The sequence below is a fragment of the Nothoprocta perdicaria genome, unplaced genomic scaffold (assembly GCF_003342845.1).
Source record: "Nothoprocta perdicaria isolate Ctin4 unplaced genomic scaffold, notPer1 scaffold_163, whole genome shotgun sequence".
NCBI classification, from domain to species: Eukaryota; Metazoa; Chordata; class Aves; order Tinamiformes; family Tinamidae; genus Nothoprocta; species Nothoprocta perdicaria.
Window position 1 is genome coordinate 551,632 of NW_020454794.1, and position 143,444 is coordinate 695,075.

The 143,444-nt window shown below is 43.9% G+C and overlaps 2 protein-coding genes and 1 long non-coding RNA gene across 13 annotated transcripts in view; 1 reads left to right on the top strand and 2 right to left on the bottom strand.

Moving 5' to 3' along the window:
* The first annotated feature begins 10,057 nt into the window (after positions 1-10,057).
* TMEM131 (transmembrane protein 131) lies at positions 10,058-76,839 on the top strand. The gene is given in 41 exon segments (XM_026035619.1): positions 10,058-10,111; positions 18,256-18,296; positions 28,284-28,352; positions 33,588-33,711; positions 34,647-34,763; positions 35,483-35,605; positions 36,630-36,710; positions 39,496-39,646; positions 39,735-39,791; positions 40,775-40,836; positions 45,737-45,845; positions 46,759-46,867; positions 47,028-47,181; positions 47,283-47,453; positions 47,852-47,962; positions 48,051-48,185; positions 48,623-48,727; positions 50,370-50,456; positions 52,910-53,062; positions 53,227-53,302; positions 53,408-53,525; positions 55,072-55,210; positions 55,322-55,431; positions 55,813-55,879; positions 56,750-56,901; positions 57,480-57,622; positions 58,151-58,337; positions 59,402-59,587; positions 61,238-61,396; positions 61,957-62,504; positions 66,320-66,495; positions 67,750-67,877; positions 69,066-69,190; positions 69,333-69,491; positions 70,244-70,427; positions 70,758-70,879; positions 70,966-71,062; positions 72,099-72,196; positions 72,982-73,145; positions 76,438-76,713; positions 76,715-76,839. Coding segments are annotated over 41 exon segments (5,466 nt in total). The 5' UTR covers positions 10,058-10,078; the 3' UTR covers positions 76,775-76,839.
* Positions 76,840-88,759: 11,920 nt separating this feature from the next.
* INPP4A (inositol polyphosphate-4-phosphatase type I A) lies at positions 88,760-139,207 on the bottom strand. Of its 11 annotated transcripts, none has more exons than XM_026035630.1 (24): positions 139,102-139,207; positions 138,294-138,338; positions 137,173-137,291; positions 136,941-137,057; positions 136,301-136,380; positions 133,315-133,426; positions 132,227-132,317; positions 131,626-131,773; positions 127,494-127,624; positions 127,007-127,111; positions 126,148-126,256; positions 123,358-123,375; positions 121,041-121,224; positions 119,590-119,808; positions 117,798-117,936; positions 114,720-114,752; positions 111,162-111,334; positions 109,740-109,863; positions 109,134-109,260; positions 106,405-106,545; positions 105,161-105,258; positions 102,248-102,360; positions 101,584-101,738; positions 88,760-91,550 (listed from the first exon to the last, which is right to left on the bottom strand). In XM_026035630.1, the coding sequence occupies exons 1-24, from the start codon at positions 139,205-139,207 to the stop codon at positions 91,418-91,420; spliced, it is 2,820 nt and encodes a 939-aa protein (XP_025891415.1). In that variant the 3' UTR covers positions 88,760-91,417. The 11 variants fall into 11 exon arrangements, with proteins under 11 accessions (XP_025891415.1, XP_025891409.1, XP_025891414.1 ...); XM_026035624.1 differs by having other exon boundaries at positions 117,669-117,936; XM_026035629.1 differs by having other exon boundaries at positions 133,315-133,468.
* Positions 139,208-139,247: 40 nt separating this feature from the next.
* The window catches only part of LOC112944257, a 50,774-nt gene continuing 46,577 nt past the window's right edge, over positions 139,248-143,444 (bottom strand). Inside the window, exons 3-4 of the long non-coding RNA XR_003248736.1 lie at positions 141,536-141,598; positions 139,248-139,299 (exon numbers count right to left, since the gene is read on the bottom strand). This is a non-coding gene — a long non-coding RNA (uncharacterized LOC112944257). The remainder of the gene's footprint in view (positions 139,300-141,535; positions 141,599-143,444) is intronic.

Below are 143,444 nucleotides of genomic sequence, written 5' to 3' on the forward strand. Positions count from 1 at the left end.
ATTATGAAAACTAATAAAGTAGGATTTATATCTCCTCTTGCCTTTATTTTTCTTCTTGAAGAATGTGTTCCAGCAGGAGTATTGGTATCCCACCAGGAATATGAAGAAAAATATAGCCTCTGGTTTCCATTTTTGCCAGCTGCTGGCAATATGACAATAAATTGGATCACTGTTGTCATGTTAATATACTAATTTAAAGGAATATTAAGATAATCCTTAACAAATGGTTTGTGATACCCGTGTGTGTGAGAGGTCTGCACAGTGAGTGTTGCCAGGCTTGGCTGGTTCTTTCTTGCAGCAAGGGACGTGGCCTGCCTGGTCATGCCGGAGTCCCTTTCCTTCCTATACRTTCGCTCGGTGTCCTGGACTGTCTGCAGCTTCACCAGGCAGCCCAGAGGTACCAGCAGTTACCAGCCTTGAGGGAGCCCCTTGCTCTGGCTGTCCTGCTCCTCAGCCCTGTCAGAGGTGGTAGGAAGCACTGAGGCCAGAACGTGTCGGATCACAGGATGGTTGATGTTGGAAGGGACCTCTASAGATCATCTAGTCCAACCTTCCTGCTCCAACAGGTACACCCGGAGCATGGGGCACAGGGCTGCATCCAGGCGGGTTTGGAAGATCTCCAGAGCAGGAGACTCCACAATCTGGACGGGAGGGAATATGTGGAGAGGGGGAGAAAGCAACACTGGGGGACATGGAAGCAGTTTTGCACATAGCTTATTAGTTGCCTTTCGTATGGCTTAACCAGCTCTTTATATACCCAGACAGCTCTGCCTAACTTTGCAAAATGATCTTGCTTTTGGGGAAACCTGGTTATGTTTGAGGCTGACGGATCTTCTCCAGCAGCAGATTGCATCTTTACAGATGAAGTTGCTCTTCAATTAATAGTACTGAATGTCGTTATCTGGTGGAGGAAGGCTGAAATAAATTTTGAGTTCATCGGGGGAAAATTTGATCAGAGTTCTAGTTCTTGATGAGTCCCATGAATTCTTCCTTTGATTAAATTGAATTTCTTAGGGGAAGAGGCMTTAGAGGAAGGAACTCAGAAATGAGATACAGAAATAAGGGCTGATTCAATCATGTTTTAAAAGTACCTATGTCGGAAAAAAAGAAAATCTAATGACAAAGGGACTCGTTAATCTAGCAAAGGTGTGCTTGTTTAAGTTGAGAACTGGTGCTAGGCCTCTCAACATGAAAACAAGGGGTATTTCTGAGTGAGGGTAATTAACTCTTGGAGCAACTTAGTGATGTGGCGATTCTCTGGTACTTGACATCTTTCCAGTAGAATTAGATGTCTCCTGAAAAGATGCTGTGTGCCTTAGCCTAAGAATTCAGGATTGCCGGGTGAAATTCAGTGATTTGTGTTACGCAGGATGTCAGGCTAGCTCATCACAGCAGCTTCTGGAAGAGTCTGACCAGAGGAGACTGTGGGTTCACTTCCAAGGGAGGTATTTGAGTAGTGAACTGAATTTCTGCAGTTTAACACACTTCAGCTTTGCATTTCCGAATTCTCACTTGCTCCTTTAATTTCTTATTAATGATTTGCTTTCTTTTCAAAGATGAAGATTGCCTTATTTTCATTCCTCTCACTTTGTCTTTTATCTTCTTTAAAGCTTGCTGCAGTTGTCCTTCTCCACCCATTTTTTTTTCCTGGCTTTATCAGGCCTTGCCGCCTGTTTCTTCGTCTTAGCCTGCGTTCCCCCATTACAACTCATCAAACTGTTTTGCTAAACAGTTAATAGGTAGTGTTAATGCCCCAGCGTTGTTATTAAGGCCTTTTCCTACCTTTTCTTACCATTATATTTCCAAGCTCTGCATTGTAGCTGGAAAAGCTTTAATGTGCTTTTCTTTTCCATGTCCTTCAGGCTGAAAGCAGTTTCCTTGGAGGAGAGCTTTGAGTAGCCACATGAGCACAGGCAGGGTGGAGAGGCTGTGCTGCTCCTGCCTGATGAGGCCTCCCTCCACTCCTCATTTACACAACTTGCACATGTCATGCAGCAAAAAGTCCATTGTCCATGTCCAGTGGTGGATAAAGGGGTATAATTCCAGTTTGGGAAATGATCCCGCAAGATAAGTGTTGGGCAAGGCTGAGGGGGCAAAATCCTATCACTCGGTAGGCMCTTGTTGCACTGTTAGCCTCAGCTGTGTTTAGTATCTCAGAGCATTTTTGTAGCAATTTGGGAGCAAGGGGTTAAAGGCAGAGCTATAACTTTTATCTAGTTGCATTCGCCCTGCCAGATAGGCACTATTTAGATGTTGAGATGCTTCAGCATGGTGCTGTGGGCTTCTTCATGTCTTTATTTTTTTATATCTATTTATGAAAATCCTATCCTCCTTCCTCTTTTTCTCTGCTCTGTAGAACAAATCCAGATCTTTGTATAGTTTTACTGTGGTCATTAATCAGCCTGGATTCYCTTCTGTGCTGCTCTTTGCACTGTGTGGGCACGATCCCTTCTTTAAATAAGCAGGTTTCCTGGCTCTGCTCTGCCTCTGGCTTCATCAGGGTACAAGCTGGGGAGGCTGGCATTAATAGTGACACGTAGAATTATTGTCAGTTAAGGCTTTGTTCTCTGGCAGCTGCGAAAGCTATAAACTGGCTGTCATTTCTTGTAAGCTAAATATTAGCTGTTCTTGTATGCTGAAAAGATGAGAATTCCAGTAGATCCAAATTCTCTGTGCAGCAATAAATTTGCAACGCTGTATGAGCAGTAAAGCTTATAGCAACAATTGAAAGTTTTTGGTCCAACATTTGAGAACTTGAAACCAGTAAGAAAATGGGATGAAGACTAAACATGCCCTGGAGTGGCTTTTCTTTTTCACTGCAGGAAGAATTACCTTGCTTTGGTCCTAATTCAAATTTGTTTTATGTCCATCTCTACTGAGCTTGCACAGACTTATAGAGGTATGAATGCTAACTTACCATATAGATTCACCGTGGAAAAGTCTAAAAAGGCCCCATCGATTTGCATGGCCCAAAACCCAGAACCAAAACTGTTCTCAGGTGTTAGATTTCCCCTTCTGCTTCTCTCTGACTTTTTCTTACTCAATGATTTAGGAAAAGTTTCCATCAGTGTAAAAAACCATTTTCTTTAATTTCAGAAGAATATCGTCCATTTTTTTTTTCCCTGAGATGTTTTGAGAATTATTCATCCCTTTTATTTATCTTTCTAATGAAGTGTTCTTCTGTCCTTTCAAGATATCTTCATGAAAAAAGTCATGTATAATTTCTTGAGAAGCATTTTGGAGCAGTTAAGTATTTGTGGAGGAAAAGTATTGAAATGTTTAAAAATGAAGCACCAACTTGATGAAGATGTTTTTACTAAGTATTTTAAAGCATCTACATCTTTTAAGGTAGCTTTTGATTAAAAAAGGAAGCTTTATAGGATTTAGTGCTGTCCTTGGAGATTGACCRTTTTGCTGAATGGCAAATAACTTATCCTAGGAGGACAGCTTAAAGTAAAAGTTCCTGTAACTGAAGTGAGTGAAAATGAAATTTCCTCTTTGGTAGGAATATAGGCTGCAATAGAAGAAGCATCTGAAAAAAAAAGGGGGGGGGGGGGGGGTATTGCAGTAATTTGCAGGTGTTTTTCTGTTAAATAGTAGAAATCCTGTGCAAAGTATTTTTTTTCTCTTGCAAGTAAATACTGCAGCAGTGTGGCAGTCTGGCAGCTCTGCCATCTCCGGGAAGAAGGGAGGTGCAGTGTGTCTTGCAGCAGCGTGCTGGGCAGCGAGTGCATCCTGCCTCTTGTTTCCAGGTCTCTTCCCACAGCTTTCTTGCAGGGATGCGCCTGCTGGGCAGCACATCTGGTGAGGGGAGCCTTCTGTTCTCCCTGTAAAGCAAACCTTTATGCAGCTGCCTCTTCTTCAAGAAAAGTGTCTCACTTCACACCCTTGGTTCAATCTGCCGTGCTTGAACTGAGCTCTAGCCTCGCTCTCTGTCGTCTGTGGCCTGTGTTATGAATCATAATTACGTTGTCACTTTCTGTTTTGTGGCTGGTGTTTTAAATCTGCATTGATAACTGCATTACTAGAAGAGAGAGTGGAGGGAAAAAAGCCTTAACTAAGGGGGAAGGAGATGAGTGGATGAATTGTAGATAATGTGATGGCAATCTTTATTTTTCTGGGAAACAGTTACTGTGTAAAGAACACTAGCTTGCAGCTTGGCTTCTATCTATCTAAAGAGAGAGAAAGGTTGTCCTTAATTGGGAAAAGTGTATAAACTGAAGTGCCTCCTGTTGTGTATTTAAATATGAATTATTTGAGCCTTCCCCCCCCCCCCCCCCACACACACACACACAATTTGGAATATGGGTCGTGTGCTCGAGTGTTGCAATGTAAGTGATCCACTGTAAGTTTCTGTTTATCTTGCATTGACTTGGTCATATGCCTGTGTGTATTAACTTACTTTGAGTGCATATTGCTGTAAACCATAAAAGTTTATAGTCAGTAGTGCAAARTGGTATTTTTAATGAAAATTTTACCCTTTTTCTGTTTTGAAGTGTTTGCTTTTTGGTTTTACATGATGATAAAAATGCATAATTAGGAATGTTTCTATTTCAGCTGTCTACTATCTAAACAGATAGCAAGTTGGCTTTTTTTTTTTTATAGGGGTGGTAGTTTTTAATAAAGAAGAGAAAGAATGTGCTCTTGTTTGAGCAGAGTTAAAAGGGAATTGCTTTTTGCACATGGCCTTCACAGCTTTGTGCACATTTACTGTGTTGGCAGTGGTAGTTCTTCCTGCATCGCGTTGGAAATATGATCCATTTCCCTTCCTTAGGGGCCACTGGAAAGGGAACGACACAGCCAGCTACGTAACTGCAGTAGATTTAGCTGGAAAGGAAGCCTGCTGACCAGCCGTTCCTTCGCGAGCCTCTTGTCTGGCTCCCCGGGCTCACGAGAGAGGTGTCCGTGTGCGTTTCCAGCGCGCGCTGGTTTATTAGGCAGCGGGTAGAAAGTCGGCCTGAGAGCAGAGCTGACTCCCCATCAGAGCTCAGGCCTTCTGGTGAGCAGCTGTTCCTGGGCTCGGTGCTGAGATGCATTTCCTGAGGCTCTCCAGCCTTTTGTCGTCTTGAAAGCAGTGCAAATAGCTGGCTGCGTTACAGCTTAATAGTGTTTTGTATGTGATATTTCGTTTTTTTTAAAACTATGCAAGTTCCCTTTCATAATAATGTTACTTTATCATTATATACTCGCCCGACCTTGAGTACTTCACATGCCGTTCAGGTTTCCAGTGTGCAGGATGACTTTGCTTACGTGATTGTGCATAAGCAGTTAAGTGCACAGTCAAAGCTCCAAAACCAACTTAGCCAGTTCTAGTTGTGCTGCTTAACCGGTAGTGATACAAGCGCTGTAATTACAATTACCTCGTCAGAAGTGAGTGACATGCAGCTCATTGTAACCGGTTCATGTGGTCAGAGCTAGCTCGAAGGGAGCTTAGTCATGCAGACAAAGGGCTAGAAATTGGACTTTATAAAAGCTTCATTTAAATCTCTCCTAATTCACCTTATTAATCTGTCTCTATTTTAGTAAACCGGGAAGCTCTTCACAGTATTTAGAGTCTGCTATCGTCTACTCGTTAATTTTTCTCTATAAATAAAACTCCTAAGAAAATTAGGAAATTGGTTTAGATATGACTTAGGGGAGAACATACTTTTTGCAGGTGTGTAAGAACACATATCATGATGATCAACATAAAACTAAGTTAAGGTACAGTACTCTGGAGTAGCTGTTTCAGAACTATGTTAATATCATTCAGCGGGGTGTTAGTACATCTCAATTGAAATGAAGRTGCAGTGCCTAAATTAATGAAAAACTTACAGATGAATCATAAAAATCATATGTGCATTGGCCAGAGGTCTAACATCAATGAACTACAATATTGAACTCCTTTTTCTTTTGGAGAAGGGTAGTAGAAATTTTCTTCTTTTTATTTAATGCTTTGAAGGTCTGTTCTTTTAAGCTAAGCTATTAAATGCTTGGGTCCAAGACAATTAAAATAAGGATGTTTCTGAACAAAATAKAACTTCTGGCTGCATGAATTTGTGGAGGAGATGCTGCCTAAGCTTTGAGGAACTCCGGCTGCACTCAGTGCTTGCTAGGCCACTAGATATTTTTTCCAGTTACTATATAGGTGTTTATTACTCGTCTCTTTGCCTGTCACCTCATACTGTTATTGCTGGAAAGGGCAAGAGAAAATGTTTAGGAATCTGCTAGTGGTGATGACTGCATAGAGCTTTTGTTGTTCTAGAAAGTGGTGTTTTGGGGGGTGATGTGAGCATTTTTTGTTGTATTTAGAAAGTTTGGAATGGTTTAGAAAATGCTCTCTATGGGGGGGATGGTTTTGGGGTATATTGAAAGACTTGCATTCTCTAGCCCTTTTCTGGTAGCATATAATAGATAGGTGCTGTCTGAAGCAAAGAAGTTGCATTCAAAGGTTTAGAATGGAAACAAAGAGAAAATGAAACCTATCATATTTTCAGCTTTTGCGGTTACTKATTGTACCATTTCTTTCAGCAACTACCCTCTGAAAAAGGGAGAACAGGGTGTATTAGGCTAGGAGCTGAAGAAATTCAACTCTAAAATCACTCAGTCGCCTAGCAGTGAGAGTGACTGATACTGGAATGAGTTCTCATGAACTTCATAAATTTGCTTCTCGGGAGTCCTTGGAAGGTTTGAGTCTTCATTTATTTAAGTGGGATCTCTGTTCAAAGTAGTGGTGGAAGAAAAGACATGGGGTCATTTGCTTGCCTTGCAACCGTAGGGTTTGAATTTTTATCCTTTACCTTTTTGGGGCCCTGGACATGTAAAGCTTGCTTAGTAGCTGTTAAGCTTGGACTTGAGGTTTCAGGAGTTGAGTTACATGTGYGGGCAGGGAGCAGTTACCCTCCCAGTGCCTGGTTTGGTTTCTGGGCTGCTGCTTTGAGCAGTGACAGCCGAAATGCCCCCTGCCCGGGCGCCTGTTGTGCCTGGCCCTTAGCAGGTGCCTGTTCCAGAGCAGGCAAGGAAGTTGATGATGTTTTAGAAACAGGCCATGCTGTTAGACTGAATATTGATGGTATCGGCATGGACTTTTTCCTCGTTTCACTGAGGGTCTTGTTGCTTCACCCTGACTCAGGAGCTTGTGGAGTTGGTGGCAAACGCAAGCTTCGCTCTCACGAAAGTGGAGGCATTGGCTTGTCGTTTCCTTGCCGTGAGGAACTTGCTGATAAAGCAGAAACGAGGGCTCGGCGGCGAGGGGAGGCCGCGTCGAAAGTGCAACCGCAGAAGCTTCCTCCGGCTGCCCGAGCTGCGAGGGGTGACGTGGCCGGCGGGCGAGCGCCCTGCAAACAGCCCTGTTTGGAGCTCACGGTGAGGGGCGCCTCTGTTGATCCCCCCTGGAAGGGTCTGATGGGGAAGGACGCCTCTGTGGAACGCTGTCATGCCCCTCGAACGCTCCCTGGAGCTGCCCGGGCTCTGTGGCCTCCTGCCTCTCTAGGGCCTGTGGAGGAAGCAGCGCTGCTCTCGCTTCTCTGCACCTACACCGTGCCCCACTGGAAACAGGAAAAAGCACCAAGAGGTTAATCTGAAATTTGATGCAAAAACTAAGTGCGTTCGGAAAAGGGTCCCTTTGCGTTTTACTGATTCGTGATAGACTGTGGAAATAAAAAGCTTTTTTCTTTATTGCTTTTTTTATTTATGTCCGATATCATGTCTACATCTTAGGTGTTCTGCTCCTAGAGCAGAGAACTAGAAAACAAAACAAAAACCCAAAGAGCCTGTGGTTGCGGGAGCTTGATTCCTCCTGACTTAGGACTGTGAGTGTTCCTATTCATGAATTAATTTATCAAGTGGCATTTGCTAAACTTGCTTTAGATCAAATACACTAGCAAACCTCGATTCGTACTCGACTTCCTCCTTATCTGACCTGGGAGGATCTAGACTTTTTTCTTTAACGTTTCAGAGCTCCTTTTTTTTCTCTTTCTTTTTTTTTTTTTAAGTGAAATTCATGTATAAACTCTTGAATACTTCTAAAGGCAAAATTAAGCAATGTCTTATACATTGCCTTTTAAACGGTCAGGAGTCAACTTGTTCTTTGCTTTTAGGATTGAACTTGAAAGTGACAGCTCTGTTCTAGTCCTTTAAGCTTTAAAAGCCCAAATCTTGGTGAACTTCAGGACTTGATACTCATACAGCTATTTGAAGGCTTGTTTTGATCTGTGTAGTTCCTCAGTGTAAATGAGTGACCCAAAAAAGGGGGGAAAATAGCCCTTAGATTACAGATTCCTTCTGTGTTTAAAGTTTGGGAATCCCTGAGGTAATAACAATAAATATAGAAAAGTAATTCACAGGATGTGCTTGCCACTTACAATCTCAGCCTTCCTCCCCCTTGCAGTTACTTTTACACATCTGTGTGAGTTGGGCTCTTCTCAGCTTTGAATTGTTCAACTTGTTAGGCTACCGCGTTTCAGAAATCTGAATTACATGTTTTTTTGTCCTTTTGTTTGCATTTCAAAATGAACCTTTTCCTGTGAAGCAGAGACCATCACTTCTGTTTGAGAACACAATAGCAATCTGTGTTTTATGTTATGTTTCATATTATCMAAGTGAAGTTCTGGAGTGTGTACATTTTAGGAGATGATAAAATGTGAGGAGAGTTTGGGACCCAGAAGAGGAATTGCAAAAATTGCCATGTGAGGTGGTCCAATGAATTTTGGGTGCTGAACGAGGTGTTAAAAAGACGGAATGAGGAAACATTGGCAACAAAAATGTGTTCTTAGGAAGTGGTTGYGTGTGTGCGCCAGGTGCTTTTATCCCATGTGTTAAGGGTGCTTTTTTTTGATCTTTGAAACTATAAAGCCCATCATTTTCCCCTAAAACACCRTAAAGACCGGGGCAGTGTTGGTGACCTTGTAATAATTGTGTATTTATAACAGTRACCTATAAAGCGGGAGATGAAGATTCAAATTGCGTTTTCAGAGGGGTTTCAGGTGTGATCTCTGCGGAGCCCGTGGTGCATTTCTGTGACCACAGCGCCCTTAGCTCTTCTGCCTGCAGCTGTGTCTCTGCGGCAAGGAGTGTGTGTTCTGGTCCCCCAAACTTCATCCGAGTTAATGGCAAAGGCAGGAAATGCAGGGAGGAGGGGACGAGTTATTTATAGTGGTTTTTTTCTTTCCTTCTTTCTGTATTTTGAGCACACTCTGCATTTTATTGCAAACACTTTCTTGCTTGCTTCTGTATAGTTCGTGAGTAGTCTTTTGGCAAGTGCAACTTAGATCTCTTTGAACTTTTCTTTCCCTCTCTAACTCATGTTCATTCTTGAGCTGATTGTTTTATTATAGAGARTGGGCAAAGTCCTTATCTCTCTGTCCTTAAAAGAAAGCAGCATCCTCTCCTTTTGGAGGGGTAAAGGACAATCCTGTGACYAACTGCTTAAAGGAAGTGGCTGGAGGAGCTTCATTGTGGATCTGAGTGTGATTGAGTGGTGGACTTTTTGCTGAGTAGCCTTCTAGTTCATACGGGGTTTCTTGGTGCAGCCATCTTAAATGTTTCAAATTTTATTATGCTGCTATCAAGGTGTAGAGAAGTGTTGTCATATTGAGAATTTGGCAGCTGATGAAATAAATCTATCCAGATTTACAGTAATATTATCAAGTGTTATCAAGAACTAAGCCAAAGTTTCATTTTTTTTAAGTGTTAAAATATGGTATAGGCTAGGTGTGTTAAACTCGCTTCTTCAGGTGTACATCTCTGCTTTTGAACCTTATCAGTCATATTAGTCAAAATACTGAATTTTGGCAGAGCCAAGCTGGAAAAAGCTGCTCCACTTTGGAAATGTTTTCATGCCAGAGGACTGATTGGCGAAATATGTTGCTTATTAATGTTGCATCTTCAYGAGAGACTTCCTAGGGGAGGTTTAATGTCACAAGCTGCGTGTGACTTCACTGATCTGTTGGGCCTTGCTCTGCTGTGTTGGATTGTCATAGGAGCAGCAGAGTTTAGATGTTTAGGACTTAAACTTTACTACCAAGTGGGTTTTTTTTTGTAAATAACATTTTTTTTTTCTTGCTTCACAGCTTTCATCCAGTCGGATGGCATAATAGAAATGCTACGTTTCGATGAAGGAGACCTATTGCAGGTATGTAGTCCCGGAGAAAGCCGTGCAAGTGGCAGTGCTTCCTCCCCTTTCTTTTGGTAGCTGCTTCTTGAAACTTGTGGGTGGGTGGGTTTTTGAAGAAAGGCAACTGTGGAGCTTCAAGTCCAAAATCTTTTTGGCCTTCTGGAGTTATTTTCAACAGTATATTTTGCCAACAGTATTTACTGAGGTTCTGTTTCCCTGCTCTTTCATGGACTTTGTCACATGGTCAGTGTAGCTTGTCCYGATTTTTTTCCGGAAAATATCAGGGCTGCTTTGTGTGTGACACTTAAACCTTGATGTGATGTTGGAATGTGCTTGGATAGCACAGCCAGGGAAACTGGGAGGTGCTGTGAGAATCTGTGATCTTAGAAGTGGCCTGGGGAACAAGTCACCACTGGGTCTCCAGTTGCAAATGTGCATTTTTCAGGTATAACATTGCCATCCTTGTCGATGAAAAATGGCATTTTTTGACATAARATAAAACAAGTTAAATTGTAACTTGAATTTATTGGTATTTATAATTGTGATAAAAGATGCAGGAACAGGTCAATTTTTGCATAATAGTTTGAGTTACTTAGTTCTAAAGTATAGTGGTCCCACTGTATTTGAGGAAGAACTGCAGGTTTTCTGTGATTGAGTGTTGGCAGTCTAAATTCTGGTTTTTATTTATTTTTTTTCCTGCAGCCTGCTGGGTGATGAAACTGTGGAGTCTAAGCAGGATTTTTTTTTCTTGACCACAATTTCATACACTTGCATTTTGCGGATTCTCCCTATGCTGAGTGTATTTTTTTTTTTAAAAAATACTCTTACACTGTTAGCCCGGTAATTGAGAGGAGAGAGAGGAGGGCGACTCATTCTTTAAAGGGTTAGAACACGTGTTTGTGACTGAGCTTTACTGCATTAGTTACTGGTGCAATGCTTGTTTTACAGCTCCTACATCTTCCTCAGGCCCAAAGAGTCTACGGATAACATGAAAGCCATACGCTTCTCGGCTCGTGTTACAGTTATTATTTCAGATTTATGAGTTTTTTTTAATGTTTCTAAGCTTATTTTTCATTGCTTCATCTTTATGGTTGACACTAGCATCACGATTGTTGTAATGCAAGAATCATTTGTTACAAGTTGAAGATTATAAGTCATAACGTGAGATTAATGTGTTTCAGCGTGTGACTACATTACTCAGGGCTTGGCATTCGAAAGGGAAAAACTGATGGGCACCTAATTACCTGGTGTGCGTTGGAATGGTTTCATAGATCCAAGGCAGATGACACTGCTTGCATTTCCCTCCCGCAGGTGCACATGGACAAAAAAAGCTGCCAGGAATTTGTAATGTTTGAATGACTGGGAGCTGCTGTCAGTGTCATGTAGGAAACGTCGGAGGTACCTACGAGAGAGGATCACTTTCTAATCTCCTTCTGCATTGGGAAGGCATGAGATGAATTTCCAGCATATTAGGAAGACGTATACTGTAGTGGAATCTGCTATCYTGTATCTCCCAAGTGATCTGCTAAACCTGTTAATGAAAATGTTGCAATCCAAAATAAGGAATTGCTTTCCAAGGAAAGCAAATCAAATGGTAGCTCTTACATAATTCATTTGCTAGGGATTCCTACTTCATCTCAGCAGTTACAGTATATCCTCTTGATCCCTCTATGTTTTATACTTAAGGCTGACTTTATGTTGTCAGTGAAACACTCGTCTGTTGTGAAACAACTTGTGCAATATCTTGGCATTTTTGTTGCCAAAAATATATTGCAAAGCTGTGCTTGACCAGATATAAAYATATGAAATTGGTTATTAATAGAGAATAATTAAATATTTTAATAAATTGCACTTATTAAAATAGCTCTGGAAATGTCATAGGTCATGCTAATAGATAACTGTAGAGACTGTCCTTTTGTATGTGAACTATGTTGATTAGAAAGTGCCAAACCAGCGTAGCTTTGCCATTGGTTTTAATAGAACAAGGCTGAGAATTTGATTCTTCATATTTGAATAAATTTATATACTTCTGACCTTGGATTAAATTACATCTAACCAAAGAATTTACTAACTTCTTTATATAAATTAGTATCCTTATGCCCTCTGCAACTTTCTGAACTACTCAGGTAGATTATTTAGATACTATACCTGTGGTAAGAATAGTATTAATGCAAATTGCTTATTGTTTAAGAGGAGGTTTTTTTTTTTTTTTTAATTTACACTCTCAGGTTTTTCTAGAACAGCAGGTAGTTTATGTGAGTCTGAACTTGGTTGGCCCCTGTTCTGCAGAATCACAGAACCATTTGCTGAGAAGGGACATCAAGATCTACTTTCTTCTGGTAGAATCCAGTGTAGATTCAGAGTCCTCAACTCATCATACCTGTTCTTTAAACCTTCAGAGTGGAAATGCTCACAGATTTACTTCATCCATTTCAAATTTAAGGCTTTTTGAAGTTTTTCATCTGCCTGTAAAGTATATTAAGGAGTTTAGCTTTCTGTATTTCATGAGGRCCATTTTGTATGACACCTATAGCTTCTACTTGGCTTTCTTTTTCCTGTATGAATTTTTAAGAGCATGACACAACTTCCTTTGCTGGACTYCCGATTTGTCTGTACACTTATTAAGCACATAAACCGTAGTGCTTAATTTGTACGTTAATACCCTGGCTGAGGCATGCAGCAAGAGTGGAGCAGTTGCTTCTTCTTGTAACAACRTTTGCTTTGGTAATTCTGAAATGAGGTGCTCCCTGCTACGGAGGGAAGCTTGTTCAGCCTTTACGAGAGGAGGCTTCCTGGGGTGATCCTCTTACCCTACAGCTAATGGGAAGGATGCTCTGCAGTTGACAAGGTCAGACTTGAACGTGCGCAGTGGAAGAACTAGAGGCTTTGGGCACAAGCTGCAACGTGGAAATTCCAGGCTGATGTAAAGGGGAGTCCAAAAAAAAAAAAAAAACCCCAAAACCCCCACCCGTGAGGATGGCCAAACACGGAACCAGGTTACCCACAGGAGCTKCTGTAGAGTCTCCCTGTTTGGAGACCGCACAAACCCTTGAGCTGCCGCCTCTAGCTGGCCCTGCTCCCTGCTCAGAGCAGGGGCTGGACTAGAGGGCCTCTCAGAATCCTTCCTAGCATAAAGGCAAAGAATTGCCATCCCGGGGCTTCAGTTTAAACACAATTAGTTGGTCCCCAGGAGTAAGTGACTGCTGCAGAGGCAGTGTCAATAGCGTGTGTTGCATCAGCTCCAGTCAGCTGGTGTTGTCGCTKCCTTGTGTGAGTTCAGGCCTTGTGTGAGCGTGGTGAGTGACTCATTCTCAATCTACTTTCAGCCGCCTCACAGATTATAGCAATCTATTTTTTTATTACCTTAAGCACGGTTTTCATCCTTAATTATGTGTCTTTTAATTATCCTACTTATTGGCATGGAGCTTGTGAATGCAGCGATGAAGACTTAAGTTGTCATCTACTTATCAGTGCTGTAGTTGTTCAGGGCTTAGCTGTAAGCAGTCAGAAGCTTTTGTGCAAGTAGGAGCTTGACTTACTGTAAAGTATGTAAACCGTGTATACTGTAAAATATGCACAATCTCCCTAGAAAATTAAAACTGGGAGAGTGTTTTAATTTAGTGTAAATGTTGTRTGAGAATACAGAACACGACAATTAGTGAAAATTTTGACAGCCCTAAAGAAGGCTTATTTTCTGCCTAGAAAATTTACGTTGAAAAGAAGTTGGGAATTGGCCTTTTAGAGGAAAAGCTTTTTTTCCGTTTTTCCCTTAGGCGCCTTGGCTTTAGTTGAAGGGGAGCAGCTCCAGGGGAGCGGGGCCCGTGTCCGGCGCCGCGGCGGGACGCGCGGTGCCGCCGGATGGGGAGCGGGCACCTTGCCCGGGCGCGCGGCTCGGGTGGCAGCGGGCGCCTATGTTTAGACACCCGAGCGCAGCGCTGCTTAACGTGACCTTTTAGCAGGAGCCGGAGAATAGATAGAACCAACGGGGGAGTCATTGAAAGGAAGGTGSTTTGGGGGGTTTTGTCGTTGTTGCTTTCTCCTGGCTAAAGTTTTCTTAAAACAYGGCTATGTCTTTAGAGGCAGCCTTCAGTTAAAGTCTAGCTTTTTGATTCTCTGTATATCCAAGTGAGTTGTGTGCTGTAGTTGAAGACCTGTTACGGAGTCTGCACCTGTGCTCTCGGGTACAGAGCCTCTGTTCATAAGTATTTCTGGGAGGTGAGAGGCTTTGGAGAGAAACTGCTGTTCACATTTGAGGTATGTCTTAAACACTGCTGAATGCCTTCAGATTTCTCAGTTATTCAAATTATTCAGATATGCAGGTTGTCTCAAGATTGTCACTATTCTGAAAGCCCGGGAGTTAGTAGTTTAATCCTTCAAAGGTTACATAAGAGAAAGCTTAAAAGTGTGCAACTGCTAGTAACAACTGCCTAAATCCACACGCTCTCCTTCAGCAACCACAACAAAAGTTGGAAATCTGTTCCCAAGCATGGAATGTAGGCTTTTGGGTGAGAATTATAAACCGACTGCGATGGTGAAAGGGGGGACCTCCCTCCTGCCCTCGTCTCCCTGCCTTGAACGCTGCTGCTTTTGCCGCTGCCCTGGTGCTGGCCTGAACTTGCTGCTGCTATGCTGACAGATTGCTCCATCTGAAAGTGTCTTCTGGTAACTTAGCTTATTATGTCTCTTTCAATATTAATAATGTTCACMTACAGCCTTCTTCCTGATCTGCACTACGCTTGTCATTGCAAAGTAGCATTTTGTTATGTATAATAGTCCTCCTGTACAGACGTACAGGACGTCTGACATACTACAAGACGTACTAACCTTCTCCTATAAACCGCCTTTTGCTAATGTTGCTCTATTAGAGAGGTATCCTCTCTGGGAAAAATAAGTTGTATTTCTTAGAGAGCTTAATTTAGGTTTCTGTGTAGCACTGCTAAGCCCACAGCATTCAACAAAGCTTGCACTTTAAATAAGTGCTGGGCAGGGAAGGGGGAGCTGGCACCCACTTAGCTCCCGTCCCGTGTGTTTGGCAGCTGCTGGACAGGGGTGGTGGCGCCCAGGAAACACTGTGCTGCACCACAACAAATGCAGCTTGACGTGGAGATCCATAAAAATAATCTAAAACATGTAACCGAACCCCGTTTGCATGTTGTTTACTGCATGGCTCTAAAGATTGAGGTATAATAAAAAGGAATGGTAATTATAGAAACTGCCACATTGGATTTATTTTTGGTTTGGTTCCATGATGCTACAGCTTCGCTGATGAGYTGTTGAAGTTGGCATGCCACTTCTTTGCTCTTGATCGACCCTGATTAAAAAGAAGTCATTGGCACTTGCCATTCTGCTGCTGTTCAACAGAATCCTGTGGGCAGAAGGCAGGCTGTTCTTCAGGGGGTGCAGACTGTGAAAGTTTTGCTGCTTACAACTTGAACGAAATACACTTCAGACTAATGATGCCCTCCCAGAATGGTTCATCTCTTTAAACGTTGCACACTGCTCAGCTCATCATTTCCCAGCAAGTATTTCCCTTCAGACCCTAGGAGGGAAGCCGGCGCGGCCGGAGGAGGTGGCTCCGCACGGCTCCGTACGGCTGCAGCTGGGCGGCAGCTCTGCTGCTGGGAAGTGAGGTGCGTTCCTGTTTGCTCCTCATTCTCTGGAGTCGGATCTCATCTCTGCTGGCTCCTGCCTGAAACCTGGCCTGGGTGCGGTTGTAGACTAAGGCTAATACTAGGGGTTTTTGCCCCACAGTTAAAATGCTCAGGACAGCGGGTGGCAAACCTGCTGTCTTGCCAGAGCCGAAGCTGCCCGGCCAGGTGCCTTTCCCAGGGTCCCTGTGGGCCGGCCCGCAGTCGGGTACCTGTCAGCACCTGAACCACGTGCTTTAGGCCTAGTTATGACTCCAAAGAGAGAGCAATTCCCAAAAGGAAGGCCGATTTAAACATGATGAAGAGAGCGAGATGYGCAGCTGTTGGTGAAGAGGGATAGCAGATGACCGCAATGGACGGAGAAGACACTCCAGACGGATTTGGGGGGYTTGGGGGACCATCCACATTCACAGCTGAGCATGTTAGGCCCCAGACAAGGTGCGTGGGCTCCTTGCCCCACACCAGAGCAGAGGCCCAGCCATGGGGCTGCTGGAGGCAGCAGCAGCGCACGGTGCCTCAGGCGCTCGCGTCCGTCGGAGCCGCTCGTCCCTTTCGGAAGGGAGAGCAGCCATTCATGGTGGTTGGGTCTATGGTAGAGAAGATGGTTAAAAGAAAATGCATAAATTATTTCTTTTTAGGTAGCTATCTAAAGCTTATTGCAATGATTTCTTAAAATATGCAGGCTGTGTGTACTTTCTGCAAAGCTTCTGAAATCCTGCTGCTGTGAGCTGGGGGGGGATCATGGGCTTGATGTTGGGAACAAGTGCTGGYCTGAAGCGTTAAGCCAGGTTTTGACAGCATGAGGCTCAGGCGGAATAGCTTTAGCTGATATTTTTTTTGTTTTGCTCTCTGTCTATTCATTTACTCCCTAAGCTGAGAAATTGGTTGGTAGCAGTTGTTTCTTATTCTTCTTTCTAACATGAGTRAAAAAATAAGATATGGGTAACATATAAGTTTAAATGAAAGATTCTTGTCTCCATCTTTAAATTGCAATAAAATTGKCAACATAAATCGATTTATCTTGGCCCTTAGCATTCTGTTCAGCAAGGAAGAATGGCAGTGGTTGTGGAGCTCCAGCTCCGGTTCCGAAACATGCCCATGCTTCCTCCCCAGGCTAGCCAGGCAGCCTGCCCCTGTTCCAGAGGTTTCAAACAAGCTAATGGATGCTCTGCTTACACATTTAAAATTGCAAACTTGTTACAGACAGACTAATTCTGTTGTAAAATATTTGCGTGATAAACTTCTGGCTGCCTTGAGTCAGATAAACAGTCGTATTAGTGTCAGTGAATCTGATTCGGTTTTGAAACTGAAGTACTGTTTACTTTTGCAGGCTAGAATTGACTTATGTCATGAATTTTGTCCATGTTCGTAGACAAAAAATATGTATGGACCCACTGATACAATAGCAGCAACTCTGAAAATCTGAAGAAGTGTCCCGAAAGGGCAAAACCAAATGCAGGGTCTGTTACTACAGAAATTTTTGCACAGAAGTTCAGAATTTGTGGTTTTCTATTTTTAATGTTTCATAGAAGGGAATACCTTTATTTTAGGAAGGACTAGGACAGAAAATACAATTAGCAGTTGAAATACAAATCACTGAAGTGCCCAGCCAAGGGAGTTGGTTTTTTTTTTTCCCCCCACATGGAATATGAAAAACTACCATCTCCCTTACAAACAAATCTGATTTTGCTGGTGATAAACTGTGTTAGATGAGTAAAGATGTGAGCAATGGACTTTGTCACAGACCCATAAACTTTTTTTCCACTCCCAAAAGGCAGATATTTGGTAACTTCCAGAAGGGCCATGAAAGGCCTAGAATCTTACATTTGATTCCCCAATGCTTTGGGAATTTAAAGCTTGACATGCTGTGGTGTTAGCTACCTCAAGGTGGCTTTCGTAGCCTTTTAATGCAGTTGGGATTTCCCCGACCTTGGAACCTCCTTACTCACAGGTTCCTCCGTGGAGTGTCCAGCAGAGCAGCACTGAAGGTGTGGAAATAGAGGCTGGACAGTTGCCTTGCAAGGAAGGAGATGAAGCTTCCAAATCAARTGGAGAACATTGCTTTCTAGTTTGCCTTTGCTTTCTAGTTTGAGTGGCACAGTTGACAGACCACCTTGACTTAACAGTCAAGGTTGCTTTATGTGCCTTCCTTGGTGCTCTTTCTTACATCTGCGCTCACTCTCTTTGTTCCCTGCAAGTTACTCTTTCCCACACATTTTTTCCTCCTCTCACTCTTTGAGCTGCTGCTTGTCTTACAGTGCAGAGTGGTTCCTGCTGCTGGGGCTGACCACAGTCCTTGCCCAGGACCAGTCTTTGGCTTAAGAAGACAAGCTGATAGCTTAAGTTCTTCAAGGAACTAATTGGGAAAAATTGAYTTGAATTTTCTGTTCCACATCATAACTTATCTTTCTGTCTTTCAAAAATTTGATCTGCTAATTTRTTAGTCGTTACTTGCCCCAACCTCACAGATGTGTAATATTGGCAGTCTCTTAAATTTGTTTTTTTCCTTTACAGACTGAGACAACAATTGGCCTCAGTTCATATCAACAGAAAAGGTAAGCAYGATCTTTCTAAGTTTGATATAACTAACTTAACTGTGAGATTAGTGGTGTTTTTCCATTAAAATAATTATAAAAGTATAAGCAAAGCTAAATACAAGTCTTGTAATCTTTCAATTATTTATATCAGAGAAATTTAAACTAAGAAGTGATATCAGATYGTGTTCGCTTTGAACTATTGTTTAATATTTTTATGTATAGAAATACTTCTGCTAGATAATCTCATTTTATGTGTGTAGAACGCGTGAAAGACGTGGACAATTATTACCCTTAAGAAAATTAGCCCACTGTGATCATATTCAAAATGTTATAATTGAATATCAAGAAGATTTGGACAACTAAATCGCTTAGTATATGGAGTAAGCAATTAAAAACTTGAAGATGCTGAACTGCTTATTTTTTACTTTACACACTGCAGTGTACATTAATGTAATTTTGTGGAAATAGGGAAGAAATAAACGGAGATTCTACTTGGTGAGACGACTTTAAAATAAACTCTATTTTTTTTTGTTGGGAGAAAAGACGACCTTTTCCATATTTATTTACCTTTTAAAATGTTTACCTTCAAAACTGTGGGACCTCAAAATTTAGCCTCACAACAAACAACTTAATGGAATATATCTAAAATGACATCATCATACTTTTTTCTAGGAAAGCTGAATCTCTTATTGGAGAGCTTTGCATGTAGGATGCCTGAGAAGAGGGCGCTTTTCTCCCTAATCCCTAGTATTTTTTTCTTAAGACCCTTGAAATACTCCTTTGCATTTAATAGATTGCACTGAATGTCAGTAATGACATATGCTTCTCCTACAGTAGTATTCAMCTCAGTGGGATGTAAAACATAGCTTTAGTAAGTTAAATACAGATAGTTTTTTTTTCATAGACTGTTCCATTTTCCTTTCCTGTGCTGGATGCCTAATTCTGAGAAGTCCAGTAAAATGACTTTTATTTCTTGATTCAGAAGATTGTGTGCAAAGTGCCTGTTGTTGTGTGTATAAGTGCTTAATTTTGGGCTTAAGAGTCTCTCTTGGCAACAAATTTTGAAAAATCTCTAAAAAAATGGCTTTTTAGTGGTTTGTGTGGGTTTAGTGGTGGTTGTTTCTGCATTTTAAACACATTCAGTCATCACTTATCACCAACATATCCTGCTTTCTGATTTGACACCGACCTAAATCTTGTGATGTTAATTCCTTGAGTACTGTAGAAATGTGGCAAACTTTGGCCTAGCTAACATTAAGTTTCTAGACATACTTGGAATTTTGCGGGGTGGGGAGAGAGGTGGTGAATGTGAAGATTTTGAGGAATCACGCAAGGAAGTGGCAACCTTTCCACTACATCTGAATTTAAAATAAATCCTCTCATCATCATAGAGAAAATCAGCCTGTCATAATAGCACATCATAAAAGAGTTAATRCTTAATATTATGCACTGAAATGAGGCCATTGCTCTAAATATTTTTAAATGAAGCCTGAGGCAACTCATATATTCAACTAACACAAATTTTGTTGAGTTGTGTTTATACCAGTTTCTCATTTGTGTTTTAATTAAAGAAAAAAAAAAAAAGAAGCTTAGTTGTATCCTTCTGCATAAAATTTTAATCTTATTGTTGCTGTGTCTTCCCTGAATCTTTCTTCCTTCTTTTTTCCCCTGCAATGAATTGAGGCATCTCTTYGCTTCAGGACCTCTGCCCATTCATTTCTGAGTCTCTAACTCCACTTATGTTAATTGAGTCTCTAMACCAAACGGTCCAGAAAACACTATTGTTAAACTCATTTCTTTAAACTCATTTCTTAATCCAGMTTCTTATGCTGGGTTAAATAAGCACCACTGGGATATATTTTACTGGATTGTWGACAGAAATAATCGCTTTCAAATATATTTATTCCATGATAATTTTTCTTTTAATTGCGTGCAGAGGATCCTTCAGTTTGTGTAACTGTAACTGTGAAAGTGAATTACCACCTGTAAGGTCTGTTAGACTTTATATTTAGTGTTATATAAATTACACTTTCCTGGCTGCTCTGACATAGGTTAAGTGTGCGAATACCCAACTCTGTTGTCAAGATAAAATAGGAATGATTTTGCAGTGATCAAATTTAAATCGCTGTGTCTTTTCATCACTGTTTACTAAGATTTTCTCACGTTTTGTTGTCTTAAACTGCTTGTGTCAATCTATGCTCGTTTCCCTCTGTGAAACTCGTTTTTTTACGCAGCAGTAGWAGAAACCTTTAAATTTCATTGCTGAAGTTCTCTTGAATGTAGAAAGTTAAATAAGGAATGCTTAATACTTCCAAAGAACATAACCAAGTAGGTCATACAACGTTATTATTAATACCAGCTTCCAAAACTGACTTGGTTTTCAGTAAGCCAGCCAGCCTAAGCTGCCCACCCATTGCTGTTATCACGGAACCGCGGAAGGGCTGAGCTTGGAAGGGGCCTCTGGAGAGCAGCTAGTCCAACCCCTGCTCCAGCAGGGAACTCGCMCGTGAAGTTAGAGCTCCTGGGGCTTCTGGCCGCTCATTTAACTCCAATAGGACATGAGTGCTCGAAGGTGATGGCACCCAGGGTGCCTGCATGTCCCGTCTGCCAAGGAATCTCCCCCCAGCCATGGGGCAGGCCAGTGGTGCCCATGGCTCTGTGGGCACAGCCCGTGTGGGGCTCGTGGCTCGTCACCTGGTCCCACCAGTGGGGATGGGCTTGTACAAAGTGCYGTATGGAAACGTGGATTTAGGAATCAAGCTTACGGGCGTAAACGACTCATGAGTCCAAGAATTTTGAAGTCAGGCACTGCAGAGGAATAGCTCRTGCTGAAGGGTGTCTTGTATGTCACGTATTTAAAAGCAGTAAAACTGAAATACCTGGGCTGACTGTTCCAAACAGCTCAGGTAGGCTCTTCATCTTGGTCGTTCACTTTATTGTGGGATTTTTCTTTAAAAAACCCTGCAATTTAGAAATAACCAGAATCAAACGGAGTCTGGTTTACTCTGTGGGCATTGATCTCCGAGACAAGAAGCATTCGCTTAGATCTCGTGCCTGRTTTGTAAGACTTAGTCTGTGAATTCTCCGCCTTTGAGGTGATTTTATCATGTCTAAGCCTATTTTGAGTCAATTTAGTTACTTAATTTCTAATCTGCATAGAACTCTCTAGTCATCAGTACGATTCCCCTCTGCAATCATTGCTGCAACCTCTTTGTGACCTTAAAACGGAGAGGGGTGAGTCACGGATTCCTCTCYTGTGGTGGCACCTACCAGAGCAGCTCTTTGCTGCTGCTTCAGTAAGGTAACCAAAAGCTAAGCTGTAATATTTAAAAAAAAAGAAAAAAAATCAAAAGTGAGGTTAAAAGAGCAGAACTATGACCTTTCTGTCTTAAAAAGACAGTCTTAAGTGTTCTGCCCTGACTTGTGCTTTTAGAAGATGCAAGATGAGATTAGGCAATGGAGTGGCTCCCTTTTTCTGCTGACTAGCTCTTGGCATATAGAGAATCATTCTTGCCTTTCTGAAAAGAAACTGCTAGCTTGGGGGCTTTTGTGCCTGTGTGGTTTTATTTGGAAGCATTTACCAAAGAAAAAACAAAATTTGGAGCATTATTTTTGTTAATGTTATTAATGATTTTCAGCTGGACCTTCTGTAACAATTGAAATACTTTTTTTTTTGATATCTCTGAACTGCAGAGCTGCAGGTTCACAAGCTGTTTACTGACTTGCTTACAGAAGCTTTTGTTGAGAAAGACATGGGGAGCTTTTATAATTTTACACTCTGTAATGCCTGCTGCRTTATAGACTGTCCAATATACTGCAGGTAGACCAACGTACTGCAGAGACTCGCTTGCAGGTACGTGGCCATCGTGAGAGGCCGTGGGAAAGCCTCACATTCCCCAGGGCCTCCAGTGGGAGCCTTCCCCCTATGCTTTACATACTCATCCTGAGCCCATTTACTGCGTGGAAGAATGGAGCAGAAGAGCAGCCCGGTCACCCCGTCTCTGGCAGGTGTCAAAAGGCACAGGGATGTGGTGGAGTGCAGGATTCCTCTCCCAGGAACTCGCCGAGGCCCTTCCCAATGCCAGCCGAGCCCCTCGCCTGTGCAGGGGCCTTTCCCAAGGGATTTTGTGCTGCAGGCCCAGGCGGTGGCGGGACCCSCTGCGCCCACACGCCTGTCTACCGTGGCCTTCCCGCGGCGATGCTTGGCCCTGTGATCCCTGTGGTCGGCCTTYCCTGAGCTCTTCAGCCCTTTGTATCTCTAGCTGCCTCCGTTGTCCAAAGAAGAACCTGCTCTGACTGCTGCGTGAAGGATCTTCCAGGCTCACCGTCACCGTCAGAGCCAGCTCAGCGCTGCCAGAGTGCCAGAAATGGTTTAATTTCTGTGGGCAGGGGCACCCTGCTTCCTGCAGCCTTCTCCACCGCACAGTTGATAAACTRTTGCTTTAATGTGCAGTCTCACTGCAGCTGGCAGAAACCCGTGTTTTGTTGGTGCATGACGTGATGACTTTACATAAATAAGCAGCACAGGATTTAGAGAACATAAATTTCTCTTATTTACTCTCTTTATTCCCTGTATGAACTCTTGCAAGACTAACTTTTCATGTTGCCTCTTCCGGCGGAGGGTTTTGAAGGTGCTGCAGAGCGTTGGCCAAGTGTAGCGGCCAAGCCAAGAGCTGCAACGTGCCGAGCCTGTCAGCTGCTCAGCTAAAACCAGGTGTCCAGGCTCCCTGTTATGAGCTGGTTGCTCRTCACTGGCTGCCCCGGTCACACGCTGCACCCACCTGCATTTTTGACAAATAGCAATAGATGCAGAAGATCCCACCTTGGTTTTGCTCAGGTCGTGCAGGTGTTTACATCTGTGCGGGACACAAGTTACCTGCGTGGCTTCCGCAGAGCGTCGTGTGTCGTGTTGGACCAACAGCCTCTCGGCAGGAAGCAGAAACCCCAGGGGAGCTAAAGGTCTTGGAGGAGCTTTCTGGAATGCAGGGGGAGGCAAATGCCAGGCCGGGAATCCGTGGCACCTGGGCGGCTCCTGGGAAGCGGTGGGAATGGGGCAGGGAGCTGGGGCTCCGTGGAAGGAGCTGCTGCCTCCCTCGGGGCTGTTGGTGCCTGCARTTCCCATTCCCCCCCAGGAACCAGCTGCCCTGGGTGGTATAGGAGAAGGCAGCCGAAGTCATGGATTGGGTTTGGGTTTAGGCTTTCCTACCTTCATGTCTCACTTGAGACTCTTTTCTCTGTTCAAGTTTTCCCTGTTCTAGGGTGTATCCTAAGCAAACATGGCTTTGCCAGCCTGAAGTATCTCCAGTTTTGCCCCTTCTAAGAGGAGTGTGTAGTCCATTGCATTTAAGAGTCTTAGTCTGCTTGGGATTCAGTCGCAGTGTGATAAAGATTTGCATCATAGACTTTTCAATGGCGTATTACAAAGCAAAGGCTGGGTTTGCTGTCTGTGCATTATTGTTTTCTCATTCATCTTTTTTTTTTTTCAGGTCTTTCTAGATGTTTGTTCAATGGAGTTGCTAAAAAATGAATTTCTTGTCCATGTTAATTTCTATAGGTGAATTTCTTGTCCATGTTCTTAACTTCTCTAGGTGACTTTTCTTTCATTGTCATTAGTGACTTTAATGGCTCCTTCTTGGTATAACTTAGAGATTTCTTCCCTATCTAGACAAATTTATTCAGCCTTTGATCTCCTTTTAAAAACTAATTGGAAGGAGGGAAATGAACTAGCTGTTTAACATTGGGGTTTGTTCTTGCCCACGGTGCATCTACCAAAGTGTCTCCCTGCTTATTACCCCAGCCCAGTCCCTCGTGAAGTCCTGACTTTGAAGTTTAACCTTTGATACCATTAATATGTTCCCTTGATAGGAGGTTGGCGTAACTGAGCCAACCACGAGCTGGGTGGAGTTTGTGAAAAAACCTTTGTTGTTCATTTTCTTATTTATCAGCATTTACACGATGATAARTAACTGGCAGTAGCCGCTGCTCTAGATGGTCAAATATTTGATGGCAGCTCTTCAGCTCCTGGGAAGTAATTTTGTGATTAATAACCATATTTTGAACATCATCTTACGTATCTATAAAATCTAAATACATTTTTGTGTATACGTGGCTCAGCCTTGTGTGTTAATATTAACACCTATTTGCTGCACACGGGGAAATCTGATCGCCTGCTTTCCAGCCAAAAGGATTCTGTCTTTGAGGTGGTTCTTTCAAGGATATCCTGGCACAGAAAGAATCCCTGTGAAACGTTTACCACCTTCATCACTATAAAAATCCTCGTTGGTTTTTCTGGAGACACTTTCACTGCGTTGTGCTRTTAGAAATAGCTGAGTATTTAGGGCTTGCATTGAGTTTGCATTGCTAAATGAAATGAAGAGATCTCCTGTCGTTTGGCAGCTTAGTGCCAGTGTCTCTAGTTCTTTTTATTGATGATTTATGTCCCTCAAGAGAAGGAAAAGCATTTTAAAGAGCTGCCAAAGTAATATGGGAAAAATAAGGTGTAGAGCAGTGCTTAAGTGTGAGTTTTCCCCAGTGWAAGACGTGCAGATAAGGGTGCAGGGAAGGCAGAGCTCCTCCAGCAAGCCCCTAGGGACACCGGGGGAGCGGAGGACGCAGAGGAGCCGGTACCACCCAGCACTGCGGAAAATCCTGAGGATTTGCCGGGTGTTTTGGTCCCCTGCACATGTGGAGGTGCCGGGTGGTAACTCGGAGTATCAGTGCCGTGTGTKTGTTGAACAGCCAAACGTCCCAAGTGCTGCGGGGCATCCCTAGGCCGTGAGGCTCCGCGGGCATCCCTAAGCCTGTGTCCAAGTGTTGCTCTTTGGGCTTCTTGATAACTGTGTCCATGATCCAGCCCCTTTTGGATGTGATACTGTGCTCCGGGGAGTCACCCGTGGTAGGAGTTGGCTCTTGGTAGCAGTGAAGTAGCTCTGGTCGCTGAGGGAAGYGTCCTCTCGCTTCCGTGACAGAGCAAGTGGTGCAGGAAGGGCAGTAACGTCTCGGGATTCAGTGTTGAAACCAAAACCCTGGAGCAGGGGAAAGGCTTGGGGGTGCGTTAAAGCACTCCCAGGAACTAGTTATTCCYGAGGCTGCCCAGGCTCACGGCGCTTCTGGCTGCTCCCTCCTCCGCTGGAGCTTGTTGGCAGGCTGTGGTAGCCCTCCCTTTCAGTTGCCTCTTCCCTTTTCATGTGCTTCTTGACTTTGAAGGGTCAAAAACCTTGGAGTGGCAGGGGAATAAAAACGTTTAAGTTCTGGCTTAACACTGGGAGCCCCAGTCTCTGTGCATACCCAGTAACTGCTTTGCATGTGAGGATGCCGTGGAGAGGCCCTGCCCGTGGCTGTCTCCAGCCTGCAAGCCGGCCCACGCTGCGGCTCCCGCGGGGCAAAGCTTGGGAATTCCRGAGGGAATTTTTCCCCATTGGAGCAATGTTGCTCCTGTAACCCYGGGCCCGGCTTGTGATGCAGCAGCCTTCAGCAAACTGGGGCAGCTCAGGGGCCTGGGGAGCAGATGCTGGAGCAGAAGCTCTGCAGGTTGGGGGGTGCCCCATGGGGAAGGGGCACCGTTTCTGGGCCGTTTGCATGGATGTTGGCAAGATTCATGAGGCTGTTTTAGCTATTTTATTCCTTTCAGGAAGACTTGGAGTGAGTGTTCAGGTGCAGTCTGCAAGCTGGCCGTGAAATTTCATAGCGAGTCAATGTCTAAAKAAAGCTTGTGGTTGGAGGTATAGCRCCTTGTCCGACATGGTGAGCTTTATATTGCTCCAATGTTTCCCTCTTGTCAGTAAAAGCAAAGAAAAATCCACACGTTCAGGTGTATTGGGAAACAAAGGTAATAGCTGTTGTGCCAAATATTATACTTCATTTTTGTGATCCCTATAAATATTTTTGAAAACTTCCCTGTAAATGGATTGGTTCTTTTACAAGCTCCACATGAGGCGTGCTGGCTGCTCGTAACTTGGGAGTTGGAGGCAACCTGTGTGTGGTGCTGAAAAAAACTTATTTTCAGGAGCATTCCAGAATAAGAGTAGTTGAATTTTAGGATTATATTGATAAGAAATGCATGAAGCTGTTGCACTTGTCCATTTAGACATGCCCAGCTTTTGTTGTGTTTTTTTTTTTTGCAAAATGGGAGCATTAACTTCAGCGAGCAGGGGACTTTGAAGGCTTGTTTGGACCCTTGGGAATATCCCCGTTAACGCAAGATTTTTCCTGTGAGGATAAAGCTGGTTTTAACGGCTCATCTCCGGGAAGTGTTCAGGCTACCTCAACATCCTCACTGMGAGAGGTGTAAATGAGAGGTGTCTCTGTTCCCTGGTATTATACCTCAGAATGAGTCGTGGAGTGCTGTTGGGAGTCGTTAAGGTTTTTATATACATAAATATATAAATTTATGAAGTCTGCTTTTTGTGCCATTATCATCACCCAGGTCTAGGCTACTGGAGAACATCGCTAAGTTTCCATAGCCCATTTAGCCCCATTTAGGGATTTTTAGCTTCCGTAAATAGTTGCCTGTGGAAGTGGAGTGTGGAAACGTGTCTGATTTTGTTCATTAATTAGCGTTCCTGGAGGTGCCTGGAAGGAATGGGCTAATTCCAGTTGCCTGGAGTTCTTCAGCTGAGCCCTGGGTGTCCTCCGGGCCCCTTCCTTGCTCTTCCCTCAGCTCCTGGCCCCACGGCCCCGGCTGCCCTTGGGAATGCTGCCTCATGGCTTTGGGCGTCCAGCTGCTGATGCACAGTCAGAAAGCAAAGACAGACCAGAAGCATTTAAAGAAAAAAAGGTGCCAACAGCACAACTAGTTATTGTCAGGTAGCAGCCTGAGCCTGGGCCCACGCGGCTCCGGTGCTGGGCCTGGCTTTGGAAGGTTTCATCATCCTTGGCGGAGCGTGAGCTTGAGATCATCGAGATTTTTAAGGGGAAAAAAACCATCGTGATGTGTCGGAAAGAATTTATGTAGGTCAGTGTTTTGCATCGCTAGGCCCAGTAGCTTGATCAGATAAGGAGTGCCGCGACCTGAAATTGCTTGTAGTCCAACCAGTAGCCTCATTGTTTTCCAAAKGCTCCTTTGTCTTTTCAAGTGCAGGTCACGCAGGCTCCTCCTCTGTCCTACATATCTTATCTGACCCCGCTGCCACATCCAGAGCGCTCTGCTTCCAGGCCCAGCTCCTTGCCTGCCTTTCCTTGGGCAGTCCAGGAACCGTTGGTCTTGAGCCCTTGTTTTGCCCTTTTCTGCTTAGTTTTTCACTCTTCCCTCCCTGTTGCATGTGCATTTTTTATTTAYGTGTATGTATATGTCTGTATCTGGATTATAGTCAATCCCAAATAAAGGCTTGCTGACCTACAGACAGGCGTGGGCACAGTCGCTTCATTCTGGATTCAGACATGGGTCTGTCAGTGAAACCACATTTACTTCTTGTTGTAACTTACGTTCTGGGTTGTCAGCTGTAGAATAAACCTCGCAAGCGAGCGTTCCCAGGTAGTCTTTAGTGCTGAATTGCTGAGTGATTCCTGAATTTTAGCCTCTGCCTACGGGCAACCTCCCAGACGGTTCTCGAGGGGGAAGCTGGTCCAAGCCAATGCAGTTTTCAGGGTAGAGCTGCTGTCTGTTGGAGACTAGCGCAGCCAGAGCAGCTCCTCATGCTCTCAGTGGCTCCGTTCTGTGTCTTGGGCAGGACACCTGGATGCGAAAGGTAATCTAAGCCTATTAGTTGGCTTATTCCTTACCCTGGTTTTCCTGTGCGTGTGTAATGGGCAGCGTTTGAGTTACGGCCACCCTCCAGGTTTGTGCTCTTGCGTCACCTCTCCTGGAGCATCCGAGAGTCCCATGCGGTGGGACGGCAGCCGGCGGGCTGCGAGCTTGCCTGGCTGCCCCTGCCTTGGAGCGGGTTGGGTTGCTCGTGCTGGCGTTAGCGGCTCCTTCACCCCTAGAGGATGGCTTGARGTGGAAGGAGAGCCAAAGCGTATCCCCTAACGATATCTCTTACAGCACTTTGTTTTTCCTTCTTGCAGTGTATCCTTGTATCGGGGAAATTGCCGACCTCTCCGGTTTGAGCCACCAATGCTGGACTTCCACGAACAGTAAGTTGGAAAAATCTTTTGGATCAGCCGCCCTCGCGGGGCGGTGTGGCCAGTGTCCGTGAGCGGCGCCGGCGCGGTGTCCGTGGCGCGGGTGGCCTGCGTGCCACGGGATCAGGAGCTGGGATCCTGACTTTCCCTTGGAGACGCCCTGTATGGCAGGAACGGTATCCACGGTGCCGGTGGCCTCCCGGGAGGCCGGTCCGAGCAGCCGGGAGCGCCGCTGCGCTCCCCCTTCGGCCGCCGCCGCCGCCGGGGGTCAAGGCTGCGACTGCCCCTGCGGCCGGTTCCTGCCCTCTGCGAGGGCTCCCCGCGAGAACAGGGAGAGGGGCGAGCCCGGGCCCTGAAGCCAGGCCGGCCCTCGAGCCGTGGGGCCTCGAGCCGTGGGGCTGGGCCCCACAGCTTGAGGCACCCTGCGACTGCCGCCTCGCGGGCGCCCTCAGGGCTCGCAGCAGCCGCGGCCGTGCCCGGCCGTGGGGATGGAAGAAGCRCAGAAGGAAGCTCGGGTTTGGCGCTGCCGGAGATGCTCCTCCCGGCTCTTGGAAGCCCCAGTGCTCCCAGAGCTGCCCTAGCGCCTCGCTTCCCTCTCCAGGAACTGCTGGCCCCGCACAGGCGGCCGCGCTCCCTTAACCTTAAAAAATAGCAACAGACACCGTAGATACGTGCGCTCTGTGCGTGATGGCTGAAAACTCGACACAACGTGGCCTGAGCGAGGCTGTTCCCAACGCTTTTGTTCCCRTTCCCACACGGGAAGGACGCAGCCAGCGGCGGGGCCGCGCGTGTCCCCACGGCGCGGGCGCTGCGTGCGGAGCAGCAGCTCGGCAGGAAGCTCCGTTGCACAAAAGCAGCCTCGGAGCCCCGGGGAGCCCGGCCGTGCAAGGAAGGGCTGGTGGTGTCGGGCGGCGCGTTGGGGCTCTCAGTGGGGCAGCCCACTGCTTAGGACGGCGCACTGGCTTAGCCCACGCTTAGGCAGCACGCTTGCTTAGGACAGGCAGCTGTCCTAACCACGAGCCTGGCTGCCATCTCTGCCAAGGCAAGCAGCGCAGCTGGAGGTGCTGCCTGTGAGTGGGGATCTGTGAGCACCAAACCAAGAGCTTTTGTAAAAAGTAGCTAGAAAATAAGTGAAGTTCTCAGTTTTCAGTGATAATTACAGATTTTTTTTTTTTTTTAGCCTTGAGATAGGCTTTTCTACAGCTTTTCTAATATGAGCGTGATATATTCTGCAGGCAGAAATCACTCCCCTCTTAAAATCAGCCAGGGTTTCTGTAAGGCATCAAAAATAACCTTTAAAGAAGGTTGAGGTCTGCGGCTGCAGCCCGCCCTCAAGGCGTTCAGCAGCAGCGCGGTGGCTTTGGCAGGAGCCTGCCGTGTCCCCGGCCTCCTGGGCCCGACAGGCTGCAGGCGCCAAGCAGCTCGCCAGCCAAATAATGCGGAGTTTAGTGGGAGTTTTTGTCCTTTTTTTGATTTTTCCAGCTGTTCTTTCAGGCGGCCTCGCAAGGAGGAGTCTCAGCTGTTTGAATATTCCGATCCTGCCGGCCCCGCTGCGAGCGTGGGGCTGGAAGTAGCTCAAGAGAGCGGGGAGTTAGCAAATTAGTTCTCCTCTTTCAGGAACTTTAGTTCACAGCAGTAAATACAGGAGAGTTGATTTTAACGAGTGGAGAGCTTATCCGGATCCTTATTTTTCTTTTATTTTTAACCAATGAAAGGCCTTAAGTACTTGAAATATGCAACCACRTATTTATACTGTACATTCAATACATATTTTAACATATGGGAAGTTGAGATCTTTAAAGGAGAAAGCTGCGGAATTGAGCTTTCCCGTTTCTGCTGGGATTTTGTTAAAGGCAAGAAGACTTCGGGCAGTCGCTTGGCGTTTAGTCCAGACCTGCCCTGTTTTGGTCGCGTATCCCGTGAGGCTGCGAGCGAGGGGGCAGCTCCTGACACCCCTAACCCGGGGGTCACAGGCTAAGACTGCTCTGTGGATGGGATCTTGGTGACTCCTTGGAAAAAGTCTCATTTATCCGTGTGGGATCCATGTTTGCTCCTGCACACGTGAAGAACAGCGCGTGYCCCGTTTTGTGCTAAGCAGGGACTAACTCCTGGTCAAGCCTAAAGCAGGAGAGCTGTCTCRGTCTGTGAAGGGCGGTGGGACCTGGAAGCTGCTCAGCGGCCTGGGCCCACGTGGTGGCCCCTCCACTTTCCTCTGCTCTTCTCCCCATGGGGCGTCTGGGCCCCCTCGGGTGCCTCYGTGTTGGGGCTCCGGTTGGGAAGGGGCCTGTGCGGCCGAGAGCCGCGCGGTGTCGGCTCGGAGCGGGGTTTGCCGGGCTCCGGGAGCGCGGCCCGGCTCATGGAGCCGGCAGCGACACGCCGGTGGCCCCGGCTCCCTCCGGAGGGGCCCCACACGCAGCCCCACGGCGCCAGGCCCCGCTTGCTGGCGAGCTCCCTGCCCCACGGCGCCTCCGGAGCTGCCGCCCGCACTGGCTCCAGAGGCATCCGGAGCGGGAGCTGGACACGGCCCGGCCCCCAACGCTGCCCAGCGTGGGGCTGGGGAGTGCCCTTGGAATATAGCAGGGAAAAGCAGGAGGATGATGATGATAGACTGTCTGGGGTGACCCCAGTTCTCGCTCCAGTCGTCTTAGCGCCGCTTCTTGCATCCGCCAGTGTTGGTGTCTGCTCCGTGTGTATCCTTTGGCTTTCAGTAGCGGAGCTGTGTGAGACTGGTAAATGAAGCTGTGTTTTCACTGAGGGGCCTAAACTGCGGGCAATAAGAAGAAATGTTAATTGCCCCTTTAGAGGGGCAGTTCTCTCAATCCGTGTTTGCTTCACAGGGAATAGTTGCTCTTTTTTAATTAAGTTTGAGACAATCAAGCATTTCTCCTCCAAYTCTTGGCAGGAGCTGCTTGTGTTTAATTGAAAGAATCTCCCTCTTGATCTCCAACGTAGAAATTAATCCAACCACAAGGACTTTCCTGTAGGATGCTGCAGGTACTCTAGTTTCCATGCAGGAAAACGCAGAGCTGCAGCAGCGAAGGGCTTCAGCACGGGCTTGTTGGTGCATCTAAACGGGCAGCACGTGGAGCAAAACAGGGTCACGGCTCCCGCCTGGACCTCGCTGGGAAGACTCCTGGGGGATACGGTCCTGGAGGGAAGAGGATCCAAGAGAGCCGGCTGATGTTTGAGGATCTCCTCCAAGCTCATGGAACGGCCCTTCCCAGCAAGCAGGAATCRAGCGAAGGCAGCAGGAGGCCCCTGTGGATGGAGAGGAGCTCCTGGCCGAACTCGCACACAGGAAGGGAGCGCCACGGGAGCGTGGAGTGGGGCAGGAAGCGGGGCGGGTGACCAGGGGGCTGCAGAGGAGCCTGGAAAGCGGCTGTTTGAAACACCACCACTTTATTTAAAAAAGGAAAAAAAAAAACAGCAATTGTTTTAAAGGCCACGGAGACTTTGGCAGAACCTCGTTGCCTTCGCTCGGTTACCAGGCCGGCGGAGCGTTGGAGGCCGGCTGCCCTCGTGGCAGGGAAAGGCTTTGGAAGCAGCCGCCAAGCCCAGGGAGCGGGAGGTGCCTCTGGGGCAGGAGCCGCCCTCCCGGCTCCGCTTTGCCTGCTCCTGAGCCGGGGGCACTGAGGTGTGGGCCCTGTCCGGGTGTTTTGTTGGRGTGGCCACGTCCTCATTCACAGTCCTCTCTGGGGTGACAAGCACTTGGTACGCGGAGAAGAGCTCCAGAGTTTGCTGTGTATCTGTATAGGTTTGCTCTTTGGGTTGAGGAGGTGGTAGCTACAGAGTTCTGGCAAACTTGGTAGCTGACCAAGCCTCTTTCTTCCTAATATTCTTGGGCACGGCGGCAGTAGGTGCCTGTGCTTGGGGCTGAACGTGGGTGTTGGGCTTTGCACAGGTCCCTCCTAAGGAGGGGAGTCGTGTTGGGCAGCGCTGGCCTGTTGAGCCAGAGGAGGGGCTGAAAGGATGACACGAAAAGGAATGAGGAGAGAGGGATGTCGGCAGGTGTGAAATTAGGAGGAGCGAGGAAGCCAGGAAAGCAGCTCAGCGATAGCAGAGCACRGGACTGCGCGTATTTCACTCTGCAAGGCACGGTGCCTTTTGTTAAGGTTCACAGTTGTGTATCTGAGCTGACTCCGCGTCCCTCGCCGCTCTCCGTGCGAGCCAGAAGGTGCTGCCTGTCACCGGGATAACCCGGTGAGCTCTGGGGCAGCCGGGCTCTTACCGCTGGTGCTTCTCTTTGGTGCAGTCTGTGTTGTAGAGCAGAACCGCCCTGGCCCTCCCGTTGGCAGCTCTGCAAGCGCAGCAGCCCGTGCTGCTTTGGCCCCTTCAGCAGAGGCAGGAGCGTGGCGGGAGGGCTGCCTGCCTTTGGGCATCAGCACCGGCTGGCCTTGCAAGCAGCTCTTTGTGCCCCATAAGTTTGGGGTGTGAGTTTGAGATGTTCGGTGACGCGAAGCAGGGGCAGAATGGGCATAAGYTTAAAGCAAAGAAGTGGCAACCTTGAATTCCAGATCTTTTGTTTTTGGACCAAATCGCGATGGACACTCGTAGGCAGCAGCGCCAAATGACTGATCGCTGCGTCTGCCTTCCCTGGCTTGGGAAAAAGTCCGAGAGGCACCGAGGTCTGGGAGTGAAAGTGGGGCCTCCCTTGCCCCGTAAGCAGGTACGAGTTGCTGGAGGTGAAAAGGAACAAGTTTAATGTAGAATAAATTATTACTGTGACTTGTTGCTGGAAAAATGCTCCTGTGTTGAGGCTTCAGTGCTAGAGTTTCTCAGGAACCTCTTTTTCTTCCCCTTAGTGTRGGTCTGTGTCCGTATGCTTATGTGTCTGTATGCTTAATTGTGTAGAGTATATGATAAAATGCAACACAATAGAAATTCTGGATTTTAGGTAGGGGTATTTTGCATAGAGTTTTCTCTAGGGCATGTTCTGTTTCCTTTTTAGGGGATTACTTAGGTTGTGGTGCAGGAATAAGAAACTTGCTGAAGTAGAAACCTGAGAAACTACTTGTTTTCTGTTCGTCTTACTATATAAATTGATAAATTTATGTGAAATTAAATGTCAAGTTCCTTGTGTTTCTTTAAGGTGGAATTTGCCTGTGTTATTTCAAAAAAACRTTTAATGGAAACTCTATCGATGTTAATCACTGCTATATTTATTTTCTGGTTCAATGAGACAAAGTCTAATTTTGTATCATTGATCAAATGCTGGCATTTAATTTTTTTTTCTCTCTTTTTTGACAGGCCAGTTGGAATGCCAAAAATGGAAAAAGTTTACCTACATAATCCTAGCTCAGAAGAAACAATTACATTAGTATCAATATCTGCTACTACATCACACTTCCATGCATCGTTTTTCCAGAATAGGGTGAGTGGTTCTGCCTCCTCCCAATGAGCGTGTCCCTTTGCCGAAGGGGAGCTTGTTTTCGCCCTCCCCTTCTTTACGTGAGCTTCCTGCTGCAGCAGCTGGGCACAAAGGCAGATTCCTCCCTCCCTGATCTCCTCTCTGTTACCACGTGGGGTTGAACTGGCCGTGGAAATGCCCACGGACCTCTGGGAGGRAGGAGTGGGGTGTCCTGCAGGGATCCTAACTGCATGGGAAGTGAATACTGGCCCTGGCAGGTCAACAACACGTCGCTTTTTGCTGAAGTGACCAAAAAATGTACTTTACTTTAGAGCACACCTGGCAGCAAACGGCGTTCAGAGCCTTTGGGAAAATTGTAATCCCGCTGAAATGGTGTTAGTCTGAGACGGGTTATCCCAAGGCAGATATCCCGGTGCAGCTGCCGCCGTTGTGTCACAAGAGCCTCCTGGAGCTCGAAAGGCAGGGCATGAGCAGGGCTAACTCTGAACTAAACTGCTCTTAACTAAGTTGCTGACATAGCCGTCTAGTTTCAGTTTTGTTGGGCTGTGGTTTAGCGGGGGCTGTGTAAAATGCTTTTAGGAACAAAATGCCTTCCTTTGGAAACTGCTGAAAGTTTTGCAGTGACTGTTCTGTGACCTCTCAGTCAAAGTATTTCTGCACTGTGCAGAGCTCTGCACTTACAGTTCAGCCTAAAAATCAAATATAAACGTGCACTGGATGTGCTGTGAAATAGTTTTAATTTATTTGCACATCTGTTTAAAAATTCTGCTAATTTCTTTCTAGATCTATAATAGACTTTCTAAAGGAGTCCTTTCCATAAAGCACACCTGGAGATCTTCTGTACCACCCAAAGATTTGCTTCTTTGTGTATTAATGCAGTGGGTTGATGTTCTCAAGCAATTTTGCTTCTTCCTTGTCTTTTTCTTTTCTCCCCCCAGAAAATTCCTCCAGGAGGCAATACGTCCTTCGATGTAGTTTTCCTCGCGAGAGTAGTGGGGAACGTGGAGAACACTTTATTTATTAACACTTCTAATCATGGGGTATTTACTTACCAGGTAAGGGCAGTAAGTGGAGAACACTTGGAAACAGCTGAGAGGTGTGAGACAGCCGGGACGGTGCCGGTTGTTGCTGTGTGACCCACGGGAGTCTTTGTACCATGTTCCTTGTTGGACAGGCCTGTCAGCTTCCCTCGCAGGCSCTTGTCACCCCACAGGAATCACCCCGGTAGAAATATCTGTGGGGAAACGCTGTAAACAGGATCCCTGGATTGGTTTTAAGACCCTTTCAGTGCCCTTTTTCCCTGCCCGGGGTGTCTTGGTGGCTTCTTGCCGCCATCGAGCGCGTTCTGTAGAGCTCCCTGCTTGTCCCGTGCGGTGACAAGGCACTTCTCGAGCTGGCAGGAAACTCTTTGCCGGAGAGCTTGGAAGCCGCCCGTGCAGTGGTAGCAGCCGAGGAGGCTCTGCACCTTTTAAGCCCTGCTGTGTGTGTGGCATTTCAGAACGCCAGCAAAGGAAAAGGTGGCCTGAGGCTCCCTGTGCTCCGAGTGCCGGGGCTGGGAGCAGCGGTGGCTGCGGCCCCGCTGCTGCTCCCAGCTCAGCTGCCTGGCTTGTCTCGGGCCTGGACCAGGACACTGCTTTTAAATGCTCAGTTAGAACTCTGCTTGAAACCTGGCTGGGAAAACATAGCGGGTGGGCTGCCCAAATTGGCACATGGGCTCTGGAACCACTGCAGACTGTTCCTTACGCTTGTTTTTGTCCTTTATGTTTTATCCCAGGTGTTTGGCATTGGAATACCGAACCCCTATCGGCTGCGCCCTTTTATTGGGGCAAGAGTTCCTGTAAATAGCAGTTTTTCTCCTATAATAAATATCCACAACCCTCACAGTGAACCATTGCAGGTGAGCTTGACAGGGATGTCAAAGATTCATTTGTTTCTGGTATTAAACTGGAATTTATTCTGGAATATCTTAAAATGCCGTTTAAATTGCAAAGCTCTACCCCATTATATAGATGCTTCTCTATGCATAAATGCAATTCAGTCGTACTAGAGAATGCAGATTATGCTCATAAATCTGWGTGTGCTGAGCCAGGGTTTAGCTGTGAAATCTGTGGAGTTTTTTTTAATTCTCATAATAACTGCAAAAGAAYAAACTAAACATCATGGTTGATTAAGACAAGGACTGCAGCAGACAAAATGTCTCATGGGTTGAACTCGGCCAAGACTCATAGCTCCCTTTGGCATCAATATTATTTCATCCTCATCCTAAAGCTTGAGGAGTCATCTGGGTTTTATTCCTCTCGATCAGCAAGGACAGGAGCGATGCTCCCWTCATTTGCCAAGCTGCTTTCAGGAAAACAATGCAAATAGGGAGTGCGGGGACCTAATAGGTGTGTGAGATGCAGGTAGGACAGCGAAYGTCTCGGGCAGTTCCGCAGCTCGGCCCCGGCCAGGGCATCGAGCGAAGCCGGTGGATGGGTCGAGCACTGGGGCCCTGGGGTAGGATGCTGTGGGGTCAGTGACCCACAGAACGCATGTGCTGCAGAAGGCACTTGTGCTCTACGGCAGCAAGTACCTGTGTTGGCATCGAGAGCAAACCTGGAAGGGACTGTCACAGTCCAGCTTCCTTCCATCTCCATGTGAGGAGGAACTTCCCTCCCTGTGAGGGTGCCAGAGCCCTGGCACAGGCTGCCCAGGGAGGCTGTGGAGTCTCCTTCCCTGGAGATCTTCCCAACCCGCCTGGATGCCGCCCTGTGCCCCGTGCTCTGGGTGTCCCTGCTGGAGCAGGGGGTTGGACTGGATGATCTCCGGAGGTCCCTTCCAGCCTCAACCATCCTGTCATTCTGTGAGCTGCTGCCAGACCATAGGCCCGTGCACTCTGGGCTCCCACTGTTGTCAAGTGGTAACGTTTTCCTGTTTTCCAGGTGGTGGAAATGTATTCCAGTGGGGGTGATCTCCACTTGGAGCTCCCAACGGGGCAGCAGGGAGGTACAAGGAAGCTGTGGGTGAGTAATGAAGTCTTGTAACGTTCATTATACTTCTCTCTTTTTCAACCTGACTTTCTCTTGTTGCTTGATCTTTTTCTTAAAGGAAAAAAAGTGTCCCATAACAACTGAAGCAGTGACAGATCTAATAAATGTTTTTCCTTCAGTTCCCACTACTAATTTAAGGAACCATTAATGCTGAGCGTTGCTTTTTTGAAATGAGAGGAGCAAAGTGATACCCACGAGAATGAATTACACCCGTGTCAACATCCAGGGCACTGTAGATGCTCTCATGGCCTGTGCACTGGATTTAGCCCACAGGAAAATTATGCAAATAAAATACAGAAAAAAAAAATTTAAGGCTAAGGAAATCCGTGCTGCCATCCTTGTGGGTGAAGAGGGTGTATGTTGGTGTTCAATAGCAGGCGGCTGAGTTTATGGCAGGGGCTGTTGCTGTTTCTGGCTGCAGTAAATCTCTGGCTCGTGAGTCAGTGCGGGCAGGACGCTGCTCTGGGCCGTATCCCTGTGTGCCTGTCCACATCCCTGGTCTCAGCCCCAGTTAGATGGATGCCCAGTCTGGCCTGTGGAATCTGTGCTGTGCTTTTCACTTCACGCAGCTTTTGAAGTGGTGCGTCCTCGTACCTTTTAGCAAAACCACTTTCAGGATGCCTCTCAAAGTTAAGTTTCAGCTTTGGGCCTTGGTGGAAACTATTCCTTTTCTTCGATTCTCCTCTGGAATTTCAGAGTCCTCAGGCTGCAGTGCTGGTCTCTGGCTGGCTCCAGCACGTCAGTAGTCCCTGAGAGTTACATCTGTAGTGAGCAAAGCCAGGGTGTTGCCAGCGGGGCAAAGAGGAAGATCACAGAACTTAATTCCTGACTTCTGGAGAAAGTCCAAGTCCGTGAAAATGGAAATATCYTGACCCAAGATAGGAAAATAAGAAATAAAAAAATAAAGCGAGTAATCACAAGCATTTTATAAAATATGGTGGAAAAAACACAAACAGATGCTGAGTTAAATATAAGCAAGTATTAAAGCTGGATTCCAAAAGGAACATTTTGATGCTATTTTAGTCAAATGACTGYGCTTCTAAAGAAAACCCTGTTAATGCAACAGAGCTCGAGGGGAGTGTTGAATTCTCTAACCGTAGGTAGGCGTGCACAAAAGTCCCAGAGCCATAAAGAAACRAATGGGTTTTGTTTCCTCTTTCTTGGCTCTGCTTTGTTCCTCGATCTGTTTCTTGAGCATGTAGCAATGCAGCTTTTCTGGGCCAGCTTGCAGATGAAGAGCAGGGTGGAAGATGAAAAGCAGGATCTAGGGGCAGCTCTTAGTGACATCAGTGTGAAAGCGTCACTCCACGGCAAGGGAGAGGCAGGTAGCTGAGCTCTAGTCAGCTCCTACCCCTGTGTTCCCTGGAAAAGGGGTTGGGTTAATACAAATCCACGTTACCCCCTTGCTTTTCCTCTCAATCTTTGCTGTAATGGTTTGAAAGATGGCGATGACGTTGTCTAAAGTGGCCTTGATGCCAGCTGCTTGGGTGAAATGGTCCAGATTTGCAGGAGTATTTTCGTAGTCGCTGCTTAAAGGTACTTCATGGGGCTGACAAATCGTGGATGACCTGTGCAGAAGAATCGAATGACATCCTTGGGAATGTTGATGAACCCCTGTGTTAGGTCAGATCTGGATTGGAATTAATTGTGAAAATTAGTATATAGACTTTAATCTGGGAACTTGTCAGGKAGTAGCAGTTGAAACTAGGACTTGGATAGGTGACGCTTTTCAAAGCAAACTCTTACAATCTCTGGTCCAGACAAAATACTGCGGGACACCCACAGTGAGTCGGTGTGAGTTCTGTGCTGCAGAAGGAGCCGAGGGGATGGCTGAGGCACCGTGCACGTATCTGGATTGTGCCTTGACCAGTCTCCATCATCAAAAATATAAAAGAAGCTGCCAGCTGAAAAGCACCCATGCAAGGCAAGGGTTACCCCTCAGAAATGCCTACTTGCTGCCCATTTTATTTGCATTTCAAGTGCAAGAATCTTCAAATTTGAAATGAGTTTTCCTCCTCTTCAGTAAATCCCGACCCAAACCACCAGCCCATCAGGTGGTGGGAACACGTGCAGYGTTAGTGTTGGAACCATCAGCCTGGAGCTGGCTCCGCATTGCAGTCGCGTCCAGCAGATACAGCAGGGAGCGACTTTCGAGCTTGGAATGCAGTTTGGGACTGCAGGAATAGGCTTGGCTCGAGAAACACCAGCACCTTGTGGCTTTTTGCTGTGAGCTGCTTGATGGCTGATAAACTGGCAACTCTTCAAACTCCTGGATACTTAACGATTCTGCATTTGTTTTGATTTGCATTTAATTGAGTGATTTTAACGTTCGCTTCTGTATCACTGAAGCTGTATATTTTTGTGTTTTTTTTAATGGGGGGAAGCAATTAAAGTGTGCTTGATGTTCTGGCACTCTTTATCACTAGATTTTGTGCTTTCATTCTGTCAGTCCACTGCTTTCTATTACAATTTTGATAAAAGTTTATTGAATGGGACATGGGATCCCTCCCGTGTATACTTAYTTTTAATCAGGGTCAGTATTGTGAGGATTTCTTCTGATGATCATTATACTATCCAATGTAAAAAATCCTTGCTATATCTAATGGTAATTAAAAAAACATTGTCTATATTTTACCCTTTTTAACTTTTTTTTCCTCTTAATGCAGTTTTACYTAATACTTTTATTGTAATTTTTTGGTTTGGCAGCTCTTTCTGTAATTGCTGTGCTCTAATTGGTGTGCTTTGATTATTTTATTAGGAAATTCCTCCCTATGAAACGAAAGGAGTGATGAGAGCCAGCTTTTCTTCCAGAGAAGCGGATAATCATACAGCTTTCATTAGAATAAAAACAAATGCCTCAGACAACACAGAATTTATCATTCTCCCTGTTGAAGTAGAAGTTACAACAGGTTTGTAGAAAACTATTTGTTGAAGTTGTTCGACTTAGTTTATTTTGAACCGAATAAAAATTGGTAACTTTATTTCTTTATTTTTAAGCTCCRGGAATCTATTCATCCACAGAAATGCTAGATTTTGGTACACTACGGACACAAGGTAAGTTAGACTTTAGACTTGAAGCTATTTCCATTGCAGGGGAGCACAGTTACCTTGGTGCAGTTCAGGAGCATCCTGTTTTTAAAAATAGGGCAAAACTGTGGTGAAACTCCTCCCAAACACACGCACTTGTGAGTGAAGTTGGGACACGTGCAGCAAGCAGTAGTTGACACATTAGGTTTTAGGGGTAGTAAGGAGATATGTGTTGGTCTTGCCTAGTTGCCCATGCTGTTCTCCAGAAGCCAGTAGTAGCAGTGCTTCTGTCTGCATTTGTTCTATTGATTGCCCTCCCCACAATAGTGCAGGTGCTYGGAACCCAATTTTGTATGTGATAATTCGATCTGTTTTCTTTAAATCACCTGGATGCCACCGTGTGCCCCGTGCTCTGGGTGTCCCTGCTGGAGCAGGGGGTTGGACYAGATGATCTCTAGAGGTCCCTTCCAACYTCAGCCCTTCTGTGGTTCTGTGTATATTTGTAAACATTTTATCCTGTTAGTGAGATTGTTTAGTGAACTCAAAAAGCTGCAATCTGTATGTGGCAGAAAACACAGCTGAAGATACCTTGCAACACTGTAGAAGGGTACACTGTTCTCAAAAAAAAGTCAATATCTTCTTTTAGAAAGTGGTACGGCTTCCAAAGTATTGTTCCATGCAATTTGCTCATTTAAAGACCTTTTAAAGCTCAATTTCTACTGAATACTGGTGCCTCTGATAAAAACATTCATTGTAGCGTTATTACCCTGTTCACTCCTTAACCTCTCTGACTTCTAAAACATTAACTGGAGCTTACGATACCGACCAATACATTAAAAACGTGTCCAAGTGTGTCAGGTTCTTGGGATTAGGTTTGGGATGAGATTTGGCTGTCTGTGCTTTTAACACCAAACAACAATTGATGTAATTTGGGGGAAAAAAAGCTAGTGCAGATTGCTYGTGTATGTGTTGATATAACCTAACAGCTCCGTGTGTTTGTTTGTTAACAGATCTGCCAAAAATTTTAAACCTGCACTTACTAAATTCAGGAACAAAAGATGTGCCAATTACAGTAAGTTTTATTTCGTTTTTGTTTGAATCATTCTGCTTGGGTCTGTCTCTCATAAAAATCGATCGCTCACAGATCACTGTGCGCTGCTCGGAATTGGAAGCTACGAGATGTGTGACTGAAAATACAACTTTGTAGTTGGACAAACAACCTGCGTGCGCGTTACAGCTTGCGTGCTTTACAGAATCGTGTGCTTTACAGCAAACCTGCCAGAGCGGGAGGTCCAGTGGCTCTTGTTCTCCTGAGCTTTTCAGCTCTGTAGCCTGAAGTAGGAAAAAGGGCCTGGGAAGCTGCTGGAGCCCTGTCCCGCGAGGCCCCCTCGGCTGCAGAGGAAGTGCCACAGATGGAGAACCCCAGTGTGGGGATTTCTGCTTGCTACTTATATCACAGCGTTTTGCTTCTGTTTGGGTCATCTACCTTCATTCGCCCATATCTTCTTTTAYGTATTTTTTTTACTCTCATTGCCCACTCTTTTTCTCACTCTTTTCCATTCCTCTTCTTTCTCTTGCARATTATTTTTGCTGTTAGCTCTACTTTTTCTCCCAGTGTAGTTCAAAAAATAATATTGAAATACTGGAAAGGATCCAGAGGAGGCAGGAATGACTGAGGGACTGGCAAAGAGGCCGTGCTGAACTCTTGGAGAGCGTTGCAGTGTTTATAAAGCTTGTGCCTATAGCTAGGGAAGAATATTTTAATAATAGAAGTCTAACACAAACATAAAACAAGATACTAGAAAAAGAGACGAGGCAAATTTAGGCTACGAATAACACATTTTTACAATAAGAATAACTTTCCACGGTGATGATAGCCCACTGCAATGCTGCTTGCTAAATTATTGCTCCCTGGCAATTTTTAAGTCGAGACAAACTTGTAATATTATAGGAGCAAGACTTAAATTATGAAAGCCCTAATGCTTTTTACATTAGTGAGACTGCAGTAGCCTCAAGGCCTCATATGGTCTTTGAAGTTAGGAATTGCCTCTGGCGCAGCGTGGTTACATGTTTTGGTTTGATTTTCTCCTTTTTTCTTTTAAGGAATTATAAAACTTTTACAACCAACAGGTTGGAAGATTCCTCAAAAGATTTGTCGGTGATGCCTGTTCTTTGGTCTTCTTAGAATGGCCAGATTTTAGGCATATGGATAGTTCAAGTGTGAAACACTTGTCCTAAGTACAATAGAAATAATTTTAAGCTCAAGCCATCAGTCTCACTTTTAATCTCTGACAACATATTACCTCCTCCTTCGGACAACAACCTACCCATTTGTTTGGACAGTGCTCTTTGCAGGGCCAGCAGGCTGTTGTTTCATAGCYTCGTTCTACAAGTCACGACAGACTTGGAGGGGGTGGGATCCATTATCAGTTGGATAAAATCAATGAGTTTGGGGTTTTTTTGTAGCTTTTAGAGCTCACCTTTGCAGTGATCAAGTTGCCTCTTGCCTATCCGGAAGTGACGTGTTTTCCAGTGTCACCTACAGCCCTCTGCTCCCAGCTCCCTCTTGATGTGCACCAGGCTGTCCATAGTGATCCTGAAAGCCGGTAGTTATTCCAAGAAAGGAAGAGCTCCGGTGGGATGTTTGCAAACTGCACAACCTCCCCAGCACTGCAGTCACTGTGTGAACTTGTGCTGTGCCAACCGCATACAGTTCAGAATGGTCAGCACAAATAAAGATGTTTTGGGAACAATATTGTGACCGGGGTGTTTCTAAGAAATCTTCARAAACGCTTTTCTGACCCTTTGGAGCTAGAGCTTAAAAGCCATTGAGAYAGCAGCTCTGTCACAGATTTCATCTTAATGTCAGAAGAAAAGGCCAGGCCTATATTTAGCCCGTGTTTAAGCTCGCTGCTGGAGGAACTGAATATCTTCAGGTCGCCTGTGCATGAGAGGCGGCTAGTAGAGCTCTTGTCAAACTCGTCCGTGTTCTGCTTTGAAGTACCTCATCATGCTGCAGCCCAACACATTGGGTCAGGAAAATGAGTCACCTTTTTTTTTTTCTTTTTTTTTGCATTTAAAGCTCCTTCTAAAAGTTCCTTATTTGCATTTGTGGGGYTTTCCCCGTTTTCAGGGAGGATCACTTTTATTTTATGACCCGTGTGAACTTCTGTCATGCCGTCCCAATTAAGGTGTGCGATGAAAAGTTTGATAAACTTCTTGGTTTGCTGATGCTTTGGCTGCTGATGGCTTTTTGTCCGCCCCTTCTCTAGAATGAAAATTTCATGTTTCTTTAATAGGAATTAAGTGCATTTGGTGGCTAAAAGCAAAAGAGTGCTCTTAAATTTAAGCTGCTGGTGGTGGTTTATGCAAAAAGAACTTGCAGCTTTAGGAGACCTGTACGTGATAGCTGAGATCTGACTGTGACAGGAAAAAACATTTTTTAAAAAAATATATGTGTGTGTGTGTGGGGGGGGGGTGTATTTTATATATATTTATATATATATATATATATGTAAAATCTGCTCTGAAATATCTGAAGAGTGACAAAAAATCCATATATACATATATATGGTTGGATAAAAATCCACAGATTTATATATATGGATTTTTATCACATTCAGGTATTTCAGAGCAGATTTTTTTAACCCCGGGGGCAGCTGACTGTTTCCGAGTTGTCTGTCTAGGCTCGGCGTGTGAGCACGGACACCCAAGGCAGAGCACTCAGGGGCGGGTTAGCTGAACGGGTGGGCTGCCAGCAGCAGCGCTGCTTCCCTGGCCGTGCCGGCTGCTGCTTTTACAGCGTTTCCTGTGACAATTCAGTTAACTGCAGCCAGGYGACCTACCTGAACAAGTGAATGAGCAGAGCGGGGCTGGTTCTGACACCGAGGGCAGGAGCCCTTGGGCTGCCTGGTGCAGGCCGCTGCCTGCCAGCGGGTTGGTGAAGGAGCAGATCTTTCTTTCACTAATTCCCCTTCCCCACAGAAGACGCCCTTGAGGGTTTTTCTGAGAAAATTGTTGGGTTTTGGGGTAGAACTTGTTCGAGGTGGATTCTCAATGGAGCTTGTTTTGCATGTTTGCGTGGAACTTGCCTGTGCAGACGCTAGTTTTGATGATTCGTGAGGCTGTTCTCAGGAAGCTGCTTTTGCTCAGGCAAATTAACTATCATGTGAGGAAAAGCAAGTTGAAAAGATTGTTAAGGAAGTTGTCTTTCTTCCTTAGTTGTCTTACTACCATATTTCCTTTCCCATCATGAAATCCAATAACAAATGAGAAGTGTGCACGATACCATTACATTTCCAACAAAACAGTGCTAAACTCCTTCCCTCGTTAATGTGTCATCAGTGGACAGTTTGAGTAAATCTGTCTAGGTTTTTTCCACCCACGAGATTGAAGAGCTGCACCTCTGAAACGTGGCATTTCTGTATGACCGGCTAGCTTTTTTTTTTGCGTATTTCTAATTGGGTTTGCTGGATGCAATCAGCACAGTTTCAAAAGAGTAATTAAGCAGCAGCCCTTAGCATGCAAATAGCTGCKAGAAGCAGTCATGGTTTTTGCCGTGCCTGGGCCCGGCTTTGGCCGTGTCTCCTCAGGAGCTCTGGGAGGCAGGGAGCGGCAGGATGGCCTGTGTGCGTTGCTGCTGTTACGTTCTTTAGGATATGGCAAGATTCCCGGTTTGTGAGAGGGAATTTCAGTACAAGGAAGCTGTGCTGCTGAACTGACTCAGGAGAGGTGTCGAGCATCTGTATGGCATCCGTGTAGGGGGGTAATAAAGTCCAGGAGTGATGATCCAAAATACAGCATCTTCGAGGAGAGGTTGGAGACGCTGTTCTATAGGTGCAGCCATAGCCGTGTGCGCTCCATATGCAGTAGGTTGTGGCTCCTATTTGCACGGAAGGATAGCTGAGCTTTAAACAGCTGTGACGGGTTCCTCCCAGGGTTGTCTGCCCTGCTGCTTTGCCCAGGAAAGGCTCAGCTGCTGCCGGGGCAGCTCCCGGACCTGTGCAGGCCGCTATGGGGCAAACCAGCACCCGCTGGGCTTGCGTGCCGAAAGCAGCCTGTGATTTGCAGCCGTTCAGCAGCTGCTGCGGGAGCAGCCGAGCTGTTCTGCCAGCAGCAGCCAGCTGGGGAGCAGGAACCGTGGCAGCCGTCCCAATTTTAAGTAAGAATAAGAGCATTTAAATGCTTGATTCCCAGTTCCTGCCTGGGAATCTCTSTAGCTAAATCTCCATGTCTGTTAAGGGCTTCACAAGCAGTTTTCATGGRCTCTTCAAATGTCACCATTCAGAATCTGTAATTCTGTGGCTGATGGCTGGCAGGATGGCTGCTCTGGTCGTGCCCAATTCACCTTTTACATTTGGTTTAAAATAAAAAGCTGATCTTGGAAAATGCCATTACAGAGTGACTATAATCTCAGGGGTAGAAAATTGTTCTCTGTACAGTTAATTATTTAATTATTTTTTTCTTGGCAGCTCTGCAGACTTAGCATGGGACCATAGGCACAGGGTTCCTCTCGCCTTGTGCATCACCACCATTAATTACACGAGTTAGTTAGCAGCTTTGTTAAGGAGTCAGCCAGAAACGAACATACTSTGTATTTTAACTCTAGCTATTTTAACCCTGCAGCGTTAAGAACAAAAATCTTATTTTAACAAAAGAAACAAATCCTTCTCCATTTCAYTTAAAGGAGCATTTTTGTAGTTGAGTTTCTGTCCATACTTCATCCGCCATTTCTAAAGAGAGTTCTCTCTTGCCCACCTTCCTGCACGCTGACTGCTTGACTAATTTGTAGGATGTGAGGAAAGTTCTGCCATATCTTACAAGGCGGCCCTCTTATAGGGAAGACAGACCTGTAAAACCACATGTATTTTTTGCTGAGTTTGTAGCATGTGCCCTGAAGGATGTCTGAAAGCTGTGCAGTGTGTTAGCAGGGATGAATTGGCAGGTGCTTGATATTCTCTTTCTGTTTGCAGAGTGTTAGACCTACGCCACAGAATGAAGCTATAACAGTGCATTTCAAGCCAGTAACGTTAAAAGCCTCTGAAAGTAAATACACCAAAGTTGCAAGCATTAGCTTTGATGGTAAGTACTGCTGCCCTCTTTGTGGAGCGTTTCAGATTCTTCTGAAAACTTACTGAATCCTTGTGATTTTATTTTCCCATTCTTTTAAGAAAATTATATTTATCACTTTGGGTGGGGGGAATGGAATTTCTCTACTTGGAAATGGCTTGAGGTTTTTTTTGTTTTTTTTTTTTAAACTTCCACTGCTTTTAGAGGGAACATTTCTGAAGTCACCGACAGCAGGTAGCTTTAACCAGTAACAAATAATAATGAGAACCTTGACTGATGACTTATTTTCAGTAAAGCAGCCAGACATAAGTTGCCCTTTGAACAGGTACTTTGAGGGCTGGTGGCTTCCACCAGGCAGTTTCGCATCCCTTGACTGTGGAAATTTCTATCAGGGCAATATTGCTCTGTGACCGTGGAGCCTCATTCTTATGACTTATATAGACTGAATTCTTATTTCTGCAAAGCTTAGACCACCTTTTAGTTTATTAAAATGGCGCTGCAGTCCTGGTCCCAAGTCCTGCTTGTCAGGTAGYTTTAAATAAGGAGTGTCGTAGTAGTTTTGAGATTCATTTGGTTAGTGSAAGACGGGTATAGTCCCGATCCAAGTGGGGAATTCAGCTCACCTGGGACCTGAGTGACCTTCTGGACACGTCTGGCATGTGGATAGGAACGACTGGATTTCCTCAGGCAGGTGAGCTCGCTAACCCAGGCGTGTCCCCAGACTGGAGCTGAGAGCATTTCAGAACTCTGATCTTTTACTCCCTAGGTTTGTGTCAGTTCCTTAAAATTTCTTTAGGATTCATTTCCTTCAGTGGTGCTTTCTCTGGTCCAGCTCTGTGCTTTTGTTGTTCCCCACGTGATGATCTAACCGGATAGATCATCTGTGGTTCGCTCTGACATCCCTCCTGTCTTCTCCTCTGTGCAGCATCTAAAGCGAAAAAAGCATCGCAGGCTTCAGGCAAAATAACTGTGAAAGCAAAAGAGAAGAGCTACTCCAAACTTGAAATACCATATCAAGCAGAAGTGTTGGATGGGTAAGTGTACAGTTTGTGGAACGATRCTCAGAAACTGAGTGCTGAGAATTAGCAGAGGGAATTTTAGTCATTTGTGGAGGAGGAGGGGATATAAAGCAGTGGTGCCTTTTAACTCTGGAACTTCAGTTCTTAATATATTTTTTTTTTCTTCTATTAATAGATATTTGGGGTTTGATCATGCTGCCACACTCTTTCATATCCGTGACAGTGCTTCTGATTCCGTGGAAAGACCAATCTACTTAACAAACACGTTCAGTTTTGCAGTCCTCATACATGATGTTTTGTTACCAGAAGAAGCAAAACCAATGTTTAAAGTAAGCCCAGTTCCAGTGGAACAGTTTTCCTAAAACTAAATGTTTAAATACCCAGCACTTTGCTAAATTGTAACTTTGATCTTCATTCTTCACTGATGCAGGTTCAGAACTTCAGCAAACCTGTCTTAATTCCACCTAATGAATCCAGATATATTTTTACACTTCATTTTATGCCTTCCACATCATCTGTTCATATAGATAACAATATTTTACTCATCACCAACGCTTCTAAATTTCACCTACCTGTCAGAGCATACACAGGGTTTTTAGATGTAAGTATTTCCCCTTTTTTGTTTGTTTGTTTTCTGGAGACTTTGGTCTAATTAGAAACAGAACACTCAGAATTCACTGTAATTCCTTATTCTGCTTGGATGGGAGAATGGCTTTTTCTTAATTTCATCGTGATTTTACAGATGAGAAAAATGTCACCTGAAATAAACCCCACTTCACCAGTTCTTTCCATAAACAGCTTCTGTACCTGTCGAAAAAGCCATTTCTGGTCCCTTTGGTTTTAGGTAGCAAGTGTGTAGAACTTTGAGACTGTTTCACAATCCTGCTGTGTTTGATTTTTTTTTCATTTTGTTTTCTTCAATGCATTTGTTACTCAGCTTAGAGTTTGCATATGCTTTGTATATAAGTGAAGCTAAAATGCTTTTGTCAATCCTTCTAGTACTTTGTGCTGCCTCCAAGAGCTGAGGAACGATTTATAGATTTTGGAATACTGAGCGCAGCAGAAGCTACTAGCATTTTATTTGCAGTCCTCAACAGCAATCCAATAGAGGTAAGGATCTGTTCCTCCTTAGTTTTTCTTCTAAAAAAAATGGAAATGACTGGTGTTATTGAAAACGCTATGTTTTGTTCCTTTGAAGCTGGCTATAAAAAGTTGGCATATTATAGGGGATGGTTTGGCCATAGAACTCCTAACAACKGAAAAAGGAAACAGGACAACAATAATTGCAAACCTTCCTGAGCTGCAAAACGCTGGTGCGTCAGATCAGTCTTCAGTAAGTAAATCCTTTGAATCTCTTGCTTCAAAATAGATTTAGAAGAAAAGGGAAGAGGGGGGAAAAAAWKRMCMAWTTTTWWTWTWTTTTTTTTATAGCTCCATTTTTGCCAATGTGTGTGTTGGGAGGGGATTCTTTTAAATTTATTTTAAGAAGTTATGCTCAGGTTAGATTTTAACCAGAAATATTCAGAGACTCTAATCTCCATGGCCTGAGATGATCCTAACCATTTTTAAGGAGAATGGTGAAATTTATTAGTACAGTAGCATTTTATTTTTGTATTAGTCATGGGATGGAATTGTTCTTGTATGTACCATGGATAGATGTGTTTCAGACAGATCAGCTTAGGAAACAGGGCAGTGTTGGGTGTGTTTTTCTGTGCTGTGTGTTTCCCATTAATGGAAGACAGTGAATGACTCTGTTCCTGTCCTTTACAGGTGATACTGACATCTGGTTATTATGCTGTGTTTAGAGTAAAACTAATAGCAAAAGAACTTGAAGGAATTCATGATGGAGCTGTACAAATCACAACAGATTATGAGGTATATTGTCTATTCACTGGTGTTATACAGATGATATGTTTTTCTTTTTTTAGTGTAGACCTAAGAAATATCGGTTTTAATAAGGCAAGGAGGAAGGTAGCAAGTATTCTGATTATCTTAAAGAGTTTTTTCTAGTAGTGATCTCATTTTTTAGTGTAAGGCTTTCTAAATTGACTGAATTAACTCAGAAAAGTGATCGGTGAGTATAGCAACATGTCTTAATTTGTACTGTAAATGACATAAAGTATGAAGCTTTAAGAGTTGTATTAGTGGATGGATTGCAGTTTCAGTGAGAAGTCAACCATGGAGAAAATGAGAGCAGTGCTACCAGAGCTGTATCTTCTCTGAAGGAATGAAGAGTGCCTTTGATTATGCTTCTCCCTGGCTTTCAGAAGCTTCTGTTTCAGTCTGACCTGATGCTTTGAGGCTTGGGTCCACATGAACGTCATTGCCATGACATATTTTCAAAGCATCGATGCATGGATCCTGTGGCATGACACGTTCCAGCAATATGCTTTTTTGATGCATTGTCAGTTACTAACATTGAGGTAGAATTTTCAAGGTTTATTGTAAAAGTCCACTGTGAAAATTGCTTTGGAGAAGTTAGTTTGCTGACGGTTGCTGCAGCAGAACCACCGAGGTTAGGAGAAGAGAGAAGAAGGTTTGGTTAATTCTCAAATTCATACATCTTTCCTGTTGAGACTATTAAGTTTAAGAGAGAGATTSTCTTACATTATAGAATGACATTTACTGTCACTGGGTTATGGTATTCACGACCTTTGAGTTATATGCATATCAAAAATAGATGTGATATTCCTGCAATGGTTATAAAGTCAGAAAATGAAACAGCAATGAAACAGCATGAACAGTGTGGTTCTGATGAAATTGCAGAAAATAGGAAATTCTTAATTTCTGCCAGTTGTCTGTGATTCTTGACATTTTTTAATGTGTATGAACATGAGTGACCCTTGAGTATCGGAACCTGGAGCCCTTTATTTTCTAGTTTGTTCTTACAAGTTACTTGACCAATACAGTAAGGATACTGTTACTGACATCCTTAGTATTTGCTGTATTTCTGTCTCTTCTAGCTCCTTTTTCTAACTCTGATTGTAACTTCTTGCCTCATATTCTTTTTTTTTCCCCTCAAAGATGTCATCCTGTTACCCAACAGAACTAGCCCTATTCAAGGAAGATTAAATAATGCTCTATGAGAGAGCTTGTATGTTAGCTTTGCTGTTGTGTTCCATGGAAAATGATGCTAAGTGTGATTGAGCAGAGATGTGCTTCCTGTRTTTAATTAATTAATGTAATTAATGCTTTCTGTAGCATTAATGAAGTGCTAGTCAATAYTTTGATTTGAGCAACCATTTTTTGAAAGTTTTGTTCAGTTAAAAATTTGAAGAGACAAAAACTTGTCTCTGGGGTTGAATGCTGAAATATCTGTGACTATTTTGAGTATGACCATCTATGGTRAGATTTTAATTCATGGCTAAGTGTCAGGTTTATAGATATGCATTTGAAACATGAATTCTGGAATTTCACAATTCKAGTATTTCAGGATTTTGTTATTCTAAGAAATGAAAGACACTTAAAAACTGAAATTAATATATTTTTTTCTAAACTTTCTTGTTCTCTCTTTCAGATTTTAACTATACCAGTGAAGGCAGTAATTGCTGTAGGCTCCCTGACGTGCTCCCCAAAACACGTTTTTCTTCCRCCATCCTTTCCAGTAAGCCAATGAGTTCCCAGCATTACACGTGTTTTCTATTTGTCCCTTTCAAGAGAAACTGCTTCCTTGAATTGCTGCAYGCTGTCATATTGCTGGAGAGATTGTGCTTTTGAGCTTTCAAGATCTTGCTTTTATCACTCTTGTTTTTCCCCATAGTTCCAAGCACGAGTTCTCTCTWCCTCTCTCTGACTGATCTGCTTGAATGGTGCCTGCAGCACTGGCAGGGGCCCCAACCTGACGCTTTCCAGCTTTGTTCTGATGCAGCTGTGGTCACTTGGTCATCCTTAGCCTTTCACRTGTGTTGGCACTTTTGAGTAAGGAAAAACAAAAATGCACATGTGTTTCTCAGAAATACTGTGATGCCAGAAGTCGGCTAATGAGCTGAAGTTTCAGGATGAGAAGTCCTTGAAGGATTCTTTCATTCCACACTGGAAGAGCATCTTCTTCAGAGGGTACATGGCATAGCACAGCAAGAGGAAAACAATATATCCGTGAGACTGCAGTGATGCTGCAGCTCTGCAGAAAGGTGCCGTGGCTGCTCCTGGGCAGTGACTTTCAGCCCTGCTCGTGCAGGGAGGGCCAGAGGCAGCTGCTCTGCTGGGGGCTACAGGCTCAAGCAGCCGGTCATTACAGCAGCTTAGCACATTCTTCTGCACTTAACCTTCAGCACAACCACGGCAGCAGGGGCTCTTGAACCACGTTGGCTTTGGCGTTTTACACGAGGGCAAACTACATGCGGCTTTCTGAGCAGAGAATTTCGTATGACTGAAAATCATTGGGAAAGGGATTAAGGGATTTGGGAAAGGGATCGTTGGGGAAGGGATCTGCACGCTGCGCAGAGCTGCCGGCCGCGTGCGGCCCCGCTACCCCAGCACCATACTTGGCCAGGGAGACGTGGTCGAGCTCTCTTGGCCTGGAATAGGGGTCTGGATTTCCTCTGGCCCTCGTAAAAATTCTCAGGCCTCAAGAGGATCCAAACAAGTCTTTAAAAGTTCTTGCTGTTTCATGTGTTTTGCAGTAGTGACTCTCTTCTCCCTGCTTACTCCTGCTACAAAAAGTTATTCCTGAAGCTTATGGGATGCTTGTGGACATTCCTGCATTTTTTCAGTTCAGAATTATTCCTGGCCATTTTATTTATGCCCTGTCAGTACTATCCTGGAGCTTTAGTAGCTCTGTTCCCTCTTTTTAGCACTTGGCATCAGTATAGAGCAGTGCAGAGCTGTGCCTTCCTCTTCATAGGTTAAAAAAGCCATGTTTCCCCCTATTATTTCTTTCATGTTAGACTCTATATTTCCCTGCTTMTCAGTCTGCTCTTTTCCCTCCTCTGCAGCAATCTTCCTTTTCCTATGTGTGTGACATCTACGTAGTCATCTGAGTAAGGTTTTGCCTCATTCTTTCTTTTCATTCTTCATAACCTCTAGTGAGAACCTCTCAACAGACCCCTGCTGGAATCGCTTCTGTGTTTCCTGGTCTGTACTGCACAGTCTCAGTCTGGCATGGATAGAACAGATTGCATATGGTCAGACCCTAAAATAGCCTTAATGGAAGTTAAACTTCTTATTARGTTCTAAATTCATGATCTTGTGTTTTCAGCTATTGAATTCGGTCCTACTCAAGACCAGTAAGTCAATCTGAATCTTGATTTTCAATATTCTCAAGTGCTGCTCAACTTCGCAGTATCAAGGGGCTATGTTTATCTTTTCTTTGTATCAGATAATTAGTGAAAATATTCCTAGCCAGTCTTTTCCCATTCTGATTTTTTTTTCCTCCCTTCTTGGAACTCTGCCTGCCTTTTAGATGGCTCCTTGTTCCTGCTGCTGATCWTAGTTTTGTGTGCTTGGAAGTAATTTTTTCACTTGCACTTTATCATGCCTTACATGCTGACTATTAGATCAATGGCATTTTTTTGAAAGGGAGATGCAGCAGGGCTTGTCAGAGGAGGATGCTAGGCTAGTCAGCAGGAGATTAGCAAATCTCTGCTAATTTATTGCACTACCCTTTCTCCTCTCCTTTTGAGGAGAGCACTTGTTATGCTGCATTTTTCAGTCTCTAAGGCTTAACCTTTTTTGCTTGTCATCCTTCTTTCATCCCTGGAGTGCTCTAACTTTTGCTGGCTTCATGCTCTTGTCTGGGAAACTTTGCAAGCGATTGCTCTTTCCGGGAGCCTTTTAACTTCCTTTCAACATTAATTGGTGTAACTGTCATCCTATCTCGCCAAAATCCTCAGGACCTGCCTGTTTTGAAGGAAGAGTGAACTGTGTTTAGAAGTGGAGAAAAGAACATGAATCCCCAGAAACCTGTCTCAACGTGCTGAAAGTGGCTTTTATTTAGATTGTGTGATTTAACTCTGTACTTAATGCTTCAGTTCTGCCATGGTCTTTGTCAGCCTACGTAACTAAAAAAATCTACTAGGTAAAAATATATCTGGTACATGTGTTTTCCCTTTTCTTTAGGGGAAAGTAGTCCACCAGAGCCTGAACATTATGAACTCCTTCTCCCAGAAAGTGAAAATACAGCAGATACGCTCCCTATCTGAGGATGTGAGGTTCTATTATAAGAGGCTGAGAAGTAATAAAGAAGACTTAGAGCCAGGAAAAAAATCCAAGGTTGGTTTATGCCTTGTTTTTACAAGTTTCTTTGCATATATCKGTGCATATGTATATCTATAGCATATGTAAATACTGGTGATCATCAGAAATCTTCTCCCTTTTGTCTTTGGCTATTAGTTACTGTACAGTTTTTTAATTGATCTCTCCTCTCTGTTTTGCAGATAGCAAATATTTATTTTGACCCCGGTTTGCAGTGTGGGGATTATTGTTATGTAGGATTACCATTTTTATCTAAATGTAAGTAACTTTCATCTTTGGAATTAAAAGCTAAATAATGAAAAGCTTTTCAGTTCCACAGTGATTTTACATGAAGGTTTATAAAAAATACATTGTATTTTAAAGCGGAATCTAAAATTCAGCACAACTTAGCAATGCAAGAAGATGCATGGGATTCTGACTGGGATTTGCATGAGAACTTGTACAGAGGCTGGATGGAAATAAAAGAGAAATCAAGTCATCGGTGAGTTGTTTTACCCTAGTTACTTCCTCAGCCCCTTAGTCGCTAGATATATGTTATATCCAGTTATATCTGTATCTGTTAGTTATATCTATATCTGTTATATATGGTCAGTATAAAATACAATACTTCATATTGCAGTGCTCTTTGAGTGAGGTAGAATGGGTGACGACAGTCACTACTTTACAAAAGTTGCCTAAACCTTTTTTTTTTTAACACAGTAACCTTAATATCCTTGCTCCCTATAGGATTTTAAAAGGATGTCTGTTGCTACTCCTCTGGGATTCCTATATTTAAGTGATAGTTGAAATTGCTGTTTCTCCTTGAGAGAGATTTAATAAAAGGTGATTAATCATTGCTGTTTAATTTTTAGGAAAAGTGTCACACCGGTCTGTGGGCTGCTATATACTTTGTAAACGTCTGCTTTCTGATGTGCAAACTGCCATTGCAAAAAGATGGGGGTATTAGAGAAAAACAAAATGATTCCATGTAGCTAGATATAATAACAAAACCATACCTCCTTTATCAGTTTCTTGTCACAAGGTTGATGTGTTAACAACTGCTAAAGAAATTTGACCTGAGCAGAATCCTCTGTTGATCTGCATTGGTAACTTGTGAGAATATTTCAAGGAAAAAAGTTTATTAGAAACTATTTCTCAATAAGTAGCACTTTCAACAAAATATATAATACTTTTTAAAAATAAGCAGCTATCCACGGTACCATTAAGCAAAGAAGAAAATGTGTTTTTTAAGACTCCGGTGAGCGATGCGACTGGAGTGTTTGGGCCCTTGCCACGACACTTGCACGKTTTGAAGCTCAGTGTTTTGTTGGTTTTGCTGCCTAAAGGACCTGGTCCCATTAGTCTCGTTCCAGCTTACAATGGGAGAGCTGGAACTAGGTGCAGCTACCTCACAGGTCTGGTTTGGATCTGTGAGGAGTTTGGACACATGCTCCATGGACGCATCCATCCAACCAGGGTGCATTTACTGCACCTTACGCATGCATAGCCACAGGATGCTTTGGGAAGGATCCTTGTGGTGTTTCCAAAACTGCCCTTGTAGTTGGACTGTTTCTGCTGCTACCAGCTTCGCAAAGGTGGTGGTCAGCCAGTCGTTATTGCATAATATCTCTTGAGCTCTTAAAATGTATTCATGTATTCTGGTAGGTTTTTTCATTTATGCCTTTCTATCTAGAGGATAGTGATTTAAGAGAAATGCAAATGCTGAAATATTTATTGTACTGTACCTAGCTCCTACCACATTTTCTGCTCGTCATCTTCCATAAACAGGCCCTGGTAGGGTTTAGAACAGGTAGATGTTGACAGCACCACTTTAATAGCACATATCTTTGGAATACTTGGGTTGGTCTTCTATAGCATGTTTGGGGCAACAATCAGATTTCCACTGTTTTCCTTGCATGTAAACAKGATGTTCTGTGCTATTTTTCACATAATACTGTTTTCAGGATGCTTTTAAGCTTGCTTTTTCTGAATTTTGTGCCATTTTAGTTTCATAAAGTGATATATTTTTTTTTAATATACTTTTCCAGACCGAGTGCCATGTTCGAGGTAGACACRGATCTGCAGAAGGAGGTGCGGGTGAAGGTGACGGCAGAGCTGGCCTGGCCGTCGGTGCTCAGCTCCCCGCGCCGCCTCACCTTCCCCCTTACCAACACAAACGGCTCCTCAGTAAGTGCCCGGCCTCGCTGCCTCCCTTCCTGGGGACTGCAGTTTTCAGAGCTGCTTGCCATCAGCATTAACGCAAACGTGAACTTTACAACAATTGATGTTTCTGATTAGGAGGAAGACATTTTTCTAGAAAATCCAGCTGACGTTCCTGTGTATGTTCAATTCCTTCCTGTAGCTCTGTATTCTAACCCAGCCACCTTTGTCGATAAGCTCTCGGAACGGTAAGTATCAGCGGAAAATGCCCAGGCTTTTCTCTGCAAAATGCATTTTACCAGCGTAAGCAAAGTCTTTGGCAGCCCTGTTGGTTCTTGCAGTATTGGCCGCTTCTAGAATGCAGATCGTTGGTGCAATGGGAATAGAATTTAGATTGATTTTCCCCACTGGTTCCTCGGTATTCTTATGCTGTTTAGAAAACAAGATGTTCACATTTTTTCCTTAACATGTGAGGGAGGAAATAAGAGAAATCACRTGATGCTTTCAGCTATGTATTGTTTTAGTCCTACTACAAGGTCTTGGTTTGGGCTAAAAGCTGTTATATGTGCGTGTATATTAGGATGTGCATTGATTTGGAGGGGGGAGAAAAAACGATATTTTTGTTTCAGGTTTAATTTGAGTAAACCTACAAATTTCAATCCGAGAACTCTAGAATTCCAAGTCTTCAGAAACTCTGTAAGTATTTCAATATATTTTAATATTGGGAGCTTGAAGGGGGTTAAAAAATGTGTTSCGTTGGGGAGGGGAAGGGTGTTACGTCCTTTGAGTTTAGTATTACTGTATGTGAAGAATGATACCTATATTGGATATTTTCAGGAAAATAGTAAAAGTAGTGTTTCCTCTAATATGACTTTCCCTGTATGCTTACTGTGTAACAAGATTGTAGAGATTATGGAAGAACTGTATTGATTCACTTTCTTCAGCGTAGTGGTTACTCTTTCTAAAATTAGCTAAAGATTGGGTTTTCCATTGCCTTGTTCTGCATTTTAAACTTGTTTGCAATTTTAGTGGACATCCTTAAGTATACACCTTTTTTTATAGGTCTTAAAACATCCTGAGCACTTTCTTTTTAATCCAATACACACGCATTTTGCAGTTAATTTTAGATTAGCAACTCRGTGCTTACACTGAGGCAAATTTAGCAAAATATCCTGCTTTCAATAGTCTTTGTATTTGAAACTTGCCTCTTTTCCCCTCCTTTCTTTACTTAGCAGAGACAGTATTCTGAAAATATTTTAATATTGGAGGATAGTTAGAAAATATACCTTTTTTTTTTTAACTTCTAAAGTCACAGAGCAAGAGAGCTTTATGAATCTACAAGTAAATATTTTAGCTATGTTGCTCTAGTATTTTGGTCAGGATGTGAAAAGAAAATGTTCCCCAGTTACCTCTTAGCTAAAAAGCTTTTATGTAATCAGTTCACCGTGTCATAGACCTCTTCATAACAAAATTTGTTTTCTAGCTAAAATAGTATCAGTTCATTGAATATTTGTAACAGTTCTATTTTTAAAGTGCTGTTTGATTGTTTTTCCCCACTGTCTTAAGGTCCAACCGCTGCAGAGCACTGTGGGACTTGCAAAGGGCCTGGCTCGGCATTCAATCTTAAGCCTAATATTAAAACCTGGAGAAAGAAAGTCTGTCAAAGTAAAATTCACTCCAGTTCTTAATAAAACTGTTTCATCCTTAATTGTTATCAGGTATGACGGATGTTTCTGAATGGAGTTTGAGTTCTGGATGCTTGTTACTTAGATGTAAGGCTGTATTCATGGCCAGCTGTCCATAGGAGGTAACCACTTGTACAAGAGTAACTGCACGGTCGTAGCTGTCTGGATAAGCAGATCTCACTTAAGTGTGTTACAGTAGTTAAACTATAATCAGTATAGAGTTTCTGATAAAAATATAGGGACTACTATTGATGTGTTTAAGTATATATCTTGAAAGTAGGCCATTTGCAAGATGCAGCTGCAGTTTGTATCATGCTTGTAAAGAGCATCTCTGACTGACTGCACTTACTGTTTGAATGAAACATGGTGCTCTTAATATGGTGATGAAATACAAGCTATAACTATTACTTTTTTTGTATGTTTTGTTGTGGATTCTTAGGCTTTTGTCTTACAAATGTTCTGTATGGAGATGTGCAGTTTTGTGCCGTACTGTGGGGAATTATCTATGGAACTGCTTATATCCCTGTCTGATATAACCTCAGAGTCTGTAGAGAGGTTTGCAGGAGCAACAGACTGCGTAATTCTGCTCTGTTTTTTTCCTGTGTCCCCAGAAATAACTTGACAGTAATAGATGCCCTACTGGTGCAAGGGCAGGGAACGACGGAGAGCTTGAGGCTGGCAGGCAAACCTCCCGGGCCGGGGAGTTCTTTACGCTTTAAAATCACGGAARCCTTGCTGAGGGACTGCTCGGAGAGTGAGTACCGTGTGGGCTGCGTGGGATGCCGCTCCCAGCATGGGTGCGGGAACGCTTGCTCCCTCTTCTAGTCYCCCGGGAATTTCATTCCTTTAAAATATTAAAGATGTTTCTTAATTTGGGCGGTCAAAGGAAATAGTTTGAACTTTACCATCTTAATAAGAYAATTTTGAAAAAACAGAATGAAAACAAATATTCTTCCACTGCTAAAATTCAAGGTAGAGGTGTTAGAAGTTCTACTGGGATAACATCTAAATCTTAAATGTGAGTAAAACTGGATCTTAACTGCAACTTTCTACACATTTTCCACAACTCCTTGGTAATCTGCATGTACCTGGCAACAAGGAGAAAGGTAGAGTGAGTTCCTATATGAAGACCAATTCTGAACAAATTCTGTTCTCCTTGGCCTCCCTCATCCTCCCTCCTGATATAATATTGGCAGGGCTGTCTCTTTCACCTTAATTTACCAATTAAGTGTAGGATATCAGTTGAGCACACCACTAATTACTTTGTTCCGTTTGCTTCTAGAAATGAAATTAAGAGAACCAAATTTCACACTGAGAAGAACTTTCAAAGTGGAAAATACAGGGCAGCTGCAGATCAACGTGCAATCCATGGAAATCAGTGGATATACGTGTGAAGGATATGGATTTAAAGTAGTTAACTGTCAAGAGTTTGCACTAAGTGCCAATGCCTCTAAAGATATAGTCATACTGTAAGTGTGTTACTTTCTGTTATGGACATCTRAAGGGGATCATACCCAGGGATTTTGTATTCCTCAATCTGTGCTGGAGGAAGTCTGTGTTAAGTTCTGGGGTGTTTTGTATAAGCTTTGAAGGTTCTTTTCTTACGCAGCTTCAAAACCCACACATAATATTTACATGAACAGAAGAAAAATCTTTTTTTTAAAGAACTTGGCGTTTTCATTATTGATTGTGGTCTTACTGTTGTCTCTATCCAGTATGTGCAGCTTACTGAGCTGGAATAGCGCTGCTATCCAGCTTTTTGCACATTTCCTTCGTTTGGAGTATGAGTGCCTTTGAGATGGAGATTTACGCTTACGTTTTTGGTGCATTGCAGCATRTGGAAAAAGAGCTCTTGGTCTAAGGATTATTATTGTAATGCCAAGCATTTTTAATCTTGGATATTTTGTCTGTTTCCATGATTATGATGATTACTTGCACTTTTTTTTAATGCAAGAGATTGGTACACCAAAAAACCCTTGTCTCTTCGTATTGCTTGGGTTTAAGGCTAATTAGAGGGTGCCATGCACAAAGTTCGGGAGGTGCTGGGGTTATGTAAGAGGACGTACAAGCCCCTAGCAGCAGTGGAATCTCACTGGTGCTTCTGCCCCAGAGACGGAGTGCTCATTGTGATGAGACAAGAACCCCGTGATGATGCTTTTGGAGAAGGTGCCCAGGCCTGGCTTGATTTTGTTCTCAGATGAGCTTCAAGCTTTGCAGCTCGCATGGTGATGGGCTCCGTTGCTTAGTTATGGCTTAGCTGTTGTTATACCTAGACACCTGTACAGGTGGACCCGGGGGGTGCTTATAAGCASAGTCAGCTGCATCTTGGTCTGTATGGAAGATGTGCACAAGTATTTTTAGGCTAATGGGTGGATGATGATTAGTCACACTGCTAAGGCTATTTGGTACAAATGCCATGACTCACAACTCATTCAAAAAGAAATTTTAAAGAATGCCGGTGATTAACGTAAGTTATCTAGCACTTTTGTGTTCTTCTAGTGAAGAATTCCAACGTAGTCCGTTTTGTTTTCAGGTTTACACCAGATTTCACTGCTTCCAGAGTCATCCGTGAGTTAAAATTCATCACAGCAGGAGGCTCCGAGTTCGTTTTTGTCTTGAATGCCTCCCTGCCGTATCATATGCTAGCGACATGTGCAGAGGCTCTGCCCAGGCCCAACTGGGAGCTCGCGCTCTACGTCGTCATCTCAGGAATAATGAGGTAGGGTGTTGGGGTGTGCTAGGGGGGTGTATGTGTGTTTGTATATGTGTGAAATAGAGGGGCTTAAGTATAGATTGCCAAGGCCATGTAAGAGCGACAGCACGTGTTATAATTAAACGGAACAGGTGGAAAAAGAAATAAGGGAAAAAAACAAACTACTCTGGATTATGGGTAGGYGGCTTACATGCTCTTGGTAACCCAAGCCTTGTGGGATTTTTATTGTTTTTTTGTTGCCAGGGAGGGCTGTTTGGTTTGGGGAGGGTTTGGGGTTTTTGGTTCTCTGGTGTGTTTCTGGTTGCTGGCCAAGCCCCCTGGCATCGGAGGAGGTGTCAGAGCGCGGGTTGCGCGGAGCCTGGAGGTGCCTGCCGGGGGGTGCGCTGTGGGAGCTCCCCCGAGGCGCCGGTGGGCTCCACGTGGCCATAGCGCTGACACGGGGGCCCGGGGAAGCCGAGGGGCGCCGATACCCCGTTCTCATTATCTTAATTAGAAATAAAACAAACTCAATTTATGGAACCAAGAAAGTTGGCTTRCTTAAAAGGAGAAGGGAATGATCCCGAGGTGACCTTGTGCTGCAGCCTCKGTTCTGCAACCTGTGCTGAGCCCAGAGGCCAGCATCGAGAGATCAAGGGGAGCTGCCTGGGACTGGAATAAAAATTCAAATTTTTACTTCGGATGCACTTTGGATGTTATGGTAGTAGAGGCAAACATAGGGATTTGTGTGAGCTTGTGTGAGAGGATTCTCCTATTTCGTTACCTTTTGCTGCCTGCTAACTTCCTGGGCACAGTTTTACCTTGCCTTCCTTCTGCAGCATTGAGGTGTCTCTAGCTGGCTGAGTTTGTCTGTGGAGGTGCTAGCGTTTGTGGGGATAGTTGGAGATGATGCCTGGACTAGGCTCTTCTGAAGAGCTGCAGTGCTGCCCCGTTGTGTGAACTGCTGCTCTTCCTCTTGTGTGTGGCTTACATAAAGATGCCAGTCCGAAGTGTGCAGAAATTGAAGTTGCTGATAGCAAGTTCTGTTCTCCTAAGCTGGCTAGGATCCCCAAACAGTTCAGCCCCCTCTCCTCCACTCCAGAAACTTAGACCCATTGGAAGATAAAGTCTGTAGCACCGCAGTGAAAGTCTCTGCAGCGCTTTTTTTTCTTGCTTCATTGAGAAGTAGAGTTTACTGCAGTGGGTTATGCCACGGGCGAGCTCCCACGCTGGATTGCAGCAAATGCAGCTAGCTGTAAAACTCCTTGATGCAGTCTCATAAACTGGAGCTCCCTGAAGAGCAGCCTGTTTCCCTGTGGAGAGTCTCTGCCTTTAAAACGGAACTGATAAAAGTGGCAGACTGTGGGAGCTGCTGACCACCTAGGTGCCCTTCCAGTATTTCAGATGCCTTCCCTTTTTTCCCTTTGGATTAGTAATTTAGGAAGCTGCATGCCAGACTCTTGGGTCCCCGGTTTTTATTCTCACTGTTTCTGATGTTGCTGTCGTGCTATGTGTCTTGTGTTTCTGTGAAGCACAAACTCGTGGTTTGGATGCAGTTCTCCTTTTGGGGTTTCCAGTGCCTAATGCAGTATACAAATATTTTGTCTTGTCTGATTTAGCTTCRTTAACCTGTGAAATTCTCAAAAATAAGAAATGCCTCTTTGCCTCTCTTCTCTGCAGCGTGCTCTTTCTCTTGGTAATCGGAACAGCCTATCTAGAAGCTCAAGGAATTTGGGAGCCATTCAGGAGACGCCTCTCCTTTGAGGCGTCGAACCCTCCCTTTGATATGGGAAGGCCATTTGATCTCAGGAGAATAGTTGGAATTTCATCTGACGGAAAGTAAGTATGTGTTGGTGGTGGGTGGGTTTTGATAGTAATTATATATTGTTGTTGTTGCTGTTACTACGATTATGAGGCCACTTAGGCAATAAGACTGCTCTAGAGAACAGGCCAATAAATGAAGATCCACTAATGGACAAAAGATAGCCAGTCAGAAGAGATAGATAGATAGATGTTGTGATTGTGAGAAATATGCATTGTTTTTGTGGAAACAAGGTGTAAAATTTCCTGTTAATRATGTTGAAGATGAAAGGCGTGTGCTGTATAAGAAATTTCAGGGCAAAAGTTCCTCCCTTTTGCATTTTTGCGTTTGAGCCTTCTCTCTTCGGAATTTCTTTCTATGTATCTATTGGCTGTCCTTCTATAGTGTTTTTGCTCACGTGTGGAGTGAGTGGGAAACAACAAACGCTTCAGGCTTGTCAGACAAGTTTTAGGCATTTTTCTTGATGGTGCGCCAAGAAGCGCCCGGTTGAAGGCTGCCCTGGATGTGGCAGCGCGTGTATGGGTGAGGAAGGGCAGGGAGCTCGCAGAGTTCATCTAATCCCTTGTCCTTCTTGCAGCTTGAACGCGCTCGGGTCGGACGCTCAGCACACCTCATCCCGAGGGATGTACGGCGCCGGCGGTGCCTCCTCGCGAGCGGGAGCGGGGAGTCACAAGCAGTGCAACGCGGCGGCCCAGCTGCATGGCGGCAGGAACGCGCCCGACGTGGAGAGCACCAGGGCCCGCGGCAGCTCCAGCCTCCCGAGCAGGACTTCGGCGCCAGGCGCCGCCGTGCCCCGRGCGGGCCCCTTTGCCGCAGACTCGGGCACCCCTCCGCAGGCGCACGGCCCCGGCAGGAGGGCCAGGGGCTCGCGGCAGAGCCAGCCGCCGAGCTCGGCACCGACAGCACCGCCGCTGCCGGAGCAGCCGCCGGAGGCGCCGGCCGAGGGCACCGCGGCGTCGCTGCCGCTGGCCGGACCCCAGGGCGCCGGCAGCAGGAGGCACAGCTCCGAGGACTCGGACCTCACGGGCCTCATAGAGACTATGGACAAAGACTTTGAGCACCCAGAATCCCCGTCCCCAGACGTGTTTACAGAGCAGCCCCCATCTCCACTAGCAAAAAGCAAAGGTAACGCACYGCCGCCCCGTTCCCGTGGGACAAGGCACGGAGCAGACTGTGCTTCCATCTGCTGCGAGGGTCACGGTGGCCCCATGTGGCAGGTTGTGGCTTTCCTGCCCTCATGTGTCCTAAACGCTTCCTGTAGCTCTTCTGTGCCCCTCCGAGCAATGCTAGGTGGTAACTCTTCCTGCAAATTTTTTGGAATGTTTTGAGGAAGACAAAAATGAATGTTTAGATACMGGTATCTAAAAGGCAGGGGCCAGATATATAAAAGGAGAGAGATGCTTGTGACTTTAGCTTCTTGCCCTTTGGTTTGGCATCCTTCAGCCTCCATCAGTTGGATTGGGGCTGGGGAACTGAGGGAAAGAAAAGGAAGATGTCCAAGGGTTTTGCGGACACTGAGACAGAGAACTGTAAATCATGGTAGAATTGTTGGGGACTGGARTTCTTCATGCCCAGACTTGCAGTTGTGGTAGGAAATCCTTGATGTCATGTGGCCAGCACCTGTGTTTATAAATTGCATTAATCTTTGGCTGAGTTAAGGTTGAGTTTGAATTACTTAGGCATCCTTTCAGTTGTCTAATGCTTAAAACACTTTATTCAATTTCCTGCTTTAAAAGTTGGCTATTCTCCTTCTAAAAATACTTGGTCAGAGCAGAACTTAATGCTTCTTTTGTGTCAGCTGTTTCAGCTGTGCTCCAGAATTCTGTGGTTAACTTAATTTCAAACTTAGTGTATTTAAGCTTTTCACTTTTTTCTTAAGCAAAGTGCTGCACAGAAACATGCAGTTACTGTGTTGCTTATGAGTTTAGGAGAAGAGCGTGAGGAAGGCCTGTAAACCCCGAGCAGCTGGGTAACCAGAGGCCCCGAAATGCCAGAGAGGCAGGTGCTGGTGAGCGAGTGCGAAGCTTCAGGCTGTTAGTGGTCGGTGGTCGTGAGCACAAAGCTGTGGGGTGCCTCGGCGTGGATGTGATCCTGCCGCTGGGCTTTCAGATGAGATGCTCTGGAGTGAGGAGAGCTTTGGGGCCACAGCTGAAATCTGCTGCCCTGATTTCTGGTTTAGCTTTTGTTCTGTCTTCAGTGTGGGCAGAGGGATGTGTTCAGAGGAATTAGCCTTAAGAGAACTGGGACCTGCTTCTCGGGCAGGTTTCTCGAGCGTGGCTGCTTGGCCAGCCCACGGTGGGGCAGCAGGCAGCTCAGGGGCCCTGGTGCAGGGGGCTGCAGCCAGCGGCCATGGTGACAGTCTGGGCACCCTCGCTGAGCGCCTCAGTGCTCTGGCCTTGGGCAAATCCAGTTCCCAGGGATTTGGGAAGGCTCCTGGAGCGCGTCTTCCCGTTGTGGTTTATCCTGCAAGGAAGCCCATTGYTGCGCTTCAAGACTGCTCCGTGGTGCAGCTGCCGCACGGTAAGTGGGGACCCTTGAGAGGCTCCTTCAACAGCACACACCTCATCCAAGGAAATGTCTGTAGCTAGAACAATTCCTAGCAGTTGGAGTGCTGGGAAGTTGGCACAGCAAATAGTTGCTCCTAAGTGTTGACAGAGCCATGATTAGCCTTTTCAAGCACATTTAAATACATTGTCATGAAATACAAGCTTGCCTTTTTTTTGTCTATCAAATTCAGACTCAAAGATTAATCACTTAAAGGGGATCTATTTTTTGTCATTTTCYCGTTTTGTAACCTTCTGATTACAGATGCATTCAGATAAATCCAGATTTTTCTTTAATGAAAGCTTTGTGTCACTTCTGCTTTGGCATAGTACACATGCAGTACACATATATTGCAAGCTTTTTTTTTTACAATTTGGATAGTTTTAGTGACTCTTAATCTGAGAAGAATAACTCAGAATGAATGTCTTTATCCACATAGATGTCTCCCTTGACATCTCATAGATGTCTCGGCTTGACTCACAAACTTTAGTGCATGAGACAAAACTTGCCTGTTGCCACATGCCATCTTCAAAAAGTGCACAGTTTGAGGGGAACTTCCGTTGTCTGTCTGGATCTGCGTGTGCACACACTGCTGTTTGATTGTTTGTGGGAGCTGGTTTGGGTTTTGATGCTTTCTTTGACAAACCTCAGCAGCTTATCTAAACATTTGCAGAAGCCGCAACTTCTGCATGGATATTGAACATCATAAAATCTTGCTCAGGATTCCTGTTCTTATGGGGTTTTTTTGTTTCATGTTCCTAGGACAGGGGTCGTAGCAGAGGCTACAGTAGATTATGGTGGTGTTGTTAAGCAGCTGTTCTACATCATATGTTTAGTTCAGGGGAAGCATTTTCTGGTGATAATATGTGAACTATTAGCAGTCCCRAATGTAGACTAAATTTAACACAGATCTCAGAAGGGGCCTTCTAAAGCAAATGTGTAACACTCGCCAGTATGCTCGAAAACTTTCACACAAAGCCCTTGCATTTACTTGTTTATTCACGTTCATCTTAAAGGAACATTTTATCAGCAGTATTTTTGTTTATTCCTATTTATATCGCTGAAGTACACTGATATAAATTAGGCCTGACAATTGATCTGTACCTAGTAGTTGCCAAAGCACTGAGGACAACTTTATGCCGTGGAACGAACTTTATCTGGGGGCATTTTGCCAAGCGGAATGTGAGGCCAAGGGCTGTGTTAGCAGTGCGAGGCCTCCCGTGCCCTGGCGCTGATCCCGGTAGGTGCCGAGCGCCGTGTCCAGCCTTTGCCGGAGCGAAGCAGCCGGCCAGCCTGGCAGCAGGAGGCGGAGAATGTTTGGTCCCAAGGGTAGTAGCTAATAGAAAGATCTTATGGGTACGGGTACGTGGAGTTCATGAATACTCTTACCCAGGGAGAGGATAGCAGGAGATGATGGTGAGATGAAGATCTCTCTTCYTCCTTGTTTCCTCCTTTTCTTCCCTGTTGCTGCCTTCTATACTGTCTCTTCTCGACACACTTYCAGTTTTTCTCTATTGATAACTTTTTCCGTAATTGTTTTAGTCTTTAGGAGCTTAATTTGAACCTCTCTACCTTATGAGCCAAGATCTCTACTTTGATATTGAAGGCTTTTAGACCTCCACATTTTGAGCTTAGAGTTCTGTAGAAAGCATGGGGCAAAAGCAGGGCTGCTGAAGTGGTAGTAGTGTTCAGGCACTACTTACCCATGTGACGATTGCTTCAGGAAAGCTGATTAAACACTCTGGAGTGTTTGATGTGCTCTCTCTACTTTCAACTGCAAGAACACTTGAATATGTCAAGCCAGAGTTGTGCAGTAAGCTCGTAAAATGGTAAAATATGAAAGAACAAAATATGTCRAGGAGAGAAAGTAAGCCCGGGAGCGAGGCGTTTAGGCTTTCTGTCAGTGACCTTGTGATCAAGCATTGCTATTAATGGTCATTCTCACATGGGCTGGGCTGACTTTGTGTTTTAATGGACAGRCATGCTGAGCCTTAAGCGGTTGGGATGATAAAGCTTGCAGCAGCGTCTCTATTTCTTGCTTAAATCTTAGATCTAGTCTTACGCGATGATAAGGTTGACCTAAACACCAAGAATGTTGTGGAATGTGAATGTTTAAAAGAAACGCCAGGAATATGGTGGAATAGAGTTACCTGTAGGCAGGAGCCCGCTGTCTGTGGAGAGGTAGCGGGGACACGGTTTGGCCGTGGGCGTCAATCCAGCTGTGGAGATGGGGCCTCCTCAGGTTTGGTGCTGGTCTTTACCCGTGGTGTGGAGCAGCTCTAAGCAGTTGGTGCCAGAGCAGAGGGCAGGCTCCAACTTCAGGGGTCCATCTGGGCAAGTTGAGCTCCAACCTCCAAGTGCAGCTGCGGAGATGTGAAGTGTCCTTGTCTCCCTAGGGAAAGGGAAGGTACTTCAGCGGAAGTCCAAGCCACAGAAGAAGCGGGAAGAAAAGGAAAGAAGAGGGAAGGGGAAGCAACAGGAAGATGAACTGAAGGATTCCTTGGCAGATGATGACAGTTCTTCAACCACAACCGAAACCTCCAACCCAGACACAGAAGCACTTCTGAAAGAGGTACAGCCCTGCTCCTGAATGGAGATCCTGCACCACCTTATGGCAGCGTGGCCCTTTTTTTGGAGTACAAGTCCTTTTTTTTTTTTTTTTTCTTTCTCCTTCCAGCTTTCACATGCTCTAGTCCCCAACAAAGAATGTTACCTAAAAAACCCTCTTTCACAGTATTTCCCCTCGCTCCTCAGGCTGCCCCTCTTTCAAAGAGGAGCATGACCCTCGTGCCTGAATCGGGTAGTCCCAGGATCAAAAGTGCCCGCGTGGCTGTGGCCGAGTGAGCTGCCAGTTGTCAGGAGAGCTGTGGGAGCTGCCTCCTTGCGTGCTCCGGGCCCATTCTGTTTGCAGAGTAAAACAAAAAACAAGATGTGAATCCTGATTCACATTACCTGATGGTCAAGATATGTGCAAAAATCATGTATTCAGACACTTACTGGGGATTAGTTCACTGGTGGTAACTTGTTAGCAATTACTTTGCTTTATACAATTGTGCACCCCACCTTCATTTTACTTTTTGAGCCCACACGCTTCTAGATAATAACCTAAATGTGCTTTTCACCACCTGTGTAGTTTTCAAGTGCCATAAATACTTTGTGCTAAGGCATGTACTATGAAACCAGGCAAAGCTAAGGTAACGGGAGAGAGGAGAGAAAAGCAAATCTAAACTTGGACTTTTTTTTTTCATTTCAGTTTGGGAAATAGAGAACTTCTGTCTGGAGGGGAAAAAAAGAATGAAATCCATCCGATAACATTTTGAAAGGCAGGGTTTAGTTTGCTTGCCTTGGCTTTTCAGTGTGCTCAYATTAGCAAGTCATGGAAGTATGAAAAGTTATTTGAGTGCTGAAGTTGTTGAAAATAGAGAATCTGGTTTAGATGACCGGGACTGTGTGCAGCCAATGATTCAGCTGTGCAAGTTACACATGCAGTYGGATGTGCAGTATATAAGCAGTGTTGGGCTCAGTACAGAGCTGGCATCTTTTTGAGCTCCCTGGGAGGCCCTGGCTTGGGAAGCTGCGGATCTGTGAACATGGGATTTGTCTGAAGCACCTTAATCTGCTTTCTAGAGAAGCAGAAATGGAGACATCTAGAAAACCGGATATGCAGTACATCATCACTGATGAGTAGAAAGCTACTCTATATGCTGCAAAAATATTCCTGTTTTTTTGAATAACTTTCCTCAGTCTGGTTGATATCTTGATGCAGGAGAGACTCTTAATTTGCTTTCTTAAAAACTGAATATTGCTGCTATAATGTTTTTCATAGGAGCCTGAAAAACAAAAGGGAAAAACTACATCAGAAAAAACTGAAAATGAAACAGTCCAAGTAAAACAGAAAAGTAAAAAACTGCTAGCAAATATCAAGAAAGAAATCCCTGTAGATGTGAAAACCAGGTAAGCAAAATAAAGGAGACATCTCTCAAGGAAAAAGGGGAAGAGCAGATAAAAATCTGTGCATTCAACTGTTGTGACCGCCAAACGTGACTGCTGGCAGCAGCAGCAGGTAGCCCTCAGGCAGCTTACTCATCCTTCCGGGTATCAGGGAATATCTAAAGTTTGTAAATAAGAAATTATTTGGTATGCAGTGCATTAATAAAATAAGGACTAAATCTGAAGGAAGAAATCAGGTTAAGCAGTGTGCAGGTTTCTTTTTTTTGACAAGTATTGCACAGAGAAGGCTGATGTTTCCCCAGGAGCTTCTGGTGGCAACACAGCGAGCGAGTGTTCACAGGGGTGCTGTTGGGCACCCTGACTGAAGCAGGAGCTCTGCAGCTTCCTTTCTTTGGCTCATAGCGTGAGGTCGCTGTCTCGGGCACGTTGCTGGAGAAGGCTGCTGCCCTCTCCGTTGCTTTGAGAGGTGGTTGATGGTCATGTACGGAGCAGGGGAAAAAGAAAACTGGAGCCTTATGCAATTGTAAACTTTTGCTTTTAAAAATCCACTTATTTTTATTTCTTCTCACCATTATCCCTTCCCCTTTATGTTCTGAGACAGAAGGTGGCTACATGTTGCATTCAAAGTATTCAGAGGCCCCGAGGAGAGCTGGATTGGGTTTCTTCTGCAAGAAACAGAAGAAATAATTCTGCCCTAGAAAGCTCACTGTTTGAGAGGGAAGCAAATAGAAAAAAGAACAGTATGTAGACAAATGAATTTGGTGGGAGGATTGAATAGTTTGACATCATTTCTTAAGTGATGATCGCATACATTCCTGGCAATAGCATATCAGGAGCACAGGATCTTAGAGGAGAACAGGGAGAGCCTGGTAGAGGGCAGTTGCTCCTTCCTGCTGGCTCTGCAGGCAGTTAGGTTTGTAATCCTGAAGCGCTCCCTGAGAGCTACTCGCGGAGCCGCATGGGCCGGGAACGGGCCAGGGCGGGAAGGGCGCAGGGGGAGCTGCCTACAGGGGACATGGGAGATGCCAGCGGAGCTGCGCTAGTGGCAGCTTTGAAGATGGGCTTGGGCTTGGCATAAGAAAGCCACAGGAGACCTTGCGTAAGGCCATAGGGCATGTTCATGTAAAACTCTTCTTCAGCACTCGAGAGAGCAAAGGAACAGTTACTGATTTGATGTCTGTTTTCATTCAGTTCTTTGGAATTGTCATATACTCCCCCAGTGGAAAGCAAGCCACGCAAAACCTTTCCAGCTAAGATACCTACACAGCACCTTCTGACAAATGGGTCCAAATCAAGAAACCTCCCCAAAACACGAGGTAGCGTGAGACATTTTTGTCATAAATATCCGGGCTGTTGAATGCTATTTGTTTACAAGCACTTTGGTTAATTTTAATTCTCTACTTGAGCAGAGAGAGTTCATCTGAATGGACTTGGTTTTGTTTTGTTTTGCTTTAATAGGTCCAAACAGTAAGTTAATGGAGAGCAGGCCTTCAGTGTTAGCAAAATTTCTCCCCAGTGGGTCTGGACAGGAGCTCGGAAACACCAGCAGCTCAGAAGGGGAAAAGGATTCTCCGCCACCCGAGTGGGACTCGGTGCCGCTGCACAAAGCCGACAGCTGTAAGTAAGCGTTAGAGTTAGTCTTCTGCCATGAATATCCATAGGGAAGATCTGTGTATTGATCATCTGTTCCTCTCCTCACTGCATAGCTGGGCTCCCTTTTCTGTTGTAGGCCCCATATCAAGAGCATCTGCTAGAATTGGGGCAGATTGAAAAGAGTATGAGCAGAACATGGGTTTTTCCCGTAGTGCTTCAGAAACTACCTGAATGCAGTAGCTGTTGAGGAAATTGAGGAAATGTGAATTACTGCTTCAAAAAAAAAAAAAAAAGTGTTTTCTGCAACAAATATAGGTTTTGCTTGGTTAAGTCTGCTGCAGCTAGAGCTGAAATTAGTCAAATGATCTGTCCTTGAGAGGCAGCACCATAGTGTGATGGTTAGTGCGCTACTGTGAGCTTTCTGATTGCATATTAAGCCCTGTATATAGGAACTAAATCTCCCTCCTGCTGGTTGTGTGTAAACATGAAATGTCCCTCTCCACAGGGCTTGTTCAAAACCATTCTTAACTGTTTAAAAAGCCATTCTTTCTTCCAAGCACATCACTTTTTTTGTAGTGTTTTCATTGAAATGCAATCTGAAAATAGGTAGTAAACCTGTATAACAGTAGGTGAATATAGTGAGGACCCACCTCTTCCTTTGATAACTGGGGATAGCCTCTCGTCACTCCTCTGTTTGAACAGAAAGGGAGCAGGACTTTGGTAGCCTTGGTTATAAGTCCACGCTACAGGAGGGCGTTTTGTGCTTCCTTTCACAGCCACAGACAACCTGTACAAACTGTCTCTCCAAACGCTGAGCGCGGATGCTTTCCTGAAGCAGCGCCAGCCCTCGCCGACGCCTGCCTCTCCGTCACCACCGCCGCCTCCTCCTCCTCCTGCAGCCTTAGCCTTTGGGCCGCGAGGAGGCACCTACAGCAGCATCGTGAACAGCAGCTGCAGCAGGTGAGTCCACATCTGCGCCTCCCGCTGCCCTCCCAGGCACAGGATGGTGGTGTGCTCTCTGCTGCTGCTCCCTGTACACACACGTTTCCTCTTCCCACGGAAACCGCTTCATTACCGGTGCTGCTCTGCATGTCATGTCGTGCTACTTACTTTCCTGGGATTTCTTACACAACCTGGTGCACTGCAGAACTGTGTGCTTACAGGATAGGTGGAACTGTTGCTGTTATTTTCATTTTACCTTCTAGCTAAAATCACATCTAGCTTAAATAACTACTTTTATATCAAAACGCTAATGCCCAAAATCTTACTTTATATATTTTTTTTTCTCAGTGAAACAAAAACCAAGCAGACTAATGGTACCAAACACAAGCTGGCAAAGGCTGCATCTCTGCCAGGCTGGAATGGAAATCCCACTTTTGCTGCTGTAGCTGCTGGTTATGATAAGAGCCCAGGTAATGGAACCAGGTTTGAGTTTAAATACTGCTGAATATTCCCTGAATGTTCTAGTTTTATACTGATTTTACATCTRTTTTTGCAGGTGGCAGCGGCTTAGCAAAGATTTCACCAACTAAGACAGATGTTTCCAGCAATATCAGCATTTCCCACACAGTTGTTGACAGTGATGGCTCTGACAGGTAACTTTTGTACCTCTTGCACTTAAGCTCCCAGAAGAGTCACTGTAACACCTTAATGGCATTTGTGAAGGTACAAAAAGGGCTTCTTTTGGGTTCCCAAAGTTCTGCACAGCATCACTCCCTCATTGCCTGTAACTCAACAGTTCCAGTATATCCAAATAACACAAAATTAGCCTCCTCTTTCTGTGTTTTGAGGGGTGTATCCCGAGGTCACTCAGGCTGGTTTCTAGGCAGAATTTCTGGCTACAGAGGCACAGCAGCGTCTTTCACTCGCAGATTTACCACCGAGATCAGAATGATTAGCTGCACTTTCTCCGCCCTACGAGTAGAAGTGACCCATAACCGTAATAAGCCACGTTCCCCAGCGCACACTTTCTTTCTGACGTGGTTTTAGAGTGCGTGTCTGCGTCAGTTCGGCTGTGAAACTCAGTAGCTGCTCCAAAATAGGAACTAGACTTGTGTGCGTTTCGATATGTAAAGGAATTGCTGCTCTGAGCAAGATTTGTGGGTGGATTTTTGGTTTGTTTATGTGAATGTTTATCACTGATTCCAGTTAGCTCGTCTGTATTTTCAAGAAACTTGCCCACAAAGTACAGCGTAAGGGTTTGTGTGGCTCATTTTTTTTTTTTTTCTTCTGCTAATCAAAAACATGGCACTACATCTTGGGCTCTACGTTTCCTTGAAAAACTGAGCAAAACAGTTACTTCCAGGTGTGTGGAGCTCATCCTACACATTAAGCAGCTTTTTATCTAGAGCAATGCTTCAAAGTAGATACATACACCAAAAAGGAGAATTTCCATATATACTGAAGCCTTTTGGTCAAACAAGGATAACTTAAATTTTCCAATGCTTGGTTGCAGTTCAGTCTTTTAACTGTATCATTTTCTGCCTTGGACTGCTTCATGAGATATCTGTCTGAATTGCTTTATATATAAATATATGTATATATATCAGAAAGTATATATCAGTATATATCCCTGGTGATAGTGTGTTAATGAGTTGTTTATTGCTTTTTTCCACACTCTGTGACATTTAGTTCAGGTTTATGGAGTCCCATCAGCAACCCTGGCAGCCCTGACTTCACGCCCCTCAATTCATTCTCTGCATTTGGACATTCTTTTAACTTAACTGGAGGTGAGTTCTTGTTTTCCAAATTCTTTCAGTATTCAAATACAGGAAAAGGAACAGTGCATTTTCATTCTGCGTTTAAACCTAGGCACTGGCCCATCTCTCTTACTTCTCAAAATATGACCATGTAGGAGTCATAAAAAAAAAAAAAAAAATGCTGGCTTATTCACTACTTCAGCCCAGGGAGGATTAGTGGAAACTTGTATTGCTTGTTGTGCTGGAAATGAGTGTTTGGAAGTTTCTTGATTCCGGAGCACTTTCTCAGGAAGCTGTAGGGTGGCTCTCAGCAGGGTGCCTCTAGGGCTGGGGCTTCCTCAGCACTTTGCACCGTGCTCTGGAAGAGGCAGTGGCCCATCCCACATGGAGCTTTCCTCTTGTGTTGGGCTGCAGTGATGGGAAAGGGGGTGCCCCAAAGTAAATGAGTGTGTTTTGCTAATGAGGGGCAGCTTCAGCACTGCTGCTCATCCAGCTGTAGTCAGCCTGTTTTATGAAATAGGCAGGATTTTCRCTACTGCTCTGCTTGTGCCAGGGTCCCAGCTTATTTGCTTATTGTGTAGTGCCAGGGATAGAACAAGTTCCATAGGCTGAGGCAGAATGATGCACAATAATGTGCTGTAATTTGTGGTTCTGACTTTGTAACACCTGCCTGCTAYAGGGCACGTGAGACCTATATTATTGTGTGACCTTTTAGAAAAAGTATTCACACTACACTGACAAATATTACAGTGTTCTTGATACAGAAAGAGGAAATGCAAAATACTCAGACTTGTTTTCTTTTCTTTTCTTTTCAGAGGTTTTTAGTAAACTTGGTTTAGCTCGACCTGCTTATGGGCAGGATGTTCAGAGAAACTGGAGTGAATTCAACAATGTTCCGTCATCCATCTGGGACCCTTCAGCTACAGATTCTGTACCCTCCTGGCCAACTAGCTCGAGTTCCCCAACTCACACAACTGCAGTAAGTATTGAGTCCAAATAGGGTTCTGTTACTGTTGTTAACCTGTTCCATGTCTGCCACCTACCCTCATTTAGAGGGGTTTTAAATTGTGTGAAAAATGTCAACAGAATGATTGAGGGAAAAGGGAGGTTATTCATATTTATCGTTCTCTCTGGTTAATTTGAAACTGCCATTGGAGAAAGTAGTTAGTCCAATTAGTCCACTCATTTGCGGATGATAGATCCATGCAAGTTTGCTTCCCGTAAAATATTTGTCATGAGAGCATCTGAGAGCACTTGGAAGAGTGTGTTCCATTTTCCCCATGCTTGAGGGTGGTGGAAAAGACCTTCTGCTCCCTTGCCATGCTTGAATGTAGCTGCCTGTGTCACTTCCAGCTTGATGGGCAGCTGCAAAGCAGCCAGTGCGAGTATATATCTGTCCAGTGCTTCAACCTCTGCAAATTAAGATAAAGACCAAAGCCTTTGTCTTAAAGAAAATCAAGTGTGAGGTGCTTTTTTTTGTTGGTTTGGTTTGGTTTTTTTTTTTTTTTTTTTTTTTTTGCAACTTAGGAAAAACACCGAAGGACTTGGTATAAAGCTTTGAAAGCAGCTGTTGATTTGATAGAGACCTTGAATATAGCCAAAGTGAAGAAAAAGCTTTTCAGCAGATTATAGCACTGCTTGTTCATCCTTGGGCTTCTCTGTCAGAATAAAACTTAGAGCCCATCAGCTGTCCTTGATGCCAGCTGAAGCCATTCGTCATCTTGTCTCCTGCAAATGTTTTTGCAGTGAGTAAGAGGCAGTGTTTACTTCACCTGGTGGCAGCGCAGAACAGGGGAAAGGGGAAGCCTAAATAGGCCACAGCCTCTTACGGACATGCGCTCGCTTGATCCCCTGTCACGGGACTGTAACATCACTGAAGTGACATAAGGAGAGATATTTGCTTCTGGTCACGTGGAAGACAGATTTCTCCTTGTGGAATAGGAGGGAGGGGTTGAGGACAACTGGAGTAATCTCCCTATTTTCTGGCCACTTCTGAAGAGCACCCAGAAGTGCTTCAGGGAGACAAACCAGGCAGAGATGGCACTGAGAAACTGGCAGTCCATCCCTTCAAATACCTAGATTTGGAAAAAGAGCAATTTAGGACCTTCTGCTAAGAGAAGGTTGCTTAATAAACAAAAAGCAGAATAAAAAAAAACAGAAACTTTTCTTYAAGGCAGTGATTTTTCAAGTGCTTATAGTGATTAAGATCAGGAAAACTTTGCTGTTCCTGCCACTGAACCTCAGTGCTAGAGAAGGGAGCAGGTACAAGGCTGAGCTCTGTGCTCTCCCTCCCACAAGACCAAGGCAATTCGTACAAACAGCAGTTACATAGTGGCTTCTATATTATACTCTCTTTATAGGAATATTCCTGAGGAGTTATTTTCAGTACAGGATGAGTCCTCATCCTGTTATTTCCCATCTTTCGTGTAAATCTCTCTCCTTCTGCATGAAATATTTAAATTCAGGGTTCTAACTCCCTTAAAGCCCTTTCTTCATTGGCACTGCCTCTTCCCAAGTTTCTTTCTCACCATAGTCCCTTACTCCTCTTTCTTCCATGTGCTTGCATGTGGTACTGCCTGCAGGCCTGTTTGAACCTCCCTCCACCAGCCTGAAAAGGAGTTATCTGATCTAGAGTCCTTTTCTCTGCCTCTTTCCTGGCTGCTGCTTCTCCTGTACAAGCAGTTGCCTTTGCAGCAGGCCCTCCCAAATGCTTTGGGGCGTGCAGGAAGGGCTCCTGGCCCTTCTGCCAGTAGTAGGAATAAACTGAATTTAGAGTTGGTGCCTGAGCATCAGAATGAGTGTTGTCTGTAGTCTCAGTGGTGTAATGGTTGCCTAGCTTAACTGTGACTGTTTAGTTACATAGAACCCAGTTATAAACTGTAACCCGAGTTTAGTTCAAGATCATAGTGATAGTGCAGAGACCTAATGATGTGGTCTTGATAACCCTTTAGTATGATCAAACCTTGTCTAACCCTCTGTAGCAAATCCTACAAGGACTGTTTTTTTCTAGTGTGCAGCCGATTTCAGATATGCCTGAGTTGAACACATCTTTGTTCCAGGAAAGAAAAGTTATTAACCTGAAAATTATTTTAAGGCGCCGAGTCCACTGACACTGGTTAGGTTTTAGAGTCTATTACCAGAGGGCTCAGATCTTGGGAAAGGAACCTCTCTCTCCGTTCTGTAAATCCAACCATAAGGATGAGCGTAGCTTGCAGTGCACAGCTTAGCAGGCCCCTTGCCTCTTGGATGTATCAGGCTTACAGATTGCATTTACAGCGTATGTGCGCTGAATCTGCCAGCTCTGGGGCAGGCAGTGTGTTAAGCCTGCATGCACCAGGTTCTCTGCTACTGGCAGCATGAAAGTTATGCCAGCCTTTCTCATCCWGGCCCTTGGCTGCTTCCGGCTGTCGTTTCCCACAGCACAGCGTATCAGACTCCTTGCTCGCTGCTTGCGGCTCTTTGGGCTTTACTGATGCACTTTGGGGGAGCTTAGCCCTCTTCCTTTCTCCATGTATTCACGAGGCTTGTGCATCCCAGATGCACCTATGYCATGCTGCAGTGCACCTGCACTGTGGCCGTTTGCCAGAGACTCCTGTGCCGCTTGAGAGCTGAGGCAGAATGGCTRGAAATTCATGACAAACAGCAAGTTCTCCCATCCACTTCCCCTTCACCTGGAGAACTTTGGGCAGGAAAAAAAAASTATATGCTGGGAATATGTGGAGATACATATGTGGGACTAAACACAGGCAGGTTCATCCAAAAGTTTCAGTTTCAGTTACAGTTTAGTAACAAATATGTGTCAGTGCAAACAGAGAATTGCAAACTGTCCAATCAAGGATCGGGGACTTCACTGCCACCTTCCACTATAACTTGAGCTTTGTTGTCTTTATCCAGACATGATCCATGTTTATCTTCCTCGTTCTCAGTAGCTTAATTAAGCCTGGGCTTGTTGGCCCATGGGTGTTGAGGTTTGGATGACAGCAGTGCCTACGTGGTAAGGCAGTGCAAAAGCTCACATGATGGGAGCCTCAAAGGCTGCAGTGTACCTGCTCTGTGCAGCTGGTTCTGTTGTGTGGTGCCTCTGGGCCAGCTCTCAGGGCGGGCCAAGAGCGCGTGCAGCGAGGAGGACAGGGGGGCTCCGCAGCAGCCTCGCTTGTCCCTGCGCACCAACGTCCCGCACGTCTCGCAGACTGCAGGAGGCTGCACACGGGGTGGAAACGCAGGCCCCTTGACTGCTGCTGAGCATCTCTCTCTCTCTCTCTCTCCCACAGTCGATCCTGGGCAACCCAAGCGGCCTGTGGTCGAGCACTCCGTTCAGCAGCTCCATCTGGTCGAGTAACCTCAACAGCGCCCTCCCCTTCGCCACTCCAGCGAACACCTTGTCAGGGATCGATCTCATGGGCAGCGAAAACCCCTCGCCGCCGCCGCCCGCCCCGCCGCCCCCGGCCCCCGTTCCAAATCCCGCTGAAGACCTGGGACAGACCTACAATCCTTGGAGAATCTGGAGCCCCACGATTGGAAGAAGAAGCTCAGATCCTTGGTCTAATTCACACTATCCTCACGAAAACTGAAATTAAAAGGAAAAACAAACTTCTATCCAGGTCATGATACAATTCTGAATGGTAATTTTTGAAACATCATTTTCAGGCTGTTGCTGGTCATTGCTTTTTTTTTTTTTTTTTTTTTTTTTTTTTTTTTTTTTTTTTTTTTTTTTTTTTTTTTTTCCTGCCAGTCATGCTTTCATCACTCGCTCCTTTTAAAGTCTATCTTGCAATATGATAGTGTGAGATTGCAGATAAGCTTGAAAAAGTCTGGGTCTGGTCACAAATCAAACTACAGCTGAAGCCTGTAAATCTGAACAGTTTCACTGGGTTCATATTTTACCACCTGCCACTTTTTATTTAGAAAGCAATTTGAACTATAAAATGGTCCTGGCATGCAATACTTTTATCAAAGTACCGGTTTTGGTTTTTAAATTTTTTCCAGTATTATGCTCCAAGATCTAATTTTAAAACAAATAAAGCACTTTGTGCTAAAATGCAGAGTATTTTTTTAAAATAAAGGCTGTCTTTGTTAACACAGGTTCTGAGAATGTAAAGAGAAAACAAACAAAAACAACACACAACCTTAAGAGCAAAATGGCTGAATGTAAGAGCATTCTGTTGAGACTGTAATACACTTTCTGTGCTGTTTGTACATTTGTAAACCTGAATGCATTTTTAAGTTGAACTGAAATGCACACAGCCAAGACTTGTGGAAGAAACAAGATACCTTGTGCATTTCTTACAGATACAACTTTGGGTTGTACTTTAAAATAAATACTGCTTTTTTCAAGCTCTGTCTAATGTAATTCTGTCTGTCTCCAGGCACTTTCTGAACTCGTACATGCCTGAAGCTGCCAAGCAGGGGCGGCCTTCAGGGCAAAATCTCCTGTTCATAGGGCCTGCATTAATAGAAACCTCACTGCAGATGAGTTATTCCTTAGCAATGTGTGGTATTAGAGCGTTTAAGACCTTGAGACTGTGCAGAGTAGCACAAAACACTGAGATGTCACCAGGTGGAGTTGTGCTGGGTAGCAAAATGCTGGGAAAATGTCTACACTATTTCAGTTTGGAGGTGATCAGATGTGGTAGCAGCTTCTGCTGTTCATGCTACACCCCAGCTCTGTAATACTGTTCTCTGTAGGCGCAAACAAGAACTTTGTACGTGTAGATGTGATTTACCTCTTCCCTGAAGTGCGTTTCTCTCAACACTAAGGCAAGCCTGAGTGCCAAAGAGTATCCACCTGAGCTTGTGTGACTCACAAGCACTGCTCCCAGTTTACAGCAGCAGATTTTTATCAGAATCCATCATTTAGAAGATGAAGAGCTGCATATTGTAATTAAAACCTTTATGCTCCAAGGAATATTGTATGCAACAAAAGGTAAGTATTACACTAAATTGCTTATTTAAGTGACTACTTTTGCAGCTGGCCTGTAAGCAACAGCTCTGCTGTCACTCTGCCCTGTTCTTGCTGCCACCAGCAGAAGCTAAAGATGGGAGTCTCTGAGAGAGGAGCTTTCTCAGATTCCTTTGTTCTTAAAAATCAGGTACTTTCAGAGTGATGAAAGGTTTAGCTTGTGCTTATGTGCCTTTTCCTTCTGATGAATAASTGGGCAAACATGTCTCTTTGCATACAAAATAGTTAGTCATTAAGCTACTGGCGTGCTGGGGCCTGTTTCACTRCAAGATAAAAACTTAATGGTTAATGCTAGTTATCATCTTAAGTTTTTCGTACCACCTTTTTTCCTCAGTAGGTCTTTGTGTTAAAATTTAATTTTTGCTTATAACCTCCAAGGAATCAATCTGGSATACTAAATCATCTGTGGTTTAAGTGTCTGCAAGGACAGAAATGGTTTCTGCTTTAAAAAAAYATCCTGGAAAAACATGAGGCAACACCTRTGTAGCTTAGACCTTTGCTTCCACKGTGTGAGCCCTTCCCTTGCCTTATTTCAGATAACCTCTGCCCCCTTTAGAACAGTCTCAGATTTTTTTGCTCTCAAGCACCAATTAAATATTATAATTTAAGCTCCAGGGACAACACAATATAAGCTATTGTGATCTTTGACACATATCCTGCTGTTTCTTAAGAGAAGTAGTAGCAGATCTGCCCAAGGAGAAGGGGGAAAGAAAGGCTAAACCCAATGACTTCYTCTTTCTGAGGGTCTCTGCTCCCCGTTCCCTGTGCTCGCTCTGTTCTGTGTAATTAAAGAGCTACTTTTAAGAACAGACCTAACTGGAATTTATGAGARTTAGTTTGAATAAAATTGTGACTAACTCCCTATTTCTAAGGAGACCTCTGTTGCACAGTAAGGATAGGTAGGGCACAATTTTGCTGCTYTTTCCCTGTAATGTTATGGGACAGTTGCACTTTTCACAGATATTGAAAACATGAAAACATAGTTGAGGTCTCTGACATGATTTTAAGATTCACTTTTTAATTTTATTTCACTTATTCTTGAGAGATTTTACTCAATGTCCAAAGCCTGTAGAACTGTTGGAAAGTTGAGAGGCACTGAGCAGGTGTTGTGAGTTGGAAAGATTCCCCACAACAGAATATTAAGAGATGGCAGATCTCTTGCACTAGAATATTAACAATAATAATAATAATAATAATAAGCAAAGTGAATGCATGCAAAGTCTTACATGGAAATTCTAGATTGCATAGAAAATCCAGCAGCCTTCTGGAAGGACAGCTTTGGAGGATAGAGGATGAGCACAAGCTGTGGTAAGGTGTGAAGCTGCAAAGCTTTTCAACAGCAGCATGAGAAGAAGCTGAGGCATATACTATGTGGGAAGGTCCATCTTGAATTAAAAAATAATAATAGCAAATCAAAAATGTAACTTAAAGCTCTCTGAGGAAAGGTTACTCTGGAAAACMGGGAGCTTGCATCCAGTAATTTCTTCTTTAGAGTAACATCAGGGCATGACTACAATGCACCAACTCTGCTCATTCAAACTTGGGGAAATACTGGGAATACAAAATAAAAACAAGGAAGAGAAATAATTACCATTAATTTTGCTAATTATTTTGATGCCCCAAGTTTCTCTTCTGCCAGCTCTAATAAATAGACTTTAAAAGCCTGAAGAGTAACCGCCTAAAGTGGAGAAAGGTATCATATGAAATCAGTTTACTTAGCACTAGCTCTGCTTCAATAAAACTTAGAGACTTTGGTTAAGATCCTATCAGGGCAGGACCTAAAGTTCCACCCAGTCGAAGCGCTGTGGTGTTTATTCCATGACTATGGTGACCTGGAACAAGGCGAAGGAACAGCAAACAGGTCCAGACGGAGCCTTGCAGAGCAGGTTAGCACGGAAAGAACCAGCTGGGGAAAAGTCTTTTCCAGCAGCATGTGGGTGACCAAGAGCAGGCTGCCCGGCCCAATGGGCGTGAGATTAGAGGGGACTGCAGCCTTTACCAGCGTGGAGCAAAGCGCTGCCTTTCGCTGAAGCGCAGTCACTTGAACAGATRTTTTACACTGACTCTAGCTTTGCTTTGGCAACCTGTAATTACAAAGAGGTTTTTTTTGAGCTCGCGGCCCAGCAATGACTTGACCCCCCCACGAGGAGCAATGGTTGGAGGTGAGACAGGCACTGAGACTGGAAACCAGCCAGCACCTTCTCTGCGGCGGCTGCTCCAGGAAGGGGGTCCAGCCCCTGGGTTAAAAAAGGTTCAAAGCAGCCATTCTCTGCCCTGTGCCTGTCCCCCCTCAAAGAAAGGAAGCGACATCATATATGTTCAAGCTTCTGGGTCTCACACAACTGCAATCCAGCACTGAGTGGAGCCTGACTTTATAGCAAAGGGCCACACAAATATCAAGAAGGCAAGGCTACAGATGGATAYGGGATGCCCAGAAAAATACAGGGAACTAATAAAGTGTCCTAAGGAGCAGCAAAACCTCCAATACATAGCAGGACCTGAGGCATGGCCTGAGCACCTGCTACGCAGAACTGTGCAGTGAAAGACTTCCTTTCAATCAGCTGAACTGAACATGTCACTAAGGGAAATAAACAAAGTGGACGTGTCAAGCAGACTTTAATGGATGGAAAAGGGTTAAAAAAAAAAAAAAAAAAGCCCTGGCATCAGCTTCTGCCTGTGGTGACACAGGAGTTGGGGTCCCGAGCAGACACCAGTGACACCAGTTCACGAGGCCCCGTGGACTCTCCTGTCAAGCTATAGCATGCCCTAGCTTGGGATTTTTTGTGTGGCAGTGGGAAGTGAGGGGGATTTTTAGGCATCACTGCAGTAACAGGGAGCCTCTGGCCTGCTTTCCAGAGAGCGTTGGTAGGTGGTGAAGCACTGTCCTGGAGCCCGAGTAAAGCTCTTGCAAGCTATGGGGAATAATTCATTTATTCTCCCTAAAGAAGGGAGAAAGGAGGATTTTTGGGGTCCTAAACAAAAACCCCCAAGGCCAATGTCCATCCAGTGAATTGCAGGGGGCGGCAGGGTTCAAAGGAGGGCCTSCTCTCCCCTTGAAACCCTGGCAGGGAAGTGGCACAGAGTGCCCATTTTATAGTTCTGGATCTAGTAAAGTGTTTCCAGAGGGGAAGAAAGAAAATATTTTTTTTTCCTGCACAATTTCTTGGGCTTTTCTAGTATGGGTCTGTTGCAGAAGGAAGCCACTGGTAGCATTTTTGGCTTCATTAGAAGAAATCATTCTGGAATTACTTTCCATGGAAGAGGACATTCACTGGGCAGAGGACCCTATAGTGTCTGCTGGCAATGCAGGAAACCAGGAGCTAGGCAGGAGGGCTCTTTACCTTTTAAGAAGACCATGCATGGGAGTTGGAAGCTGCAAGTACAAGGAGCAAGTGACTAACATATTTTGCTTTGTTGGCTGTTGCTGGATTTTTGTATGGGAAAAAGTACCTTCAGCCATAGCAGTCAAATTTCTACTAACATTAAAGATTTCAGCAATGAAGAATGCAGAAAAGCAATCCCTAACCACTACACAAGCTCCAGCATCAAATGGGTATGACGCAGTTTATGGGATTGTGGGGAAATTCTTGTTCTGCTGTGCAAACTGGGAATCTACTTGAACAAGAGGAATAGGAATTTCAAGGACTATTCACTGGTGTCTCATTCCAAACCAGCAACAGGGAAACTCCTTCATGTGAGCATCTAAAGTCAGTCCACCTGCCAGCTCTTACTCACATTTAGCTGCCTGTCAAGTCCTTTTATGTGGAGAAGTCTCAGCCTGCAATTCTAGGGAAAAAAAAAAAATCAAACACTCTTAAAAACATCAGCAGCAGAATAATGCCCTAGTGCTTCAACTAAAGTAACCAAAAGCCATGGCAAACTGCAACAGCTTAGTAGTTTGAAATAAAAGGAGTAGGAAAAGATGCAAGAAAATAAATACTGCAGCTACATCCAAAATAGCATCCCTATTTAGCAAGCTAATGGCCATGTGTGAGAAGGGCTCTTTGCTTCAAAGCAGGTGAGCCCAGGGATCTGTAGCTAACTCACCACAGCTCAAATGGGAGGCAAAGGCTAYGACAGAAGCGGCCACAGGGAGAGGTGCTGCTGCTACTGGGCAAAGCGGGAACTCAGGTGGGCAGCTCTGGGAGCTGACACTGCCCGGGAAGGTTAACCTGTGCTTCCCAAGCCTGGGAATGACTTTGAGGCCCCCTGTGTGCTGCCTGAGGACCCCTGCATTGATTAACTGTATGCAACAATCAACATCGTAACACAGTTACTAAAACAACTGATACAGAGTGAAGCTGAAGGCAGCAGGCTGGGGGTCAGAGGGCTGCAGAAAATGGACTGAGCTGAACTTGATTTTTGTTGTTTTTAACTGGAGTTGCTTTGAGAAAATTCCCCAGTTTGGTCTCTTCAGCATTCTCAGCCCACAGGAAACCCCTCTCAGCTTTCCAGAATTGTGCCTAAAACAACAAACCAGGAAACACTTTTCCTAACCCAACACATTGGAGCAATTCACTTTTTTCCCTGCACAGGGAAGCCTTAGGGTGCTAATACTTAGCTAAACAGCACCACCCGGTGGTTGCACGGAGAGATTCCTCCCTGATTTTGCTTCAAATCTTCGGAAAGGAGGAAAAAAAAAAAAAAAAAAAAAAAAAAAAAAAAAAAAAAAAAAAAAAAAACCCCAACCCTCAGCTACTGTAACAGCATTCTGCTTAACAAGGCAACACATGGGGAAATTACTTTTCCAACCCACTCCCGAAGCTATCATTTTCCAGCAGCAAGAAATAACCTCAAATAGCTGCAAAGAAAAATCCTTCTTTAAAAGGAACTGGGAAGGGCTTGCATTTCAATGGAGAAAGTTCCCGAATCACAGTAGACAGGAAGATACTGGCAAACACATGAACACACACAAGAAGTTGCAATTATGGATCACAAGCCATCAATGTCTTAGAAAGTTGTCTCTACCATATCAGTTTGTCCATGACAAACTCATCGGTTAATTCTGATACTCTATACATGAACTGTATAATAATAATCCTCATTCTTTTAGGACTCAAAGGACGAGAGCTGAAAAGGAATTAAGAATACTGGGGGGAACATGTAGAGAGCATGCATTAAGAGAAAACAGCATTCTGGCACTATATAAATCAGCTCAGTGCCAACACTTCTGGCACAGGAATTTCCTCAAAYGCAGGTCAGAAGGGCCTGTGCAAGCACATACAGGAGTCCCTTTCCATGGTTATTCCACCCTTGCACAGGCACAAATTGGTAGCTACAAGATTTAACAGCAGTGACGTCTTTAGGCTTTTCAGCCCCTTACCTATCAACTGTCCAGTTAATCAAACAACCTCCGGATGCCTGGAAGGACCTCTGGGTCTGCCCACAACCAAGGGGACTGAGGAAACTCGTGTTCTTCTGGACCCCTTGGAGGCTGCACCACTATGAAAGCTCCTAAAGCTCACGATAGGCCTGCAGACAAGAGCAAGGGCAGGAGCCCTGCATCTCAGCCAACAGCCTGGCTGTCCCATTAGAAAAGAGAGACTCTGAACCTCCAAAATGAAGTGCCTCCCCTAGGTTAAGTTTGTCCAGGCAACAGCTCACAGCTGGAAATCCCAGGGGGAATTGTGTTCTCCCACCTCAGTACAGAGATTCCCAAGTCCTCCTCCTAGGACTCCTGGGAGAAAGGGGGTGAGAAATGGAGCAGCAGGTACATAAGCATTATAAAGCCTTGGGTTTTTTTAATACAGAAAGTCCCCCCTCACTTTTTTTTTTATATCTAAAAGATTAATAATTAAATTGATTATTATAAAACTAACAAGGAATCCAGGAAAGTTGAAGATATTTGCCTAAAAACTATGAATTTGTGGATATTCCAAAGAACATAAAGAAATATCCATGCACTTCTCAGATAGACAACTTTTAAATGGAAGAAGTTGACTGAAATTTTACCGGATGCACAGTCCTCTGAAAGCCCTACCTGGCTTGAAGCCTGGTCAAAACACACCAAGAGCAGCATGTAAAAACAGTGGACATGAGGCAGTTTCAGCTATCATCTTTGCCACTTAACATATAGAAAACTTAACAGTCTCTTCAGTATCAGAACTCAACTCTATCCTCAAAGCAATCCTCACACCTCCACAGTTATCTAGAAATTGGCTGAAAAAAGCCCCGTGGCACTTTGCTAGTTTTGATATCACTGTTATATTGGATCCCTCTGTCTCTCTCCAACATCTCCGTTGTCCCCAGGTGACCCAGGACCTATAAGTGGTGAGCTGGTACACAGTGTTATGCCAGTGCTATCACACTGCAATGATAAATCCCACTTGGAATCACTCAGCTCACGGTTCCGCCTGTTCATGGACATCACCCTCCAAAACGTCTGCAGCTCAAGGCTCATACAGGGGAAAACACATTCCCTAATAGGGAAGATCTAGGATGGATCAGGTCTTTTATTCTTTTTACTTTTTCCACAATAGCCATAAAAACTTTTAGACTTTAGCTGGAATTTTGGGTTGGCTCTTAGCTTAAGTTTTTGAGGTACTTACAAATGCTAGAGGAACAACAACAGAAAAGCAAGAGAATTGTTACATTAAGAGTGTCTACATCCTAAGGTAACTTTAGCTATAATTTCATATAAGCCTTGGACTCTCTAAAAAAACAGAGAGAAAAAAAATAAAGGAGACAATGCAGAAGAGCCTCTTTCTCTTCATAGCCTAGTTTCCCCAGGGTGCTCTTCACCATTCTAGGTTAAAGTTAGCTGTAAAAAATATACCTGTTTCGCTCTCTTACTTCCTCCATGGCCACGTACTATGTTTTGGAGAAGACCACTGTGGTATCCGATCGCARGATGCACATACAGGCCAAAGAGACACAAAGGGTTTTTGCAGTAAGCAGGTTTCATATAGGTGTCTACTACTTTTTGAGTGATGATGGAAATACTCTCTATATATACACACCTATATACACATATATATACATAAATATTTTTATGAAACTATYTTTCTATTTTCATGTATATACATATATATAATATGCTCTCAATATCTYTATATGCAAACTCAGACACTTGGCTTTCAAGGAGTATCAAATAATGGAGTAAATATTTCTATACGGCATATGAACTGGGAAACAAGGAGCAGCAGGGATCGGTTGGGGGTGGGGGGGTTGCTCCACACACCTAAGCGAAGGCATCACCCAGAGAAASAGGCTGCAACCGCCGCCTCCGTGGAGCCGCCCATGCCCGCCACGTCCCTCCTGCCGCTCCCGCCTCGGCAGCCCGGCCAGGGCTCCCGATAACCGCGCCGCCTGACGGAGAAAACTCCCCCCGGGCCAGCGCCGCCACCTTCCGCGGCTGCCCGCCCTGGCAGCGGCCGTTGGGGCGCGGCCGTTAGGGACTGGCCGTTGGGGGAGGAGCCGTTGGGGCGCGGCCGTTGGGGGAGGAGCCGTTGGGGCGCCGCCGTTGGGAGAGGAGCCGTTGGGGCGCGGCCGTTGGGAGAGGAGCCGTTGGGGCACCGCCGTTGGGGGAGGAGCCGTTGGGGCGCGGCGGTTGGGGGAGGAGCCGTTGGGGCGCCGCCGTTGGGGAGCAGTCGCGACAAGCGCCGTGTGCTGCTTGCGGCAGGCGGGCTCTCCAAGGATGTTTCTCGAGCCGCTCCTTAGACCCGCTTCTTGCAGTGTCAAAACAGATCTTAAACATTTCTTGCCCTTTTCTTTTTTTTTTTTTAATAAAGGGTGCTGCAGCAAATTAATCAGCACCGTAAGAGGTATAAAATCTATGACGAGAGGAAAAGGGCAAAAGACCAGGCACATACGCAAGTGCATTGTGGTGAACACCAAAATCAACACCACAAAACCTAACAGAAAAGAGATGCTGTTTGAAACAGCTCTGCCCTCTTTTATTACCACCTTTATATCTGGACTTTGGTATTTTCACTGAATCCCCTGTAGCTATGAACTGTTGAGAGAGGTCAGAGTCTCTGTTTTTCAGGTTCAGGGCTTCCCTTTTAAGTGATGGTCTTAAATTTGAAACTCTTTAGGGAGGCAAATTCTCTTCCCAACTGATGAAAACTTAAATTAGCTTTTGTTAGATCATACTAATTGATCCACAAGCTTTTAAAAGGCTACTCAATATGCCATTATTTTCTTCCCCCAATTCTATCGTAAATAAATAGATTTAAAACACATTTTACATACTAACATTTAATCATATTAATCTGAATATGTTTTTTAAAATATTTTAATAATAAATCCTTTGCTTTAATAGACTATATCAGCCAGGATAAAAGGGCAGGGATTAAAGGGCAAGCAGGCCRCTACAGAGAGATTTTAGGGAAGACTGAGCACCAAGTTCCTCAACGGGGAAGGGAGAAGACGGTGCCGCCAGCCGCCCTGCAGCTTTGCCTGGAGGCTCCCACACCTGCAGGTGCCTGTGCTCCACCAGCATCTAATTAATAAATAAATAAATGCTTGACTTAAATCATGTGAGTGGAGTGGGGTGGTAGTTTCGGTCAATGGTAGTAAGCATAGCTCTGAAAGCAGAAGGAAACGCACACTAAGCCGAGGTGGCAGCCAGGTTTTTACTGGTGTCTTGACACGTGCACCGCAGTGAAGGAGCAAGCTGGAGCCAAGAAGCACACGTCCTAGGCACCGTACCAAGCTTAGGCTGCAAGCCACTGAGTATGAGAGACATAAACATGAAACGTTTGAGATGTCTTCACGCATCTTCATCTGCTGTTTTCATTCTCATTCCAGACAATTTGTTTACCGTTGGCTGTCTTAAAAGGGTCTTCTCAATATCAATTCCTTGAACTTTTGGGCTTTATGAATAATTAAATGCCTAATGAACCTAATAGGAAACTGGCTCCACTCCAAGTGATCTGGGGTTATGGGAGCCCTTTCCCTATGCTATTACCTAAGTGCAATGAGTCCATTGCAGACCCTGGGAAGGCTCTTCCCTTGCTCCCTTAAGAACAGTGAATGAGTGAGGTACTTAAATGATATACATAAGTAATAAACAGTACACCATCTCAAATATATATATTCTTTTACAGGGACCAAAACTTCACAATGAATTATATTAAGGAATGTACACTGGAAGAAGATACAGGTCTGCAGAATTGCAWTCAGGAGAGTGATGTCTACAGACAAATGTAAGTCACCACAAAAATAAAAAATAAAAACTGGATGCTGGAGGCTGTGCAGAATACAGCAAACTTCAGAGACCACAAGGCCAGAATGGCAAACAATGTAAAATTTAATATTGGTGGGATGTAACAAAAGAAAAAGATGGATGATGACTAGTCTCAAAAACACTAGTCACTAGCCACTAGTCTCACAATCTGTATTTTCATGCCATTCACTGGTCGTGTCAGACACTGTTAAATGAAGTAGGCCAAAGCGAAACCTTAGAACATTTCATCACTTTAATCACTGAACATCAGGTAAAGCCCTGAGGGCCTTCACCGCTTGTTRAGCAGTTACTTGAGATTGAACTGTATTTGTACAAAATACACAGCTCTGCTGGCTTTTTAGTATTTATACRTGCATTCCAGTACAAATGTTAATGATTAAGTTATCCACAAAAGGCATACAAAGTTGCTTGATAAGGTATAACTAACCCTTCTTATCCTTAGGACTTACTTAGCAAGTTATGATAAACATCTCAAGATGTCAGTTTGCAATCACAGTGGCTGCACTAACAACATGGAGCTACTGTGTGTGCATATATATATATATATACACACACATATCTGACAATTTATGGTAAGTCAAGCATTAATCAATACCACTCAAGTTAAAAGTACCATATAATAAAACACATGGCAATAGGAGAACTACAGTTCAGTTCTCAAGACTCACAAATCCCCACTTTGTCAAGTACTACAACAAAATCTAAACTGGTGTTTTTGCTTTTTGAATTAAAAATACACAGACAGATATTTTGGTATCAGTTTAGCAGGTTTGGGAAGACAAATATACAGGGAGGTACATATATATTGTGCTCACCATTTAGGAGTGCTTACCTGTGAGGTGTGCTTTCTTCCTGCATTTTCAAATTAAATCGATGGAATTTTTCTTCTTGTACTGCTTTTCTTCCCATGTAATAACAAGAAAAGCTCATTCCTGGAGCCCGCTACCAGTCAGGGCCCACAGGCCAGGATGTATGGCAGCATATGGACACACCGGTGCCTAACGTAACTACAGGGAACGGGTAACAGCTGGGCTTTAGCAGGGTTTCAGAGGGGAACAACYACATCTCACATTCATAGCTGTGTAGAATATTCCCATACAAGATGTAATGTGTTCTCCCAACAGATAAAATGCACCGTGCGAGCCAAGGCATCTGAGAGAGTGGAGTGTATTTACCACAAACGCATTAGAAGTAAGTCACCAGGCTCGTATTCTTGTCAGTTCTTTATTGGTTTTCATCCTAAAGACTAGCACATTTACAGCATACATGGAGTGGATGAACTAGGAATATATAAAACAGTAGCCATATGTTTATGATATATTAATACTGCCCGAAACCAAATAAATAAAAATATTTCAATGCACAAAGCTTGGCAAATACAATTGTGTTGGGACAAAACAGTGTTGTATTATACAATAATTTTACATGTATAAATGAAACAAAAGGCAACTGTGCTGTAGGTACTTTCACAGAACATACACAGAACATACTTGGCAACATCTTTTTTTACCTTTGTATGTTTTATAATTTAAAAAATGTACTCAAAAAGAACATTAGACAGAACTTCATTTTACAGTAATCCTTAAATTTGCCTCTCCTGTGCAACAATAAAGCTTACTTCACCCTTGTGAAGTTTCCTATACAGATTCCAAGTTTCACAGTTTTTCTTCCTCTGATGAACTGCTCAAGATCTTACTGCTCGTTCCGCCCTTTAAACAAGCCCATCGATGTGCATGTACTGACCACGCTGCATATAGAAAATGCCAGCTGAGCAGTGATGCTTTACGTGTAAGTACACTGAAATCGGAGCAGCTTAAGCAAAATAATGCAGAACTTGAGACTGATAATCCACCATTTAAAAAAGGAGAGCAAGCACCATGCACATACACAGCTTGGGAACTGTTCCTGATCGCAATAAATAAAGGATCTCCAAGCTCTAGAGTGGATCTGATGGTTGTTGGCCGTGTTAGTGGCCACGTTAGTAGCCAACGTAGGCCACGTCTCTGCTAATCGTTACGACAGACCTCATGTTATTTCTGTCTGAAGGTGAAGACTGGAAGAAGAGTTTTAGTGTAACAATATAAGCTTTAAAATATATAGTTAGCTATCTGTTTGAAATATACAAAATAAAATTATGAACTCATAAAAACTAAGGGATATAAAGAGTACAGTTTATACAAAAATAAATGTAGCATTTGATAATGCACCAGGGACTGAAGGTCAAGCAGAACTACAGGAGGACTGAGGCTGAAGAGATCTTCTTAAGAAGTCTCCCACCGTACATTTGTTTTACATATTGGTTACAAGAACAATCCAGTGCTTCCCTAACTGTGAAGGGAAGACTCTCCCTAAGACTCCAAGGGACTGCTCTACTGTAGATCATTTGTTTGAAACTAGTATAAGTACGAGAAACACACTGATTTTGTACAGAAATCGGGTGGTTCTCCTGAAAAAGACTGAACTAACGGGAACCGAGTCCAGCAGAACTCTCTGGCCTGCCTTAGTGATATGCTGCTGCTCAGTGATAAACTGCACGAAGCAAAATGCAAAAACCACTGTACTTAAAACCCCCAAACCTACATGGGAGCAGAATGGACATGGCTGATTGATAGAGCAGTGACAGCACAGACAGACATCAGTGAGAGGCAGAAAGAAACCAGGAAACAGCCATATACTTACCTGGCTGTTRCTACTCTCACGACAATAAATAACCAGATTTTTCTACTCTAAAGCTTATATCTTCAGCAACGAAGAGCACAGAGGGCTGAATTAAACTAGCGAGAGATGACTTAAGCTGTAAAGATGCAGAATTTGGACGTTAATATTTATCAGTGTCTTCAAAAGGGATGTTCTCCTCAAGGGCATTCTTTGGGGGGCTTTTTACAAGGAGGTCTGTGAAATGCATTTTATCTAATGCTCAACTAGTCACCTTAGTCACGAGCCTGAACACAGCTGAGGTTCATGGCCTGCCAGCAGGTAACGTGTAGGCAGTTATTTTGTATCAAAACAGGCCATCGCCACCTTCCTCAGAAATATTCTGAAAATAGTCATGTTTCCTACACATGATTCTGAACGGAGTCCAGCAAGGCAAAATGCAAAGCTAAACAGGGTTTTCTTTGTTGGTGGCATGGGGAAACAGGTAGGTGCTGGGCACTTGGAAAATGTTTGTATTGCCAGATACTGAAAAAAATTAAAAACGCCAATTAAAAAAAGGTAAATCCCCAAGATATTAATGCTTACAATAAAGAAGTGATATCAAATGCGATAGGCAAGAGAAAAGTTGATTATTATACAATATCATGAACCATACTAAACATTTCAAATGCAACATCAGCAACTTGCTTGTTGCACTTTAATTATGATCGGGAAGGGCAGAGGGAATTTTTGCTGGCATCAATAGCTTAGAAAGTGTTGGGTGTTTGAAGCATTTCTTAAAATCAGTTAAGATGGGTCTTTTGCTGCTGTAAACCATGGGATTCTGTCTTTTCTTTAGACAAAACTCATATGCCTGGCCTTGTATGTATTAACGTCATCTATGAAGATGGTATCCTATATACAGCAAAACATTTCAAACTCCTGGCTTTTGTTGTGCCCTTTTCTTTTTTCTTTTTAATTAAACATCTGTTTCTTGATTGCAACAATGCACCCTACAGTTATTAAGACTGTCTTGGATCCAATCCCTTTTTATTTACAACTTTTGAGTTATACTCTCAGTTTTAAAAAGTTTATGAAAAGCTCGATCTCAAGTCAACTCAGTATAAAAGATGTTTTGTGAAACAGCTGCCTAGGTGCCATTCACTCATAAAGTCCATGCCATCCAGGAGGTACCTAGCTATTTGCATATAGGTAATTATTAAATGGTAAAATATCTGTTCATTGACATACACTGAAGGCTATTTAACGGGCAGAGTCATCACTATTCTCAAGCTAAGGTGTCAGAATAACTGTTACTATAGATTCCAATTCTTTAAGTAACATGCTCCGTATAATCTAGCGAAACGTACAAAAAAGGTATTTATCTGTTCTGGATGACAAAATCATATCTTAATCTAGAGCGTATCCACATGTTTTAATGGAACAGCAATTAAAGGACATAGTATGCTTATGTTTCAACTTTTCCATAAGTTCCTTCTGGAGGCCTGTAATACTTTGGGAAAGCCTTCAGTTGCAGGGAATTAAACGCATACTTGCGACATCCAACATTCTTCATTGTATTTTCTCGCCGACAACCCTCACTGGGGAAAAAAAACAAGCACAAAAAATGACAGCAGTAAAAAGGAAAAAAAATAAAAGACTTAAAACTAAGATGAAATGAACTGGTTATTTCACAGCATTAAAAAAAAAGAAGGTTGGTTATATTTCATGAGCATTTAATCAATTTGCCAGTGCAAATATTAAAAATGATGACTCATCGTACAATGCTAGTAAGAAGCACACAGAATGGACACATGCTATGCTGGAGTGCTAGTTTTGCATTTCTAAAAAGCAGCAGTGCATCTGRTGAAAAGGTTCTTTTACACGGGTTTCATGTATTTCAGGGTGCGCGGCTGTCCACTTCCGAAGCCGCTTTGCTGCCCAAGGCATCTGAGAGGCTGCCTCAAAGCAGCTCTGCTAATTTGTCAGGACGCTAAATCAAAAAGGAAAACTGCTCATCTCTCAACCAGAGCCTGAAGATGATTTTATTGCTCCCTGTTCCCTGTGAGTATTCAGCAGTTCAGTGATTAAACTTGAAGCTGACACCAAAATAGTGACTTTCCAGGTGTCTTTGCATGCAGAGATGGACGTGAGAGCAAACATACTCTGAAAAAAATGGTCATCATGAAATAATCGCTTTGTGCGGGTGGAAAAACAGACCAGCTGCGTTGGCTGTCCTCACCCCAAGGAAACAAAGCTGTGCAGAACTTGTTTTGTCCCAACTGCTTTGGTGCAACTGCCCCACGGCACTTATAGCTTCTATGCTACAGCTAAAAACTATTATTTCAGATATAAGGCCTCTTTATAAATCTACATCACAGTTCCTTTGACTACATCCATAAACAGACATACACAGAGGAAGCACTACATTTCAAATATATTATAAACCAACTTAGGCTAGCAAGAGAATGCTTTTTTTCTTTTTAATTTCTCTGATAGAGAACTGAAACCTAGACAATAATTTAAAACTACTACTCGATGGCAAAGTGTACAGTACACCATCTTATGGTGGAAATGTCATGTTTCTCTCTTGAGGTTCTGCTGCAAGAATCAGAGGTAAACTGTGATAAACTGATTCAAAAGAAGGATTTGATTTCCCGTTCAGTTTGAAATATTTCTGCTTGATACTTGCTTTTATTTTTTTTTTAATTTTGGTTAAACTTACTGTAACTGTACTATGTACCACCTAACTTAGCTTTATAAAATATTGCAACTTTTTTTTCTTTTTTTTTTCTTTTTCTAAAAGCAGATTAAGTTTGAAATTGTCTCTGTAACATGTTCTGTGACTGTCTTTTATAGACTGGATCCTACATTATTACCCTGTTTCTATGACATAGCTCTCTGCTTYAGAGAAACATCCTCACGAAGGCTATTGCAGTCACAGGGATTCATCACAAAATTGCGCAAAKTCCATTTCAGCCTAGCGATAGGAATATGAAGTTTAAAGAACAGATCTGTTCTGCCAAGTGTGCATATTCAATCCAAAGTGAATCATTGTGCTCCTAACTCATTCCACTGTATCTGAGTATCGCCTGTGTCCAGGCAGGCCATGGAGGTACCTGAAAGCCACATTTCACACAGTGTTTTTCAGGTGCTGTGTCTCTCACACTGTGAATCAGCCCTATGTCAAATTACAGCCCAGGAGCACACGAGCCACAGTCTGGCAGTCTTGTGTTAGACTGGGAATGATGATCTGGGAATGATTCTTTAACCTCGGAAGCCTCTTGTGAGCACTAGGATAGCCTGGATATAATGAGCATGTCTGGTAATACCACGTGGTCTCAAATGGACTGAAGCTTCCTTCATTCTAGAGACTTGAGTCCAGTCTTTAATAGAACCTTAAATACGAGCAGTCACCAACACGCCACCACAATTTCCTTAATATAAAAGCCGATTAATCAAAATATAACTTAACGCTCAAGAATATAGCAAGGATTGCTTATAATACTTATCAACATTCAGTTAAACACAGAAACTCCTACCCAGAGGTTCTTCAGCTCAGTTCCGCACACAAAACGTGGCACGTTCTCACAAAGTTACCGGAGACTCCTCGGAGGCTCAAGCCGTGCTGCCCGGTGCTGCCGGGCACAGCGGTGCCAGCGCACGGCGCCGGCGCTCACCACGCTGCCCCTGCCACCACACAGCGGCCAGCTGCCCGTCACAGGGACCTGGGGAAGGGTCTGGGTCCTCGTAAGGCAGTGACCGCCCCGAGGAAGCGCTTGGCGTCCCCAACCGGAACCGATTTCGCCGCTAACGCTGCAAGGCCGGGGAGTCACTTCAAGAGTCCAGCCTGAGTCTAACAGAGCAGCTTTTGCAAGCATCAGTCTCCTCTGTTGGAGACTCCACAGTGTCTCAAATGAACGTGTCGGGACAGCGCAGACCGAACTCAAAACCGAATGAAATCTCATCCCGACTTAAGTTAAAAGAAGTGAAAAAAATAAACACGTTGCTTTCAAAAAGCCTAGACTTCCATTCTACACAAATGAGGCTTCTTATTGCAGGCTTAATCTTGCCTAATGTTGCCTCACTCCAGGAAAGTCCTCACAGTTTATTTCAAACMGATGAACAATCTCGGGGAGTTTTGGGCAAAAACTCCCGCTCAAGTGACTTGTACATCTTGTTACTACGAAGCCACCACACTCAACACATGGCAAGAACAAGGYCCAAGGCCTACACGACATTCCTTGGCCTAGCAAAAACGGAGGTTTTGGGACCCACAGCAAATGAACCATCAGACAGGATGAAGATCTGGATAAAGACTCAGTGGTACTTGATACCAGCACGGGACATGAGTATGTCCAGTGCTGTCATACCAGGATTTTAAATCTCATCAGCAATAAGGCCTTACCTAAATTAATTCCATCTAAAAATAAACAGCATGAATGCTTTTATATATATATATATATATATTAGTCTTTTTTGTTTTAAAAAAAGGAAAATGAGAAGAACGTTGAGAAAATACCAGGAGATAGTGTACTGTACAAGCAGATCTGCTGAAGAAACACATTTAATCATGCACTTTTATATTAGAARTTAGAAGAGGAAATGGAATATTCACCAAATTGAGTATTCCATCTTATTTTTATACTAAGTGCACTTTTGCAATCGGTTTACCTCTCAGAACCTTTCAAAATCCATTAACGCTGATAAATACTAATAAAACTATAATAATAAAAACTATAGATACCTATGTTTTTTGAGCTAGTTTCTGTGATAATGGTACAAATCACAGGACTAGAAGAGTCCTCCTCAGTCGCCAAGCCTGATCTTCCATCATCTTGGCRCCAAGTAAAAGAAATCCCTGCATGAATTCAGCAAGCTATTTTAAATTTTTTTTGATCAGCTATTGCTATTGACAAACTTTTCCATTGCTACTATTCAGCTTAAATAAGCCTTTCCCAATTTGATGTTATATATATATGATAACGAAATTTCTTCTGCAGTTATTTTGCATGACCAAACAACAGAAGCTTCTTGACCCTCGCCACTGAAATATTAACTTAGTGTCATCCATTTGGCTGTCTCTGAGTCACTCTTGCTCAACACACAGGTTTGTTAAAGCTCCTCAACATCAGAAAATAACAATAGTATTGAACGGAGTATCGTTAACGCAAAGCCCAATGGAAAACCTCAAACCCAACCACTAATAGGGCTGATACATCCCTTCTCTTTCCTGAAATATTAAAGACGAGTGTCTTTAACTTCCAGGATTCAGGGTGAGTTATATAACAGAGCCCCTGAAATGGCTAATGGATCGTTAGCAGGCTCCACTCGTTACACACTCTTCCTAACCACGAGCCACTCTCTTCATGGCTTGGGTACAATCCGAAGTGCAGGTCTACAACCAGGCTGCAGTAATTCTGCACGCAGCGCAGTGCCACAAGTTGGCTTTTAGGGGCACGCTCTTCTACTGAAACATACTCAATCATGAGAAAGGAACRCCACTATGGTTCTACAAACGGCTCAGCACTGGAATTTGGAGGCTATGCTTTGCAATGAAGTAGAAATTTGTCAACTTGCTTAAATAAATTTCTTATAATTTCTTAGAAACCCCACCCTTGTTTTTATTTTTCTCTTCGTACCTTGTAAAAACGAAAGGCAAGATTAGCATACACTTAAATATACAAAAAGATACAAATTYTTTTCAGAGTTCCTTTCTCTGGAATACATGAAACAAGTAACACAAAACTGTATTTGGTAAGAGATCTTCAGGCCGGCTAAAGTAACGAGGTAACAGGCCAATGTCAGACTATGTTACAAGCACTGAAAGCAGAACAATAATTTAAAGATCCAATACAATTCTTTTTGATAAAATAATTTGATGTATATTTACAGTTTAGTACAATAGAGACGTAAAATTGTAAGGCATAATAATAATTCTTGGCAGACAATGCTATGACACATTCCTTTGTCCAGCAGGTACCAAGTGGCAATACACGTTTAAGCACTTTTTTTATAATATATATATATATGTTTTTCTTTTTAAACATTCTCTTCATTTGCAACGTAATCTGGCCACCAGGTATGCTATGCTCAGAAACAGCCACACAATCAGTAAATTGGGGCTGAGAGCTAGTAAAGGAATAGAGTAGAGGAGGCTGGGATCTAGTCTGAAATCTCGGATGGGCACCAAGCCACTCAAGTTCTTCTGGGTGACTATCTCCCGTGTTCCAATGCTGTGAAAAGGAAGAAGTTTGGGAGGAGGGAAAATAAAGCAGAAGGGGAGATGGACATGCAAATGAATGTGTAAAAAGAGAGAGAGCAACACAAGGTGGTCGAGAAAATGAGAAAACATGAAAGAAGCCACAACAAAACCAGAATATGGAGTAAAGAAAGAGTGGGAAAACATCCCAAAAATATATTTCAGCACAATTACAGATATAAGGAGAGGGAAAGAGAATAAAAGAGAAAAATAAGAAAGAAGTACTGTAGTCTACTGAAAATAAACACATGTAGGTTGAACACAAATGGTTTTCCATGTTCATTCTTTCAGATTACCAAGCAATATCCCATGCTGCTCTGCCATGCTTCCGCATGCTGCAAAGAAATTGAGCTCTGAAAAGCAAGCTGAACATGAATAACCATTGTAGTATTTGACCCTTTCAAACATCTTTCCAAGTGAGCTGCAATGAAACAATTCAATCTCTTAACTAYCTCCTAACATGTCAACAAAACCCCCGAAAACAGACCAAGTGTGTGTCAATATGCTTTCCAAAACATGTTCTGAGTACTTCATAGAAGCAGAGAATCACTAGGGTTGGAGAAGACCTTCGAGGTCGCTGAGTCCAACCGTGCAACTCGGTGCACGCCAGGGTATGACGCGTCACCCCACACGTCGCTCTGCAGCCCTGCTTCCTACSTCGCTGGGAGCACAGACAGCCTAGGACAGAGCACACCTCTGCAGCCAACCTGAGGCTTTTTGGGGAAGCATTTCCTTCTGGATCACTGCTCCGCTCTGCCCAGGCCCATCCTTAGCTTGCACAGCAATGCACACACGCAGCCTGGCAGCCTGATCCTGTGGGAGCAGTTGCACWTGCTCCAGTCACGAAAGGACTTCCCTGGTCACCTAGCAAGGCTTCGGTAATGAGTAGGTGATGTGCTGGAAGACACCAGCCATGTCCTGCAGGTGCTGAAGAAAAACAGCCTCTGGGTGCTGGCAAAAGTCAGAATCAAGTGGCAGAAGGCGGGCCAGGAACTAAACCTGRTCACCAAGCGAAGGAGAAGGAGGATAAGTAGCAATGTATGGAGTTGGCTCAGCGCCATTCCCAGCTGGAAGCAGATACGGGGCCCTGCTACACACAAAAAGGGTGGCCCTGGATGTGGACATGTGGAAAATCAAATGTACCTGTGACAAGTGACCGGGCACAAACGTGCACTGGAAGGTGTCCGTAAGAGACAGAGTGCACTGAAGGGGAGGATAAAGAAATGAAGGGGAACATGAACAGGAGAAGTCCTGTTCCTGACTGCACGGAACAGAAGTCCTGAAGAATAGAAGAGCTATGGAGGAAGAAAAGTGTTTTGGGGTATAAATAAGGAAGTAAAACACGGAGGATAACAARGAAGAAAATCCACTTCAAATGGCGGGAAGGTATTATGGAGAGAATAGAAAAATGCAGACTAATAAAACCAGAGGAGACGACACATTAAATCAGTATCAGGATACTTGGTTRTGCTTGAAGACAAACACGCAGACTTAAATACAGTGTGGAAACTGTATTTAAGGATCTCACAAGGGCTGGAAAGAGCTTTCCCTCACACCCTGGGCCTATGCAGATGCTTCCACACAAGCAAAAAACAGAAATTGGGAAATATCTAATACACCAAAGTGCACATTCATTTTTCAAACGAAACATTAATGGGAAGACCGTGTCTACAGAAGGACCACGGTAAAGAAAAGAATAGAATTCCCTACTAACRCAGCTTACTCATATAAATTAATGCTGAAATTTGGTCCCTGGACAGAAGTTAAAGAAATTTGACGCCTTCCAAAGGTGTTAAAAGATCTGCTGCCTATATTCAGAAAAAAATGTAGCTGCAAGAACTGTATGGCTGAACAGTGAAGTAATCCTGCTGTCATTAAGCTCACAGAACTRCGAATAACTGTTTAATTTCAAAGAATTTTCATCCTCTAAGCAGAAAGGTATTCTTAAAAAGTTTTAAATAAATATATAAGCATCTTTTGTTTACTGAAGATTTTAAATACCGTGCTTCCTGCCCTCCCAATGGAAAAAAAAATATGCAAAAAGCTTTTTCTAAAGTTCAAGGTCTAGAAAGAGTCATAGTCATAAGGAAAACAAGTAGGGGATTTTTGAGCATGCTGTATCTTAAGCATATGCTTGAGAGAATTTTTAGGTGTTGTACATCAAAAAGTCAAAATAAGCTAGATGCTAAATGTGACTTTGCTCAAAAAATTATGTTGCAGAGCCAGTGTTGTGCATTTTGCTACTGAAACACAGAAAGATGTGTTAGAAAGAGGCTACTAAAATCTAAGAACAGATTAATATCTAAGAACTGAATATGCATTCACTGATTCTAACACAGCTTGTTTTTACATCCTTTGCACAGCAGTAAAATATAGATGTAATTATCATTCCTATTTTCTCATTGGCAATGCACACGGWGTACAAGGGACAAACAGATCCTCTAAGCTCACGGAACAGCAGGAAAAACTTTATGTATCAGATGAACTGTAAATTTACTTAAAGCACAAAAAAAGCAGCAGTGCTTTGCTTTATTTCCCAAGGTTCAAGAAGACCTCTCCATCTYGGCTGAACTCAGAGGTGCACTTTATTAAAACGAGGAAAAAAACAAACCCTGATCCATTTCCCAAATGTTTTCTTAAGAGAAAAAATCCAAGCAAGCTTTCCATCACAACTATTTCATTTCAGTGAGTGGTCATACCAAAACATGACTGCCAGGGCTTTATAATTTAACTTTTTTCTTGACTCAGCAGCATAACAGCTAAAAAAATTACTGCTTCCAGGTGCTCTTCAAGAGCCCAGTCAGAGTGAGCTTCCCTCCTCGGTTGGCTGACTTGCCTGTGTGATCACTTCCTAATTGGTTTCATAAAAATTTGCTTTAAACATGTTAAGAAAATGGTTTGCCCTGGTTTTCATTGAAAGTGGAGCAGGGTACATTCACACCAGCAGCTCTGCTGGCAAATCTCACTAGACAGTAACTTGGTAGGAGGAGGAAGATGAAGGAGTGACGGTTCTTGCAGCACAGCTGCCGATGGAAAAGGATGTGACACAAAGCTGGACGGCGACTACTGAGAGGCCTGGGGTTTTTATTAGCCAGATGGTCATTTCTGGCATAGCCTGAACTTCCAGATAYACTGTCACGTTTTCTTCTCTTTGCAGGCTGTGAGTAAATGGTAAATAGGTCACTGAGGACTGAAAAAGCTGTGACTGGTTTGCAGAAAAGTGAGTTTATTCCAAGACTTATTTCTAAGAGCAGAGCTGTGAACTTGTACCTGTGAATTTCTACCCAAATCTGCAAGTGGGACTCAGTGGTCTCCTTCTAATGTCCATGCTCACTCAAAAGATGTGTAATCATCACAAGAACAGGAGGGAGAGGATGTCCCTGAGCAGAGCAACTAATCCTTCTGAAAATGAAGATTACATGGAAGAAGACAGTGCTTCCTTCAGTCTTCAAGAACACTTCCAAGATGCTTTCAAAAATGCCAAAATGCTTTCCTTTACTGGAATGTAGAGATTAAATACTTGGACTACTGCCTTGCCCTTTCAACTGTCCAAAAGACTTCGGAAGGCTTCAAGACCGAGTCAAGCCTTCATTTTCTTGCACAAATCAAAGATACAAGTGAAAACAAGCAAATAAACAAACGAACTCAGTTTTTCAAATGACTAAAAGTTAATTTGCAACTTCTTTGTGTCATTGGTCATGAACAGAATCATAGAATATTAAATAAATAAACAAATAAAACACAACTCCACGCTACTAAAAAACTACTCCAAAGAGCAGTGAAATTTGAGGCAGTAGGCAGAACTAGGCAGTTCCTCATGGTCTCTCTGCCAAAGATGTGACAGAAGAAGAGAACATCAGGTCTTTCATCTTCTATAGCAAGTCCCTGATGTTGCTGGAAAAGCCTAGCTAGAGGTATTGATTAAAAACAGCCCTCTCTCAATATCCTGATGTAGGTTGACATAAGGAGTGTGTTTTCTTACATTTCACCTCATACTGGGTTGCATTACATTGATGGTTGGAAGGCCCAAAACAATATTGTTATGAACCTCTGTGACCATGATGGAATTAAAAAATTAGTAAATTAGTAATTATTTTAAAGAAATAGTGAGATTTATTATTATACTTTCTCCGTTTCTATTCTTATAGAAGAAATCACTTAATAAAATTATGCAACAGCGCTTTTTTCTTTCAGATATCTAAGTGAAGAAGTAACTCATATAACTTAAACAATGAGATATTTGACACTCAGCTCCATTTTAAGCTAGTATCTTCTCCCTCACAAAGCTGTTTCAAAATCTCTTAGGTTCTAATATCAAGGTTTTAACTGGTGTCTGAATACTGAGTTTTCATATACTGTACTTACTGTGTAACAACGCAGCAGAAAGCGCAGCAAAAAGGTAAAAAATAGTCTAATGACATCTAATTAGATGTAGAAGTGGAAACAGGTTATTAGTGTCAGACAGTGCTAGTGTGTAAGACATTTTCCTTCTAAGTAACTGATGAGTTAGAAAGGGTCAAACAGCAAAAAACATACAGAAAGGATAAGAGAATTGAACACTCTAGAGAATTTAGTGAGAAGACACACAGTACAGTACATTTGGTAAGAGTGAATGTTGAAAAACAGGACTGAACAGCATTGTTGAACCACATTGATAAAGACTAAAGCTAGATTTCTTATCCTTTCTTTTGGTATGTGAGTTACGGAGTTTTCCAGCAGTGCTTGAAACAAGGCATTGAACAACAGTGAACAGATTTTTTTTTTTTTTTAGTACAGTATTTAATTCTGCAAACACGTCTGCTGCTTCAGAATACAGAACATCATTCTGCTGATAGGACAAGAGCACACTGACACGTTGGGATGGGGTTTGGTTGCTGTATCGTGAAACACTCACACTGACAGTTTGCCCAGGGAGCAAAGTGTTTCACTGCTAGAGGAGACACRTGGTGAACCAGTGCAAACTGCAGCTGCAGAAACCTGCCTCACCTAAAGCTAGGCAACCCAGGGCTCTGTGGGCCAATGCAACTTCATCATTAGACGACTTTCAAAGGGGCCACAGGTTCCTGTTCTGCCAGCTCAGCACTAACAGGCCAACTGAAAATGTATTTGCACATGTGTCTCTGAAAACCTCCACTCTTGCAAACTGAAGCCTATCTCATGCAACTCTGGCAACAACCAGCTTTAACTGCATGCACTAGTATGTTTTATWCTACAAGGGATGAAGTCTAGCAGCCAGTTTTGCAGTTTTCTGGCTTTATTTTAGTCTTTTTTTTTTTTTTTAATAGAAGCACAGACCCTCACTCCTGGCGCTACTCATCTGCAGTTTGCACGGTTCTTGATTTAGGAATAAATGACTGCAGTCCAACTCTTACCTCCTCATACACTCCAGAGCCTGGGTGAAGACCTGGGGAGCCATACCGTGTTCGTGCTGCAGGATCAAACACTGCTCCAGGGTGACCGACATGGCTGTCCTGTCCTTGGCACTTTTGCAGCTCGTAAAACGAACGCCATTCAGTCTGCGGCACACCTGGGAATGGCACGGACAATTCATCATTCCTTCCCCACACATAAGCTCCTGGCAGAGAACACACCTGCACATCTCCTCCCTGGAGAGATACACACGTTGTGTGGGACTCTGATGTTACCAGCTGTCCACTTTGGGACAGCAGCACTTCATGGCAGGGGTTCTTGTGGGGAAAAGGCTGATTTGAAAAATGTATTTTCTTTAATCTCCCCAGCCAATAAGACCAAACTATAAATAAATAAATATTAAATATATTTATTTATAAATATATATATACTAAATATACCCTTATTTAATATATATATTAAATATAAATAAAACCAAACCTTTACACTATTTAGGAGGTAACACTCTCACCTTGGAGGAGGTTTAACCTGGCAGTATTTCCAGGATGTAGGAAAGAAAAGGAAGAATCTTGAAAATATGAGTCATTTTAAAAAGTGAAAATGCAGTGTATTTATAAATATAGAGGACTGACTGAACTACGCAGTGGTGCTTTGATTAATAAATACCTCAGCAGCTTGCCAAAGGATATCAACATTCTTATTTTTCCTTGCATGTACATTTTGTCCCAAAAATCTTAACAGTTCAGGCAGGCATGTCTGACTACGAGATCGAGGTAGACCTAAAAAAAAACAAAAAAAAAACAAGACTAATTATTTATTAGCATTCAACATTTTCATAAAAATATGCTACAAGAAAAGTGTTCCTATCTGCTATTTGGCAACAATGACGCAGAGCTTAAAATAGCCAATTCTAACTCAAGTTTTATTAAACTCAACTGGAAATGTGCATCTTTAAACCTTCAGGGGCTCTGAGAGCTCTAGAGTAACACAGGGAATAAAGACAGCAAGACTGGTTTAATAACGTCACAGACACGCTTGCATTCACACACTTTGGAACTTAATGTAAATACGTAGCTGCCCATATTAYTCCCCTTCCCAAGTGCCAGGATTTCATATCAGCCTCCACAGAAATTCTTAATATGTCACTTTACATGCTCACATTTTCAACCTTGAATTTGCAAGCTGACAGATAGGTCTCTGCACTGCTGCTCTTTATCAATACTTCATTAAGCAGGAAGAAATTATTTGAAGGAATTTAAAAGGTTTTTTTTTGTTCAAAAGCCCTCAGCAGTCATCTCATCCTCATGAGTTTCAAGTGTTACATGCACCAATGTGCTCAGTAATGGGTACTGAATAGGCCCTGATATTTCTTAAAGGGGATGACTAGGGAGGATATCACCTAAAGTAGTGAGTGGATAAATAAGATGGTGTGGACTGTTAAAAAAGACTATGACAGGAGAAAATAAAAAACCCACGTGATCTGCAGGCTTTTGTTTTTGGACTGCATGTCTTCTCGCAGCAAAAAATATGTGAGCAGAATTTTGTCTAGCTTAGTTGGCTCGAAYTCTACACCTACAGAAAAAGTAATGTCTGCAACAGAAATATTGAATCATCTCATATATCTCCAAAGACAAGCAGATATAGTGGAACCTTATGTCTTCTCTTCAGCCAAAGGTAGCAACTCACTTTGAAATCCTGCAGGGCTGGCAGTTGAGAACCCAAATTTTTCACAGAAAGGACAGTAGGTCACAAATCAACTTTCCTGTCTGTTTTTCATGGAGGGAACATTTTCATGGAGGGAACATTGGCTGCCAGCCAAATCCTCACTGGCCTCTTGCTGCTTCCAGTGACCCATTTTGTCTTTTCAGGCCAAGTATGTCCCAGACTGAAAGCACATGAATGTCTTTTGCCTGTACTTACCACGGCCTACACCTCTGGCTGGTCCCACCAACCAACCTCTTTACAGTTAAAGAAAACATTATCCTGGATTTTCATGGCAATTGTTTCACTTTGTGCTCCTTAAAAATTGCCACAGCAGAGGTACAAAACACACCTGTCCTCAGACCTGCCTTACGGTAAGCACAGCCCCAGACTTGTCCAGCTGGAAACAACAGGGAAAGGGCAAGGTGGACACAAGATTCTCCTGTTTCACCATGAAAATGCAGGATATCTTCACCTGCCCAAYTCTGCACTCTATTTTTATGCAGAACTTCAAGTTACCTGAAGAAAAGGATCTGGTATAAGGAGTAGGTGACACTGGCAAAAGGGAAGCTCAAAGTAGTGGCAGCAGTGCTCTTTAGAAACAGAGGAGGACAACTACAAAGCTCAAACAGAGTTCAAAAAAGTCATGAGGACAGAAACGAAAAGAGAAGAAACAAAGGACAGGACAGAAAACAGAAAGAGACTGTAAGATAAAAAAGAAATAAAAAAAAAAGTTCAAGGAAAAAGGCAAAAGCCAATAGAAGACTAGATGAAAGTAGGAGGCTAAGAGTTGAGGGAAGAGGTTGCAGTAAACACAAGAAGAAAAGCCAGATAGAAAGGAACTAAATAGGAAATATTATGTAGGTCTACATGGACAGAGAGACAACAAAGGAATAGTGAGAAGAGTAGAACAAAACCAAACAAAACAAATCACTGCTAAATTGATTAACTTCTGAAGATCACAAGAAAGTCTGATGCCAGACTTTCTGCCAGACTAAGTACTAAAAAACTGTTTAATTTTTGCAGCTAAAATTTCAGACAAGGAATTGTGGATAGTCAAGGCCTTGTAGGAGGAACATAAATGCTGCTCTCAGTTGCAGCAAAATAATCCAGGATAACTGGGAGTGTGAGGACGCATCTTCCCCCAAAGTGCCACAGAGAGCGTTCTGCCCGGCAGCTCAGTCCCACTGCAGGCTGCTGCATTGCTATTTCTCCACAGAACTGCATCTTTGGAACCCATAAATTTAGCTTACAAGAAGAGATTGATACTAATAATACCGAATTAATGCACTCTAAACTTTCTGTGGTCACATGTAAGTCATGCATTTATGCCACTGCTTCAAGAGAAAATATGGAGTAAAAAATTTCCATAAAACCAGTAAAATTCAAGCCCGCATCTTTTGTAGCTCTTCCAGATACTTGTCTTATCTTCTGGAGATGCTACAGTTTGACAGAAGCTTCAAAAGAAAAGCAGAAGCTCCTACAAAATGGCATTTGCTGTCTGAACGGGTCTCCACAAGCACAGAGATCACCACAAGAATGGAGGTGGAGGTGCTGTCATTACAGCCAGACACTGTCACACCTTCTCTCATGGTAATCTGACTGCCTAGCTGCCTGTTTGCACAGCATATAGACCTCTTAGAAAAAGATGCAAGAGTAAATTGAAAAAAAAAAAAAAAGGTTACTCAGAATGAGACTTAAATCAACTTGAACCTACTCCACTTAGTACTAATGTGTGAAAATAGAGTTGCACCAGTTCTTGGAGGTATTCTACTGGCTTATCATCGTTTTAGCAATTCACTTGAAGCAAATAAGCAAACAACAAAAAAGCCTGAATTGTTCTTCAACCAAATTTGCCATTAGTTACTGAATACTCACAATCATCAGGCAAAACTTCTTTGAACTGTTCAAAATAGGAATTCAACCGGACTAAGCTTTCCATGTTAATTACTTCTTGCAGCGACGTGTCTCCAAACCTTTAAAAGGTGAASAAGGAAACAGTTAAGGCCAAGGTAGTCTTTCCCATTTTCTCAGAAACATCTTCAGCCAGAAATATCCTATGAAATTCCTATTCAAATGCAGAAGAAAGTGTAATAGAAAAGAGTTGTGGTGAATCATTCTGGAAAAAACAACCTGCATGAGTGCAGGAACAGTGGAAAGGCAGGAAGGAAAATCTGACAGAAATTAGCACTTCTTTTCTGTATCTTTCTATCAATACTAAATTCCCTTCTATTCAGTAGATCTTTTTGCAAAAATTGAAGCGCTGGATCCATTTGTTAGCAAAAACAAGTGGCACACCAGTAGGCAGGATGAAGAACTTTGATTTCAGACACATGAATAAGAAAAGTGAATCTAGGAGGGATAAAATGTCAACATAAATATAGTCAGCAACGCTGTGATTCAACTGATATAAGAACATTTGTCTCTCTCAGACCGTAGGGGAAAACATGAACTCCTGCAATAAATACCCATGTTTTGATACCCAGCATTTTAGATGATGCACACTCCAGCCATGTCACAAGGCTGGTGCCCCAACATGGTGTTGTCCATGGTGTGCTGGACTTCTCTGGGCCTCTCCAGGAGAGCTGCAGCCTGCCAGTGTATTCCTTACAGGTAGGATAAAGCCATACCACAGGGAAGCTCTGGTAGCTCCCCTGGAACTAAACAGCTTCACTAATACAATTGTCTAATTACATTTTTCAGCTTTACAGTGGCATTACATCAGTACTGCAACTGCAGGTTAAATTGAAGGAAGGTCCACCTAGCCCAGCAGATTGCAGCAGCCTTGGGAAGAGCACAAAACCAGCAGGACAAAGACCCAATGCTGTTAGGTAGCCCATGAGATATGTCCTCTTCCATAACACCACTTTTGAACCACGTAAACCTTAACTACACACAAAGCCATGAGGCAAAAAGCTCCACAGCTACACACSGTGTGAAGAAGTATCTCCTTTTGTTTGTTTGCAACCTGCCAGCTTCCTTTGATGGTGTTTGTTCTTGTGTTGAGAGAGAAAATGAATCATTTCAACAATGCCACAGTGCAATCTCACACAGACACTTCCATCAGAACAGGAGGCTGTGGAACGGCCCTGAAGGCTGAGCTTGCACGACTCGAYACCTACTTCTCTGCTAGGGTTTGCTGCTCGTTGATCCCCACGTTGAAAAGCACAGGCTGCACCCTCAGCAACATCCCGCTCTGAATCTCTCGCGGCAGCAAGTCAAACAAGGCGCTTGGCAAAGGGATCCTCACATTAAACCCATCCCTGCAAAAAAAACAAGCAGCTGTTAGACATGCAGCACAATAAGCAACACTGTGACAATGTGTTATTTGTGTGAAAAATGTAAAATATAAACGCAAATCTAAAATATAATCCAATTCTGAAAAAAATAAGCATCAGTCAAAATCCAAGCCTTTGAAGTACTGCCAGAGCTTGATCATTATTGGAAAATCTATAATAGCTTAAAAACAAACAAACAACAGCCTATGATGTTCTTTTTATGTCCTCTTGGGTATTTCAATCAAATCTCCCAATTTCCTGACAAAAGTTGAATTTGCTTTCCCCATTAATGCTCTAGTTTCTGCACATGATGAGAACAAGCTGAATTTTGGTATGTCCCCATCTCATCAGAAGTAGAAAAGTAGGTTTAAAGACAATAAAAGATTTGAAAGAAGATTTAAAGTAGAAAAATAGAAGTAAAAGCCKTTACCATGCATGGGGGATGATGTGTGTGTCAGGACAGAAGTGTTTTTAGATATGAGTAGGGCTGGTATTTATGAGCTGAAGGGTAGGGGCAATGACCCAAGCATAGAACTGGCTCCCAAACTGAAGAGGGAGCCAACAAAAGTGCTGATCCGGAACCTTGTGGCTCCGACCTACAAACCTGGTCCTGGAGCCCAACAGGTTACCTTGGGTCAGCTGGGCTACAGCAAAGGCATGCACGCTCCATCCCGAGGCCAACGTGGAGCAATGCAGCTTTCCTCAACCCCTACCAACACTGCAGACTGAAGGAAATGCTRCTACCCTAGCTCTGCTCCAGGCTGAGGGCTTGCCCAGACATAAGTTATAGTGGTTTGTGTGCCCTGCATTAAGCTAGCCACAGCAGTACCTACAATGTCCCTACAACACAACTTTTCTATGTTCATTTTTCTGCTCTCCAGACACTTAAAAAATCCCTCAAGAACCACACAAGCTCTGAGAGCCATAGTGCAAAATAATCAAAATTGKTCTGTGACCCATTTGCATGGGACAAAAGGAAAAATATAGCAGTATATATCTTGTGTTATGTCTGAGAGCAAAAACTTGTTTTCACCTCTCAATCTACAGCCTCCAACAGTTTCCACTAAAATAAGTATCATTTTTCTTCCATTCTAGAGCAAAATCTAGACAGAAAAGTAATAAGCACTATCTCAGCAGCACTCTGGGACCTGAAACTAATGAAATCTGGTTTTCTACTGATTTGTATCCTGTAGTTGACTGCAAGTGTTACCTAAAGCTCTTCTTTGGAAGGGGTTTTCTGCCAGCTCTCAGCTATGCACAAGGGTCTCAGCAAGTGCTGCAATGTGAACAATCTGCTCTCCTTCAGCCAGGGTACCTCCCACTGCAGCTGAACCTGAACTTAAAATTAAGTAACGCCAAATATATTTAGCTTTGAGCATTRTAGCTCTTTCCCAAGACGTGGACGAAATGGGGCAACACTTCCAGGGTGCTTGGTGCTCTGCCATCCAAAAAGACTCATTTCCTCAGGAAGTCAGATCCCGAACTTAGAGGTATGGAAGGCTCTGCACAACACAGAAGCATTTTGGACGGTCACTGCTCTGGAGTGGCTGCCACCCAGAGCCACCTCAGGGCTGCAGCCTCTCGCAGGGGCCTCTCAGCATTAGGCAGAAGGGAGCTGGCGGGCAGGCTCCCCAGCGGGGCCTGCAGGAGAGCATTCCTCCATCTGTGGGAAAGCCTCCCACCACAGCAAAGCTGCACCAGGTCCTCCCACTCTGCTTCATGTGAGGCCTCGTGATGGCTCAACACTTCAAAAAGGCTTAAAAAAAAAAGCTTGCTTTTAAACTCAACCTTTAAATCCCTCTCTATAGAGAGGCAGCCAAAATGAGGAGGAGCTGGGTGCTTCACGAGCATCCACAAGATAAATACACAGTTTAGATAGTTTAGAAACTGGTGCTAAACAGGCCTTGCCCCAATGGCAACTAATGAGCTCCATGTCCTGCAGTGCTAATGACAAYCCCTTGGTCAATGGCACAGAGTAAAGCACTGACCACCTGATAAACATCTGGGAACCTCTTGTGTGGGAGAACAGGCTCAAGAGATAATCCARAATGTAAGAATACGGGTCCCTCGGAGCACACTGATCACTTCACAGAATCACAGAAGGGTCRAGGTTGGAAGGGACCTCTRGAGATCATCTAGTCCAACCCCCTGCTCCAGCAGGGACACCCAGAGCACGGGGCACAGGGCGGCATCCAGGCGGGTTTGGAAGACCTCCAGAGAAGGAGACTCCACAGCCTCYCTGGGCAGCCTGTGCCAGGGCTCTGGCACCTTCRCGGTAAAGCTTTTCCTCATAYGGCTATGGGAGGCCAAGTCAAGATTATACCTACTCATAAAAAAAACCTGCCATAGTCTGAGCTTTTCCATATATCCTTTTTCAGTTTAGCTCCCTGTAAAAAGAAACCCGGGCAAAAATGAAGAAGTCAGCTCCGCACCACCTCCCTGCAGTTCTGAGGGAAAAAACAGCGTGACACAAAAGCACATTATTCACTTGAGTTTCAGGTATGGCACCACTGCTTCTCTCTTTTCCAGTCCCACCCTCTTCCCCCACATTCTGCCCCCACTTCTTTCCTTACCGATTCCCAGTGATGACCGGCAACATGTCAGTAGATGTACTTGACGTGGCCTGMGTTACTTTGAAGGTTACATTCCTCAAGTCCATTATTCCCAAACTCATGTCCTCCAGCATTGCGAGCTCCTCGCCTAGATCAAGGGGAAAAAAAGACAATCAAMATTTTTACAAACAACTTTCCCTTCTCCATCTGCTTGGATTGCAACCACTGCTCTATGGGTGAGGAGCTCTATGGGTGAGGAGGGCAGGGAACCCAGTCCTCCGCTTTGATCAGCATCTGCCTGACTGCAGACAAGGTCCCGATTCACTTGGTGAATTCACTTCACTTTGTGAAGGAGAGAAAACACCAATCACTTAGTGTAACCAACCCTTGCACTTATTACAAGGTAAGTGCCCTTCATTTTTTAAAGCCAACTAAATCAGAATTCTGAATTGCCATTTGCTTGCTAATTAACTACTCCAGATACTATTTACTTTTTTATTTCTGCTTTCAAAATTGTTTTGTAGCTGAGCTGCAGACTGCCCCATACACTGCTCTTCTGCTGTAGCCAATTTAAAGCAGAATTTGGTGACTCACAGCTGCTATCACCCACATGCTCTGTGTCTTTACCATAAGTGCTCAGCAGGCTCTCAAACTGGGCCAGCAAGCCGATGGTATAGAGTTGTCTCAGAAATCCATCATCGTGTAGGCAGTTCCTCAGCTTGATAATGAAACCACAAATAAGGGCTGTCAGCTGTAGGGAAGAAGAGAGACAAGAGTGAAATAAAGCAGGACAAAAAAACTCTTCAGCCCCACATGGGAACAATCCTGTATATAAGAGATGCCATTAAAATCTGTCAGCCTGATGCTTTTTTCCCTTAAGTGGTTCTCTTCTTTTTCCTTGCAGTTGAAGTGAGAAAACCAAATAACAYGAATCAAAACACTCTTAAAATCTGATTAAGAGCATTGGCTTGACTCACTATGGCTTAAGTCCCACCATTCCAAGGTGGGACTGTTGTTCATCTCACATATACTTGTTTTCTTGACATAACCACTTGTACTAGAATCCACAGTTGGAGAGCTACAAGTCTCCTCGGAGAATTGTTTTAGTTACAGTTACAGATGAGAAAGCAACACAACCAGTTCAAAACCAAGAATTTTGATAGTATGATTATTGTTTTTAAAATGACATTTTCAGAATGCTTTAAAAAGGCAATGTCTGCTTGTATTACATAAAGATTTGAACTCTGAAGTGTTATGAGACATCCAGAAAAAGGCCCTTATGCTGAGATTAAGTTTTGTAATTTGGAATTTATCAGAATAATCTCTCTCATCTTTGTGATGAGTAAACAGTCAAAGCACTGAGTTAAACAAAATTGTCTGTGAAGTGGGCTGTGTATGGAAAAAAGATCTCCATTTATCTCTATGAGAAACTACAGTTTGGGACAACTGTTCTACCAGACCATATACAAGGCACGAACTGTTTGAAATAAACAAACTAGGCATTGATTCTTATTATATGAAATGTTTCCACAGGACAGCTGACAAGCTGAAGAAATAGACTGGGCAGGAAAAATATGGAAAGTGCCTCCAGACATCTCCTAGTGAGCGGCTGGCACAAAAGAGATCCCAACAGGTCTCAAAAAAGGACTTCAATAAAATCTCAGCACCCGTTCCTCTCCTTGGGGCTGGAATTCTCTCCTTAGGCATTAAAGACCCTATTGGTTTTCCTCATACAAATATAAGTGTGGGAGTACTTTCTGCTTATAAAGYTTTCTTTTTTTTCCCTCCTTTCTCTTTCACACTTCTGGTTTTGGATCAGTGGCACTGGCAAGTTGTTTCTGTATACAGCATTTTCCTCACTGTTTCTCAGTTCCCAAACACATGCAAGTGAACAATAAATAACAGGACAGCACAATCTGTGACAGCAGATCATAGTGTTCAACCTGAGGGTAAAAATAGCTCAGAAAAATTCTGCAGACATCTGCCATACTTCATAAAACCCTGGCCCAGGTCTGAGCATAATCAAACCACGCGAATGTCTTTGCTTACAGTTTGGCAGAAGACAACGTCCCTGCGATACTGCAGGCTCAGGCACAGCCCTATCGTTGGCGCGCTGTCCTGCATGAGCAAAAACACCATGGCTTTCTTGGCCTTGTCACTCATCATGGCCACGCAGTCCGTGAGCGTCGTCAGCAAGGGGTAAAGGGCCTCGCTCCATTCACCTGGGTAAGAAAAGCAAAATGAATCTTGGTCTAAGCCCTCTGTTTGAAACACACACCCATGTAGATAAAATCCCCCGTTGCAAGTTAAAGCAAAATGATCTACTCTTAGTGCTTCTTTTACTCTGGCTGTCTGCTGAATCCCTGCTCGTTTCCTTCCTCAAAGGAGGAAAACATGGAGATTTCTACTCTAGAAGGTTGTTAAAGCTTTCCCAGCCATGTAATAGCTCCCAGGTCTGCCCCACAGAACAGACCATACAACAGCTGTTTGGAAAGCACAACAGGAAGAGACATATCCGTATACACAAGGGTRTATAAATGTGTGTGCTTGTTCAAACACACCCTTTCACAGTGCAGGGACRCAGCATGGAGGGTCCAGTGCAGATCTTTTGGGCCACTTCTGTCAATGAGATTTCTCTCAGACACTCCTATCCTGAAATTTTGGGGTCTCATGATCGTATCGTTTAACTGCTTCACTATCTTAAAACTATTTATCYTTCCGCGACACCTCAGTGAAGTTCATTTCTCATTGGCAGCGTGCTAATTATAAGGCAGGTAGGTACAAAATCACGTAGTCTCTCTTTTTAAGTGTCCCCAATCTACTGAGTGGCTTTGAAGGCTTAGAGCTAGCCAGTAAAAATGTGCAGTGGCCCRGACTGGCCATATCATTAGAAGCTGTAGGGGCTGCTGTGACAGGGAAATGCAATTGGGCTGCCAGGGCCCTGTTTCAGCACCTGGAGCACTGCACTGTTAACTCTCCCTAAAGAGAAGGCCTCTCGTTTCCTTYCCAGCCTTCTTTCACCTTCTGTCTTATTGGCCACCAGTTTTTAAAATCCATTTCCACAAGCGCATGAGAAGTCTTCTCTGCAGCACAAGGAGAGGCCAGAACAGTGTTTTGGTTCTGCCCTCTTTAACATAAAGCTAAAGCAGGACACTTCCCTTTGAAGGGAAGGCCCATGTGTTTTATCTGTGGGAAGCGCAGGAGCTCCAGCAGCTCCAGCAGCCTCTCCTGGACGGCTGTGGCAGGACGGGGCTGCGCGCAGAGCGGAACCCCTGAGCACAGGGTCACTCCAGGCCTGTGGCAGGAAGCTGTTGGTGACTCCGACTGCAAGGCAGCGCTAAGGGCCGGCAATAACACAYGCTTCTTGGATAACCATCCAAAGAGTGGAACTTGAGGAGTCTGCTAGCAGAAACATAACGGACAAGATGAACAGCGCTATCCTTGCTTTGTGCTACGTGGCAGATAGACAATCTCATAAACTAGATGAAGGGAAGTTATTTGGCTCTGTTTCATCATTTTACTTTAAGAGTGCAGGAAACATCAAAAGAACAAAGAATTATGGCTTCTCTCATATTCTATTAAATATTTTCCTCTCAAAATAAAACAGATGTCATAACACTCTGAAAGCAAAATCCAGATGATACTAATGAAGTGTTTCTGTTACTGCACTTAAAAGCTTTGCTCTGCAGGAATGAGAACTTTAAAAAAATGGAGAGATCTGGCACATCATCATTGCCTTGCCTGGATATGCATATGTGTATATGGATAAGTAACTCCAGGAAGATTTAAAATCGTAGGGTGCTTGGGCAATGCTTTGTTTTAAATGGCMATCATAAAGTATCACAAAAGAGGAGAGGGTGGCTGGGACCTCTGGAGATCACCTAGTCCAAGCCCCCTGCTCAGGCGTGGAAGCTGCCATTAACAGTAAACATGAATAAAAGAAATCACTGCCAAATGCTCAAATCAGGGTGGCACATTCCAATAACAGCTTTTAAACAAAAAGGGCTCTCTGTGTTCACATTCACTTGGACTCTTCCTTCCTTATTCTGTCTTTGCCTCATCAATCTCCTTATTTCTGCAAGGGGTGCTCCATAAATTAAGCAGTGGCACTTGCAGCCACCACAAGCACTCTAAGGAGAAACCTATTCTGAGCTCTGCTCTTATGTTTTACAAGATGACCAGAATATTTTTAAGCTATCATTGACTCCACAGAGCAAATCTATAGATAGAATAAGTTGGTTTAGGGCCTCACGTCAACGGGGACAGAAGGAACTGTTGTAGATTTACAACAGCTGGAGCTTGAGTCCAAGCCAGCTTGGGATACATTTTGGACATAAATCCCATTTTTATCAGAGGTCTCTAGTTCATGTTAAAAGTTATTCCAGATTTGAAAGCTGGCGCAGTGCAAACCGTCAGGAAGCCTGTCGTTTGCTCGGTGTGTTTTACAGACACACGCTGCATGGCAAGACACAAATCCTGCAGGCTCCTCTCCAACAGCTACAGCTGATCTCTGTCTGGTAAGTAAGGGCCAGCCTTGGCTCTGCAAGTCTTTTTGGCTTTTCTTACCAGCAGTGCTGAGCAAAACCATATTTTAAGACACACTTTGACATGTTACATATAAAGGAAGAAAAAAAAATGTGCTGGTAAGGCCTATAGAGTCATATAGTGGAGCCCCTCTGTATAAATCAGAGATTTTAACATATATGTGGGAAAGGATTTTATTTTGGAAATTTTATTTTGGTATTTTGGCAGAGCAGCAAACATATTGTAATAACTGGACTGCAGAGCCTTGAGTTTCCAACCAAGTATCTTGAGTCTTTTCAGTGTTGAAGTTGTAAGGGCAAAGCCCACTGGCTTTGCTAAACCCAAGAGGCCCACGCTGCACCCATCCTCAAACTTAACCTTCACGCAGCTTGATTAAACTAATCTCGGACTGGAAAAATTACAGCCATCCAGCTGGGAATGAGCAGTGTCACTGAGGTGTTCAGATGTTGTACATACAACAACGGTGTGAGGAACTACGGGGAGACAAGGAAGAAGCTGAGCAGCTGATCAAGGCCTTCACTGAGGCTCCCGAAAGCCGAGGCCGGCCTGCTGCATCCCCTGGCCACGTGGCTTTCCCTCAGCCCCGGCGGCTCGGCCCCGGAGCTCGGTGTCCAAGGGCTCATTTGGAAAGCAGCTTCATCTTTCTCATTCGGAAAGCTTTCGAAGCTGCTTTCTCATTTGGAAAGCAGCTTCCCCGAGGCATGTGAAAGGGCACGTCTGAAAACACCTTCACGTGGGGCTCCCGTGGGCCTCACCGGCACCGGGAGCAGGGCCCAAACCGCTGCCTCCCACACGTGTCCAGTCGCACGTGCCACGTGGAGCAACAAACGCTCTCCGACACTCAGGTGTGAGACGTGGGCGAGCAGCGCTTGCCAGACACCCTCTCGCACTGTACCTCAGGCAACTACAACGTCCCAAGGCGCCTCGGCAGACCACAGGACGCTGCGGAGCATTTACCGTTCCGTAAGGGTCAGCCTCATCAGCCAGGCCCGCGTCGGGTGGTTTGCGCACAAACAAAACCCCGCCGTTCCCAGAAGAAGCGGAAGCCATGAACGCACATACCTGGGCCCGATTCCTCCGGAGCGGGGCTGCCATCTGCACAGAAATGGAGGGGCGACATGCATGATTAGGGAGCAGCAACACAGTCTCAACATGAGCAACTCAAATGCTCGGGGCCGGGGATCTCGCAGCGAGGCGCAGCTTAGCAGAGCTAGTCCCTGGCCCCAGGCTGTCCCCCCCACTYCCCCATCCCTGAGCTCGGGGACACCGGGACAAGGCCCCGGTGCCTCCCCAGGGATGGCCCCGGGGCGCTGGTGACCCGCAGTGATCACAGGCACCATTGGAGAACCGCTGGCTTAGTGCAATTCCAGAGTAAGCTGGCAAGAAGGCAGCTGAACAGGATAGCAAAAGACTAGCAGGAGGTTCAACGTGCTCGCGCGCCTCGCAGAAAGCCGCATTAAGGTGCCCCACGCTGCGAGAGTATCGGCCTTTCGCTATTTTAGGATATACAGGATATCACCGTTTTCTGCTGCACAGTTTCTGAGGCAGTTAACACCCGCACTGCGTGGTGTGTTAAGAGCTCAAAGCTCCCCAGTGAAGCTCGTGACAGGGACAGCTTGTCAGAGGAGAAGAGCTAGAGCGCGGTGCAAAACGTAGAAGGGCAGTGCTCCCTGCTACAACACGCCTTGCATTAAGGAATAGCCTTTCATTAAACCAGCAGATTTAAACATCCGTTGTGTTCACATCCAGATTCACCAGTCAATGAACCACGGATGTGAAAATGGCAGCAGAAAATAACAAATTCAACTATAAGCACAAAGACAACCTGTTAAGTCTCATAGTATTCATTGAAGAAAACACATGCCCCAATGGAATTTTCATAATGAATATCTGAGTCTATAATGAAAATAAAAATCAAAATATCTTAAGGTCCCTCTATTTTAGGCAATATCTTTTTTTGAAATGTTCACCTCTAAAGGGGGCCCTTAAAGTCCTTTAGTAGCATTTTACGGCATCTTCGATCAGCTCTGGCAGTATATAGGATTAAGCTTTATCTTGTTTGTTTTTATTTTTTAACACTGCATTCAGACTAAGTCCTGGTTGTTAATCTGTTCGTTTGTTCATCTGACAAAAAGTTAATTATTAAAGTACTACTCCTTTGAATAGTTCACAAGAAAAATGTTAAAAAGTTGGCATCTAAACCTACAGAATGGACATTCTTTATTTTCAGTTATTCCCAAAGTCAGCTGTGTTGAGCGATAGCAGCTTTGGGGTGGAGAAAAGGAAGTGAATTTGATGGAAAAATTCCAATTGATTTCAATGAGTTCATGTTCTCTTATAACATGGAAGCTGTTGCATCAGATACCTAAGAAACAGGATACCCCCTCGAGGATTTTTTAAGCTATGTTCAGGCAAGACTTTGCTTGACAGCGCTTAAGACCTCCAGTCTAGTCCTTAAACTTCAGCAGTACTGGGAAGTGGCAACCACTCAACTTCAAAGCTTGCTACATGTCTGGATTTAATTTGTCAAATTCTGTGGATTAAATGGGATTCTTTTTCCTGTTCCAGAGGCACAGGAGGGAATGCAACTACTGCAGCTAATTCCTCTTTGGTATGACATAAGTGAGATCCAGAGCAGAGGTAAAATTTTGACTGAAAACTCTGTGTAAATTTTGGAAAAGATTGTTTTAAAATGCTTTTAGCATGGAATTTCATTGGAAAAAGCTTCTGATACCACTCACTACAGATTTTTTTCTTTTTATAATATTAAAAATTCAAAACCTGTTATTGTTGATATGAAGGTGCATTAAAGCTTACTGTATTAAAATTTCAGAGTAAATTACATAAAACTTCATAAATGTAGATAGCAAATAGAAACATTTCAAGCTGTCAATCTGCTAGAACACAACTGAGGCATAAATATGAATAGGGCATATTCTGAAACAAGACTTTCCCCCTCTATTCCTTTATCMTACCCCAAAACGTCAGTCTAACTTTGGAAACCACAGTCATTTAGAATGCTAAGCAAATCAAATGCAATAGAGGCACRCAGCCATACTAAATAATACTAAATAGTAAAATAAACATTTATTTTAACCTCCTTCTTGCCTTTTTTTTTTTTCCATTTTTTCTTTATCCTCTAAGGTACTTCCAACTTTACTGCAATGTCGAGATGAATGGACATGAAGTCACAGACATATGCAAGGAAGGAAGAGCCATGAAACGATTAAGACAGACCAGGAATAAGGGAATGGAAGCACAAATCTCTTTCTAGAGCTAGACTTGGCATACCTGTTCCATTAAATGGGAAAAGGACAGTGGCCGTGACGATTTCTTATAGCAAAGAATGGGGGAACAAGCCAAATGTGTATATATGTAAATGAAATAATTTTGGAATTTAATGCAAGGCTGGAAAACTATCAACCTAAACTGGTAAGGATCCCTCTCATTTGCAAGCTCCTGGCATTAAGCACCTGGATTCTGCGCAGTACCCTCATGACCTCGTGATTTTGACAGGATTATTCCACTGTGGAATTGGCAGTGCCAATTCCTACCTTCCAGCTATGTGAAATCTAACTAGTCAAGGACTTCCGGATCAAAGTTTTGGGTTACTGTCTGCTTAAAACTCTGGGAAGTTCATCCAAGTTTACCTCAGTCTAAGGGCCTGCCTGGCGATCCTCCTTCCCTTTGGCAGCCCAGCTGGGACCACCACAGCAGTGGTGCCTGCACTTCTCTCGTGTTGTATTTCACCCCCTACAGCGGTTCCCTTTCTAAGCTCCACTTGCAACAGGAGCCCCCCGAGAAGCCCCAAGGCGGCCAGAGAAGGMGAAATCCCAGTGGCGCCAAGAGGAGCGGCTCCAGCTGGCCCAGGGCTCCCAGCCAAGCGAGGGGCCTCGCGGCTCCGAGCGGCAGCGCTCCCGGCGGGACACGGGCGCTCCCTGCGGGACAGGGGCGGGAGGAGGCGGCAGGCCGGGGAGGAGGCGAGCGCGCGGCGGGCTCGGGCATACGCACGTGTGCTTCTGAGGGAATGGCATGCGCAAGGTGGTGTGGATGGAGGTGCTGGTGAGGATGATGAAGGTGGAGAGGAGACCTCATCTAAGTCTTCTGGATTTATCCAGTAGGCGCGAGTGTCCCGATTACCTTTCTTACTCGTGCAGCTGGTGTCGCACTGGAAAACGTCTTCGCAGCTGTCGCTCTGCAGGCGCTCCTTCTGCAGGAGTTTGTCCACCCTCTGTATAATACACTCCAGACTTTTGTCTACATTCAACCACACCTTCTCCTTGAAAGAAAAACATTCCCTTCTCAATTATTTTTTCTTAAAGGAAAGAGACAGTGGGCAATAAATCCCTTGGCACATACATTTCCTGGTGTGATTCTAAGCAAAGTTGCTTCTGGGCTCTTGTGGTTACATTTGTGCACACACAAAMTCTGTATATATAAATATATCAGCATATCACCATGTAAAGGTGTCACACAATAAACTGAAGAGCTATGTTAACATTAAATTTGCTGAACAATTCTACATGCCTCTTTAACCTATGTGTCACTATTGCAATTTCCAAAAGGCTTCCATTTCTATTCTTGAAACTTGCGCTTGACTGGGAAACATTTTCTCACTTTTACTGACTTTTCTCCTTTAAAGATGTATTTCCTTAAGGACTAAAGTGATTAGAATTCAGCGAGAACCTTTTCTCCCCTCAAAATACTCATAGAAGCAGATGTCCCCCATTCCTTTCAAGGCTAGGAATGCAGAAGAGGACACAGCATTCCCTCCTAAGCTTGGATGGATCCAGAAGTAAGCTAAATGCAGAGAAGTTTTAGATAATTTTGGAAGTATGAGGGGAGAAGGTAGTGCCCACTTTAATTTATACAGTGCTAGTCTCTTTAGTCAATTCTTAAAAGCTACTATTTCCATAAAGATAAATGCTGCTTTTGTAGCTGCAGCCAAAGGAACTGAGATGAAGGAATAAAAATACAGTATATAGAAATGCTAATTAAAATCATCTGAAATACTTCTGAAATTATTATAAAGACTTGGAATGATCTAGGTATCAAGTCTGCTTTGCAGAGAAAACAACTCCCCTGTACTACTAAGTTAATAATAAAGTCACTATTGATAGATGAAAAAGATGACATAATAATTATTTTCCTATATAATTCTGCAAGTAACAAAATTGCTGTAGAGCAATATTAGCATCTAATCAACTGAACCAGCTTTATTAGTATCTCATTCCTGCAAGTCTGAGTGTAAATTAAAGCACATGAAAACAATCAGATCATGTCAGGGTAAATAAACTGGATTCCATTTTCAAATAAACTGGATTCCATTTCTACATTGATATTTCATAAAATTAATAACTTTTAATTAATCTGGACTATTTTTTGAAATCTAGTTCACTTCTGTTTTTATTACAAATGACAGTACTTAAAACGGGCCAATTCTTATTTAAATTGGCAGACTTGAATGGAAAAACATTTAAATCCTTAGTGCAAACAATTTTAAAAAGCTGTTTCTAACAAAAATAGAGATGGATGGTAAGTTCCAAATATTTAGGTCAGGGGAAAAAAAAAAACAGGAGAAAAGTTTGCAAAGTTGCACTCTACAGCTAAAACACACAAATGTGTTTTATTTTGGTGAAGTCTAGAGCCCCTTGTAGTATGATCCTCAGCTGTTTACTTTCAAATCTGKTTATTTTCCCTTGGAACAAAAGTAATGATGTCTGTTGTTCCAGAGACACAGAATTATTTATTAAGACTTGACTTTGCTAGCTTACCAGTGTCTCTACTAGATGACTAAAACACATAATAACGTGCTCCAAAATGTGTATCCTTTGCATCTCTGACAAGCAGTCACAGAGCTTACCAAGTAAAGAACACAGCAGCTGAAAGCCAAAAAGAGGAGAACACGGATGTCTCCCCCGAGCAAACGTACCCATTCCTCTTCATGCCAATCCACCTGCAAAGAAGACCGGCTATTCCGCCCCGTCCACCTGGCCACCAGGGTGTCCTGGTCGTTCCTCAGCATCACTTGTTCCCCTTCCCCAGAGGTGGGGGAAGCCTTTGAAGCGATGTAATCTGGCCTTGCAGCGTTCAGTCCATGTATTGAGTTTGCCAACAGCTTGCAGTCACAGACTGTGACAAGTTGCCGGGTCTAAAAAGCAATAAAACCCCAACAATTGATAACATTTCCATCATTCTGTATACTTTTTTTTTTTGTAAATCTCTTCTTTTTAAAACAAAATAACCATCTTTAAGCAGCGTCTGAGATGCCTTTAAAAGCATTTTATAGCATCCCTTAGAAAGATACATAAGATGTCAAACTACAAAGCATACATTTCCAAAGGTCATACAACTGTTTTAGCCTCTTATTGAAAAATGCAGTAATAAATTTGCAATTCTCAACATGTTTTTAGCATGCCACTCTCCATTTGATGTAAGGTTAAAACAACGTGGAGGCATTTTKTCTTACAATATCCAACAGTTCCACAGCAGACAAGTCAAGTTTTAACCTCTACCACCCAGTGTCAATAGCAAACAATCTTAAGAAGGAGGCTAAAGACACAACCCCCTAAACAATGCAGCACGTTCCTTGTCATATTTAGTGGCATTATATATGACAGGATATCTGTAGGCTGTGTGATTAAGAATTCAACTCATCTATATGTCTATTAAAAAAAAAAAAAAAAAAAAGCCCATACCAAGTTATACAACTATCCAGCTCCTCCTTGTCCCAATGATTAATTGCACATTGCTGCACAATACATTGCTGTATAAATTTAGAATGAATATTCTAATAACTAATTCTTCTATAGGCGATCACACTCCAGGAAGCTGAATACATATCCCCTCAAGCAGGTCAACTTATGGCAAGATGGTTGAACATACATCTCTGCTATTACTGCTATTTAGAAACTTGAGATCTCCTCTGTGGACATAAGAAGTCATTTATTTGCTTTGTTCCCCTGTAAATCAGATTGTGTTGCACTGCGGTGGAAGACTGTGTTTAGATGCTTAATAGGGACATAAAAGAAAAAAAAAAGGTTTACAAAGAAAAGGGGTTTAAAGAAAAYAAGGAATGCTCATTTCTGGAATACGGTGACTGAATAGAGGGTAGCAGAACACCTTGTTTTACGCTCTTAGCTCTCCACTCTCAAGAGAAGGCAGAGGCAGATAAGTGAGAAAGGCAGGAGAAAACCCCCGTAAAATGCAGTGGATTCAAAAGGCTGATCYGATTTTCCTATTTTTTAAGACTGTATGTGGTACAATATATTACTGTACATGGTAAAATAAATGTCTCCAGAAAACTTACTGAAGAAAAAGAGATTAAAAAGGCACAGTGTGCTTCAGGATATGCTGTACTTCGGGGGCATGTTATTCTCCTACCTTGTCTGCCAGGATGGCAAGTGTTCTTTCGAGGCCGTTAGCTGATCTATCCTTGGCAGCTCTTGAGAGCCTTTCAGCATAGTAACTGACTTGAGTTTTCAGGGTGTTGATTTGTGCAATGATTTCCTTTGCTCTAACGATGTCCTGTGGGATGTAGATTATAGACTGGGAACTTGTGGAGGTGCTGAAAGAGAAGCAATGCTTTTAGGGGGAAAATGGACCTGAGAGCACACACACTACAGCAGCATGCTGGGGGATGAATGGCAGACAACAAAAAACCACCCGCGATAGCGATCAGCAGGGAAAGGCAAGTGGGCAATTGCACAGCAGGAACACRATCCTAGAGCCTCCCTGCCTTTACTGGGAGCAGTGAGATGCAAATTCACTAATCCCTTACGCCAGGTGACTGAGCTCCTATCCTAGAGGGTCAATTTTGCTGAGGAGGATGTGATTTTCCACCGGAGAGGGAACCATTGCGCTCACGGACAGTTTGCCCCGCTCTCCCTCTCCTTACCACACAGACTCTCACCGAGGCCRGGTACTTAAACTACCTGTTAGCACCATGGAAAGAAAATCTGTGCTCTGCCCACAGAGAATCGCCACCCCGAGCCCTAGTGCAGACACTGCTGTACTGCTCGCAACACCCTCTGCTGTTGGGCACTTCTCTCTGTTGAAAAAGGCCTTATTTGAGCTATACCAGCAACAGCAACCTTTTCTCCAGCCGGGAAGGGAAGCAACCTATACCAGTAAAGCATATGTCAGCATACTGGAGCTCCACTGATACYGTCTACTTGGGGGTGCAAGGGAAAAAAATTCAGCTCTCAGCTGGCTGAAGTTGCATAACAGCCGGATTATTTGGAACCAAGCTGCCATCTCTCCCTTTGCCGGATAACTTGTTGTATTTTCTCCCCCCTGGCATGAAAGCCGTGCAAGTATGAGGCCAATATTCCAGCTGTGCCAAGAGCCATATCCCATTGGTGCTGTGGCACCGAGAGGTGCCACCCACCAGATTACATCTTAATTTTGCGATACTCATTTCTCAGAGCAGTGAACGGATTCAGCGCCGGCCTCAGCAGGCAGGAGCGCGGGGGCGGCGAGCCGGGCCGGGCCGGGCCCAGCGCTCCCTGCGGAACCGCAGCTGCCGCCCCGCACGGCGTCTGTGAGGGAAAACAGGAGAGCTGCCCGGGCCTCGCTCCGAACAACCGCCACCGACGCCAGCCCCTTCACAGAGCCTAAGGCAAGAGGGGTTAATCTGTCGGGGTTCCTGCTGAAACGTCCCCACGTGTTGAAACGGCCTTTTCAAAGGGCAGAGGAGCAGAAGGGATCCTTGAAAGAGCTTCCTTATTTGCGTCCCTCTGGCGAGGCACCGGAGCGGAGGGCGCTTCCTGGGACTGCCCTAAGCCTTGGAGAAAATAAATCTCGGCTTTTAGGACTCGGGGCGCACGTGACTCAGGCCCGGTACTGACTGGAGATCTCAGTGACGATTCCTCTGAGCAATTTCTTTCCACTACGGCGTGATTAACATGCACAAGGATGAAGTAGGTGGCAGGAAAGGCCATGCAGCATGTTGAGATCTCACTTGGAATTATTACTTTTTTAATCACGAACATTTGCGGGGATGACTGGGGCAGATTGTATGGTGTAAGGTTCACACACATAATCTTTCCAACCTGCAATTGCTTTTTCAAATGAACAGCTCTCGCTGGGCTGCGTAAAGTAAGCTATAACACCAGCTTAAAGCTCTCGGTGGATTAGAGATTCAACCCTAAACGTAAGTAATTTAGAGCAGAACTTCYGCACTGTTCAACCATCAATAATGACTCCTTTTTATAGCACTGAGCACCATGACATGAAGAAAAATACACCAAGGTCGGGTGAAAATGTTTCAACGAAGACATGGATTACAAAAATATAAACCATGCCCAATATGTCACCATAAGCATTACCAAATAGTACTATCTTCCTTATCTTCTACTATTTTCTGTTTTCACCAGAAATAACACACGAAAAGATCCGTTTTTTTTTTTTCTAATCTTCAGGTTTCTAACTTCTGCCCTGGGAGAGCCAGGAAGCAGCTGTTCATTACAAACAAACATTGCAGRGGAAACGAGATCCATTCACACATCATGTTCCACAGAGTAGCTGCAGTCATTTAGAGCACGATGAGGGGCGCCGTGATGCATGACATTAAAAAGCCCTGCACACTCTAGAACACACTAGGTCTTTGCCAAAGAAAAGAGAAAGGAAACAAAGCAAAACAAAACAACCCAAGGAACAGAAACCCTCTCTACAGAACACTCAGAAACAGAAAACTCACCAACACTCCTCATAACTGCTAAAAAAATGAAAAACCAACATAAAATTAGCAGATTGTTAGCAGATACCAAAAGCAGAAAACAAAGCAAAGGATGCTTGGGGAAATCACATATACGTGTCGTGTTTTCAACAAGGCAGCTACATACGATTAAACTCGTAAGCCAAAAACACAGATTGCCACATGTCTAGTTTGGGGGAAATGTGGTTCACAAAGAAGGATTTTGCCAGTGAAAGATAAAAGAATTGAACAACAGCTAGGTAAGAGGGAAATCAAAGAGAGGAAACTCAATTCTATTACAGGGGTTTGCATGACAACAAAGTGCTACTTAAAAAAAGCCCCCTTGCTTTTGCAATCCTAAAATCATAATATACATTAACAGCCAAGATGAAATTCATACTRCCGTATCAGTACATATGCCAATTAGATTTACAATATAATTAATCAATTAGTAAGCCATGGGATACATAATGCAACATAATAGGTTTATCAATAAACCCAGTCAAGAGCCTGCTCTTAATGTGCTTTAGGCTGGCAGGGGCCACTGCAAAACTGAGCCTTAACTTGCTTATAACCTAAGCCCTAGAACTAGCACTGGCAACAGAAAGTGAGGACTGGATACACACACCTCACCCAGCTGCAGGCACCTACACCATAAATGTCTGCATCCAAGCTAGTCATCCTATACCACTGGCATGGTCCATGGAGAGAAACAGGAACCCTCACGGCCTGGTGAGGGTACCTGCAGGAGGGTACCAGCCCCTCATCCATAGGTATCCGCCAGGACACCGAGCTCAGGTGTTCACTAAAGACATTAAAGGCACTAAAGGCATTGGAAACGGAGGATGGGAATCCCATCACTCCTGGCTGCAGTCTGGCTACCTGCAGATCGTTGTTGTTACCAGACTTGTTTAGCACATTTCCAACTGGAAGGGGCTCTTCCTTATCGATTCCGTTTATGCCAGGGTACCTAATGGTTGAATTTCTGGGGGCTGTGGCCCACAGTGCTGGTGTTAAAACCTTAAGCACATAACAGCAGGTCTCAATTACACAGCACAAGGTCTTTCAAAGATCATTCTGTATATCTCAAACTACAGAATATTTCAGGATTTTGAGGGGGTTTTCTACAGCTCCAATACATGAGTGTAATAAATTCTCTAGAATAGAAACACCAGCTAAACAAACCAGATGAAATATGTGATAATTAATACTTGATTTTCTAATCTTCTGTATCAAAAACCTATCATGATTCTCTGTGTGGACATGTCCCTGTTTGCTTTTACCTGACCTGGAATAAATTACTGCAAAAGTGCTAACTGCCATCTAAGTGAATGCTGAACAGGAAAATCCCCCCAAATAATTCTCCAGAGTAGCAAAAGGTCCACAGCCTATGCAAGTACCACCAGAGAAAACTTCTCCTTCAGATGTGGAACCTGCAGTTTTCCTGGAGCCAGAAAGATGRGTTATATAATGCTTACAGGAAAGGCACTGGACAGAAATTAAACTCTCTGATCAGCTTACTTACTGTGAGAGAATAAAAAATACATAGGGCCTTGAATATTGCAAGAGCGAGACCCACCCCAGGTGACAGAGGAGGGTATTTCAGAAAGCAGCATTGGTGTCTAAGGATACAGTGTCCAAGGCCTAATAAGGTGTCTAAGGGTGACCTTAGTGTAGCAGTATATCCAGGTTCAGTTTCCTGCAGTCCTATCCTACCCACCCGGCAAGTTAGGGACAAGCACACCTGGCAGATTCTCATACTGCTCTTTCTACACATTTGACTAATGTTCACAGGATACTGCTCTTCACTAATCCACTGCCAAAACCAGTTCTCCAAGCTGGCAGAGCCTGACTGCTCCCAGCAGCCTGATGCTCAAGTGCATCACTCATTCCTTACATCAGCTCCAAACCATCAATCCCTTCTTTTTGAAAGAGCATTTTCAAGGACTCTGCTCCCCTGGCTACRGAGATTCCCTGCAGTGCCACTCTCACTGTTCCTCAAATCCTCTGTACTGCAGCAAATCTAAGGCAGACCCAGGGAGCAGTCTTTGGGAGTCAGTGTGGACTCCGTGCAGGTCTGTCCCTGGAGTATATGTGACCTTCCCAGTTCCTGCTTCTTCCTCCAGTGCATATGGTTGCACTTCCAGAGAGTCCCTAAAGACAAGGATGATGCAGGGGAGGTATCCTGCCYGTAGGGTAGAGTGAAGCTGGGGTCAGAAGCCTGCTCTGCACGTGGCCTGCACAAACCTTGAGGCAGTACAGAAAATACTCCCTCAATATTCAACCCACGCTCAACCCATTCAACCCAACCCAAGCTTTCAATGAGAAAATTGCCTATCAAGCACAGTTGTTTCGCACGAAGGAGAATTCATCAACCTGAACGCCTGGAAGCTATGACAGGGGTAGAAATCTGAAAATAACAGGGTGAAAAGTGTGGCGTGGTATCATTAAGGAGGTCCTACGGTCAGATTTTCTAACCTAAATTTAGGCAAATCTCAAACCCAACACTTAAAATACCTAAAATAATTAATCCACAAGTGTTCTAGAAAGTTAAAGGTTTCACTAAAAAGAGCACTACAAAGAGCCTATCAGTAAACAAGTAAATATGGTAAAGCAAAGTGGAAATTGTTTTCCTTATTTTTTGGAAAAGCAGGAACTCATCTTCACATTGTATAGCAGAACTCTTGAATGAGGTGCAACAAAAACATGGAATGTAATGACCTTCCAAACCACTGAGCATGAAGCACTAGCAAAAGGCATGAAAGCAGCTGACACAAAAATATTTCTACTTACTGTTTCTTTGCCTCTTCAAATTTATGCAGCTTTTTCCGCAAGCCTCCTGATTTAAAGCCTTGGCAATGAGCTGCTGGTGCTCCTATGGTGACTATGTCGTAGTTCTGATCTGGGATGGACAAAAAGGACTTACAAATGAAAGCTTGTCATCTTTCCTGTGCACAAACAGCTGTGGGAAATTTAAAAGCTACTCTGAAAGCAACTTTGCCAAGTCTTGTGCCAGTATTTTGAAGGACACAGAGAAGCTGAATCGTTTTAGAGGCCCTGGAAATCCAACAAGTACTTTTAAAGTGGAAAAAAATGAACCTCCCGTTACAGGTGTCCCTCACATGGATACACACAGTGCAAGCTTGTGTCTGTGATTAGTGGTCAGCTGCATTAAACCAAGGGCAAAACTAGGTTATTTAGAAAGAAACAAGCCTGTGAATGAACCGGCATGATTTTATTTGATGCTTCCAGAGGAAGAATAAATAAATAAATAAAAAGCACATAAACTTAGCGTTTAACAACAGTCACAGCCTTTACTATCCTGGCAAGATCCAAAGAGACTGGAACGAGTGCAGCAGTTTAAACCAATGGGCTCCACAGCACCAAGGCTCACCTACATCACCTCAGGCACAGTTAAGTCCAGAACTTAGTTGTGCCACCTTTAAAACGGGGACAATTATACTTACACCTCTTCTTTTGCAAAGATATTCGGAATCCAAGGATGGAAGGTGCTATAACAACGTCATGTGGCATTACTACTACGCAACAACAGTATGGAGAAACTTGGCTCTGGGGTTGAGGATGGAAACCCAAAATGGAAGAAAAAAAAAAGAAACAGAAAAAATGGAGAAGAGAAAAAGAAGAAATATACCTGATCCTGCATCATCCTGGACTCTCATTCTCTGTATATGTAGATTTGTGGGAACGAATTCCAGTTTTTTATCAGCTTTCAGGCTACTGGCCTTAAATGAAGGACCTGGGAAACACAAATGAAAAATAATTATTCTGCAGCTGAACTTTAAAAATCCTCCGCTTCTCCTAAGCTTAACTACTTAAGAGACTTTATTCMACATTTGCTATGTGCTATAAGAAAGGATAGGAGGAAAACATACAGGAAAATGAGCCTTTCTGTCATTGTTCACGAAATTTTTCAACTTTAAGGGTGAAATAATGACAAACAAGAAGAAAAATATTCTCAAATCATCAGCAAATTCATAATAAAGGTTAATAAAAGAAAATTACCTAAACAGTATTTTTAATCATCAAACGAAATCATTCTGAGTTACCAACTTAAGAGGAACACTGACAAGCACAATTGAGGTGCATGATTTTTATTACTGCAAATAGATCTTGCTGACCTTTATACTGATGCAGGTCRGTTAGATTTTCTTGATAAGTTAATATAATTGTTTGGTACTGAGTAACTATTTGTCGACGAAGGCTTTCCCAGCAGGGAGACAACTCTCCTAGCTCTTCCAGCTCACAAACCCTAGAAAAGGAAGGGGAAAAAAAAGAGAGATGTTTAGCTCTGCTGTCCACCAGGAACTGTCATTCCACATTACAGCAACACAGGACCATTCTCGGCTGACACATTCTGAATTCACCCGTGGGACAGGGATGAYCTTTCTTGGGTGTTTTAAGATAATCAAGTTTGCTCTCAAGTTAAATCTGAACCGTGAAAGATTTAGGGGGGAGATTAGCACCTATCTGCCAACCACAGACACTCCTTGTGCCTCCTGTCAGGTATCTACAAGACAGTTTCCAAGGCCAGACAGTTTTATGTAACGCTTATGATTACTATCTTGTTGGACTAAATATGCTACTTGGAACAGAGGAAGAAGRGAAAAAGTAAAAGTAAATAAGCCAACACTAAACAGAACTCACATTAACACAGAGGATGGAGTACTACCATTAATCAGAAGGATTTAGTAGACCTTTTTGCATTCTCTCAGTATCCCTTCTTACCCACAGCTTCAATCAATCGCCTGTATACAATCTGAGACAGCATTTGACAGAGTAATTCCTACTCTGCAGTGTTGAGGATATCATCAAAGGAGGCAAGTTCCCAAGAAACCATCAGACTGATGTGCCAGCAGGCAGATATAATGTAAACTCTATTCGCCAGTGACTTGGAAAAAGATGCTTTCACTTCCATCGTGTAAACTTTGCCTCCGTAAGAAGCTGTTAACGACCGTCCTGCCAAGCCCCCTGCACAAACCAGGTCACGCAGCTGAGCCGGGCCTTTCCTGCAGCAAATGGATGCCTTAAAACCTCAAGCTCTACAGAAGCCACCACCATATCCTTGACTTGTTGCTCCCGCGAGGCTCCGAGCTAGCAGGGGATGTGCATGACATAAATRTTAGGCAGCTAAACGTCCCCCTAGCCACTTATTTCCTTTCAAAGAGCTCRGGGCCAGGGAGGCTCTGTGTAGGAGAGAGCAGTTGGGATTATCTGAGGACACATCCGCGCTGCCTTGGTTGCCTCTCTCTCCTCCAGGCAACAGTGCAGAGGGTGCAGAAAAGGGCATGTGGCCAAGGCTGAGGTAACCTACGAGTGCAAATTGTGACTATTGGGCTMATTCCCACGTGAATCAGCAACATCAACGCAAAACAGGGCACTAATCCGGACCTACGTTGCAGAAAACCACCCTAAACCAGAATCATCAGAAACGTAACAGCACTGGCCAAAAGCAAAGGGTCCCCCCAAAGCAATAAGGGCAGATGGATCTGCCACAAACTCTCACTGATTCCTCACAAAGAGCAACTGTGCRGCCTGCCAGGTAACCTGGGGGCTACAACAGGGGTCACAGCGCTGTGTTGGCCATCTCCTGCCTTGCTCTTAACCCAGAACCGTATGTGATGTGCAGTCCTCCTGGCGAGAGCCCCCAGGCAGCCACATGTCAAGGCCAAGGCTTTAAGGAACTTCATTACTCACAGCCTAGCATGGAGCCACGTCTTCCTTCCCACCCACCTTAAACTCTCCTCCTGCTGTCTTCAGGTTGTTAATCCACATCCCTCGCAGAGGGCACCTTATAGAGAAGCTTACCAACACTTTATATTAGTGTGGCTCCACCTCACCACTAAGAGCTGCTTTTAAAAGAGAGGAAAGTCACAGAGAACCAGCTACACAGAGAGTCCTGGAGGATTCGTGTGCAACACGTCGTGGTGAGCACATCTGCAAGCCCCGCGATCAAGGTCTGAGCAGTGGGACCACGCAGGACTTTCGCTCTCTAGAGCTCAAGAGTTTGATGGCCTTAACACAAAACACTTCTACTCATCATATCTCCCAGARACCAATCACAGAATCACAGCCCCAAACCAAAGACCTAAAGCAGCAAAAATTCATGGTGTGAAGTGCAAAAACTCAACCAGCCCTGYCACAGGGAAGTTTCTTCTCTACATATTCAAAAATACAAAAAAAAAAAATTAACTGCAATCACTGGGCTATTCTTGTGAGAAGTCATCATTTTTCCAAATTATCAAAATACATGCAAACACTGTATACTCCTCTGCTTATATGGATTAATATATCATTTTCTTTCAAGTCATCCCAATGGAACTGAAATGTATTAACACTGGACACTTTGAGCACTAGCTGGTTTTATGTCTAATTAACGTTGGACTTACTTGGGCCTCCTCTAGGAGTAGATTCAAATATACCCAAAATAAAAAGACAATGCTCAGTAATATAGCTAAATTATTTTGTCATCTCCATGAAAAAAAAAAAAAAAAAAAGACTTTTATATAGAAAACTCAAACCACTATGTTTGCAAACCACAATCTGCATGTGCAGGAAAGTAAGGTTAATAAATGGCTACATTCCCTACAGGAGAGTTAATTACTTCAAAAGAAGTAAAGTCAGAGCAACTCTGCAAACTGCTTAAGAGATTCCTTTCTGCCTTCCACCTCCCAAAATGGGAGCAGGTCTGCTCTGACTCTCCAAGCCATCCCTCAACTCACTGAGAGGAGTCTGTGCTCTTATGATCTACCTCTGCTTGTTCTTCATAGCAAGGAAGTCACTCAATTTTTGCAGAGTTCACCTTCAAAGCAGTTCTAACTTTTCCTTCTCCGCCTGCTACTCCAATTATTCCTTCCACTCTGCTGCTTTTGGCCTCCTCTCCGTCCTTTTCTCAAAATTTTCAGTAACTGGAATTACTACTTTGTCATTTGCACCCACACTCCCTCCCTCCTGGAAACAATGAGATACATTTAATTTTGAACTGCATTTTTTCATTATATGGAAAATAAACTTTGATAAATGTAATCAAACTATACTCTGAAAGATATAAACCACGACATATTCTAACGCACTGGTCCTAACACTRTCACACTATTAATGAGTAACATAGTTACTTATCAATGCTTTCTGAGAGAGTAACAGAAAACCCCTAAGCGCAGAATCATCCTAATTCTTCACCACCAGTTTTCTCACCACTAGCACCTCTGTACTCTCGCACCAGCACACACTCAAGGCCAAATTTTAAGCATCCCAAACAATGATTTACACAGCGGCTTTACTGGAAGATGCAGGGAAACCAAGGAACAGAGCAGTCCCCAACACAAATCCCACAGCTAGGGCTGTGGGGGCAAACAGCTCGAGCCACCTGGTGCATTTTCAGGCAGGTAGGAGAAAATACAGATGCAATCACCTGTCCCAGTTAGCCATGCCTGACGTTAGCCCAAGGATGCACGTATCCTTCCTCACATTACTTCTGTGGAAACTTTAATGCTATAAAAGGAACAGGCATTCATGTCTCTACCAAGGACAGTGGAAACATCAGATGCCAATGACGCAGGATCTGTTCCAGGTGCCACTCTGTACTCCTCGAGCGGCTAGAGAGCACTGGCATCTGCAGGAGATGACAGTCCATGCTCAGCCAGTCCCAGTGACAGCATCCCAGGGTAAGTTTGTCCATAAGTTAAAGCTTCTCTTGATGCAGACCATGCTGCAACACTGAGATTCTTGCTCATGGCTGCAGTAGAAGGCTTTAGGAACAAGTGTCCCACCAGACAGGCACGAGTTACGAGCGCACACRCCTCCATCCTGCAGCCCTTTAAGAATGCAGCTGGGCAAAACACCACTCGGGGCTCCAATATATTTAAAGTAACGAAGAATCATTAAAAATTTACTTTGGGTAGCTGAAAAATGGCTTTTTATAGAGCAGCACATTCCCTGTTGAATAATGCAGTGGCTGCAGCAGTGCTGCTCTCGCCACCCTCCTCTGAGAATGGCCAGCTCAGTWCATGACTCACACCCTTTCCTTCCTGTCCTGTAAGCTCTAGGTAAATCCCCTACAAAAAGCAGAGGATTAGAGAGTCCTGCCTAGTGTAAACGGCCACGTGCCACACCTGAGGTCAGTAAAGCCACGGTGAAACCTGGTTTACCACAGCAGCCCAGTCACTAAGTTGCTCCCGCTGCTCTTTTGCCTCGGTGTTTCTGTGCTCTAACACAAAAGCAGGCCCTGGTCACAGCGCGCCTGCCCGCGCTCACCTCGCGGCGTCTTCCTCCAGGAGCAGCTTCACGAACTGCCGGGGCACGTGCAGCGACAAGATGCTCTCGGCCATCTGCTCCAGGATCCGCAGGTGGTTGCCGTCCGTCGTGGGGAAGCGATACATGCGGCAAATGGCACCGCCAAACACTGCGGGATTCAAACCACGGCATTTAGCTCGACTCCAATGGCTTAGATTTATTACACGCTGCATCCAGTTTAGCAAGGGAGCAGCCTAGCGTTTCCAAGTGTGGATATTCTCATGCACTAACTCGCTGGAAAACTAACCCACCTTAAAAAAAATAAAATAAAACGATGTAACTACTTTCCTCTGATTTTTCACCCCCTAATGATTACTTAGGAATAGACTTGCAGGTTGCATGGAGGTTTTTTTCCCCTCGATAGTCTAATTAATGAGAAAAGATTTCTTCTATATTGCAGATGATAAAAGAATTTATTCTTATATAACCTTCCCATAACGTGCTGCTCAATCAGCAGCCTGTTCCAATTCAAATGAAACATCTGCTTGAACATCCTGGGGCCMCACACAGCCTGCTTTTACTGAACATGGAAGTATTTGAGCTACAGCCCGTAGGGTCTCACCAGATTTCAACAGTGCATCTTTCCGCAAGGAAGCGTATTTGGACCTGATCCCTAAGGATTCTGTTAAACTTTCATCCACTGGCAAAACCATCTGAAAAAAAAAAGGAAAACAAATCACATATTGATGACTACATTATAGAGACACAAAGGGAATATTCAACAGTTTAAAATAAATATTCCGAATATGTTTTCTGTGGAAAAAAGCTACCACAGCCTGAAATAATAAATTCACTCACTCTCCCCAATCTAAAGATTATTGTTTACTACTGAACGATTCAAAATACTGTAAAAAATGATCTCCTAGCTCTCCAGCTACTTTAAGTTAGCAGAGCTGCAAAGAMCTCAAAGCCACTACGCACCAGTATCTGTCAGCTTGATACAAAGTGATACCAAACCACGCTGCAACTGTGATACAAGGATATAGTTACTGCAAGTATATTCAGAATATAAAGTTTACAGAATTAAACCTCTAGCTTGACCAAGGATTATACATATAGGATTACACATTTGTGATCTCAGAAAAATATTTTGCTATCACAAAACATATTYGGTATTCACATAACATGTACAGTTTAATTAAAAGCTTTTAAGGTCTGTCGTCTTTCAAAATAGCCTACTGGAATTCTGGCAATTCCCCTCTACCTTCCCTGATTACCCCCAAAGCAGCTTTGCTCGCTTCCCCTCCAGTTCACAGGGTTCAGTACTGCACTGCTGTGAACTSCCTGTTGCTTCAGAAATGCACGGTCTGGCTGCACCAGCGCAGGGCACCGCAAGCCCAAGGACATGGCACATGTGTCCTTTCCACAAGAAGGGACATCTGGCACCTCGAGGCACCTTAAGCACTGTAAATGAGAATTTTCTCCATGACTTGCAACCTCAAAGCTCTTCCTTTGTCAAATACCAAGCTGCTGCCCCATCATTAGGCTGTTCTTTGGAGAACTTCTGAAGTTGCAAAGCAGCATAGATCCTAAATGCAATTTAAAAATACTAAGAAGGACAGGAAAGYTGACAACAGACCTTAACTAAGTATATTTCAGTGTTGTCAATAAACCCGTGCTTTCTACAGCCCATACAATGGTCATACTCACCCGGCCATTAATTGTATCAGGTGACCTGGTCACCGGAGGCCTTTGGTCAGATTTTTCCTCCATTTGCCATCCAATAACTGTAATGTTACCTACACGGTCACTTTCAGCAGACCTGCAACAAACACTCTGCGTTGAAATTTTTTTGGAGGTGGACCTGTTTATCAACAAGGGAACACTTACAAAAGGCTTTTTTTTCATCTATGCACTTAACGCACATTTTACACAGGAAGCTTTTCAACCCCCTTTCATACATTCTTATATTCTAAGGCTAGAAAAACACCCCCCTCATTTCACAAACACACCGTGCAGGCCTCCTGGTTGTGCACAACCTACAGCACTGCTGTAAAACCCAAGAGAGCTCAGCCTTTACAGTTAGCGAGCGACAGAGTCACAGGACTGTTTTGGTTGGAAGGGACCTCTGGAGACCATCTAGTGCAACCCCGCTGCTCCAGCAGTCAGGCTGCCATACACAAAAGCAGCTTCAACCGGGCACATTAACGGGGGGCATGTGGCTGCATGGGGGGGATTGTTCAAAACTGAGCATTTTSACTCTCTAGCAGAGCAGAAGCTGCTGCACTACAAACTAAAAAGCCACAGAAGTGGCTCGTTCTCAGTCTTCCCGCCAGCAGCTGGCACGGGAGACAGAAGTGCCGAATTGCTGATCTCTTCTGCATCCAGACCCACCACCTGATTCTGCTTTTTTGGGCTCACTCATCACACAGACTAACTTTGAGAAAGACTTTATAAAATTACTTAAAAATAGGCTTTACTTGGCATTTTAAGTCTRTTGCCTACATTTAAAAATACATGGRAAGAACATAAGTAACCCCCCTGGAAYCCCCTGGTACTGGAGAGGCAAAAGAAATACATGCACAAGACTGCTAGAAAAGGTCTATATATTAAAGATACGAAGCAGTATAAGACATTAAGACTTAATATAAGACACTGCTTCCCATTCAGCTTATGTATTTGATGGGTTACATAACAGAGAAAAGATGAGCGTGGTCTGATGATGATAATCAGACACATTTGGTATCAAAACAATGGTTTTATTAAAGCCTATTTTCCAACTTTGCCATGAAAGAATTTCTAACAATCATGTCTAACACAGGACTAGGGGAGTCCTGCCACCACACWCCTCTCCCTATTCATCTCCCTCAAAAAAAGTCTCTTCTTCACAGCTATGAGTAATTAAGCCTATTTTACCCATCATCAGTATCACACTTTTGATGTCTTCTCTAACTTATTTCCCTCATTGGCTTCTCATTGTTAAAATCTGCTAATTCTTTCTTTACAATACACAAGGGAAAGGGCCCAAGGTGTCTCCACTCAGCATCAAAAGCTCTGTCTGTGCTGTGGTCAGCTGTGCCCAGGTTCACATGTTCCTGCACGTCTCCCACAGTCACTGTTTCAAGTGCTAATTCCACGGAGGCTAAAAACAGGCTCCAGGCATGCTTCCCCCTGCAGCTTTTCCCTTTACCTTCTGTGAGGAGGATCCCTGTTCTACACATCATTACAATGTGTTTACACACTACGCTTCCCTTTGCTTGATCTCACTTTACTTTCTTCAAAGTTACCTGCCCTAATTTTGCCTGACATTGCATTTCATGGGTGATCACAGAACCATTGAATGGTTGAGGTTGGAAGGGCCTCTAGAGATCATCCAGTCCAACCCCCTGCTCCAGCAGGGACACCCAGAGCACGGGGCACACGGCGGCATCCAGGCGGGTTTGGAGACCTCCAGAGAAGGAGGCTCCACAACCTCCCTGGGCAGCCTGTGCCAGGGCTCTGGCACCCTCACATAAAAGAAGCTCTTCCTCACATGGAGATGGAACTGTCTGTAGTTCAACTTGTACCCATTTTCCCTTGTCCTGTCACTGGCCACCACTGAGAAGAGCTTGGCTCCTTCCTCCCTGCATTCTCCCTTCATGAACTTGTACATGTTAATCAGATCCCCTCTCAGCCTTTCCTTCTCCAAGCTAAACAGCCCCAACTCAGTCTCTCCTAATACAAGAGATGCTCCAGTCCCCTAAAGATCTTTGTCGCTCTCCGCTGGACCCTCTCTAGAAGCTCCACATCCCTCTTGTCCTGGGGAGCCCAGAACTGCCCCCAATACTCCAGGTGCGGCCTCACCAGAGCTGAGGAGAGGGGCAGGATCCCCTCCCTTGACCTGCTGGCAACACTCCTCCTGATGCAGCCAGGATCCCATTGGCCTTCTTGGCCACGAGGGCACACTGCTGACTCGTGGTTAACTTGGTGTCAGCCGGACTCCCAGGTCCCTCTCCATGCAGCTGCTTTCCATCCCTATGACTAGACCTCTTACCTTCAGGACAGATACTAAACTTGTATCTTCCCCATCTCATTTCTCCCCAAGTCATACTTTTTCCACTAAAACTTCCACTATGAATTAAACTAGAAAATTACATCAGCCAATGTGGCTACAAGACTAGTCTTCCTATTTCCAGTGCATTATATTAATAAACACATTTAGCAACATGCAGGTATTGAATTGTAAATGCAGCCTAGATTTCTATGCCCAGGCAAGGGATCTGTTTTGGAAGGGCTGGGTTTCCCTCTCACAGGCTGTTTATGTCTCAGCATAATTACTTTTTTTTTTGCCACTCTCCACAGACACATACACAAAAGTGGACACAAAAAAAAAAAAAAATAAGTGAACAAAAACAAAATTGGTTTTGCCAAAATTTCTCAGCATGTAGAACTAGAACCAACATCTAACAGATCCCAAGAGACTTTCATGTCTTAGGTCTGAAAGTCTATCACTATGTTGGAAAAAGTCCTGTTCTACATGTTTTAATTACCATAGAGTACAAAACCTGTTTTCCTTTAATAGTGACCTAGAACTTAAAAATGAAAAAAAAGAAAAAGGGTTTTTATCACTTCTCAAGGACAACTTTCATTGTATTTGAAGCACATTTTCAGGAACTAAGCTTTTAATTTCTAAATGGAACAGGAGAACATTACAAACCTTAGTGTTAAGTGCAACCTGTGATTCCTCTCCTGAAGAAGTTCTTTTACAGTGAACGTCCCAGAACCCAATAAATACATCTGGAAAGAAGATGATTACCAGAACTGTAATTTTTACCTTTGCAATGCACAAAGCCCCTGTCCACAGCACAAAAGTCTAAAACACAATTACTATGCACAAGAATATGAGGACAAAAAAAGTGCATATGCCRATACATAACTAATGAAAATCTTTCAAAATCGAATACATTCAATAACTTGTTAAAATCTCCTTTCTATATGAGGACCATAAGCCATTTCCTTTCTTTAGTACTGAAAGGAAGACACCTCTCAAAAAACACAAGTTAAAGCACACTGACACAGCAAAACTGAGAGCAATAGCAGAATGGGCCTCAACAGGCCACTTTTGCTTGGGCCAAAGTTTCATTTTCACTCTCTGACCCAAACGTGGCTCCCATGGTAGGAACGCRTCCCCTTGGGAAACATCCCTTTTTCCCCAGAGTCTCCCCTACAAGCAGGGACAGGGCTGCTGGCACTCAAGAACCTAGATCTTCGCAAGCAAGCAGGYGCTAGAGGCCACAATCAGTGGTGGGGCCGATAGCCACAACGCCTGGGGAGGCCACAGAAGGCAAAGCACTTACTGTTCCCTGAGATCTGTCCTTCACGTCGTACACGGAGAGCTTGATTTGTGTCATTTGATTGATAAGAGAGTCTTGGAAAAAGGCAATGCTGCTTAGGAATATAGGATTACTTGTTCCCTACAATCGTAAATGAAAAAAGGAAAAATTAATGCAATGTGATACTGATTAGGAAGAAATGCTTCTGGTGTCAGCTTCAGTTGCCAGCTGAACCTGTCRGTGTCTGACCACCTACCTCAATAATTTCTGTCTGCGCGTGCTTCGTCCAGAACGCCTGAGGAGGAGTAGTTACACTCACCGCTACAAAACTATTTGGTTTTCGGTCTAGCGACGGAGTTAGCAGCTCGCTGCAAGCTTCAGGTATGGAAGAGAGGAATAAATTTAGATTCGTGGTCTGTTGAATAAYGCTGTAAAGCTCAATAATTTTTGTAATGGCATATTGCGTACAATACCAGCACAGAACGCCTGCTATTCACCCTGCTGCCACAACACAACAGTGCGAATCCTTCACCTTGCTGCATGAGAGCAGTAAATGTGTGTAATTGGATAGTCTCGCTGCGAGCTCTGTGGATGTAATTTAAACTTGTTCTCTTCTACCACCTGCCAATCCATCCCTGAGGCCCRGCTCATTATAACAGGGCTCATGCCCAGCTTTCCCACCGGGAATCCTGTGAGCACGGCTGCGTGGCATCTGAAGTCACACTCCATTAAGCCCATTACCAAATGGTATTTTGCCACAGAGAACCAACAGATCTGCCTGAATGTTGATCAAGTGGCACTGCTCTGAGGAGAACTAGCTGGTAATTGCAAAAGGGCACTAATTTATTTCCTCCAAAATGATACTAGGACTTTAAGTGCTGGGAAGGGAGTTCAGTTGCATAGGAAATGACTATCAAACGACCCAGCGAGCAATTCCACATAATTATATTAGGCTGCAGAGCTAAATTTTATCGAGTTAGAAAGAGGTGACTACAGCTACTTTGCTGCAAGTTTGCTTTGGCTGGGCAAACAAAAGGTTTAAATGTCCACTGAACAGCTCTGCAGTTCTATGCGTGTGCTTTTAGTTTACCTGAGGTAGCTAAAACAGCTCTGAGGAGTTCCTGTAGACATTATTATTCATAACACAACTTCATGCATCTGAGACAAATCTCTGGTTTTCATTTCGAACATACTATCAGAGCATTCATTCCCAAATATTAGTCTGATACTTAGGCCAGAAAACCATGCAAAAATTTCAGTTCTGACTATGTGGAATGTATTTCAGTATAAACAACAAAAAGTAGACACATAGACTCCATAGCACACAGCACCAAAATTAGGATAGTTTTAAGTAATCCTAAAAACCTCTAAACCTACCTAAACTGAACTCTAAAATCGGCTCATCAGGATCCTGAATGTTTCCTGCAAATCAGAAAGTTAAAACAAGATTACCAACCACTGCTGTCATACAAATCTTTCCCAGTAGTTAAGGTCATACAAGGGAAGCAATTACATTTTACAGAAAATATGAATATTTTAATTCAATGAATCATGAATAATATTTAAAATATTTATTAGCTAATCTTCAGTAGCTAAAAAATGACTTGAAAAATCTGACACAATCTCATTTTATAAAACTCTTTATCACAGCCACAGAAATACGCAAGCCTCCACAAAATTATATGGACTATAGGAACAAGGAATCCCAAATCCCAGCAAAAGACAATAGGATTAACGCTATTTAGTGTCTAGCCACTATTAGCTCCACTATTATTAAATTAAATGCATTTCCTCTGTGATCAGTGAACAGGGAGAAGTCTGAAAGTACTCATCTTGCTCACTAATTAGAGAAGGCCTCCAGTGGTTATAACCCTAATTTACTTCTAAATAAAGATGAAGGAAAGTAATGCAGCTTCCCGATTCTCCTGCAAACCGCACCCAACGCCATACGAGGAGCTTGCCAAGACCCTCCCTTAACAACCCTGCCATTCATTTGTTATTTTATCTCCTATTGCTCTGCCCGGTCTCTTTAAAAACGGACAACGTAAAGACTTTCCCYAGCGATGTGGGGGTAACTCTTTTATCCCACTCCCTCCAGGGAACCACACGCCCCTAAACCTCCTGGCACGAGATGTGGAAGCGGGAAGGAGAGGCGGCTCCGTGGAGGCCCGGCCGCGGCACCCACCTGCCAAGGAGAGGCCCAGCATGTCGGCGCTGACGTCGATGGTGGAGGCGCGCTGCACGGCGCGCGCCCTGGCGCCGGGCCGCGGGCTCTGCTCCCTGGCCGCCATGGTGTCATGGGGCGGCGCGGCGGGCGCCTGCGGCGGGGCCCCGGCGCGGCCGCTCTCGCCCGGGCGCCGCTCGCTCCTCCTCTGCGGCTCCTCTGCCGGGAACGAGAGCAGAAACACACCGAGGAGCTTTAGGCCCCTGCTGGAGTTTTAACAGCGGCAGATCCTCAGCCACCCCATTGCCTCAGGGCACGCAAAGCAAATGCTCAAGGCAGATCTAACGCRCGGGCGCTCAGCTCTGGCACCAAGAGGGTGTCTGCAAGTGGCTGACGACTGCGCCGCACGCACGAGAAGCTTTTCGGGCAGGGGACGGGGCACAGAGAGACTCGTTAGCAGCGCAGCTGCTTTCCCCCTGCTCTAAGTTATTAAATCACCCTTAATGAAGTTAGCTGGGTTTTGTCATCCTCCGGGAGCACGAGCAAATCCGTCAGCTGGGGCCCCTGCGTGCAGAGGCCGGACACCAGAGGAGGACATAGGGACAACAGGGCGGCAGAGCGCGGAACAAAAGGGCAGGAAATGCTGTCAGCGTCAGCAAGCGGCTCTCTGGACCCTCCTGCCCCGAGGACGGGATGTGACAACCATAAATAAAACGTGGTGGGCCAGGGTGAGGCTGCAGTCCCGGGAGGACTGTTTTGACGGACTCCGTTCTTTTGGGAAGCGAGAGGAGCAAAACATAAAGAACTGAAACAGCGTTAGAGCGAGCGATGCCTCCAGAGCAGCCCCTCATTCGAACTGCCAGGCATCTCAACCACGCCACGGAATGAGAAGATTTCGCTCTTTCTTCTTAAGCACAGCCACCTAACAGTGAGCAAAATGCATCCTGCTTAAATACAGCACCTAACTTCTACTTACGTTTTAGGCAGAAATTTTAGATAGGATGGCAGTCATCCAGAGAAACATCGGAGCTACCTACGCATTTACATTTACATGTAAATTAGATCCTCCCTCTGGAGGATCTCAACAGGACCAACCTCTCTCCAGTGACTCTACAGGGAACTTGAGCATCTTCTAAAGCAGGAGTGCTTCACTGGAGATCTAAAATTTAGATGCGAGTTAAGCCTCAAAGACAAATTAATGTACTGAACACAAGCCTCGCCACCTACATGAGCTTAAGAGGGGAATTTTAAACATGGAGCTCATGCTAAGGAGGAAGGATGTGGGTCCTGTCCAGCAGGGAGTGGAAGCAGCAGAAACTGAGAGCCCTGAACACTCCGACCCTCCAAAATTTTGCAATCAATTTGCTGACAGCAGGCTCCACAACACTCTGCTTACAGACAAATACATCATGGCAGCCAACGATTAAAGCAGGCAGGTTTCCAATTCATGCAGAATCACTCAGTAATTGACACTGGAAGACACCTCTGGGGATCAGCTTGTCCAACCCTCCTGCCCCACACAGGGGCAGCCAGAGCAGGTCCCTCAGGGCCATGTCCTGTCAGGCCTTGAAGTCCTCTAAGGAYGGTGATTCCACAACCCCTCTGGGCAACGTGGTTGTTCCGGTGTTTGCCAACTCTCACCATACACACTTGGACTTGATGATCTTCAAGGTCTTTTCTAACCATAATAATTCTATATGATTCTACTTTCTTTTTTTTTTTTTTTTTNATTTGGTCAATTAAAACTTGTATTGAAACTCTCTACCAGTTTCCAAGTCCTTCCATTCTCCTGACTTTTCCTTCTTGGAGCAATCTCAGTTACTTGGACTTGATGATCTTCAAGGTCTTTTCTAACCATAATAATTCTATATGATTCTACTTTCTTTTTTTTTTTTTTTTTTTCCCTCTGATTGAGTGGTTAATGATCCATCAACCTTCCTCAAACCATTCTGAATCTGTAAGATTTGGTCAATTAAAACTTGTATTGAAACTCTCTACCAGTTTCCAAGTCCTTCCATTCTCCTGACTTTTCCTTCTTGGAGCAATCTCAGTTACTTCATTCTGTAATGTTCATAACTAATGCTCATTGAGCTGTTTAATGAAACAGGACTGTTATAAAATGTACTTGTAGAGATTTAGGTAGAATGCCACCCTTCCTGATTGTACAAACAACCTAACAGAGAATGATTAACATCTTCTCATAGCTCCAGGTCAGAAAGCTGTAAGTTGAGAGAATCTGCTTGTTTTCTAGTCAAGATTTCTGTAGTTGTTGACACCCTTAGAMAGGATCAGTCCTGGAGGAGCTAAAATTGGGATATACATTCAGTTTTGAAACTACTCCTACTTAAATGTTASTCCTTGTTTCCTCAAATGCTCATATAATCTGCAATATTATTTTCTCACCCAATGACACATTTTCAATTTTCCCGCAATATCTCAAGCAGATCCTACTTACAGAGGGCTCTTCTCCTCCTGTGCAGATGGATTTTGCATTTCATGACATCAGCTAAGTCCACATCTGAAAATGAACAAAATAAGCAGTATAAATAATTGACCTTTTCTAGAGCTTAACTGGAGTATTCAGGAAGTCTCTTCTAAAGGCACCATCTTCTGGGGTTGGCTGTAAATTTCAGTTGTGATTATTGGCTCTCACATGGAAAGGTGACTGAAAACTAAGCGCAACACCACTGGCAAACAGGGGATGACGTGACATCCAGGTGGGCCCTGCCCAGCACCAGCCCTCACAACAGCTATGACAGCAGAAACACACACAGAAATAAGATCACAAGGGGGAGGATTGGTTGCAGGTCAGCATGTGGTGAGTGGGTGAAACGGCAGGAAGAAACATATGCTAAAATGTTTACAGCAAGGCCTGGCACTATTAAGGGAATGTGCGTGGCACGTTGAGAGTGAGGCAGCATTCATTACTACGCCTGCTTCCCCAGAGCTAAGCTTGGAATCAAGGCTACAATTTCACAGTTTGCTGTTGGAAAGAGGTATAGCTGCTGCTGTCAGGAGAAAAGGGCCTGCAGAGCCAAAACACGAGCCCAGAGGGTCGGGATCTAGGGCTATTTCTCCCCTGGGTGATATTACCAGGCCACGCAGGCTCTTTCAACAGCTAGCAGTAAGCATAATGGAAGAAAAGTACATGGTCTATCAATAACATACTGCAGGATAACTGCAGGTTTGTATTTGTTAATGGCACCACCTAACTCGAACACATTTGCATTCGTAGGGTTTGCCTTTTAAGACATCCTGTGTTTGGGATGCTGTCATGAAAGAGATGGAGATGCCCAGCCTAAGCTTTGCAGCTCTATTGCCTGCCCGATCAATGAGCCGGGACCACCCAGGAAGATGGATGGGAGTCCTCACAGCTCGGAGAAAGGGGTTCATCTCAGCCCAGGCCGCGCGGCGCAGGGATCTGGTCTCAGCTCATTGCCCAGCTTCTCTCTGCAGTCAGCGGCAAGACACAAGCACCTCCGGAGAATGAATCACCCTTTCACCTGGGGCGGGTAGGATGAATCATCCCCCAAAGACATCCCTTCCTCTCACTACAAAACAAGTGAGATGACTGGCTCAGGGCGAGTGCTGGAGCTGGGCAAAATGAATCCTGCCACAGCTGTCACACGCGGGCAGTGACGTTTTCCCTCCATTCACCACAGCCCGTGACAGCTCTGATCACTGACCGACCCAAACGATAGGAGCTCTGATCACTGACAGGCCCAAACGATAGGAGCTCTGATCACTGACAGGCCCAAACGATAGGAGCTCTGATCACTGACAGATAATCTGTCTGTCAAATGATAGGACCTCTGATCATTCTCTCAAACTAAAACACTTTTTTTTCCCCACAATATTTAAGCTTTGTCTCAAGTAGACTAGCAAACTATGGCCTACAATTCAAACAAAGAAATCAAGCTCATCTGTCACAGCTCTGCAATCGTGTTTTTGACCGAAACCAATGGAAGGCCGAYTCCTTCCAAGCTGAAGGTAGTGCAAACACAGCAGCCTCCCCAGAGAGCACTTAAACAAGCATCATTCAGCAGGCTCAAGTAATTCACTCTTCACATCCAGGCAAACCCGACCTCAAATACAGCACAACGCACTTAGTAAGGACAAAACTGCTCATTACATCTAATGCTGCAGAGAGCAGATGCCAAAATACGTGCAGCCTCGTCCCTCAAGTACTGCTGGTGCAAGCAGCGGTTTCAAGTGTGGCTTCAGCAGCTCTTGACCCCCATATCAGTGACTTCTCACCTTCATCATGCAGGAGAGCCTGTTACCAAGTCTCTGGACATTTATTTGCTGCTCTATTAGCAGAAATGCATGGGACAGCAAAGAAACGGTCTTCACCAAATGCCATT